Consider the following 110,361-nt stretch of genomic DNA (forward strand, 5'->3'; position numbering starts at 1 on the left):
AGGGAATTCAATGAAGAGATCCGCTGTGGTGGTACAGTAGACACCTACATGTGCTCCTACTCTCTTACCAGCCACTCCCTTGTATTTGGGACAGCTGTTCTGTCCTGAATCAGCTCCTGTCTGTCTCAAGCAGACACACATGCTGTGGTGTGCAGTCCCCTTTTGCACCCAGCTCGTTCATGCCTCAATCCAAAGCCTCTTCCTCTCAGATGATGGGTAGGATGAACCAATCCTGCTACCATATTTCAAAACTCTCCTAAGCTGCCGTGTTAACAAGGCAGGGGGTGCATAATTGTGTTTCCCGATTTGCAGGTCTCAATACATACAACGCTTCCTCGTAGGAAATCAGAGAAGTGATCATTTATGATGGCTATTTTATAAACAGGTAAAACCCCAGAGATCGGAACACTTTCGCAGTGTGAAAATGTCCTTTCTCTTGACATTTAGTTTAATAAGCCACTTGACAAATACATTGACTTGTGTATACTTCATAAAACACAATCCCACACAGAAGTAAAACTTTTTTTTATTAACCCTTTTTCAAAGACGATTTTGAAACGATATTCCCAGGTGAAAAGGGGGGCAAATGCTTCAAAATTATTCTTTACTTCAAAAGAGAACCCCTTTGAGTAATCTAGTTTGATCACTCCTGTGAAAACCAACATTACAATGGACCTGCCTCAACACTCAAACTGGTTTAAAGAAAATCATCTAGAAAATAATTTTACTAACAAAACAAAGAGGGTTAACGTTGCATTGTACAAGCATAAGAAAGCATTTCAGTTCATCATAATCAACAAGAACAGCACAAGTTTTATTACAATTTACAGTGGCAAAGTTTTCCAAAACAGACTGTAGCCCTTGCAAAAAAGACCCTTGAATTACAGCAGGCGTTTTTAACACAATGCAGGACACAGCCCCCTTGAAATGTGTTTGAAGGGTTTTGAAACGAACCTCCAGTTCAGAGTGTAGATATGAGACTTGAAATACTCAACACACAACCAGCCCTACAAGAGCAGTGGTATTTGGTTACTGTGGTTCAACAAACAACAAAAGCAGCGTCCGCAGCGCGAGGTCTCGTCTGCAGAGTGTGTTCCCCCTGCAGAGGTGCTTGTGGAATCGACCCATCCCTGACCGCTCCTGCACCACAATTCAAAAGTATTGACAAAACTGCAAAGCCATCCAGCTGAAAGAATATATCATTGGGAGATTTGTTTAAGTTTAAATATTACTGCTCCCTTGGCTTCTGGATCTGTAGGTAAATCTCTCAAGTACACAGCTTGCTCTGTATTTAAACAGGCACTCGCATGACCAGGTCGATCCAGTACAGGGGAAAAGAAAGTTCAAATTCAGGTACTGATTGATTTATTTATTTTTCCCACAGTGAAGAAAATCCTCCTCTCCACCCATCACCCAGGATTTCAACATCCCCTTTCCCACTCCCCTAACAAAAGCACACCTGCCATTGGTGGGAGGTTCTTCTCAACAGCCAGACAATTGCGTGGAAGATGATCCAAGCGCTTTTTCAATGGCCAGCGAATGATGGGAGCAGGTAACCCCTGCACCTTGGGATTGGGTGAAATGTTTCAACCAGTCACTTTCTTATTGGTTCATAAATATTTCCAAAATTAACATAATGCCCTGTTTTTGTTTTTTTGTTTTGTTTTTAATGTGCAAAATCTTGAACCGCAGCGACACACACGATGAAATAATAAAAGTTCCAGTGCAGTGGCTGCTCAGAGAAAGATAACGCAGGGCGAGTCTAAAACACCAGACTCACGTGGCACAAAATCTTCTTCAGAACAAGACCATCTGCCCCCTGCTTTCAGTGCCCACTCTAACAGCTCGCACTGTGTGTAATGCGAACACGAACTACGAGAGCCTTCCGTCAAGGATGCCACCCTGCAGTGCCAGCAGGCTGGCGGTATAATTAAAAGGCACCTAGAGGCTACAGACAGTTTTTAGTTTTTTTTTTTTTCAAAGTGTAAAATTACGCGTCAAAGGTCAATGTGTTCAGGCTCTTGCTGGCAGTCCTTACAGCCTCTCGGATATCAAGCCATCCAAGCCTCTTCCAGACACAGGCAGCTGTGACCTGAAAACACTTCAGACAGGCACAGCGGATCCTTTAATAAACCGTGCTCACTGGAGCGGCTACACACAGCCTTTGCATGTGCTTCCCTGTCCTATTTCACAGCCCTTAAGTCATTTCAGCAACCCATAAGTGAACCATTAGTAAGGAACGAATTTCAATCTTCACTTCATACCACTAAAAACAGCAGTATAGCTTGCCACCCCCACAGCCAGGGCATCGGCCAGAGGGCTCTGTATAAAAGTGGTACTCTAGGACTGTAATAAAAAACATTAATCAACTCAGTTTGAAAGTGCTTTACTTTCAGAATCAGTACAAAAAAAACCGAAAAAAAAACAGTTTTGTATTCCGACCAACCTAATGGAAAGCGTTTGACACAAGGCACTGTGCCTGCAGGGTTGAGAGGATCAGTGCATGGGCTGGGTTTGCATTGCTAGAGGAGTTTAGACTGCGAGAGGTGTGGTCCTCTCTCCCTAAACCTTCCTCTGAATTATTACTGTAACCTCTCCAAGCAGCGGCTCCAGGCTTTGTTTAAACCACTGTCTGAATATTTAATCTTAATCTGCACTGTAAAAATAACTCGCGCCCTTCCAGAATTTAGTCAGACCGCCTACAGGCAGTCTGTCAAATCGAGATGTTGCATCTTGAGAGCTGATCTGTTTAAAAGTTTATATAATAAACACTAACTTCACTACACACGTAGGTCTTATTAGGTTAACGGCTAAAACAAAAAACACACGGCCCTCTCGGACCCTGGGTCAGTTTGAAGAGCGTTGCACGGGTTTCCCCTTGTGTCTCCAGACACTTTCGAACTTCTACGCCAGATCAAGAGCGGTCTGAGCCAGTCCTGGAGGCTCACAGCTAAATCAACAGATTAAAATAACAAAAGCATTCGTGTGAAGACATTCAAACTGGAAGTGGGTACTCAAGAGGAATCTGGAGGGCACAGGTACTGCTGTCGACGGGAAACGAAACCCAAGATCAGGTACCACCCTTTGAGTTCGATTTTTTAAATGCGATTGCTGACAATCTTTGTGTTTTGTGTGTGTGTGTGTGTTTATAGTGCTGAACAGTTATAAAAAAACAAAAATAAAAAAAAGAACCGTATGAAGACATAAACCACATCCCTGTACTACTTCAAAAAAATATTTCAAACTTTAAAAAAAACTTTCAAAAGCAGGAGTATTTACTTCAGCCCCAGCTCTCATGTGTACAGTCCCTCTGGAGTACAGAATAGGGTAATCTATACTATGTGGGAGTCATTGCAGAGTCCTCACAAGCACAAACTTATGACTTTGAGTGACTCGGAATGCCTTGAACACTGTTGTTAAAAAAAAAAAAAAAAAAAAAAAAAGGGAATCTAGTGAATGTATTCTATAGAACTGAATCCACTCCAGTACTTGCACGGTGAAGGCAGCGGGGGTGGGGGGGTGGTGTCACAGCAATGCCGAGCCCCTGATGATTGCTATCCCAGTCTGGCTTGCTTGTCTGGTCAGTCCACCGTGCAGGCAGGCAGGCCGCTGGGGTCCACAGGAAAGGGAAGGGAAAGTCAGGAGCAGCTGCCACGTGAGGCCCTGCCTCTCCAGCAAACAACAACAGTAAAATCAACAACAAAATCATCAAGGGCAACGTCGGTCTTCTACTTCAAAGTGTTCCGTCCAAACCAGCGAGCAGCCACACTCCCCCCAGGGCTGGGCCAGCGAGGAGGGGGCGAGGCAGGAGGCACCGAGCCCTGGACACAACCAAGAGGAGGAGCTTACAGTTAGTTATTCATGCGTTTAAAGAACAGGATTCTTTTTTTTTTTAAGATACATAGTTTCAGTATAGTTCAGATTATTTTGTAGGTTTATGTATTTTTAAAAATATTCTGGGTGTACAGAACTACACCCCAAAAGATTTGGGGCGGTACATACAATACACCTCTCTGGCGAGACATGAAAGGAAAACACCCATTCAGAGTTAGAAGTGCAATGCTGTTGTGTTGTTTTTCTGTTAACAGCAGCTTTGCGAGCGCGTGCCGCTGTGCAGCCGGTACTCACACGCTCACATCACGGTGCAGGACACCCCCATGCAGCCCTGCTTGCGGTCCTCGCTGCTGTTCAGCTTCTTCATGCGGTACTGCTGGATCTCCCGCACCAGAGTGTAGAATGCGTCCTCCACGCCCTGCACACAACCAAGAGAAGCACAACTGAGTGAACCACCTCCCCCCACTGTATGGCAGCTGTGAAAGCACCACAATCACATTTTACAGAACACTTGTATCAATACAAGAACTACATGTAGAAATAACTTATTAAAACACCCCCAATTACACACACATATATATATATATACACACACACACAAACACATTATAACTTACACACACATATATATATATATATACACACACACACACATATATATATAGTTACAACACCACACACACACACACATACACACACACACACATATATATATATAGTTACACACACACACACACACACACATATATATATATAGTTACACACACACACACACACACACACACACACACACACACACACACACACACACACACACACACACACACACACACACACACACACACACACACATATATATATATATACACACACACACACACACACACACACACACACACACACCCTAATGGGGTAAACAAAAAAGTACACCTTGGAAGTAAGCAAAATGGTAACCCGAGCAAAGGGAAGAAGCAATTATGGTACAGGGGCTGGATCTCAAACAGAGACCCAGCCTTCGAGTGCGAAGCGCGCAGTCAGCAGCCTCGCAGACACACATGGCCAAGGTGCATTTCACTGCCCATCCTTAGGGAAGCAGACACAGCTGGACTGACTGTCTGGAACGACAGGCTCCCTGCTGTTCTCACCTGTCTCGTCTTTGCCGACGTCTCCACGAACTCGATCCCGTAACTCCTGGCGAGTTCCTGAGCCTGCTTTGTGTCCACCGTCCGCGTCGGCAAGTCACACTTATTCCCCACCAGCACCATCGGGACATCGTCTGCGTCCTTCACCCGCTTGATCTGTTCTCTGCAGGAAGGGAGGGGGCAGTCTTAGCATCCCTCACTACACTTCAATCGTCAAAACGTTTACTCCGTCTTTAGCTGCCAAAGACACTCGTCAAGGGCTCTCTGAAGTTGTGTGTATGTGCAGATCAGAGTTAATTTAATATAACTGCTTCCTTGGAAGAGGGGTCCAATGAAGCACCAGAGCACACAGCAGTAAAGGAACTGCAGCTAGAAAACTCTTTCCAGCTGCTGCCCACTCACCTGTACAGGTGGATGTCTGCGAAGGACTTGCTGTTGTTGATGGCAAAGACGCAGAGGAAGCCCTCTCCTGTCCTCATGTACTGGTCCCGCATGGCACTGTACTCCTCCTGTCCAGCTGTGTCCAGGATGTCCAACAAACACGTCTCGCCGTCAATCACCACCTGCTTTCTGTATGAGTCCTGACACACACACACACAGCACAGAGAGAGGGTTACCAGATATTCTTTTAAAAGTGGAGCACAGACAGAAAGATAGTAGAATGGTGTGCCAGGGCTTGACTTGCAGACTGGCACACCCCGCAGCACCTCACAGGCACCTACCTCAATGGTTGGATCATATTCATCTACAAAGTGGTTCTGAATCAGCTGGATTGTCAGGGCGCTTTTACCCACACCACCAGCTCCCACCACCACCAGTTTATACTCTGTCATTTCACACAGAAGAGTCCTACAGAAAAAAACAAACACACACAAATAAGAATCAAACACTGCAGCTAACAGAAGCTCCTATACCTGTATTGTAACCACAAACTCCTGTACGAACAGCGTGCTAACTGAACAAAGACGTGAACCACGCACAGGACGCCACGCGAGTTCACTGCCGCACTGGAACTCTGTCACTGACTGAGGCAATCACCCCAGCCTGATGAAGCCACTGGCATCTACTGTGTGCACCGCAAGGGTGTGGGGGGCCTGCAGCAATCGACCGTTTCATCAGCACATTATTTTTTCACCCTCTTTTCCCGTTTGCTTTTCTTTAGTGCTGTGACCGTCGCCTGAGAAATGAAGACAGGCACTGAAGTAACCAGCTCTTCAGCAGAATTACCTTGGCTTCTGCACAGAGCGCGATTAGTATTGCAGATCTGCAGCGTTTCATATTTATACACAATTAAAAAAGAGAGAAATGAAATGCTCAAGAGGTGGGTGGGGTGGTGGTCCTCCTATTTCTACTTGAATTTATAACGTAATCACGTAGCTAATCAAATAATTCCATCAATCATTTTCACTTCAATTAGCTACCAAGAAACACATGCGGAAATGTTACATTTTAAAACAGGATTCCTGGTACTACTTCAGGTCAAGGAAGCTCTCGTTTCTCTACGTCGATTGGTTATTGACATGACCCAGGAAGTGCAAGCCCATCTAAAAGCAGGGCTTGCAAACAGAGACTTCTTTAAGCTAGTGTAGTGCCAGATCTCGGGATTGCAAATGAAAATACAGGTTTGCTATGAAATGCGTGTCTTTCAAAACTGCACATTTCAGACCTTTACAATCCATTGATGAGAGAAGAAATGACTTTCAGGACTGAAGCACACAAGCAAAAGGATTTCAGTTAACTTGCTTAAAAGACTAAAAAATAAATCTTACAATTAGCAAAACAATCAGTTGAGTGCTTGCATTAAAAGGCAAAGCAATGCAGAGCCGTAAATAACTGCGCAGAATTGAAGCGAGAGAGCAAGCACTTTCTTGCTGCAGTCTGTGTGGAGCACAGCAGAGTCGTGGTTGTAGCTGAAGCCCAGCTCCGTATTATGCTACAGCATTAAAATCTATTTAAGGACAGTCACGCTGTGTGAAACACAGTCTCTTGCAATGAGCCGCAGTGAATGTCAAAGTTCCCCCCGGTTTCAGCAGGGTCAGGGCAGATGAGAGGGGGAAAAGCCGGAGGTGTGAAGCCAAGACTACATGCTTCCCTCTCGCACTGCTAATATCAGATTGCAAACATGAGCAAGTGGAGAGCAGTGCACAGCCAGCCCTGCCGCTGACTCTGCAGTTCTGCCATGGGGAGCACCCTTCTCCACACACACACACACACACACACACAGGCGGGGCTCTGGCACTCTCCATGGGGAGCACACCCCCCTCCACACACACACACACACACACACACAGGTGGGGCTCTGGCACTCTCCATGGGGAGCACACCCCCCTCCACACACACACACACACACACACACACACACACACACACACACACAGGTGGGGCTCTGGCACTCTCCATGGGGAGCACACCCCCCACCCCCACACACACACACACACACACAGGTGGGGCTCTGGCACTCTCCATGGGGAGCACACCCCCCTCCACACACACACACACACACACACACACACACACACACACACCACCCCGAGACCGTCTCCATTGGTACCCCTCCACACCCCCCTCCACACACACACACACACACACAAACACACAGACACACACACAGGCGGGGCTCTGGCACTCTCCATGGGGAGCACACCCCCCTCCACACACACACACACACACACACAGGCAGGGAGGGCTACTATCAAACACAATGAGGTCTGTTCTAATGATCCATGTCTGTAGTTCTTAACCCGGGCTGTAGGAACACAGAAAGCTATTTGTTTTTTTCTCCTCCGTTTGCTTAGCCGGGGGGAAGCTCTTTTTCAATACCGCCATGATTTGGATCAAACAGGGGCATCCATTCTTGGTATAAAACTTAAAATCAGAACACAAACGCTCCCAGAGGGGCAGGCAGCACCTCTTAATTAATGGCGACATTATTATTATTATTATTATTTAGTCATTTAGCATTGATCTTCAGTGCTGACAGTTTGTTTTTATCACCCCACAGTATCTGTGCAGGATGCCCAAGTGAATTTACTTTTAAGACACACTGTACTAAGCTTACATTATCCACTCAGCCAGCATCTATAATTCATGGCATTGCTGTACACAGTTGTGAACATGGTATGGATATCCTTCACATCAGCAGCACGTTGACACAGATACTTATGAAACAGCACACCCGAAACCTGGCCTCCCATTCCTTTCACCTCTGGAGGCCTGGGTTTAAATCTGGCTGCTCAGGTCCCCAGGCAGAGGGCATCAGTCACGCAATTCAGCACAACTGTCAGCCTCTGCTTGCAAGAACCCCAGGACTGAAGGAGTGCAAGTCAGGACTGAGGTTAGAGTCAAGAGGGGAAAACTGCATGGCTACAAACTGCAATCTATATTAAATGTGAACTGCAGACAAAGGATTATAGAAAATTAATGTGTGATTTTCTGGCTGGGCTCAGAGTCACACACAGTGAGTCAGTGGCTGAGCTGGGGCTGAACCTGGAACCTCCTGGTAACAAGCCCCCTTTTCTTTAAACACTCAACCACCAAGCCTGGCTGCACAGCATATCTGTCTGCGCATGCTGCTGCAGCTGCGCAACTTTCCAAACAAGACCATTGCACTGCCTGGGCTGCATGTCAGCATCTATGCATAGCTCATTTGTTTAACACTACCTACAGAACAATAGCACTGAAAGTAATGCAACATCTCATTGACAATGGCAACGTATTGCAGATCCCATCACAAAACAGCAGTCCTTTCACCGTCAGCCAGAGGGTTAGAATGGAGTCAATGAACAGTCCACCTGGTGGGTGGGGGAGGAAAAAAAAGGAAAAAGAAGGGCACCCTCTTTTGGAAGCACACAGGGAGAGAGAGATTACAAAACAAACTGACCAAGCAACTGTAGTTGGAAATGAAACGATGCTTTCAATACTTAACAAAACGTAATCAGAACGAGGCTCGGATGCTATGCCTGGACATTGCAGGGTTTTATATATATATATAGCAGAACGGACTGCATGCACTGAGGCAATCATGAAGAGCAGAGGATCCAGACTCTGCACTGAGGCGATCATGAAGAGGAGAGGATCCAGACTCTGCACTGAGGCGATCATGAAGAGGAGAGGATCCAGACTCTGCACTGAGGCGATCATGAAGAGGAGAGGATCCAGACTCTGCACTGAGGCGATCATGAAGAGGAGAGGATCCAGACTCTGCACTGAGGCGATCATGAAGAGCAGAGGATCCAGACTCTGCACTGAGACGATCATGACGAGCAGAGGATCCAGACTCTGCACTGAGGCGATCATGAAGAGGAGAGGATCCACACTCTGCACTGAGGCGATCATGAAGAGGAGAGGATCCAGACTCTGCTTGTTAAACTCTCAATGCACACTAACAGGGCATTACATTCATGAAGAGGAGAGGATCCAGACTCTGCTTGTTAAACTCTCAATAAACACATTCATGTTGCAATGGTTTTGTTGTAAGGTTTTGACTTCCCACTTCTAATACATTTTCTTCACTTTGAAAAGTTTCCAAAAGTAACTTGAAATGTTACTTGTTTTAACAAGTTGTTGTTTTTTTTCAATATCTTCTTCTGATTGCATGTTGTATGAAACAGTCCTAAAACTGGGGTCAAACTTTAATTGATTAATTAATGAGGTAACGCGACATCACGAACAGAACGATTCCTTATTGCAAACGCGGTCCCAATTACTGGCAGCACAGAATGCCTTCTGATGAACTGCAGGTGACTGCTTAAGATATTAAGATTATTATTAATAGTAGAACATGGAGTATATTAGTTTCACTTTGCCATCAAGCGTTCATTGAAACACTGACTCGGAAAACACAAAGTGACTCAGCCCGGCCACGACCTGAAATATCTGCTCACATGAACAGTGCCGAGCGGTGCATTGGTCTTTGTAGTACTGCAGTTTTACATGAAATGGGTGCTCTTCCTGTATCAGAAAGCACCAGAAATACGCGAATTAAACGCACGGCTACCCATTCGCCTTTTAATAACACCGTGAGCGCCTCGTCCAGATGCTGTCCCGCACAAACCGCTCCTATTAAACAGTGATATTGAACCGAAACACCAGCAGACCGTCCGAGACCCCGAACAGCAGCTAGCCTGGAGACCGGCGGCACGGCGTGTGACGCCTTAGCGCTACATGCATTCAGATTTATTATCTATTTGTTAATTTAACGCCACGGAGCTGAAAGGTTAAGCGGAATAATTGTTAAATGCTGCTCACCTTTTGCAGCGCGTTCTGCAATATCACCTGTTGAAAACCAAAAGAAAAACAGAGAGAGAGAGAGAGAGAGAGAGCTCCTAACTCCGGTTCAACGTTAGATATTCACACCAGTAAACTGACATGTTGTTTTACTGAATTACTGAAAACAAAGAGAGTTTAAATTTTTCTAACGAGTTTCGCTGTAATGAAACTTCCGGTCTCTCCACACCCAGCTCTGGCATCACCACGGAAACGAGGACCCCTCGGCTATAGCTGCCCGCCACTCCCGCCTCTCCGCGGGGGGAGGACGACAAACAAACTAAATCACACAGCGAATATTAAAATGTTATTTTTTTTCTTGGTGGTTATGAAATAGCTATGTCAAAATGCAAGAAGTAATTCTGAATATTGGTCAGGCGTCAATGTCTCTCTTGGTACGGGCGGCTGAACAGGGTGAATTGTGGGACTTGTCGTTTTTTCACACGCGTGTTGTAGTTTTTACAGTCGCTAGTGACGGGGCTGGGGATACCCGTGCATCTCGCTGTCGTGGAGGGTGCCCTGTTGTGCATGGTTTGTTTTTTATGTATATGTGTTTTTAGCAGTTGTTTTTGCGTGCCCCTGTGGGAGGTGATGGCGTGAACGTGTTTCCACGCAGCCCGTGTCTGTTATTCGTGCTGGGTGATAGCGATCTGTTTACACAGCGCTTACTGGACACGCTGAACACGCCGCTGCTCTCTCTGTTAGTGCTACCCCACGCTGGAGAGCCAGAATGACACACAGCACACACGCAGAAAAACAATGTGAAATGAAACTGTCAGCTCAAAGACACATTTTAACCACATGCGCTGAATTTGTTTCTCACCATGAAGAAAGCATGTGAATTGTGTTTATAATGAGGCAAGTTTGTCCCTTAAGTTCTAAGAGGCTTGCCACCAATGCATGCAAATGAACACACAATACTGTAGCCAAGAACAATCGCCAGCAGAGCCCACGCCCCGTGTTCATGCTTCAGAGAAACGACGGGAGACTGTTATCCAGCGTGTTGAAGCGGCGGGCCAATTAACACCCAATTGATTATTCGGAACGCGCTAATTATCGGGACGGCTTGGGTTTTTTTCTCACGGTATCTTTCACGGTGCAAGGTGTCATCAGTTCAATCGCAGACAGTCCTGGGTACTGTATCGCCAGCCCCCCCCCCCTGCGCTTGCGGGGTTTCGCTGCACACTGCGATTGTATTGTAATGTCACAAAGCGGACTGGAGATAAGAAGAGGATGCTGTAAGCGGACTCGTGGAGACACTGTGGGAGGGGACGCAATTAGGGGTAGACACACACACACACCTGCGACCTTCCCTGTGCTGCTGTGTACCCCAGAGGTGCACGCATCGATAAGGTATGACAGTGATTATCAGCATATTCACACGGGAACGCTTGCCTGGGTGCAGTGCGGTCAATTCACTTACAACATAAGAGCATGCTGTTTGAAGCTGTAGGTCAATGCATTTCTACATACAGAACACAGGTGTGTTTTCTAATGAATCTGGTGAAAGTAGGCTACACACACACACACACAACAAGAGGTCGATAATAAAAAGCGCCCGATGCCAGGAAGCGTCCTGGGTCTCTTTTGAAAATGCTGAATTATGTGCATTCTACACGCGCTACTGTAAAAGCAATTGTTTAAGAATTCGATATAACTCAATCTCAGTTTAAACAGAATGTCATGTTTAATTTAATTCAGTTGTTTGAGGGTAGAGTTTTAGACCTTTTTTAAAAAAATCGTTTTACTGTTAAATTCAAATGAAATCACAAACAATTAAAACGCAACTCGAATTTTATTTAATCCTACAATAATTAAACTGAAGGTTATTTGGTATGAATTTAATTGGGAATACTGTATGTTTGTTCACACAGCATCACATTGTGTGGGTGTACAGGTCCGGGGCTGGCGTGGAAACACTCCAGCGTCCTGCTTGTAAAAGCAATGGAAAATCAAACCAGTCCATTCAAGTGCCACCTGATCTACACGCTGTGGGAAGACTGGAGCTGTGACGTCACCCCTCCCCTGATTTCTGTCCCAAACTGGATTGTTTATCTTCGATGGGTGTCTCCCAAATTTCCTGCCGAGCTGATATGGGTTGGGTGAGGGCGCCTACACACACTGCAAGCGTGAAGAGAGCGCAGAGACCGACCAGTCTCTCTGAAGGACCTGTGCGGCACTAATCCCAGAACGGGTCGGGTGTCTTACCCGGTTCGTCTCTGAACACAGAGGAACCTCCTTGGTAAGTCAGTTTTCTACTGGCACACGGTGCGTCGTGGATACTCCACACACGTTTATTAACATGCTTGCAATGCTTCTTTATTCGAATCGGAGGAAAGCGACTAAGAACGGTGCGTAAAAGCTGCGTTATTTGGCACGGCTGAGTTCCGGTTTTATAATTGTATCGTCGATTATTTACTGTATTTAGTTTCTATTATTTGACTTTGCTCTTACTATACTGACTTTATTGTATTTTGTAACTGCTCTTATCTGTAATGTGAGATTTTGTAATGTTTTCTTTTATAACAACTGCAAGTCGCCCTGGCAGCGGGTGTCTGCTAAGATATAGATAATACATAATAAAGGCATGAGCTATTGTGTATCAACCAACATACATCACAGTTGGGAAATGAAAGCGACGCGCTGCTTTTTCATTCTGTAAATATTCTTTTAAACGTCGGCTCCTTTTAAAATCTCGAATTGTTCTTAATTTCTCATGGCACAGTAATGCCTGGTTTCAAATACCCTGGCTATATTATTTTAATTTTTTATTTTTTTGGTAACGTGCTGGAGAAAAGGCTTCTTATCGACTCCCGAAAAAATGTAATGTAGCGAATTCCCCCGGCAGACTCTCTCCTTCGAGAGAAAGGGCAGGAATGTCCTCCGATCCGCGTTGATTACGCACCAGTCCGTTTCCTTGTTTGGGAAAGTAAAAAGCGGTGATTGCAGTAAACACTGATTACTTTAATTTCAAGTCTGTCTCCAGCATTTCCCCTGGAAAACCACTCAGCTATGACCAGCACATGAAATAGATCCGACACAACGGAATATAGATAAAGCGCCCATCAATCAACCGTGCCCTCTTCTCCCTCCCGTTTCTGTTTATATATTTTTTTATTTGTTTACTGTAAGTGTTGTGTGAGAGGCAACAGAGGATTGTAAACCGCTGTGTTTCTTTACCTTCTCCATTGAGATCTTAGACGAGGCTGTTTGGGAGATAAAAATAAAAGTAATTTGGTATTTGGGAATTTGAAAGAGAAACCCCGCCAGTCTGGTTAATCAGAGCTTTGTTGTTGGAATTAAATCGGGGCACAAGCGCCTCATCATCGCTGTGTAATACGCAGTCTGGTCTACCTGCACACACCTGTGGAGATACAGCTCTGAGTTTATATAAACTGTTGCATTTCCTTTTCCCCCGCTAGAGTCTGTACCTTTTATATATATTTTAGCTGATCCTATCAAAAATGTATCGCCAAAAAAGAGGCTATCTTCTCTTGCCTCATTTCAGTGCGATACCATGGCAACCCTGCTAAACAGCCCTCCCCCCTCCTGTCCTAACAATCCAGCTTTTGACCTTTAGCAGATGCGCCAACAGGCAAGTCTAGCCCTGATTCAAGTAAAAACTGCTCGGGTCGCATATACTACGCTATCTGCTGTAGGGGTGTTTACTGCATGGGTCTGGTAAGTAACATTTCTCCTGGTTTGTTTCAGGTTTGATTCTGGTGAATCGAATTCCTGAATAGTCACTGTTGTTCTCCACTGCACTGAGTTGCTCCTCTAAACCTCCTTCATCTCCACGCCATGGAGCGCACAGTCTGGGTGGATGGAGTTCAGAGGGTCATCTGTGGAGTCACTGAGAAAACTACCTGCCAAGAAGTGGTGATAGCGCTGGCACAGGCAATGGGTAAGGAACGCGTACTGTACACAGGGAAACAAGAAGTGGTGATCGATACAGCTTTAAATGAAGCACAGTGCAGAGGAAGTATGCTTTTTGCTGTGAAGCTCTGACGTTGTAAGTGGCATCCTCATTTTGTCCTGTTTGTTGATTCCTCAGGTCGCACGGGCCGCTACACCCTAAAGGAGAAGTTTAAGGAGTTCGAACGCAGCGTGACGCCAGACGAGAAGCTGCTGGAGTCCCTGAATAAATACGGGCAGCAGGCTAGCGAGGTGCAGCTCATCCTGAAACACAATGGCCCTTCCCTCGAGACAAGGCGCTGCGCCCAGATCCGCGGCACTCGCGGAGCGGCCAGGAGTCTGCACCGGCAGAGCCTTCCTGCTCTGGACAAGGTCCGGATGAGCGCAGATCCAAATCTGGAAGAGAAGAAACCCAAGCGCAAATCGCTCACCTTCGCAGAGGAGGCCAGGGAGTGGATCGAGTCCTTCACCAAAACAAGACTGCACCGAGTCAGGGGAAAGGGGAAGGATGCTGGGAGGAGAGACTCCAGCGTAGTCAGCCAGCCCGCAGAGGAATCGGGCGAGATTATCCACCTACAGAACAGCCGAGAGATCTCCAGCAAGGAGGGGAATCTGCCCAGGATCACAGACGACCAGGAGGAGTCAAGTCCTGGGCAGGCAACCAAAGAGGAGCTACACCATCTGATCAGGAGGCAACAGGCCCAACTCGAGACCTTCCAGGCCCGTCTGGATGCCACCGAGGCAGAGATCCGAGTGCTGGAGGAGCAGGAGAGCCTGGCCGAAGAGCAGGAGAGCCTGGCCAAGGAGCTCGCCCGTCTCGGGCAGCTGGTGGAGTCGCGGGTGGCAGACGTGGAAGAGGTGGACTTCTGGGAGAACGAGCTGCGGGCGGAGGAGGTGTACGGGCAGGACTTGCAGGAGCAGTTTCTGGAGATGAAGGAGAAGGTGCAGGAGTGTAAAGAGAAGCTGGAGGAGTACAAGAAGAGGGAGTCGAGGCACAGCTCTCGGGCAGATCAGGCAGGCAGGCTGGCCGAAGAGCTGAGCCAGGGCTGCAAGGAGGGCGGCCGGATGGAAAACTCCCTGGTCCTGACCCAAGAGACTGACCAGGACTTCCAGGTCAGTCGCTCTCTCCGGGCGGCACCCTTCCCAAGGGTATCGTACCGTTTTAGCGACACGAGTGCCAGCCCGGGACCGCTCAGGGAGTGGGTGGCGCGGTGGTCCAAAGAACTGTCGTCTTCCTCTTCTGCAGCCGGCGAGCTCAGCGATTGTGCCGAGGCAGTCCAGCAGACGGACAGCACGGCAGTTTGAGAGCAGTGAATATAAGCCCCGTCCCCTGCACTGACAGACTCTCCCTCATTGTCTTTCCAGAAGAAACAGAACTGGAAGCTTTAACTGGTGAGCTCCCACAAGCTACCCTGCGGCACCTCATCCACGGAATGGGGCACGACCCCCTGCCCCGCTCCCCCAGGACGATCCCACGTGGTATGAAGCCACACCTCTCCCTGTCCAACTCGCCCCGGGAGACCAGAAAGAGATCCATGACAATCACACCAGAGGAATCAGAAGTGCTCTCCGCTCCTCCCCTCCGAACCAGGAAACCCCAGCGTCACAGAACTGCTTCACGGTTACACCAGTACATCACTAGGGTGTACGACTGATGTTAGAACTGTAACTTGTAAATACATTTAAATCCTAAATACATTCTGTCAGTATTTTCCAGTTATTAGAAATACATTGTTATATTTTACTATATGTAAAAGTCATTTATACTGTACATAATAAAATCTAAAACTTGTTAAACAGCTTTAAATAAGATGCATATATATATATATATGCATCTTATCTCCATCTTTTCATTTTTAAAACAGTGTGTGTGTGGGAAGCTAATCTGGTCTCTAGGGTAATTTCATCCTGTCAGCCAGAGACCGTTTCTGGCCATCTAATTCAGTATGGCCTGTGGCAGAATTGAGTTTAATTACAGACAACCCCACTTTAAAAACGAAGCCAGCACTTATTGCATTATCCGAGAGTGGGCGTGTGTTCCTCTGTAGTAATTAAATTTACTCTAAAGTGCAAGACGAGCTAAAATATAGATTTAACAAATAAAATGCCACAGGAGAGGTCAATTCGTTAACTTCTTCCATACAATGAGATGGAGTTCCCTTTGAGCCCTGTTCCAAAGTGAAAGGAGATTAATCATCTTTAATGGAGCTCTTACTTCAGTCTTATTCATAAAATAGATTATTCATCCAAGTTTGAAAAGTCTCCTGATTTACATGTGCATCATTTCAGTGTAAATAAAGCCATACGAATTAGCTCTTGATTGTTAAAGTATGGATTTCTATACCCAAGCTGAAATCTTTCTCAGCTCAGGTACCTGAAGTTACTGTTGCATTTCCATACATATGCACAGAATGGGATTCCACTTTATTCAGAGTCTGCTAACAAGCACAACAACCCTTTGTGCAACAGGCTACATTGAAATGGATAAACAAACACAGTCAAAAGTATAAAGCTGATTTTTGCATTGATATTCCAGCTCGATTTCTGTCCGTTTGCACATTTATGTTGGTTAAGACAACATGCACAAAGTGAGATCTGTTTATTCAGTCCTGAAACTTTATAAAGAGAGACTTAATCCCATATTATAAAAGACAGAAATAAAAACAAAGGCAAGCCGAGGTTTGTTTCAAAATTTTCGTAAAACTTTATTCTATCGGTTTCATTCAAGACCATTAAACAGAAGTACACAGGAGAAAGCTTTTTTCACGTTCCTGCAAGAACCATGTGGTCTCCCGACAACAGATATACTCCACGTGTTAGCGGAGGCACAACACAAACCCTAATATAGCCCCGGAACCACAGGAACAGGAATCCTGATCTGAAATTTTGCGATGCTCTTTTGAACTTTTAGTAAGTTTACTATGATGTCATTTTTCTAGGATAAAGGAAAAAGAAAAGCACACACATTTCATACATGAATATAGCTCATCCCAGACTGCTCTCGTTGCAAATCTGTATTCGTTAGGAAAAGCCATTTAAAAAAAAAAAAAAAAAAATTGGGTTTAGTATTTGGGTGCCGGCTGGAAAAAAAGTACATTTTCTTGTTTTTATTATTATTTAAAGATTAGTTTATTTTTGTACATTTTTTTAATTAGCAGAAATAAGGGCTTACAGAAAAGCAAAGCTATAAAAACCATCACGTTTGTACAAACAAAGTTCAAAAGAAAAACAAGTTATGCAAACGGCACAGGGACACCACGTGGAATTCTGCACAGGAAAGCATTAGCTCATGTTTGTGGGGGGGGGGGAATATAACTGGACTCAGAAACCTGTACCTTTCACAGCAGAAGGTGCCAGTGAATCTTGTAGTAAAGTCCATTATCCCCAAAGTTTCACCTTTAACAGGGCTGAATCTGCGATATCAGGAGCTGGGATTTCAAGACACCATTATATTTTGCCTGGCTCGATCACCAAAGTGTTAAAACCGCTTTTTACTGAAAAGCAGAGGATTGTGTATGGCGAAGTTTTCCCCAGAGAAACAACGTAGCCTCCCAACCCTTTTTTTTTTTTAAAAAAAAAAGCACACCGTTTAAAAAGGTGCAGAATTCCAGATGGTGAAACAAACGCATTGCTTCAAGCTAAACCAAAGAGAAATTGTCTTACAGTAAATGACCACTGATTAGTGTTCCCCTCTCAAAACACAAAACAAAGAAAACAAAAGCCTGTGCAAGACTGCGAAGGTCCCAAGCTGCCCCTGTGCCTTTCTGTTTGGTTTTCAGGAGAGCACAGACAGGTGGATGCTTCCGCACGGTTATGACTGGGTTTGCAGGAGGACAGTGGGGGGGGGGGGGGGGGGGTGCGCTGCTCTACGACTCTCCACTTCCTGAACCGTACTCCACGCGGCGTGTCACATGATTAAAACCTCTCCTCTCTGCGAGGTCAGTCGATGACACCAGCTTGACGGATCTTCCTCTCAACACTGAAGCCCTGCAAGGTTGAAGACAGCATGGATTAGGAGAGACGACACGCCAGGGGCGATTTTAAATGCTCACCCGGGACGCCTGAAACACAAGCAGCTGGATCCTCAGAGCACACTCCACAAGCACTGCCTTAGGGAAGGCAGTCCAAGACTGGTTTCACAGACTGTGGTCTGCACCAGCCATCAAACCCCAAGATATACAGGGACACATTAAAAAGAAAACTTGAGCTTTTAAAAAGACCGTGACTTCCCTCTGACTGCTACTAATGTTGAGTGTACCCCGTAGCTTTGAGGACCAGTGAACCTGGCTAATAGGAGCCATGTACTCGAACAGGTGCAGCTTTGAAGCTTGGCCCGGTACCTTGGAGTTGTCGGGTCCTCTGGGCTGGCGCAGGATGACCAGGCGAGGGGCGCTCGAGTCGTCCAGAGTGATGCTCTTCAATCTGTTCACCAGCCGGTCCGGCCGAGGGGTGGACACAGGCTTCGGACCCTCGCTGCACAGCAGAGAACCAAAAGTCATCATTTACCTTTACTGGATTATTATTAGTCATTTAGCAGACTCTTATCCAAAGAGACTTCGCGACTGGGGGGTGATCTATACATCAACAGCTGCTGCAGCCACTTACAATAGGACCTCAGTTGTATGCCTGACTGTCTTGCATAGTCTTATAACAGGTTCTTAACAGCCAGCAATAACAACAACCCCCCCACCCCTTCCCAATACTACATGACTGAGGCCTCTTGAATAAGCATTAGCCAGCATACCTGACCCGACGCACGTTGCAGGCACTGCACTTCCCGGTCCGCTGGTTCAGAACCACAGAGAACTCCACCTCATCTCCAGCCTGCAGCTCCACCCCGTCCTGAACCTCCTTCACGTGGAAGAACAGCTTCTTCCCATCCCCAACCTCGTAGCTTATAAAACCGAACTGAAGGGCGGGACGCAGCACACAGGGCAGGGGGAGGGGAGGCAAGCAAGCAGAGGACAAAATACAATTAGAAAAAAGGGACCTTAAGACCAGATAGATGCTCAATACAAAACCTTAACAGGTCAGGGAGCTGAGGATAGGCCAGGTCTCTTCAGCTATTTAAAGGGAAGGTGTAGTTTTTAGCTGATCACTCTCTAAACCAAACATCTAGAGCTCACTGTATGCAGACACATGTCACGATTTTGTCTGCTTGGACATTAAAGCAGCTGCAATTCACCCCCTCGTGAATATTGCAAGGGATTAACCTGCACTCAATGTTGCTGTTGGGTTCAAGCCGACCCTACCTGGTCTTTCACACACTCCACTGGGGCTCTGCGCAGAGGGACGATGTTACAGGCCATCTTCTGCCCAGTCTGGCTCACCATACACAGCTGGAACTTCACCGTCTCAGCCTTCTGCAGGCAATCTGCCTTGTGAGCCATCCCGACTATCCCGAAGGAGAAGCTCTGGCCCTTCAGGTCTCCTGCAGACAAAGAGCGCAGGAGGAGTGAGGTGAGCGAAAACCAGCAGACTTGCTCCAGAGCCTTCCCATTAGCAGGCAGGAAGCTAGCGGTGGTATAGCTGGATACGAACGGCGTGCCCGTCCTTTAAAAGGTATTCAATCTCTGTGAATCTCTTGTGCCACGTAACCATACTGCCCAGGTCTTGTAATGCGTGACTGGTTACTTTTAATACAGGTGGAAACAATCATCCATTGCGTCTTTAACTCAGTAAGGATCCAGGTTTAAAATGGGAGAGTTCTGTGTACAGGTTTACAAACAGATCTGAAACACAGCACATGCAAGCCCGCTGTTCTGGAGGCTGGGGCAGTAATGGTGGTAGTAGCAGCGCAGGCTCACCTTCCTCAATGGCCTCGATGACTCCCTGGTATTCAGTCTGGGTGGGGTCCACGCTGCGCAGGGGCCGCACAACCTTCCCCAGGCACACAGTCACGCCGACATCATCGCCAGCTCCGTTCACTGCGGGGGCACAACGCGGAGGAACGCTTTAGACAGCACGCAACTTAAAACCTGGCTGTATTTCAAGGGTTTGGAAATACGACATGGCATAATCAAACCCACCCATACGAGGCAATGCAAAATGAACCAAAATAATTGAAAGTAGTAGATGCCAAGTACATTACAAAGACTTCACATAAAATCCACGATTAAGATTTGAAAAATGAGAACAGGACCCACTGAAAGAGTCTCCTTACCAGCAGCAACCTTGGTGACTTTCTCAGCACTGACTTTGTTCCCCTTGCCCTTGGAGAGGGTGTACTCCACCGAATCCCCCAGCTCCAGATCATCCAAATCCCCACAGAGCTCACTGCAGAGACACACAGCGCAGATCAGCACTCACGCAAAATGAAATCACTCTGTGTGTGTAATTATTATATTATATATATATATATAAATATATAATTATTATATATAGTATTCATCAATATAAGAGGAGTTATAACTGCAGTGTACAACAATTAAGGTGTGTTTTTGATGTATACAAAAAGGGTTAAATTCCAGGACGTTTGACAAACACAGAAGTTCTGAAATGTTTTATTAACCATTTAAGTAAAAGATTAATAAATGTAGCCTTTTGCATCCATGCATGCATGCATACGTGCGTGTGTGTGTTGCAACAGCTGACCTGTAGTGGAAGAAGATCTCCTGGTCGTGATTCGCAGTTTCTATAAAGCCAAAGTTGTCCTTCAGAGTTGCGATGTATCCCAGCAGCCTCTTGGAGTTGACACTGCGGTTCAGGATCTTGATGGACACTGCGCTCTGCTGGCCCGTTCGCTTCACCTCAGAAATTGTGAACTCAACCTGGCCAGCAAGAAAAAAAAAGCAGGAGAGACATTCAGCACCGAGCTCCCTCCAACGTCCTTCTGAACATGGTGTGTGTAGCGGATTAGCGGACCGAGGGAATGGATTCGGCACAGCCCTGGAACGTCCAAAACCTACTGCTGTGACCACAACCTAATAGCTGCCCTTTGCATGTACCCCAAAACCCCCTAGGAGTTACCTGTGCTGCCATAAACTCTGCCAGACCATCTCACTGATCTTGTGTTCAAACTCCAGGCTGCACGGCTCTCCTGAAAGCCATCTCCCTGCGTCTCCCATCCAACACCCGACCGGGAAGACCACTGTGCAACATGAAATTCACAACACGACAGCCAAGTTTCACCGACACTTCTCCTGGCGTGACTCTCGGGTTACTGCACCTGCATGCTGGAAAGCGCGAGGCAGTCCTACGCATTTCCGTGTGTGAATTGTGCAGACGTCTCCTACCTTATCCCCAACTTGTGGATAACCAGACCCCTCCAAGTCCTTGGTGTGGTAGGGAATAGTCAGCTTCATGCCACAGTCTTCATATGCAATAACACCCTCCTCTGCATCCTGCAGTAACACAGGGAGAAGGCACATGTTCTCATGAGCTGCTTCAGGAGGGTAAGGACACACCTCAATGCCACCTACACACGGTTAGAGCTGTGTATACATCATGCACAAGAACCATTCCCAGGGCTGGAATACACATTTTCTTTTAGAAATTGTTTTGGTAGTGGCACCTCTGAAAACGTGTCTATGCCTCAGCCTACTTTGTGATTGAATATAAAATTATTTGGATACAGCAATTTAATAGGAATCCCATTTTTAAAATGGATACCGAAACAGTAGGCAAAACATGCCCTTTGTTGATTCAACCAACATTTAGTGTACACTCAGCAACACCAAAACAGCCGTGCATGCCTGCACTTCCAAAAGCAAGCGTTCGGTTCAAGCCGACTTCAGGACCCCAGCTCTGCCTCCCGATGAGCTTCACAGACAAGTGAAACTCAGGAGTGTCCAACAGTTAATAACCCAGCGATGCCTATTCAGAATTAGTGTGATCAAACGCTAAATACTCGTTTAGGGTTATTGGATATTGTATTTAGGCCACACTGGTGGATGGACTAAGGATTCAAAAGACTACTGTGCCCTAAATGCTAGGCCACCCTCTTCCTACCAGACAGGGACAGTCCATTTGAGGGCATCCAGGACTGCATTATCATTGAGTTAGTGTCAGTGAATCTGTGCAACACACACGTTAGGTCAATATCATTCATGCCACAGAACCACCACCACAGGAACCCACCTTGTCTACTTTACTCTTGGGATTTTGAAATAAAAAAATAAAAAATAAAATGCAAAAGTCACTACATTTCACCGTTGCATTTCTCCAAGTCTTACTCAACGTTAGTGTTTTTGCAGTTTTCCCCATTATGAATCTTTAGGAAGTTAACTCTGACTCGTAACGTAATAGTTCCTGAATACATTTCAATTTTAAAAAGTATGAATGGTTCAGAAAGTTAGGGGAAAAGGACAAGAAACAAAAACAGGAGGGGAGTTGAGCACAGAGACAGACAATAAATACAAAGCCCAGGAGTGAGACTACTGGCACTCCTGAAGCTGTAGCTACACAGTAAACATCGTCCTACCTTATCTTTTTTCTAAATGTAGTGGGTGGGCAACAAACAGGCAGGCAAAGAGTCAAGAGGAGAGGAGAGAGAGAGCAGAGAAGGAAGATTAGGAGTATGACACACACAACATTGTCAATACTTAAACAGCTCAAGACCATCAATAGCAACCCATATTGAGTCACTCAGTCCAGAAGTCCAGGCGCACTGCATGTAGGAAATAATGAAATGTCCAAACCTTCTCTTTGCCCTTGGCAGGGCTGGTGGCTTTAGAGGAGGCCCCAGTGGCTTCCTTCTCCACCACCCCTATGAAGCACTGCTCAGACTGAGTGTGGAAGGACACAGTGCCCTTGGGCAGCTTCTTAATCCTGACCGCGTGGTTCCTCTGAGCCGACAGCATGTCCTGTACAGGGGAGCCGGACCGGGAGGTCAGAACAAACTGCTGCACGGGACATGAACATGCTTTCAGGGTTTGCATCAACAAGACGGGGTGAACTTTGAAGGTTCAAAAAAAGCTGGAGATCAAGGGAGCTGCTGCACTACTCCTGATCTTGACACTTAATAAACGTGGCAAGGTACTGGTCAAGACGACAACTACTACTGCACGATGGAGAGAGTTACATTGATGCAGGCTTTTAATCAATCAGTTAAAAAAAATTATTATATGTTCCTAAAAATGTTTAGCTCTGGCAAATGAACTGACTAAAACCAAAAACTAACTTACATAAATACTCGAGATCAATATTTGCCAACTACTCTTAAAATAGTCACTGGCAGAATCATCTACCAAGCAAACATTACCCAACTCGCGTCATTTTATTACACTTATCTTTTAGACAATTCTAGAGCACAAACTGAACCAAAAAACGCTGGAGTCTACGAAAAACAAAATATCAGTGGATTCTAGAAATCGCACAGACAAGATCTACAGACAGACAGACCATTCCACTCTCTACTCACAAGCACGGGCTACAGAGACAGTGCTGTGCTTGCAGTAGCTTGTGGAATGGTCCGTCTCAGTACGCTACAGAACCAGTTAAAAAGAGTGATTTAAAAAAAAAAAAAAAAAAAAAAACAGTACTTACAGGGACGACTGTGAACTCCACTTCATCCGAGATGTGCAGCTGGCTCTCCTCTAGAATCTCACTGAAATGGAAGAACATTCTGGCATCTCTGTCCACACACTTAATGAACCCAAACCCGTCTCTCATCGCAGCTATCACGCCCTGCAAGGAGGGAGGAAAAAATAAATATATAAAAAAGATCTGCAATTTGAAATCTGCACTGCTTTCCACCACTGGGGAGAAATAATTCAGTACCGAGAAATGCACGCAGTGATGTCCGCCTAGTGCAGTTTAACACTCTTATTGGGATACTGGTCACTCAATCGCTACCTTTATTTATCCAGATGAGTTAAACAGAGAAAAACAGCCTGGCAAGAGGCTCTCACTACCACAGCAAACCAAACAATCATAAAACTCAACAGGCACCGAGCTCCGGCAGCAACGAGGTCGACCTCTACGAGGAAAAGCATCCTCTGTTCATGACAGGTACGAGTCTCCACCCCTGATGCTTTCAAAGTGAAATAGGAAGCCTTGAATTCTAGTGCCGTTTTACGATCATTTAAAACGTACGTCCAGATACAGAAGCGCTCTGCCTCATTTGGACATGGAGAGAGACGGGAGACAGAGAGGAGCCCCAGCCCTGCTCACCATCTCTCTGGTTTCCTTGGTGAACTGGAAAGTGTCCGGCAGGATCTCGATGTTGGTGGCTCTCTCCAGTTTGTCCCTCCGGTCGGTGGAGATGTTGAACTGCACATGGTCTCCCTCCAGCAGGGTCACCTTGGACTTGGTGTCCTTGTCTCCGAAGAACAGCTCCTTTTCAGTGAAGGAGATCCGAGCTCCGATCCGGCCGGGGAGGGGGTCGTTCTGCAGGAGGAGAAGAGGGGGTCAAATCAGAACACCTTCCTTTCTGGGTTTAGTGCAGCTAAAACTACAGCCACAATTCCCTTAGAAACAGCTCCATTTCACAATTGGATCATTCATGAGCAGGCCATGTTGAAAGTGAATTGTGCATGTACTAGAATTAGGACTGCCCTCTACATTAAAACAGGCAATTCACCAAGGAGGCAGTGTACATAAAAAACATTAGTACACTCGTTTAAAAAGGAATGCTTGTACTTCTTGCAAAACACTCCGCGTAACAACTTCACCAGCACAAGCTTCCTTCAGGTCTGAGTTTTGGTGGCACGACTGGAAATAAATCCACTGCAGTTTAATTTGGAAGAAGTGCCATCGCTTAAGCTAGCGTGGGGTGTACTTGGCATTTAAAATTCTCATACTACAACACCAATGGTAGCAAGCCTATAACCTCTCATTTCCAGTTGCCTCATGGTGGCAGGAGAATTACACAGTCAGAGTATTCAATTCAAGTAAGGCACGGATTTGAAATTGTGCTGCATGCCGTTAAACATGTCACCTGGTTTTTGTTGGGGACTTTTGGGATCACTTTGGTGACTGTTCCTTCAAAGTGTTCGATACTGATATCCTCGAAAATAACCGTTCCTTGGGGCAGCAGCCGCACCTCTGTCGCCACTTCTTTGCCCTGGAAACGAAAGCACAACGAGACCAAAGTTACTGATAGAGACAGGTCTCACCACCCTGGACACCCAGAGGACAGCACCCAGCTACGCATGCACATGAGAAACAACATACAAGGCATTTCAGAGCATGTGCTTTGGGCCCTGGCCAGGCCAGGCAGTCAGTCACTCACGTTTCTCTCTTTGATGGTAAACTCCACATCGTCTCCTGCCTGCAAGGTCTCCAGGTCCCCTTTAAACTCGCTGTAGTGAAAGAAGATCTCCTTCACCACATCTGCCCTCTCAATGAACCCAAAGGCTTCCTGACAGGAACAATTCAACAGCAGCAAGTTACAAGCGGTCCAGTAATTTTGATTTTTTTATTTAACATGCAAATCAAGGAAACTACAAAACGATAATCGAAAAAAAAAAAAAAAGTCTACTGGAAGCCAATGTCAGTTTTTCATTAACTACGTGGAAAACTATAAACCGGCAAGTGCAAAGATATTCTTTCCAGGTTAACTGCATGAACTTGAAAAGAATACCTTTGCAGAACTGAACTGCCTTTGTGGGGCAACAGAAGCATAGATGGCAAGGCTAGTGACCAAATGTCAAATTGCATATTAACCCTCACAAAGCAAGATGAAGTGTGAAGCGTCTTGCTAAACTGTTAAAGCTGAAGGAGGAAGCCCGGGCGTGTCTCGGGTTACCTTGGTTGCACAGACGACCCCCTGGCAGCGGACTTGTTTCTTCTTAACGAGCATGATGCTGTGAGCGCTCACTGCGCCGGTGCTGAGGACACATCCAAACAGCTTGGTTTAGTTAATTCGGTTTGTGCCCACCGGGCCAGCACGGGTACAGCTATAGCACTGCTAGTTCCTCAGCATGGTTAAACTCTACTGCAGCCAGCTGACAAGCTGCTGCAGAACCTGTGCAGGAGCTAGCAAGGAAACGACCCCACAGGGCTGTGCTTGCAGGGATCCTCAAAGAAACTTTTCAAAACATGGACCCCCCCCCCCCTCCCCCCAACCCCCCCCCAAAATCTCTTGGTAGGTGATCAGTCAGAAGGCATCATGTTTGGGAAGCCCTGACAAAACTTTCATATATCAATAACAATATGGGGACCAATCATATTACAACAAAGGGGAAAAAAAGGCAGGGGGTCTTTGGTCGCTTCTGCTCGAGTCTTACAGAGTTCACCTGTAAGCAGACAGCAAGACCTGGAAAGGCTCAAGGATACTGTACAATGGGAATCATAATGCCATTTAAAAACAGTAAAGAGAGAGACACACAAGACAAAAACGAGCCAAGCTACTCCTGGCGGTGATGGCCAGCAGAGGGCACCCACTGTTTGTTGGTCTCCATGAAGAAGGTGACCTTGTCCCCGGTCTCCAGAGGCAGGCTTCCCTCCACGTCCTCTGGGGCGTAGGTCAGGTAGAACACTTCCTGTGCACACAGAGAAGAGCGCTGGATTACGGTCTAATGCAGCCTCATTTTGAGAATGCCTTACAGGCCCTTCAGACTGGAGGGGGGGGGGGGGATGATGATACACGTTTTACTGTAGAAGAGGCCCGTCTTACCCGCGCCCTACCCTTATGCCTTTAAAAAGGCAACTATCTTGTTTTAAACCATGACAAATCTTCAATTGTTCCCAGTACTTTGGGGGGGGAAAAAAAAAAAAAAAAAAAAAAAAAAAAAAGGACGGCATGCACAGCTGACTAGACTTGGATCTACTGAAAAGGTTTTTACAGACCCTGGTTATCCAAGCACCTGGGCTGTCTACAGCAGAGTCACCCCCTGCTTGGGAGTGCATGTGGGTCTTGCTTTACTGCAATTTAAAAAAGGGACAGTGCTTGGTTCTCTAACACAACAGCAAGAAGAGCAAAGAAACAGGCAGAGAATGGGTAGTGATGTTGAAATCTTGCACCAAGTTGATCTGTCACAGCAAGATTGGAACAAACATGCAGCTCGATTGTTTTTAAAAGACTCCGCGATTCCAGCTGCGTGAAATTCTACGGGATACAGCTCCTGAGGAGATGTTCACTGACTCACCCCATTGCGTTCGTAACACACACTCCCGGTGGGAGCCTGTCCAGGGGCGGATTTTCCATCCAGGTGGTTTGGAATTGCACAAACAACCTGTTAAATACAAACATCAGTTTATTCACTCAGTTATACGACCAGCTTTACACACACACAGGTATTTATAATGGATTAGCACTTCTGCAACAGTCCTGCCTATATTTTCATGCCTATTTAGTTCACAAAGCAGAACGCTACAAAATTACAAAAACGATTAGTCTCTGGGTGCGTCCTTGGTTCTAACTGACAGAATGCACAAACAGCACGTTCGTTTGCTTGCTGAATCCAGCTTCTATACATCACTTATTTGTAAAACTTAGAAAGCTAACAAGTACAGAATTAGCGTTCATGTGATCTTCCTTCTCTAAAATAGAGTGCAGTTTAAAAAACTTAAGGCTAACTACACCCGTTTAAAAGTGATAATCTATTACATTTAAACGAACACAGAGTCGCTATGTATTTGTAACTTTAAAAAGGTGCAACACGAGTGTGGCTGTAACCGTATTCGTTTACTAACTTCAGAAGCCTGTCTGGAGGGTACCAGGCAAAGATGTGCAAGACACAAAAGTGGTGTATAGGATTCTGTAATTCAAAAAAACTAAAAATCACACATGCTTTCATACTTAAACATAAATCATACATAGCGACTCTTAAATAGCTCCTAAATGTAACCGACATGAATAAAATAGATTACACAGTAAAACCTGCTTACATCCACTCAAATGACCTTTACAAACAGCTGTCAAATCACTATTTTATACCTCTCTGAACACCCAGTTTCCAATAGAAAGGACTCTGGGAGCAGTTAAATGCGCGCGCGCGCACACCCGATTGCATGTAGCCAGTGTAATAAACTCACCCCAGTAGAGTAGTTTTACCACAAGCTTTCCGTTCCTGTACGATCAGGCTGTTTTATTTGATATCTTTGGTATCAGAGGTGGACAGAACAGGTTTCACTGTGTATACAAACTAATTAAATAATAAAAATGAACATTAAATAAATGAACAAAAAAAAAGGATTTCTTAACTGTATCTCTAAAACCATGCAGCACAGTAAGGGGAGTGGTGAGTGAGTTTGTGTCAATCGGCCCCACCTGCCCAGTGATTCTCTCCTCAGGCAGGATCTCTGGTTTAATCTTTACCAGCTTCACCGCGATGGGCTTCCCTGTGCGCCTGTCAGACGACACCTCAAACTCCACATCATCTGGAGGAGAGAACGCTCCGTGATACACACACACACACACACACACAATGCAACCCCACAGCGCCCCCTACACTCGGGGGACTCTGCACTGAACCCCCCAGCATCATGAGCCTCACCCCCCCCACCCCCATCATGATTCAGTCCCAAACCGGATGCTCTACAGGCAAGCTGCACAGACTCAAAACTACCTCATAGTCCTGGGTGTTCAGATTGTCTTTATTCCTCCCACTGCCTACAGCTCCGCTTCTCCAAATAGGAACTTAGTAGCCTGGCAATAGCCCCCCCTACACGTGGGGGGGTGGGGCCTCAAAACTTGCAATGCATACGATATCCCTTTGGGTCTCACTAGGGGGGGGGGGTGGGGGTGGGGGGGGGGTGGGGGTGGTGGGTGGTTTTTGTACAAACAGCATTTACATTGTTCATCTATCCAGATCATGTTCTGGTGAAGGACTGTGCAACTCCTCACATAACAGGGATGGTTTCCCAGACCCTGTAGGCAGCCCATAATGAGAAATTCCTTCCTTCTGCTGCTCTGTATCTGAACACTGGTCCACCCCCACCCCCCAGGTCACACCCACCTCCAACCTTGAGCTCCTGCAGGTTCCCGTTGTACTGGGAGCAGTGGAAGAAGAGGCGTGCCTGCCGCTCGGAGCACTGGATGAACCCGTAGGAGTTGAGCAGCTTCTCCACGACGCCGGTCTCCCGCAGGCCCCCTGCAGTGTCGGTGGCATAGCCCGAGTGCCCGTTGCTGTGCAGCATGTTCGGATCAAAGCTCATCTGGAAGAGTCGTGCGAGGCAGGGACAGGGATGGGGATTAGAGACGGCTTCCTCGTTGAGAATCAAAAGGTTAAGAGCCCTTTCTCTCTCGCTCCGTTCTGACCGAACCATGCCTCAGGCTTGCAAACAGCTACAGCGCGCATGATGAGCCTGGACTACTAGACAATAACATTCCATCGCAGCCAACAGCTAAAGAACAGAGAAGCTTTCTTAGATCCACAGAAATCTGATGGTCTTGTATTTAGCAGGACCACCTGATCACCTCCAATGGCAACAGGTTCAGTTTTGTGCATTTGGCTCGGAATACAAAAAAGATATGGCAATAGCACGTCTTACTAGGAGGAGTAATTGGATTGTCAAAACACTTTTTACAAACAATGCAGATATATATAATCATGTTATGGTCAAATGCACTCAAAGTGATTTAAAAAAAAAAAAAAAAAAAACACACATGCATGACAAATCCTCACTCCAAAACTACCCAGTGTAAGATACACACACACAGCCCTATTCCAGACAGTAAGCTACGGATGGCCCTGCTGGTGTTTCTGGAGGGCGGACCTTAATTCTATTACATCCCAAGCTTGTAGATTAAAATAATGCCCTAGAAACTCCACTGTAGTTAGAGAGCGTTACACTGATTAGGACTGTTCTGAATGTTCCGACGCTGGCTCGTTGCCTTACTTTATGTAAAGTGACTGTGGCCGGGGATCTCTGCATTAGTCACTGGGCACAGAAACACGCCTCCATGCGGTTACATTTCACACGTGCAGCAGAGGGGAGGCCTCCACCACTTACAGATCTCCGATAGAGGAGGGTCCTCTTCAGGGTTTTACGCCCAGCATCAGAGGTGCTGGGGTAGGAGATGGAGGAGGAACGGTGGGAGGGCAGGGCAGCGGGGGGAGGAGGAGGAGGGAGAGAGGGGTCTGGAGGAACGGGGTACAGCTGCTCCATCTCAAACAGCTGGGGGAGCACTGCAGCGCACTGTCAAGGAGGAGGAAGAACCCTGCTTTGAGAACACGGCCAAGCGCACAGAACAGAGGCACACATTTAGGAAACGAGAGTCAGTGGCCTGGGTCTGGGCAGACTGATTCCATCCCCTCACTTTCCACCTCGACACCCTGCTGTGAAGATAGATTCCACTGGAAAAATGACACCAGCCTCTACAGTATCCGTACTGCTGCACACTTTACATTTCAGTGTTCATATGTACATAGACTCGATAAAGAAAATGCACATGACTATCTGCTTAGGCTTGAGACATGCAACGCAGCAGAGATGTCAGTGGATTGTATTGACTGCACTGGACTTCCCAGGTAACAAAAACAAAAAAGCACACAGGCAAGCAAGCATTTAATAATGAAAAAAGTGTCCTCAGCAGAGTAAACACGACACAAGAGACCAATATTAAAAACTAGGGGTATTGATTTTTTTTACAACAGTACTATTTGAATACTAATTGGTTGGCAATGGAGGGTTGTTGGATCAAACTAGAGCCATTTAAAAAGCAGGCAAACACACAAACAGAACAAGGTTTGGACTGGAAAGGTGGGCTGGTCCTTAGGATCACCTGGGAATCACAGTCACTGCAGAAACGCAACTCAACACTGGCACTTCTTCCAAGGGTTAGAATGGAACCAAAAAAATAAAAAAATCATGTTGGAGTCTACTGAGCATAAGCAATGCATTGAGATCTAAACAGGGCACATGACACTGGGGAATGGAGGGTTACATGCAAGGTGTGTATTGCAGGGCACAAGACCAGCCTCCTACCAGCAGATTCAATTAAGAGTTTGTCAGCTCAAGTCTACCTTGGACAATTAACCACTACCGTTCTCTGTTCCAATCCCCTGACAGCAAGACACATCGTTCAGAGGCACTTTCACCTCAACACAGTCCTAGGAAACACATGCATAAAGACAGAGGAGCCGCAAGCCGAGACACTCCGACTCTTACAAGACCTGTTCAGCGCTAGGTCTTTGACACAGTAAACTTTTAAGAACGGGAAACACTTTGCAGCAAGAACCCTAAATCCAAAATACGTTACATGAAGCCCCATCACATTAAACCCGACGCATGTTGAACCTCGTCTGTCAACATGGAAACCTGAAGCCGTTTATTTTGGCGCCCAGACGGGGGCGGGGCGATCGAGCCCTCGTCTCCTGCAGAGAGAGAGAGGCTAATCCCAGAGCCCAGTGGGAGCGATGGAGGGTTAGGCCACACACAGCAATAAGATGAGGATGGGAGGAGGAAGAGGAGGAGGAGGGGTAAATGGAACTTACAGATCGTCCGTACGGCGACAAGCCGAGTCCGACGGGAGAGGTGTTCCCCAGGTCAGTGTTAACGTACACAGCGGGGGGCGAGGCGGGCAAGGTAAACTCAACAAAGCCCTTCCAGGTGCTTGCCATATTCCTAGGAGCTTTGCAATGTACACCGTGTTTAAAACGCTGCATGTGAGGGCAACAAAACAGAAAGCAACAACCATGAATTACACAACGAACACCCACCACGGCAACCTCAAGAGGAGTTCCTCATTAAACTGAACCGCGGGATGCTGGCCGCTTCGAAGCGATAAGCCTGACCAGACACACATCTAAAACAGACTTGACTGCAGACAAAAAACAAATAGTCTACACCGGACTGGCAGGAACACAGGCTTCATCATTTCAACCAAGAAAGTTCACCTGAAGAGTACAGGCACTCTGTCCCCAATGAAACATCCACGTTGAGAGCTGCATGCTCCCGCTTTCTAAAAATCAATTTACTAAACAAAGAGGAATATGACTACTCTGCCTCTCAATTACAGCGTTGACAAAATAAATACATGTGACCCTGTAGGCTAAACAGCTCCACTGCAGGCAAAGCATTTCCAGTGCCAGCCTGCATGTGGTAAGGAATAGAAGACGGGATAGACTCCGTGCCCTGCAGCACCAATACAAAATCAGACAACCCGAATCCTCGCGAAAACTCAACTGGTTGTACTTTAAGACCTGCAGTTTTTATTCCAAGGAAAAAAAATCGTGCATACGGGAATTTTAGAGTTTGATTTGCAGACTGAAGGAACATTACAGTAAAATGCCAGCAAGCTGCTACACAATAGAATCTGCTCAAGTCTTGATTTTTTTTTTTTTTTTTTTTTTTTTTAAACTCTTATTCCCAGGCAGCTAAAACCTTAACCCTCTGCTGTGAAATACAGGATGTGAACTGCCCTGGCATCGCCCATTCACCGACTCAGTAAACATTCTGACAAGCAATTAGATTCAGTGTTACAGTTTGGTTATTGTTTCTATACAGTTGAAGGGGGAATCCAGTTATTTTTTAATTATTGAAAATTATTATTCAGCACTACAGACTGAAGCCATTTCTGTGAATATGAAATAGATACTGCACAGACAACAGTGCATGATTCACTAAACGCTACTGCACCACTGTGCTTTGAGGGGGACACAGGACGGACACATTGAAGAGAGGCTGGGGTGGTGAGTAACGGGGTACAGCTTATTCTCCATGGCCATCCAATCCTTAGTCAGTTTAAAAACAAAGATGCCCACAATTAACAGTGCTTGGGAAGCGTGCCACTGGCTTCTAAACAATCTGACAAACATATTCCACCCCCCCGGAAAAAAACAAAAAAACAAAACCCACACCTGAAATCATTCTTCACTGCGACACTTACCCTGTGTGATGTCTTGTGCGTGCAGGGTTCTGAAGCTGATAGCACTGCTGTAACGAAAACAGAACAGCAAGGGAGGAGAGAGAGAGAGAGAGAGAGACTGGAAGGAGACAAGGAGGGGTCTAGTGTAGCTAGCAAAGGTTCTGATTCTTGCTGCACTGGGCGAGGTGTCACAGCGCAGCGTGGAGAATGAAATAAGGACTAGTAGCAGCGTTGGGAAGTGCTTTTCTTGGTTAGAAGCTGTTGAGTAGGCACAGACTTCTTGTTTCAGATCAAGCGTTGTGTCTTGTTTTTCAGCTCGTCTTCTTGGCTGTCTTGGTTCTTTGGTTGCGTGTTTCTTGTTTTCTTCTTCGAGCGTCGTTGCAACTTGGTTTTTTTTTCTACGTGATCTGAACGTGAAGCAGCAGTTTCAGATGGTACAAATCAGTTTCGTTTCACTTCATACTGAGGAAAGAGGAGGGGAAAACAAAACCTGACGTCACTACTCAATTTTTCACGTTAAACAAATGGCAAGCTTTACATTACATCAATGACTGGGGTATTAAACCAAACATGACCCTCAGCAAGGGCAGAGGAGGGGTACGATACGCCTGCGCAGAACTTCAGATCAAACTCTCGTGCCGTCACACCGACGAGGAGGCACGGGCAGAAACACCGAGCTTCTTAAGACCTCAGGTCACCCTGGCAAAGTAATAAAAGCACATTCAACGCGACCTTGAGAAACCAAAACCTCTCATTAAAATAATAAGCGTGTGCTGTCTAGAGAGTTTAGTTTGTCAGGTTTTGGATCTCAAGCTAGGTGTAACCAAACTGGCTGCAAGGGAAGTGCGTCAGCGGGCAGCCAAGAGCTGCGTGTGGAGAAGAAACCGACAGGGAACTCGCATACTTGCATACTCACGGCAATCACAGAACTGCTAAATTAAACACTGTTCATTGTGCTTCAGCACACAAGACAGAAAGTATAAAGTCTGACTGCTTTTAAAAATATTTAACAATAAATGTTTGTAGTCATGATTAACACAATGATAAAACCTGGCTGTGCTCTCTTTCTTAGTGTGACTCATTTATACTTGCAATGAGCCAATGGTTAAATGTGCTGGTTTTTCCCAGGTTGGTCAAATCTGGAATTTTTTTTTTTTTTTTTTTTGTTAAAAAAGGCACAGAAACAGCCTTTTGATTTGTGCGGCTGGCCGTGGGCAGCCGAAGCCCCTAGCGAGTCCTGCACCATTACAGAAAAGAGTTATAAAAGTGACCAGGAAACACTGAACATGCGAGTGTCCACATGTTCAGTGACGGAACAGACTTTCACTTTCTAGTGCGATCGAGGGTTTCAATATAAACGGTTTCGGGGGAGTCCTGAAGTACCCCTGCTACACCCCCTCCCCCAAACAGGACAAATATGAAGAATCAGCTGCTTCCGTCCCTCTGCCAGTCTCCTGGATTCTTTACTCCCAGCCTCACCCACTATAAATACTGTCTCAACAGCAGCTGCAGTGCCTGGGAATGCCACTGGCACAGGAGCAGCTGCAGGCACTCCCTGCTCTACATCTGGCCAAGGGGCCGCTGCAGCCTTCCTTGTGAGCAGAGCTCAACAGGGTCAGCAAATACAAGAGCACCTGACAGCACTACAACTGCAGGATGAAGGCTATTCACCAAGCTCAATGCTAGTGTAAATGTGTATCAGGTTTGTTTTAAGAGGAAGTGAGAATATACTCGAATCGAAGGTTATTATCTACTCTTAAGGTGGGGGGGGGGGTAGTGTACTTTTGCCCCTCAAAACAAAGAGAGCTGGGGCAATCAATCAGGGAATACAAAAACACGCTACACCACGTTATGCCTAGGACTGTTCCCTGAGCATTTCTATCTGAATTAATGAATCGGGAGCAGCACACTACATACCCAACACCCTCCTCCGAGTTCTCCTGACCTGGCGGTGATGCTCGTTAAACTGATCCCGTGCCCTACCTGCCCCCCTACAGTAATGTAGGGCAGCCTGCGAGAGCAGGAGGGGGTGCTCGGGTTATGGCACACTCCAGGTTTTCTATAGCAAGCGGCAAAGCGCTTATTTACAACAGCAGCTCCTGCTGCACCAGCAGAATGAGGTACACGCACAGGTCTCGAAATAAAAACCACACAACACCCAGACTGCTGGAAAACAGCGAGCAGGAGCTGAAACGAGAACATGCCGTCCTCGTTTCAATCGCAGCCCCCCCTTACCCTCCCCGCATCGGGGTTTGTTTACGTGTTTCGTCATCCTCAGTACTGGCCTATTTATATATTATACACACCAACCCTGCAAACCAGAGGCACGCCTGCGTCAACCGAGCAGTGCTCCGTGGGACTTGTAGTCTTTGGTTGTTTTTTGTTTTTGGAGGGGGGGTTAAGTCTCAGCTTAGCTAAGTAAGCAAATTAAAAAAAAAAAACTGCACCCCCCCCCCCCCCCCTCTTTCTCCCTTGCAACAATAGCGCGTGCTGCGCAGCGACGTGACGCAGCAAATCCACATCCGCGGCTAGAGCCCGCCCTCGCTGTGCCAAGCTATAAGCTCATTGGCTGCTTCGCCGCGCAGCACGACGCCCTGCCGATGCTGGTTGGCCGCTCGACACATCAATAACGGTCCCGTTTAAAGCTTGCTGGAGACGACGCGAATACGCGTCTTTATGCTTTTAAATTCATCTCGGGGATTCGAGTCAGCGAGAGAAACAGCCGCTCGGTGCTTCCAGCAACCGCCCTCCCCATGAAACAGAGCGCTCTCCACAAAGACATCGTGCTACTGAACACAAAGAGCAGGACGCGGGGGGGCACGCCGCTGTAAACACCCCCCCGGCTTTCAAACACTGCGACCGAACAGACGCGTCCAAAACCTCTAACCAGAGCGCAAAACAAAGCGGCGCCGCGACAAGAGAGGAGCCCCGCTTCCAAACCCGTCTCAAAGCCGAGGCTGCTTTTAACAATGCGAGTGCAACTCACCCCAACAGCCCTGAGCACTGTCTCCAGCGCCGCCATAAGCAGCACGGCACCTTACATAGAGAAACCCGCGAACTCTCGCGAGATCAGCCGACCCGGCCCGGCCCCCTGCCCTCGGCCCCGCCCCCCCGGCCCCCGGCCCGGGCCGGGCCCCCTGCCCTCGGGCCCCGCCCCCCCGGCCCCGCCCCCTGCCCCGCCCCTGCGAGCCCCCGCCGCGGATCCCTCTTAAAGGGACAGGGCGCCGCTGCACTGCGCGTTTCTGCACACAGAACCGGGGCAACCACCTTGAAAAAGCCAATAACCAATTCTAACAAAATCTGTTAACCCTTTCTTCTTTTTTTTTTTTTTTTGGGGGTCCCAAATCGATATTACTGTCGTGGAAAGACTCCAAGCCCACGTGCTATAAGCTATAACACTGTGGGTTTCATCACAATTTCACAAGGATTCACCTGACTGTTAAGTCTTCGTATGTGCATCTACTGGAAGTGTCTGTTACAGAGGTTTGGAGATTGATATTTCTATATATATAGATATATATATATATATATATATATATATATATATATATGGATGCATGATCCACTTTCTGAAGACACTTGGTCAGGACATTCCTTTAGCAGATTCTGAGAATTAAAGTAGCTGTCGGGTTGCTCGTGTGTGTGTGTGTGCCTGTCAGTTCATATGCATGCACACAGTGCTGTTGGCAGCCGTGACAGCGGTTCACATGCTGCTAACCCTTACCCCATTCAGCTGCCCTTCACAGGGGGTGTGTCTATTTCCAGCCTGTTCCTTCAATAGGAGTTCTGCTAGTTTTTTTTTTTTTTTTCTGAAAGCACCCGAGCTCTGCTCTGAGGCCCCCTATGAAGACGTCATTGAGGTCCCGGGCTGGCTATTGTCAGCTGTTCGGCTTTTCATGTCCTATCTGCAGAGAGGCTGTGCAGGATTAGTTTACAGTAAACAGCACAGCTCCAGGGCTCTGCTGCTTTAATTACCATGCAGGGAGCCGGCCCCGCTAACACAGCCACTGCCTGTGCGTTAGCGAGGGGCAAGGATTCAGAGGGATGATTAACTGCGCTGGAATACCTTCCACCCAGAACTGCCAGTCAGGGCATTGTTCCTTATTTAAACACTTGGGTCTCATGAAGCAGAGACCTGGCAGAGCTGCAGTCAAACTGCAAAGTAAAGGCAAGGAAGAGACTCCAGTGCATTCATGTGTGTGAGAGACTCCAGTGCATTCATGTAAAGAGTATTTTTAAACTTGGTCTAATTAGTGACTGATCCATACATGCCTGTTACGGTATTTCCTGTTTCCTTTTTCAAATGTATTTTTTCAGGCTGTTGGTATACTTTGCTGTGTGCACTGGGAGGCCAGGTGACACAGTGGGCAGCCTTCGTGCTCTGGAGTCCCGGGTTCAAATCCAGTTCAAGTGAGTATTTGCCCACATCACAAAACAACCTCAATTTTTTTTCCTTCTTATTTGCTTTCAAACAATAAAAACAAATCAGGTGATTAATTCTATGATTTCCTACCATCAAAATATACATGCAAATGATTCAGATCAGTGGTTTTAATTATTTCACAGGCAAAAAGAAAGAAACATTTCAAGCATTTTCACATTTTATTGAGCGTTACAAGAAACCGAAACCTGTGTTCTGACCTGAGACGCTGCTACATTGCATTTACCAGCACCTGTGAAGCACTGAGCCAGCCGGCCGGGCAGTCCTTGCAAAGAGAGAGCCCACACACGCCAAGCTGAGTGAAAGGGAGCATTTCAAACTGGTGCCTAAATCCAGAGTCTTCGAGGGGCTCGCTGTGGTCCTGCTGGAGACCCAACACTGCCTCTTCTCCTGGTGCAGTTCATTCCCACATTTCTGGGTTTATATCACACTTTCAAAACCTGCAGCTTTCTGCATTTAACGAAGAGCAAGGCTTTGCAACACCAACGCAGTCTCGAGCAGAAAACAAGAGGCCTGATCGTAACCCTGAGGAGCCCAGCCTTTCCAGGAAGGGTTATCCTCCAACAGCGATGAAAACGACAAGAACCAGAGCTTGGAATCTCACAAGCATCTTAAGGAAATGCTTTGACAGAGACAGAAAAATCACTTTAAAAAAAAAAAAATAATATGAAAGGAAACCCAAGAACTCTGTCCGTGGTACACGTTTACACTGGTGGCACAGGGTTACACATAGCGGTTTGGTGGTGGTGGACAGACTGGTCCATATTTATAAACTAGGACTAGAAAAGGCCATGCCAGCACGTTTCCCCACCTGCAGTCCTCCTTCCCCCCCCCCCCACCAAAGTCCTTGCGAACCTTAACCTGGTCTGTCAAAACCCCAATGAAGTCGTTTCTCAGGTGAAGAGATTACTGAGCAGGCTGCCGTGTTTACAACAGAGGATGACAAACACACTTCAGCGAGCGGATATTTCCAAGCAGGGACGCATAGCAGTCTGATCAGGTCCAGTTTCACTGCGAGTTTAATAAGACACACCTGAGCTTGTTGCCTGCCCGCTGTGGCTGATCAAGATGATAGCACAACCTGGAATGGGTAAAACCGCTATGCAACAGGAGTCTTACTGCCATCCCTGAACTGCTTTGAAGACTGGACTGGAATGCCCAGTGCCAGCTGTGTGAGCCGGTGCTTTGACAGTCTGGGTGGATTTCTGTACTGCTGTCCCGTGCACACAGAAGACAGACATAAAACATGCTTGCTTTCCCCAGCCAGCTGGTCGAGGGTTTTTTTTTTTTTTTTAAAAGGACCGCAGCAAAGAGTAAAAGCCAACACTGAATGGCAAAAAAAAATAATTTTAAAAAAGGATGAAATGTGGTTATGCATAAAAAAGGTAATGATTTTCCACATCTTGACAACGATTTCGCCTCGTTCATTGTGTCAGAAGGCTCGAGGAGTCTAGCCTTCCTGTCCAGCCCCTTTACTGACAGTCTAACTGCTGCTGCTGCTGGGAGTGTAGAGAGGGGCAGAAGGCTGGCAGTGAGGTGGTTTTGCTCGCAGTGCACCACAGCGCTTTGGCCACAAGGTGGTGCTATTTTGTTGTGTTTTCAGACGGCTCGCTCTTCTGCTGTCGTTGCTGCTTCACAGGCCCTCTGCTGATTGACAGGAGTTCACGCAGACCTTTGTTCTCAAGCTAAACAAAAAATAAACATAAAAACATTTGACGTATGAATTCATTTAGGACGGCTGCTTGAGGTCCAAAACGTGCCAGTTTTTAACTTTAACTAATAAAGAGATTAATTCTGAAATCACCTCGAGTTTTTTGTTCAAGAGAGCGGACATCTGCCAGACCGGTTTCCTGGGTTCAGAACTGCTTTCAGTGAAGCCGTATTTAAAAAGCTCTGGAGCCAGGAAGGTGTCTGATGTTAAATGCATTGTTCCTCACTTAAAGCATCATTAACAACTTCAGTTCAGGAACTGATCAAACTCCTGGGAGCTGATCAAAACACACCATGAATAATGTTCTGCACAGGGCAGTGTGAGTTTGACGGCCAGTGTGTGGTTCGGTTCTGCTCACCTCAAGCTGTGCCAGTCTCTCCTGGACGCTGCAGAAGTGCTGGTCGTCCACATGGACCGCTTTCCTCATCATCTCTCCCATCTCACAGACCCGATCAACCTGGACCTGCACCTCCTGTAACACACACGCACACACTCAGCGAACACTGCCATCAGGAACACAGCACTGAATCAAACACACACACATGCACTCAGCGAACACTGCCGTCAGGAACACAGCACTGAATCAAACACACACACACGCAGCGAACACTGCCGTCAGGAACACAGCACTGAATCAAACACACACACACGCACGCAGCGAACACTGCCGTCAGGAACACAGCACTGAATCAAACACACACACACACACGCAGCGAACACTGCCGTCAGGAACACAGCACTGAATCAAACACACACACACACACGCAGCGAACACTGCCGTCAGGAACACAGCACTGAATCAAACACACACACACGCACGCAGCGAACACTGCCGTCAGGAACACAGCACTGAATCAAACACACACACACACACGCAGCGAACACTGCCGTCAGGAACACAGCCCTGAATCAAACACACACACACGCACGCAGCGAACACTGCCGTCAGGAACACAGCCCTGAACCACACACACAAGCAGCGAACACAGCCCCGAACCACACACACAAGCAGCGAACACAGCCCTGAACCACACACACAAGCAGCGAACACAGCCCTGAACCACACACACAAGCAGCGAACACAGCCCTGAACCACACACACACAGCACTAAATCAAACACTTTGTATAATTGTATAACGGAGGCCTGTACTAAACGGAAATGAGAGCGTGGCCACAGCCCTTCCTAAGCACACAGCAGTTATGTGCGTAAACTTTGATTTAATTCAAGCCAAAGCAGTTGTAGTGGATTTGTTGTACTTGGTTGAGTTTCACTCAGCTGGGTTTAGTTCAGCTGCGTTTCAGAGCGGCTCTACTGGACCTTGGAGTGCTCCTGGTGGAGGCTGAGCACTGGCTTGGTGTCCATCTTTTTCTTGGCCGTCATGAAGAGCAGCATCTGCTTGCGGTACTTCCCCATGATCAGCTCCAGAGCGTACTGGTGCTCCTCCAGGGACAGCCACAGCTCTGTAGGGACACCCAGTTCAGACAGGGAAGGAAGCTGGCAAACCACAACATTTCCATCCACCCAGAGCTTCAAACAGCCAGCCTACTGCAGACAGACCGTTTCGGCTCACACCTTCGTCACGAAAAACGGGACCCGTCTGAAACGTCTGCCTGCTTGAATTCAGTTATACTGTCACATGCATCTCATCGACTCGCATCTGTTTTAACTAGACGTTCAGAAACGGTTATTTTAAACCTTTTTTTTTAGTGCACTGCACAAGAGAAATGTACAGCTCTGGCCAAAAGATTCACCTACAATTTTAGAATTTATATATAATATTATATATATATATATATATATATATATATATAATAAATATAATTACAAAATGATATTGCAAAAGTCTACCAGAAGCAATAAAAGTGTTTCAGTAGTATTCATGTTAGATTTCAAACTTCACATTTCAATTCAAGGCAGTTTTAACAGGGGGATTCTGCTGTGCATGTGTTTGTTTCTCTGGTCTGCAGCCTGCTGGTTCCCCTCTCCCTGCTCCACACTCACCCCTGTTCTCTTGCTGCAGCTCCTTGATCTGGGTGTTTTCCTGCGTCAGCAGAATGTGGGGTTTGTATTTGGACAGGTCCTTCAGTTCTGGGCAATCTTCCTTGTACTGAAACAAAACCAATCCATACTCAAGCGGGCACTGCATAACAATCCTGCTGGACAGGATACTGCTGTTGCCAAACATTTAGCAGTTCGGTCAACGGAGAGATCAAGAGCTTCAACTCCTTGAGACATTCAGCAGTCACACCTGCCTCGTCTGGCACCGTCGTACCCCCTCTCCCTGCCCCCTTCTTCCCCTGGTTGAGCCCCTACCTTGTCTGGCAGGGCCATGCCCACCTCCCTCATGCCCTCCACGCGCTGGTTCAGGGCTCCAGACTGCTCGACCAGAGACTCTGCTGCCACGTCGTGCTCTTTCAGCCTCTCCAGCAGAGTGCGGGCATCTCCCAAGATCTTCTGCATCGTACAGGCCATCCCTGCATGGGGAGGGGAGGCTGTGAGGAGTTTACCATCAACCAGGGCTGTGTCGCCTCACTCAATGAAACTGTGGCAAGGTAGACAGCGCCAGCAAATCTGATGCTTCTGGCAGAGGCACGCATTGCGTGTCTCAATGTCATTTGAATACATTTATTGCAATAATGTACAGTGCAGTTTTTAAAATAAGAACTAGGCTAAGGGTTTGGCATGTTACCTTTAGCCCATATATTACGCAACGGCCCCAGCCTTTTCCGTTCACAATGTTCGAATCAGAAAGCGGAGTCCGCTTTGTTTACACTGCCCTAATTTACACGAACACCGGAGGCAACCTGCAGCAGCAGGCAGTTATAAATGACATCTTCAACTTAGCACCGCGTTAGCAATGCCCATCGCCTCAAAATAAACTTTCAACGGAGCGCAGCAGCTGTGACAGGACCCCCGTACCGCGTACGGAATATATCACGCTATATAACACCTAGACTTTGCATCGGATCCATCCGTCGAGATCACACTTCCTGTTGCTACAAGTGGAAACAAAAAATAGTCAAGTGTTTTTTTGACGTGCATTTCTTTCGCTGGCAATAATGTCCAGTCGCCGCTGTCCGAGCTGCACGACGAAACATCTTAAGGGAATGCCGGTCAGGACGATAACAACAAACACACCCTACCTGCTCTCGGACCCCCTTCAGCGGTGTCTCCGCGTACCTGACCCCGGGGCCCCTGCCTCTCCAGCCCGGCCTGCCCGCCTCTTCACTTCCGCTCCTGGACCGGGCCGCGCCTGCAGGGTCCTAGCGCCTGGCACACATTGAGAGGCATGTCGTGAGGGGCTTTACTGCCTTCATTAACTGCTTCTTGTTTTTTTTTTTTTTTTTTTTTTAACAGTCAGAATACCTGTCAGTTTGAGGAACCTTCAAACACACGTCTCTAGTTCTCCTTGAGGATGCCGGGTGTGTTTTGTATCTCGTTTGGTAACATTAACATTTTCTCCTTTCAAAAACACTTTTTAACTGGTTTAAAATATATTTCTACGTACTCGACCCTGAAAGTAACAATTAACTCTGAGTATTTAGGAAACTAATGTTGATGTTCCTTCATAGCTGTCAAATTTTCATACCTAAGGTGGCCATATGGCTCTGTGTTCAGAGGGACAGTTCAGGCTTGTCAACTCGCAACCGCAATGCATTGTGGTCCGTTTTACCTGTCTCAGGTACCATTCTCTCCTTTAAGAGAGAAGCAGGACTACACTTACCAGAATGCACTGGGGTGTGAGTTGAAAAGCCTGAACTGTCCCAAACTGTCCCGCTGAACACAGAGGCGTATGGTCTCCTTATTCATACTGGTGGCACATCCAAGCTTGTGTGGAATTTGGATTAGTAAATCTACACTTAATGAGTCAGCCCAAGTGTGTGTGTGTGTGTGTGTGTGCGTGTGTGTGCGTGTGTGTGTGTGTGCATATCCTTGACCCCAGAGCATGTGCAGTTCTGTGATCTGTCAGTGCGGCTCTGTTATCTGTTATCCTGTTTGTTCTGGTTCCACGATAAGCACTCGCAGCCAGCCTGCCTGATCCTCTGGGCTCCCTGTGAGGCAGCCGCGTGTTTGCAGAGAAGCGGTGCTGTCTCAAGCTGTCAGGGCTCTGTTAGACAGGCCCGGGGGTGCGCACCCTCTGGTGTGTGTCTGTTCAATGGCTGCCTCTAATCAAGGTGAGAGTGCATCTCTTTGCTGTGTGAGACCCGCTAGTGAAGTGAAGCGTCCTACAAGAGTGGCAGAGAAAACGCACTCTCAACTGGATGCGAGGTAGCCACACTTAGACACGTATCAGGAGTCCAGAAGCTGATATGAATGCCTCTGTTTATGCAGAGCGTGTCGTGGATTGTCATTGACATTCTGAGTGCAGAGATACACTCTCAACGTTGTTATAAGTGGAGCTGCTGCTAATAGGTTCCAAAGCGGATCTGGTTTTTAATTATATATGCCAGCAAACACTTAATCTGAGCAAACGCCTGGGAATACAGCGATTAACAAGACTGGAGGCATTGACGCTTGGTGTGTCAGGTGCAAGCGCGGTTCTAACCCTGAAATGAATTGCCGATCTTGGCTGGGGTTCCACAAGGTTCACCTCTCCCCTACTCTCCAGAGGCTTCCCAGGCTGAGCACACACCTGTTTGTCATATCATAGTCTAATGCAATCCAAAACTCACATAGGAGGCTGGGAGTGCAGGGTAGAATTCTGGGGCAAAATGACGGCAGTTCTAGTGAGTGCGACGGGCATGATAAGATTCCCTGCATTTTGAATTAGGATCACAAACCTAACCAGCCTGGTCAATCTAAAGAGCAGAAGGAGCAATTTAAAAATATTGTGTGACGTTTGTGAAGGGAAAACATGAAAAAGATTGTCGTTTTGACTTTGAGAGAGATCCCAGATTATCACATTACTCTGCAGCCAGCCTAACAGCACAGCAGTTAAAGATGCAGCCCTGCCAAACTGTTGCAATGAGGCTTAATCTTTAGTTCTTTAAGGGCCAGATCGCGAGACTGGTTGCTAGGGTTCAGCGAGGTCCTGGGTAAACAGTCCTCAGAGAGGAGCCAGGCGGGAGGGAGGCCTGTCCTCTTTAATTCAGCTGTGAGATGGATGGGAAGAAATCACTCACAGCAGCCTTAATTGAGTCTGCTAAAGAGCTGAGTAAGGCTTATAAGGAGTGCACCCCCAGAACCGCTCTGAGCCACTCATCAGCGCTTCATACACTTAACAAGACCGGTCTTGCTGCTAGCTGGGCTTTCACGCAAACCAAAGCAATTTTTGGCTGATAAAAACCACTATTATGTTTCCCTTTCCTCATTAAAAAAGGCTGCTACAATGTCCCGGTGGCACCCTTTCATTTGTTCCTGTGTTTGGTTATTTCGTGTTTTTTGTTGGTGGTGTATTTTTTTAAAGACATGAATTCAGAAGACCCTGCCTTGTACACCTCAGCGTGTATTTTGTTAAGCTCATTTCCCATGACTGCAGCATTGTTATCATGCTGTGTGCGATGCAGAGTAACAGGCTGACCTCAGAGAGCACAGGAACACCAAGCATTTCTGAGCGCTGGAACGGCTTCTGCTCCCCACAGTGAGAGCTCTGATCCCCGGGCTGAGAAAGTGCGGAGGCCACCCAGCTTGGAATGAGGCTCCTAGCCCGGGGTCATGCGAAGAGCTGGATTTATGGGACTCGGAGCTGTGAAGGGTGCACTAGAAGAGTTCGGATATTCAAAGTATTGTTTTTTCACGGGGGGTCGGCGCTACTTAATCCACGTCCATTTGTTTTTGGACACAGGAAGTGTCAGCGATACTGACCACCATCAATCAACCACTAGCAGATTATTTAGTATTTATAAACACAGCATAGCGGGAATGTCTTAATGAGGACTATTTCCTGACGCCCCCCCCCCTCCTGAATTGTTGGTGTTTAACTATTTCAGTGCCAGAACTGCTGGCTCACATCCCCAGTGAGGTTTTTTTAACAGCTACAGACACCCTTTCAAACGCCTATAAAAAATATCTACTGTATAATCAAAAGACAAATCAGACAAAAGCTCGTGGGCTTATGTTACCCGCTGTTTCTGTGAAAATGCAGTTTTGTTTCATATATAAGCACATGGCTCCTGGGGAGGGGGGGTGATGTGTTTATAAACCAGCTTGACTGCACTCCAGCATGGTCAGTTGTGACGATCTCATTGATAGAGCACCACATTAAAACCTATTTATAACAGATCACTTTTTATCAATGTAGCGCCCCCTGTTGGTCTCAAACCCCACTTGCCTAGGAAAGCTACTGAGGATGACATGAATGATCTAATACAGGAGCACCAGTACATCATGTGTGAGTGTGTGTTACAGTTATGGATGAAACCTGACAAGAGAAAGGGTTACGGGGGGGGGGGGGGGGGGGGGGGGGGGGGGGGGGGGGGGGGGGGGCTCATTAGCGAGTCAGATAACGGTTAATTGCCACGTCTCCCGGAGTAAACAGAACGGATGAGTGATGAGACACACAGGCGAGGATGGAGTGTGAGAGAGGGAGAAAGGCCAGAGAGAGGGAGAGAGAGGGAGACGGTCCAGCTGGAGACCACACACACACACACACACACACACACACACACACACACACACACACACACACACACACACACACACATGGCTTCCTGGAAATCAAACCCAGGGGGCCCTGCATATACAGGCATATGAAGAAGACATGCTTTTATTGCTGTTGCGATTCCTAGGGGTCTGTGCCCGGCTGCTGGCTTGCTCATGTTCCTGCTCCTCAGCCCGGGTTCCGTATTACCTGCCTGAAATACAGGCTGTAGAATCTGCTTGTGTTTTCACCGGGTTAATGCCTGATGCCGTGGTTAGAAAACCAGTGTGAAACAGCGCAGAAGGCTGATTTGAAAGCAGGCAGCTTCAGAGTATATTTGTTTAGTGTTTACCTTTACCTGTTTAAGATTCTTGCAAAACACTCTTACTGCAATTTCTCAAATGTTTCTTTGAATTGTGCATTGCCCTGCGTTCCAAAGCTGATCGAGTTGCCTACCATGGACACGTGTAAAAGAGACGAGATCAGCCAGTGTCTTTAAATTAGTAAGGGGCTGCTCCATCCCGGGACAGTAAAACAAAAGAAAACTTGACCCAAGGTGACGATTCCTAGAGGGCATAGGCTTCTGTAAAGAGACCGGTCTGGCCAACGTTACACAGATGAAAGAGCCGTCTCACTATCGAAAAACAGACCGGATCTGAATACAAAGTCATTGGAATGACACAAGGGGCAGCAACAACACAAACAGGACAATGGCATTGTCAAGATACTTGCTGAACAGCCACTGTCACCTGATGGTTTTGAAAGATGCATTTTAAAACGTTGCAGAGTTTCCAGGGCTCTGGAAGTGGTGACAGCGGGGCTGCAGCCATGGCCTCCGACTGTGGCCTGGGGATTCTCAAGCAGCGCCTGTGAAAAGCAGCGATACATTAGAGGAGGCTTGTTCTTTTCAGAGAAGCCCAGTGCTTTGATATGGAGCCCAGCCCAGCTCAGAGGGCAGCGACTGCACAAAGCTCCAGTTTCATATCATTCACAGAGCGCTTATATATAAACTAATACAAGTCCTAGTTTGTATTAACAGTTGGTCCATTAGTAAACCCAGTATGCACTTTCCTGTACTATGAAAAGAAACACACACTTTCTATTTTGATGAACTCCATTTCTGGTACGAGTCACCCACACAGAGTGACAGTTTGACACAATTGGCCTTGACAAGTTTAGTTTGTCTCTCCCCGGCTGTCCCGCTCCCTTCTCCCCTTTATTTTCTCTCCCCCCTCCCCTCTGCAGTGTTTGATTTACGCTAGCTGGGGGCGGCCCTGCCCCTGACCTAACAGGGCTGTGTGTGGGAAGTGAGAGAGAGAGAAGGGCTGCAGCGCAGCTCTGTGGTGTGTCTGGAGCTGATCCGTGTTTGCAGAGAGACTCTGTGAGATAAATAGGGGGAGAGGGGCCAGAGCAACACAACAGGGGAGAGGGAGCACCAGACAACACAGCAGCGCACACAGCGAGGACACACAGAGCAAAGAGACACACAGGGAGGAGACACACAGCAAGGAGACACACAGCGAGGAGACACACAGCAAGGAGACACACAGAGACACGAGGAGACACACAGCGAGGAGACACACAGCGAGGAGACACACAGGGAGGAGACACAGAGAGGAGACACAGAGAGGAGACACACAGCGAGGAGACACACAGGAAAGAGACACACAGCGAGGACACGCGGCGAGGAGACACACAGCGAGGACACACAGCCCTGGTAAGGGTCATTGCTTTGTCCAGGGGACCCAGGGAAGAGAGAGAGCTGGGGGGACGCACGCATTCTAACATATTTACAGTAAGTGATATCAATGAATTTATTTGTTGTTAGACGAACACCGGGGGAAGACCCCAGCCCGAGCGAGTTGTCTCAGTTACTGAATAGTGTTGCTAGTTTTGAAGTAGGGGAGAAGTGTTTATTTGTTGTATTTGTGCGAGTTTCTTTCCACGACTGGAACTATGAAATGTTATGAAATATACCATTTGTGATATACGGTTATGGAATGGAATAGACACAAAGTAGGAATAGTTTTAAAAAAGAAAGCTTTGTGATGTAGAGTTGTTCTGTCAGTGTGTCACTCACAGCGTTCCTGATCCAACACAGAACCACTCACAGCTTTCCTGATCCAACACAGAACCACTCACAGCTTTCCTGATCCAACACAGAACCACTCACAGCTTTCCTGATCCAACACAGAACCACTCACAGCTTTCCTGATCCAACACAGAACCACTCACAGCTTTCCTGATCCAACACAGAACCACTCACAGCTTTCCTGATCCAACACAGAACCACTCACAGCTTTCCTGATCCAACACAGAACCACTCACAGCTTTCCTGATCCAGCACAGAACCACTCACAGCGTTCCTGATCCAGCACAGAACCACTCACAGCTTTCCTGATCCAACACAGAACCACTCACAGCTTTCCTGATCCAACACAGAACCAGCTTTCCTGATCACAGAACCACTCACAGCTTTCCTGATCCAGCACACAGAACCACTCACAGCGTTCCTGATCCAGCACAGAACCACTCACAGAGTTCCTGATCCAGCACAGAACCACTCACAGCAGTTCCTGATCCAACACAGAACCACTCACAGCGTTCCTGATCCAGCACAGAACCACTCACAGCTTTCCTGATCACAGAACCACTCACAGCTTTCCTGATCCAACACAGAACCACTCACAGCGTTCCTGATCCAACACAGAACCACTCACAGCTTTCCTGATCCAACACAGAACCACTCACAGCTTTCCTGATCCAACACAGAACCACTCACAGCTTTCCTGATCCAGCACAGAACCACTCACAGCTTTCCTGATCCAACACAGAACCACTCACAGCTTTCCTGATCCAGCACAGAACCACTCACAGCTTTCCTGATCCAACACAGAACCACTCACAGCTTTCCTGATCCAGCACAGAACCACTCACAGCTTTCCTGATCCAACACAGAACCACTCACAGCTTTCCTGATCCAGCACAGAACCACTCACAGCTTTCCTGATCCAACACAGAACCACTCACAGCTTTCCTGATCCAACACAGAACCACTCACAGCTTTCCTGATCCAACACAGAACCACTCACAGCTTTCCTGATCCAGCACAGAACCACTCACAGCTTCCCTGATCCAACACCGAACTACTCACAGCTTTCCTGATCCAACACAGAACCAGTTATCGTTTAGAAGTAACTTCTATCCACAGTTAGCAGGCATGCATTTGCTATATAATCATTGGAGCTGTTGCTGATTTAGTTACCAGTGTTTGCTGAAAAAGATATCTGCAAATATGATCCAAATATGGGGCTATAATATTCTGCTATTATTGATTAAGCTTTCAGGTGGGATAAGTGAAGGCATGGAGAATTTGATTTCAATAGGAATCCAATAGGCTCAGCAGCTGAATTATTCACCCGGCATACAGAAGCTTGGTCAGATGGCACAGGGCACACTTAGGGTATTGTTTTTAAGTGAGGTCTTCTGTGATTCTCTTTCAGCAGTTTCAGTTGTGGGCATGCTTTATTTAAAGGGCCAGTGTTCCTATGTGTATTATTAGTTAATATATCGTACCTGTTGTTGTCACTGCAGTAATGTTTACACAATGAGTCAGGGTGGATTGCATGGTCTGTTCATCTACATTGACTAAGAAAATGAACAGTATTTCTTAATGGCTTAGTAAGCTGTGCTGTGCTGTGCTGTGCTGTGCTGTGCTGTGCTGTGCTGTGCTGTGTGTAGGGGTCACTGAATAGAAGATGTACTAAGCCCAGACAATTTTTCTACTTTGCCCTGCATGATCTCAAAGCCTAACGCAGCCTTGCTGGTCCCCCAGCCAAGACCGGCAAAACTCTACAAACAAGGTCCGACCCACGCTGGCATTGCTCCCCCCGCAGGACATTAGTTGAACTCTCTGAGCACCCATGCAGAACACAGCAAGAGAGATTTCCATTACTATCTACAGAGGAAATAGGAATTTGTGAGCCAGTCTGAGAACAGTAGTTGTGTTCTGCCTGGGCTTGAAATCAGTGCCTTGATCTTGTTAAACTTTAACCTGGGTGCAAATATTGCCTCCACAAACATGACAGGAGGACAAACATCTCAGACAAGAGTGCTTCAAACCCCCCGGGGAGGGGGGGTCTGTGTAATTGGGGGGACGGACGGTCTGTGTGATGTGTCCTGGCCTTTTCGAAATCTGAAAGTCTGACTGTGACAGCAGATGATAAATATGCAGCTGGCTCTATTCTTTGAATTAATACCTCATGCAGTTGAAAGTGTTTGTTTGCTGCCTCCTTTACCTCTGTTTTTATCATGGTTGTATTTATTGGGAGCGAGTCTCATTGCAATAGCTGAGATGTCAGGAGGTCACGTGTTTCTTTGATAAACAGCGAGGGTTATGAGGTTGGGAGGGACTGAGTGTACAGGATTGCTGTTTGCCTTTCAAGCTGCCCTCAACAACAATCTCACAGCAAAACATTCAACCAGGCTGAGTTATTAAACCCAAAACACAAGGAATAACATCAAAGTGATTCTTATCAAAGTAAAGCTGCTGTGCTCAGTAACGTGGAGAATATAATATTAATAATGCAGGTTACAATGAAGAATGCCATTTTAAATATATTATTTACACAATTCCCATTGACTGGTGGATTGCACAGTATTGAAACAAATGCAGATTCTAGTCTGTGCAGCAAGGGCAGAAGAGGGCTGCACTGGAACGTGGAAAAGGCTGCTTTTAATTTCAATTCCCCAGTCCAGATCTGCACTGCATATTATAATCAAATAAGAAGCCAGGAAGACTCAGAAAGACTAATCGGATTGAGACGCATGTGCACATATTTTGTAAATGGTTTGTAAAACTGACCTAATAACCACAATGAAAACTGGGGTTTATTTATTTAACCCGGGGTGGTCTTGTGTAATTCAACGCTCTTGTGTTATTTGTGTAATTCAACGCTCTTGTGCTATTTGTGTAATTCAACGCTCTTGTGTTATTTGTGTAATACGACGCTCTTGTGTTTTTTGTGTCCAACGCTCTTGTGTTATTTGTGTAATACAACGCTCTTGTGCTTTTTGTCACCCAGGCTTGTTGGCTCGTGTGTGTCCTGCTTCTACTGGGTAACACTTTACATTGAGCGTCTCTCATTACTGTGTATTTGCATAGTAGTTCCTGAGTTAATACATGTGCTCTTACACAGAATTACAATCGCACAGTTACAATGTACTGTAAGACTTTGTTGCACAATCTGAACCGAACCCTTTTCTGATACAGTTGTGTACTTACATACATGTGCAAACACACTGACACAGCAAGTCCAGTAAATACACCATTCATGCAATCACGTGTCAGTGCAAATGCATTTACTAAGTGACTGCTATTGAAATACACAGCAATGTCATGTTAGCTCCTTCGGGTCTAAGAGGACACCAGCTGACTAATACCTCAAGTGTGCTGGAAGTATATATATATATATATATATATATATATATATATATATATATATATATATACACACACACACACACACACACACACACACACACACACATATATATATATATATATATATATATATATATATATATATATATATATATATATATATATATATATATATATATATATATATATATATACATACACACACACACACACACACACACATATAAATGCTCGGATTGTGTTCACTGCTGAACTCCACTCTAACAGCAGTTCAGTTGCTGTGACAGGCTGGGACTTTGCCCTGCCGGGATGGGGTCATGATGAGAACAGTGTGCTCTCCTCAGTCCTGGCCATTGCACACAAACTGTGTGAAGACAGCCTGCCTCCCACCCCGCTCCGCTCCACACTCCTGCTTGGTACAGTGAAAGGACCGGAAAGGTAGAACAGATTGATGTGCAGCAACTCAAATCACTTTACCAACTAGCATGTTCACCAGATATTTGAGGTGATGGCCCGGGACACTCAGAGTCAGCGGAGTCACTCGAAACAGTCGCTCCCCAGCGCTCTGTTTACAATCTGAAGAACTAACGATGCTCGCGTCTCTAGGCTGTATTAAAACTCCTTTATTTATGTTTTCCCACGTTATCCTTCAACAGGCAGCCAGTTCTTTCGCATGAGCAAAACACACTGACCAGATCCCCCACAGTCACTCTGCCTCCTGCAGCCGCACCTGGGACTGGCTTCCGAGCGCGGGACTGGCTGCACAGCAATGCCAGTCATCAAGGGAAGCAGCTGGTTGGTTAATGACAGGGAAGAAGGTGTGACTGCGGAAGTGCACGAAAGCAAGGCTCTTAAACAGAGATTCCTTTAACCTACTTCAGTACAATGTATGTTCATGATGTGTGTTCAGGGGCTAGGAAGGGGAAAAAAAAGTTACCTTTGTTTCATTGCGGTGGAAGACCATGAGATCATCATTCTAAGAGGTACCGCCCCCCCACCTCCTAATCCCACTGTTTTCCAATTGGCTCTTCCAGATTCTGAAACGGAACGCTGCGCGAATGAGAGAGTGGGAGGAGTCAGAACTCAGCATGGCTGCCAACAGCTACATTGCAGTGCCTGAGGGGTACTGTGCGTCGGAGCCATTGCAGTATTATGGTGAGCAATAAGGGGTGTGGCACTTCCTAAAAGAGTGCCATGCTGGTAAGCCATCGTCTTCCGTACAGTGTTGTGGGGGGAGCAGATTAATAGTTACACTCTGGTTTACCAGTTACACTTTGTAAGGGCTTGGCAGCTCAGTGGAGAGGCAAGGGCTAGACCTGAACCAGTAACCACAAAGATGAATGTCTTTCCATTGAGCTACAGCTTGAGGTGTTCCGCTGCTAGGAGGAGATCCAGCACAGCGTTCGGGTTAGAGGTCATAATGAGAGCTCCATTGAGACCACAGGGATGCCTAAAATGTTTCACACCAACACCAGGTTTAACACAAATGCATCCTTTTGAAAAAGTATAAAGTAAAATCACTGGTCAGCGCTGTATTCTACACAGTGAGTCAAGCACAAGCGAAACCAGTCCTTATGAAGGTGGGTCCTGCCTGGCACTGTCTAGGACCCCTGTTTTATCGTTTGCCACTTGCGTTTCGCAGCTTCCTCTGCCTCTCTCTTTAGCTAGTCAGTAGCATTCCTGGCAGCTCCACTCTGCGCTGTGAGGCGCACATCTCTGCCTGTGTGTCGTGTTTACACAGCGCTGACTCTGTTTACAAACACTGATACTGGAAAGAGCTCGTGGAGGAAGTCTGGGACACTGATGGGAAACAGCCTGCTCTAAAACACAGACTCTACCATCCACCTCCCTCACACCCACACACCCACAAGAGTGCCAGCACAGACTCTAACATCCACCTCCCTCACACCCACACACCCACAAGAGTGCCAGCACAAACTCTACCATCCACCTCCCTCACACCCACACACCCACAAGAGTGCCAGCACAGACTCTACCATCCACCTCCCTCACACCCACACACCCACAAGAGTGCCAGCACAGACTCTACCATCCACCTCCCTCACACTGACACACCCACAAGAGTGCCAGCACAGACTCTACCATCCACCTCCCTCACACTGACACACCCACAAGAGTGCCAGCACAGACTCTACCATCCACCTCCCTCACACCCACACACCCACAAGAGTGCCAGCACAGACTCTACCATCCACCTCCCTCACACCCACACACCCACAAGAGTGCCAGCACAGACTCTACCATCCACCTCCCTCACACCCACACACCCACAAGAGTGCCAGCACAGACTCTACCATCCACCTCCCTCACACCCACACACCCACAAGAGTGCCAGCACAGACTCTACCATCCACCTCCCTCACACCCACACACCCACAAGAGTGCCAGCACAGACTCTACCATCCACCTCCCTCACACCCACACACCCACAAGAGTGCCAGCACAGACTCTACCATCCACCTCCCTCACACTGACACACCCACAAGAGTGCCAGCACAGACTCTACCATCCACCTCCCTCACACTGACACACCCACAAGAGTGCCAGCACAGACTCTACCATCCACCTCCCTCACACCCACACACCCACAAGAGTGCCAGCACAGACTCTACCATCCACCTCCCTCACACCCACACACCCACAAGAGTGCCAGCACAGACTCTACCATCCACCTCCCTCACACCCACACACCCACAAGAGTGCCAGCACAGACTCTACCATCCACCTCCCTCACACCCACACACCCACAAGAGTGCCAGCACAGACTCTACCATCCACCTCCCTCACACCCACACACCCACAAGAGTGCCAGCACAGACTCTACCATCCACCTCCCTCACACCCACACACCCACAAGAGTGCCAGCACAGACTCTACCATCCACCTCCCTCACACCCACACACCCACAAGAGTGCCAGCACAGACTCTACCATCCACCTCCCTCACACCCACACACCCACAAGAGTGCCAGCACAGACTCTACCATCCACCTCCCTCACACCCACACACCCACAAGAGTGCCAGCACAGACTCTACCATCCACCTCCCTCACACCCACACACCCACAAGAGTGCCAGCACAGACTCTACCATCCACCTCCCTCACACCCACACACCCACAAGAGTGCCAGCACAGACTCTACCATCCACCTCCCTCACACTGACACACCAACAAGAGTGCCAGCACAGACTCTACCATCCACCTCCCTCACACCCACACACCCACAAGAGTGCCAGCACAGACTCTACCATCCACCTCCCTCACACTGACACACCCACAAGAGTGCCAGCACAGACTCTACCATCCACCTCCCTCACACCCACACACCCACAAGAGTGCCAGCACAGACTCTACCATCCACCTCCCTCACACCCACACACCCACAAGAGTGCCAGCACAGACTCTACCATCCACCTCCCTCACACTGACACACCCACAAGAGTGCCAGCACAGACTCTACCATCCACCTCCCTCACACCCACACACCCACAAGAGTGCCAGCACAGACTCTACCATCCACCTCCCTCACACCCACACACCCACAAGAGTGCCAGCACAGACTCTACCATCCACCTCCCTCACACCCACACACCCACAAGAGTGCCAGCACAGACTCTACCATCCACCTCCCTCACACCCACACACCCACAAGAGTGCCAGCACAGACTCTACCATCCACCTCCCTCACACTGACACACCCACAAGAGTGCCAGCACAGACTCTACCATCCACCTCCCTCACACCCACACACCCACAAGAGTGCCAGCACAGACTCTACCATCCACCTCCCTCACACCCACACACCCACAAGAGTGCCAGCACAGACTCTACCATCCACCTCCCTCACACCCACACACCCACAAGAGTGCCAGCACAGACTCTACCATCCACCTCCCTCACACCCACACACCCACAAGAGTGCCAGCACAGACTCTACCATCCACCTCCCTCACACCCACACACCCACAAGAGTGCCAGCACAGACTCTACCATCCACCTCCCTCACACCCACACACCCACAAGAGTGCCAGCACAGACTCTACCATCCACCTCCCTCACACCCACACACCCACAAGAGTGCCAGCACAGACTCTACCATCCACCTCCCTCACACCCACACACCACAAGAGTGCCAGCACAGACTCTACCATCCACCTCCCTCACACTGACACACCCACAAGAGTGCCAGCACAGACTCTACCATCCACCTCCCTCACACCCACACACCCACAAGAGTGCCAGCACAGACTCTACCATCCACCTCCCTCACACCCACACACCCACAAGAGTGCCAGCACAGACTCTACCATCCACCTCCCTCACACCCACACACCCACAAGAGTGCCAGCACAGACTCTACCATCCACCTCCCTCACACCCACACACCCACAAGAGTGCCAGCACAGACTCTACCATCCACCTCCCTCACACCCACACACCCACAAGAGTGCCAGCACAGACTCTACCATCCACCTCCCTCACACCCACACACCCACAAGAGTGCCAGCACAGACTCTACCATCCACCTCCCTCACACCCACACACCCACAAGAGTGCCAGCACAGACTCTACCATCCACCTCCCTCACACCCACACACCCACAAGAGTGCCAGCACAGACTCTACCATCCACCTCCCTCACACCCACACACCCACAAGAGTGCCAGCACAGACTCTACCATCCACCTCCCTCACACCCACACACCCACAAGAGTGCCAGCACAGACTCTACCATCCACCTCCCTCACACCCACACACCCACAAGAGTGCCAGCACAGACTCTACCATCCACCTCCCTCACACCCACACACCCACAAGAGTGCCAGCACAGACTCTACCATCCACCTCCCTCACACCCACACACCCACAAGAGTGCCAGCACAGACTCTACCATCCACCTCCCTCACACCCACACACCCACAAGAGTGCCAGCACAGACTCTACCATCCACCTCCCTCACACCCACACACCCACAAGAGTGCCAGCACAGACTCCAACATCCACCTCCCTCACACTGACACACCCACAGGAGTGCCAGCACAAACTCCACCATCCACCTCCCTCACACCCACACACCCACAAGAGTGCCAGCACAGACTCTACCATCCACCTCCCTCACACCCACACACCCACAAGAGTGCCAGCACAGACTCTACCATCCACCTCCCTCACACCCACACACCCACAAGAGTGCCAGCACAGACTCTACCATCCACCTCCCTCACACCCACACACCCACAAGAGTGCCAGCACAGACTCTACCATCCACCTCCCTCACACCCACACACCCACAAGAGTGCCAGCACAGACTCTACCATCCACCTCCCTCACACCCACACACCCACAAGAGTGCCAGCACAGACTCTACCATCCACCTCCCTCACACCCACACACCCACAAGAGTGCCAGCACAGACTCTACCATCCACCTCCCTCACACCCACACACCCACAAGAGTGCCAGCACAGACTCTACCATCCACCTCCCTCACACCCACACACCCACAAGAGTGCCAGCACAGACTCTACCATCCACCTCCCTCACACCCACACACCCACAAGAGTGCCAGCACAGACTCTACCATCCACCTCTCTCACACCCACACACCCACAAGAGTGCCAGCACAGACTCTACCATCCACCTCCCTCACACCCACACACCCACAAGAGTGCCAGCACAGACTCTACCATCCACCTCCCTCACACCCACACACCCACAAGAGTGCCAGCACAGACTCTACCATCCACCTCCCTCACACCCACACACCCACAAGAGTGCCAGCACAGACTCTACCATCCACCTCCCTCACACCCACACACCCACAAGAGTGCCAGCACAAACTCCACCATCCACCTCCCTCACTCCCATTGGTAGATGCATTCACTGAGCTATCATGAAGTTGCAGTAGAAATCACAATTCATTATTATCTTATTACTCAATCCTGCAGGGGTCCTGCTCTCGGGTCCTGGATTCCCCCCCCAGAGGGGTGTCCAAGCTGAATGCCGGAAACACGTGCAGGCGATTTGTGCGTCTCTGGGTTCATCTCCAGGATCAATGACGTCACCGCACCCAGTCCCCTGACAAAGTGACTAAAACCATTGCTGCTAATCCAATTAGCTTGACTGCTGTCCAAAAAGCCCAGAAGGGATTCCTGCTTTCTGGTCAGTGAACGTGTAGTCTGGATAAGTCAGCTGCATCCTGTTTTTTGATCTGATGTTATTTTCACATCTCTACCAGTTCAAAGTTTTTTTTTAGTTTTTTTTTTTTGATTTTTCTATTGCGTCTCTGTGGGCTCGTGTATCATTTTTTAAAAAGTACAATCAATTCCGAATTCTACTACGTGCGCCCGTCTCGTCCACTCCAGCTGACCCCAGCTGCATCCACAGGAAATAAGAAACCCATTGAGCAACTCTCAATCACATACAACACGCACTGGTGAACTGCACACGTTACTTAAAGGCACAGTAAGCAATTAGTAAAGGATCATTGCAGAGTTATGGATGTGTTTTATGTCTTTGCAGACGTCCTATCAGACCAGCTGAGCTACCCTCTACAGGAGGCAGATCACCAGCTCTCCCAATTCAGCCAGTATACCGGGATGCAGTTCTCGCCCATGCTGCAGGGGGCGCCCTCTTCTCCGTCCTGCTACGCCCCCTACCCATACTGCTTGCAGTACCCCGAGGGGCAGTACCAGTTGGGGGGGTGTGAGCTGGGCAAACCCTCCTACACGCTGCCCCCTGAGCTGGACCCCAGCGGGGTGCCCGTCCTCCCTGGCATGGCTGGCATCCCCACTCTGAAGCGTCCTCGCCTGGGACTCCGAGGGCAGGAGGAGCTGTGTGTGGTGTGCGGGGACAAGGCCTCGGGGTACCACTACAACGCACTCACCTGCGAGGGCTGTAAAGGTACGGAGAGGCAGGAGGGCACTGAGTCTGGCTTGTTATTGGTAAGCCAGCGTGAGAGGCGCGATCTGTAAATTTAATTCATTATTAGCTTAGGAGAAAATACTGTTGTGCTGACGTACTGTACTGACGAAATGATGGCATGCCACTGAGGTGACGGCATGTTCATTCACTTTGCACGCTCCACTGGATCTTGCATTGCGCTCGCTGGACTCAGCCGCGCTGAGAGGCAGGCTCTGGGTGTTAAACTGACTCTGTCCATGTCTGCAGGGTTCTTCCGACGGAGCATCACGAAGAAGGCGGTGTACCAGTGCAAGAGCGGCGGGCACTGCGAGATGGACATGTACATGCGCCGGAAGTGCCAGGAGTGCCGTCTGAACAAGTGCAGAGCAGTGGGCATGCTGGCAGAGTGTGAGTGCAGAGTAACCTTCAGGGCTCTGAAACACATCGAGAAGCTGCCCACAGTCACAACACTTCTGAACAAGTGCAGAGCAGTGGGCATGCTGGCAGAGTGTGAGTGCAGAGTAACCTTCAGGGCTCTGAAACACATCGAGAAGCTGCCCACAGTCACAACACTTCTGAACAAGTGCAGAGCAGTGGGCATGCTGGCAGTGTGAGTGCAGAGTAACCTTCAGGGCTCTGAAACACATCGAGAAGCTGCCCACAGTCACAACACTTCTGAACAAGTGCAGAGCAGTGGGCATGCTGGCAGAGTGTGAGTGCAGAGTAACCTTCAGGGCTCTGAAACACATCGAGAAGCTTCCCACTGTCACAACACTTCTGAACAAGTGCAGAGCAGTGGGCATGCTGGCAGAGTGTGAGTGCAGAGTAACCTTCAGGGCTCTGAAACACATCGAGAAGCTGCCCACAGTCACAACACTTCTGAACAAGTGCAGAGCAGTGGGCATGCTGGCAGAGTGTGAGTGCAGAGTAACCTTCAGGGCTCTGAAACACATCGGGAAGCTGCCCACAGTCACAACACTTCTGAACAAGTGCAGAGCGGGGGGCATGCTGGCAGTGGAAGTGGGATTCTTCAATGATGCAGTTCCGGGGAAAATTAGTTATTAGGAACCGAATGGGCATTGATGCGGAGAGTGGCCTGGCCTTGTTCGTTACTTTGTAAAAACATGGCAAAGTGAAGTACAACACAGGAAATGCATTCTAAAACACATGCATTGTTATTGTGCAGTGACTATGATAAAGCATCTAAATTAATCAGTCAGCCAGGATACAGCATAAGAATTGCACATGGTTAAACATGAATGGTGGGTATCAGGTCTCATGAAACACATGCTCCATGGATTTTCTGGGGTGCGTGTGCTCATGGTTGTCAGATACAGCCCAGTGTCACTCTTCTCAGCTCTGCTCCTAGCACCGGCCTCACTGCCTCACCCTGCTCCCTGCCTCTCCCTGCCTCTCCCAGGTCTACTGACGGAGGTCCAGTGCAAATCCAAACGGCTCCGCAAGAACGCCAAGCAGGGCCTGGACTTCCTGTGCAGCATCAAGCTGGAGGAAGAGTGGCCAGAGAGCAAGCAGGTCTCCTCCACAACCCGACAGCCTGCCCAGGTAGTCCTCTCACAGGTCCTCTTCTTAATGTCTCACGAGCGGCTGTCACACACCAAAGTGCCCGCTTTTACATGGAGATGCAGCTGACGGTGGTTTTTTTTTTTTTCAGCTTCAGAAAACATTGATGATGGTAAGGACAGAACTTGCAAATGCATTTAAAAACAAACCCACCTTTTCAGAGCTCGTGCGTACCATTGCATTTGCAAGGCGCTCATGTGTAAGCGGTCAGGATTTGAGGTGCTTTGGGTTTGAAAATGGAGGGTGCATGGCTGCCGCTGACCGATTGTTTTTGCTGTCGGTGTTTTTAGGAGCGTGTGGAGCTGACCTCTCAGGAGCAGCAGCTGTTGGATTATATTGTGGAGGCTCATCGCAGGTACCGAGCGCCACAGGAGGCCCCCCGAAAAAGTGTAGGGCACCCCTTCCTCTGCTTCCACTGCTAGCTCCCATCCCCTCTCCTTCTCACTCCCTTAACTGATTCAAATTCCTTTTCCCATCGAGCAATTTCTTGGGGTCCAAGGCGGCTGTGTCATGTTATAGATTGCGTGTTATACTCTGCTCCGAACAAACTGCAGCAGCCATATCCACTCATTCAGGGACTGAGGTTTCAATACATTGAATCCCAGTACAGGGACCTGACCCTGACGCATTTCTGTTTCCTCTTGTCTTGCGTTCTCTTCTCACGGACACAGCTGCACAGACACTCCAACTTGGCAAGTGACTCACTGAACGAGTTTCAGGCAGAACTGGGAAGCTTTTTCATGAGAAATCCCAGCCAGATTAACAGTGATGTAGTTTCCCAGAATGCCGTCTCTGAATAGGTCTGGTGGTAAACAGCAGGGAGTGCAGCCACACAGCTGGAGGTCATGGGGACATTATGAAACTCTTCAGGTCCACTGACTCACACCTCAATGCATTCAGCTGCCCTGCCTCTTCTATGCTATGCTGGTGACCGTGTCTCTCCCTGTCTCTGCAGCAGCGAGGCGAGGCGGCTGACCCTGGTCTGGGAGCCCTGAGGCTGTCCGGCGCAGCAGCACTGCATGCGCAAGAACTGCTGGAGTTCACTAAGAGCCTGCCTGGTAAGCCGGTCACCTTTCCCCTTGGAATGGACTCTTCCCTGGACCGGACTGCATTCAAGCAGCTAACACAATCCTACAGATCTCAGCTGATGTAGAGCTCTGCAGGTCTCACATGTCACATTTACGGCTGTTTCGTTTGCTGTTTATTTTGAAGCAGGTTTAATACATTGCTGTGCGCTAGACTGACTTAAATATAGACTGGCCGCTGTTCTGTGCTTGCAGAATGCACAGTGGAATCGGATTCAAGCTGTCTCTTTTAGAGATCCCAAACCTCAATATATGCCAGTAAACCAGCATGGAACTGGAATCAGGTATGCTGTTTTAATGGCACACAGGCTCAGTACTGATTCCTTCGAACCCCACTGAGTTCAACATGTAAACTCTCATTCGACAGGATCAGTTGCATGAGGACCAGTGCTCCCTTGTGCATGTAAATGTATCTCTCTCTCTCTCTCTCTCTCTCTCTCTCTCTCTCTCTCTCTCAGGGTTCCAGCAGCTACACCACGATGATCAGTCTGCTCTGCTCAGAGGCTCTGTTGTGGAAGCCATGTTCCTGCACTCGGCCCAGCTCCACAACGAGAGCGCTGGAGAGGGGGCGGGTGCAGGTAGGATTCAATTAACATCTGTGCTATTAGGGATCCCGTCCGATTCCCAGTGTCCTGCACTGAGGTGCCAGATCCGCGCACCCCCAGATCCTGCCTTCAGCAGTGCCACTTAAAGGGTCAGCTACGTGAGGACAGCTGGACGCCTCTGTCTCTGTCTCAGGGCTCCCCAGCGGGGTGCATACAGATTAGCTCAAACGGGCTGTTGTGTTGTTTTTGCAAGAAGAGCAAACAGTTTGTCCGCCTCGACCTGGTCAAACAATCGCTGCCGTGAGGATTGACACCGAGCAGCTTCTTCAACAAACAATGGCCATCTTTGTGATCTGTGTTTCAGGTGCTGTCGGGCTGCCCTGGTTTGTTGGATATGGGACGAGTCTTGATGGGAAGCCAGTATACTCACCAAACCCTGAGCAAGACACCTCAACACATCTTCCCAGTACGTCATGGGCTATGTATAGATAGACGGGCTTCAACAGTTCATAAAGATAAATCATTATTTAAAAAAGATATGAATAAGCAGCTTTAACTGGGTTCAGCTCTGTTTTGAAGGAGTGCTAGTTTGTTCTGGTCTCACCCTGGCACATTGGGAGTGGGATAGCTAACCCTGGCTGTGCTTCCCTCCTGCAGCTGCTACTGGAGACGATGCGCTCCGGCCAGTGTATCACTTCTACAGGAGCCTGAGGGACCTGAACCTGACGGAGCAGGAGTACGCGCTCCTTGCTGCCATGGTGCTGCTCTCCTCTGGTGAGTCAGATCCATGTGCGCCTCTGAACCACTGGGGATCCGACTGCAACCTGAAAACCCGCAGTCATCGTACAACCCGCGGAATGAAACTGATGCGTAAGATCACAGCGTGGCCGATGCCAAACACAGGGGTCTGTCATTATCAGCATGTGATTGCATGAGCCCTCCCTTCAATGACGGCTTCTTAGTTGCAAATGATATCGTTTTAAACGAAGCAATGTTCTTTTATTACGATTGGAAATGTCTTTTTCAGATGAATCGTTGTCCAAAATGTTCTCGAGGAAGGGAGGTAAGCTAAACATCTTCTGTTCTCTGTTAATACCCTTGCACCTTCTCTAACCCTCTCAGACCGCCCGTTCCTGAAGAGCCGGGAGCAGGTGGAGAGACTGCAGGAGCCGCTGCTGGAGCTCCTGTACAAGTTCTCCAAGCTCCGGCACCCCGGGGATCCCCAGCACTTCGCTCGTCTGCTGGGCCGGCTGACGGAGCTCCGCACGCTTGGCCACCACCACAGCGGCGTGCTGAGCGCACTGCGCGGGAGAGACCAGGCACTGCCACCACCACTCTGCGAGACCTGGGAGCGGCAGTGACGGGGGCAGGACCCCCCCGCCCGCAGCCTGCCCCCCCTCACCCTCACACTGTTTCAAATGGACCCAGAGCAGCTGGTTGGAAACGGGTCTCTCCACTTCGGTTTGACGGAGGAAGAAGCGCCGACGTGAAAATGGCCACGTCTGCCGATTGTTTCATTTTCGAACAGTCTGAATATGCCTGGATAAGAGTTAGTCTGGCGCTAGGCGACAGCAGACCCAAACCTCCGGTGAACAGAAATGCCATGTCTTTACAAGACAGTGAAAGTCTGTAACTAGGAGAAGTGCCGGCCGCACTGGTGATGTGAAGACATCAGTACTGTCTAGAGGAAATGGACTTGTCCAAATGGGTCTCATGAAATGTGTGCGGGGAACCTTACCAGCATCACTACAACTCAGATCTGCTTAATAATAATAATAATAATAATAATAATATAATAATAATAATACCAAAGCAAGCAGAAATAGGAATACATTAAACCTTCTGAATTTGCATCATATTTATTTTTGTAAATTTACATATCCCAATTGATGTGTTCAGGGATTGAAATAAGACTCCTGTTGCACAGCAGTTTCCCCAATGCCAGGTTTCACAAAGAGCTTGATTAGCCACAGTGTGTAGCTAACGAGCTCAGGTGCGTCTTATTAAACTCACAGTGAAACCAGGAATGGATCACGCTGCTATGCAATGGGAGTCTAATACAGTCCATCCCTGGTGATGTCATTGATCCCCAGTGTCTTTCACGCAGTCTGCCTACCGCTGAAGCACAAGCCTGCGAGCACACCTTTGCAGCAAAGCGCATCGCCCGTCAGCTTATTATATTACAAGACGTGGCATTTTAAACGGGCTCACAGCTCATCGCTGCGGGTCTGCTGTTCCAGTATCGAGCTAGCCCCCCTCCAAAGCTGTCTTTGCCCGTAGCTGGGACCACAAGCCTTACCCATTCCATGCCAATCATGTGATCATGTGCCCTTTAACTCTGCCAGCCCCAGAAACGAGCCGATTCTGTTTGAGCAAGTACAGGAATGGTCTTTTATAGAGTGTTTCCTTTTGTATAAATGAGAGCATCGTGCCTCTAGTCTGTGTGTATGAATGCTATTGTGCGTATTATTATTATATAATAACATCCTGTAAACGCTTCAGATGTACTGTATGTTGTTATTGTTCCAGTGCTCAATAAACATGTTCGCTAAGTTTTTTTTTTTTTTCTTCGTCTCTTATTTTTTTTACACGGAATAAACATGGATGGATTTCTGAAATACGCCTCTTTTGAAGTATCTGGTTGTCCAACAGTGCTATCTCTTACAAAAACGAATTTACCATAGCAGAATCACACAAAGTGTAACAAAGCACAGACAAAGCATGCTACAGCCTAGGTAAGCAATGTAAAGCACACAGAGGTACGGTAAATATGTAAACACGACACACCTACGGTTTAAAGAAAAAAAAAAAAAAGCATTGAAGAAAACGCCATCATTTTGCCAAATATTATTCCCCTAGGTTGTAATTTTTGTGGTAAAATAACATTTCTGTAACAGTGTCGGTTTTGGCCACCGGGGGCGCTGTGAAATAAAGCGCGTCTCCGCGCTGAGGTCCCCGCAGTCTGGCCTTGGTTCCCTCAGTGGGTGTTGTCTCGCAGGATTGTGGGATCAAGGCGGAGTCGTGTGGAAGTGCGTGGGCTTGGCTGTTTCGTATCCGTGCTTGTGAACCCGAACCGAGCCTGGATCTGGATCTGTGTCTGCGATGGGTTTCTCATCAGCGGTATGTGAGCCTCACTGCGGTGCCGGGGGGGCAGCGTTACAGGGGCCAGTCCGCTGCACATTCTTATCACGCAGCATGCAGTGTTAAATGTGTGTGTGTTTCTGAGTAATGTTTTTTTATTAAGGTGAAAGTCAGGATTAGGTGCGACTGTAATGTATATTAAAGACAGTGAAAGTGTCGATGCTTGATTGTTTTCCCTCTAGCCGAGGCATCCTGTGAGCAGCAGAGTTTAGCAGGGGTGGGTCGACTGGCGTGAATCCATTCCTGTTCTGCACTGCAATGTTTTACTGAAAACCCATTCAACAAATTCTCCATCTCACGCCCTCTGTTGTTTTCTCGTGTGAGAGTTTAACGAGGGAGCCGTGTCGTTTCGTGCAGGTCCATGTAAGGCTAGTCTAGGGTCTGGAGAGCTGTGTATTGAAACTACTGTGACTAAAAACACAGGGAATATACTTCATCAAACCAGCTGTACCAATGAACACAAGGCTACATCTATTATTATTATTATTATTATTATTATTATTATTATTATTATTATTATTATTATTATTATTATTATTGTGCATTATTTTTGTTCTCTGCACATATAATCTGATGAGAGAACACAGGGCCCCTGAACATCCTTAGAAACACAAATGGGAGTTTCACGTCAAGATTAAGACAGATAACGCTGGTTAGACTGTCTGCTAATTATAATAATGAGAGAGTCGGAGCCACAGCCCGAGTGATGCCATGAACTGGCTGTGTGCTTTTGAATTGTGAAGCGCTGTAGAAACCTGAGAGGGAGCTCGGGAGAAGTGAGTCACTTGTTTAAATTTACACAGGAACTGTGGCGTGACCAGCCTTTCCTTGCCGAGTACTAAACCTGGTTATTTCATAACTGAAAAACATGTCTGGCCATTTCCACATATTATTGATTGGTTCCTTCAGCTGGCACTATTCACGTTAGTTGATAGCAGTTGAAGACGTCTCCCCAGAGTCTGTAGGGTGCCGGTTCCCAGAGGCTCATGCAGCTATAAGGGAAGGAACGGTGTGATTAACAAGCTAATTAGTAGGATTCACTGATGGGGGTTTGAAACCCGGGACTGGGTGCTGCAGGGCTAGTGTGAGTTTCTGTGCATGCAGCTGAAAGCAACAGCATTTACATTCCTTAGTGCAGGGGAATGGAAACCAACCGGAAGAGCGACAAGGTGGTCGTTTCAGAGGAAGCAGAAGAATAAACTGTGGAAAAATAAACATTCACCGAAGAATCTGTTTCCAAGTGCCTGGGCAGCGGCGCCCCCTTCTCTAAACTCGAAGCAGTTTCTCATTCTTCAGGCAGATTGTGTGAACGTGTTAACCAGGGCTGAGTGGAATGCAGAGTCCCAGTGCAGCACGGAGGAATGAGTCCCTGTCGTTCTTGCAGAGCTGCTGCTTGTGCTGTCAGGACTGTACGCACTGCTGCTCCTCGCTCAGCTGTGTTCTTGATTCAGTGTTTGCAGAAGCTTGCAGAATATCTCCGTTAGCTGACAGGGCTGCTCCCTGCACCGCACAGCAGAATCTAACAGCAAGGCTGGCCGCGCTACCCTTCTAGCGGCTTCAGTAACAAAAGCAGTGATATTTGTGTGTGTTCATTAATGCTGAAAGTGCATGCACTTCAGTTATCTGTATCTCTGGTTTTTGTTTAGTTTTTTGATACTTTTTTTAAACTCTTTTAAGACTGCCGGTGGCGCTGAACTTGTATCTCGGAGCTGATTTTTCTTTTTCCCTGTGTTGTAAATGTCCTCTTATTTAAATATCCCATGGAAATGCAATGTGGGCACTCAAGAGGAAAAGGAAACAAATGAAATTATGGTGCATAATGTTGCATCGTTCATTACTGAATGAATGTCTTGTGTTTACAGCACAGTGGATAATTGGACCCTCTTCCCCTGTAACAATACCCCCTCTCTCTCTCTCTCTCTCTCTCTGCTGCACAGACGACAGGAGTGCTGGTGGTCGCTGGGGTCCTGGTTCTCTCCACTTTGGGCTACTTTGTGGGGACCCTGATCCTGGGCAAGAAGAAGAAGAGCCCGCTGACCCTGGCCGACCCGACCGTGAAATACCAGCTGCGGCTCATCGACAAGGAGGTACAGCTCGGAGCCAGCGCCCTGAACACTGTGACAGGGACCTTCACCCTCACTGCACCCAGAACCAGTGCCCTGAACACTGTGACAAGAACCTTCACTCTCACTGCACCCAGAACCAGCGCCCTGAACACTGTGACAGGGACCTTCACCCTCACTGCACCCAGAGCCAGCGCCCTGAACACTGTGACAGGGACCTTCACCCTCACTGCACCCAGAGCCAGCGCCCTGAACACTGTGACAGGGACCTTCACCCTCACTGCACCCAGAACCAGCGCCCTGAACACTGTGACAGGGACCTTCACCCTCACTGCACCCAGAACCAGCGCCCTGAACACTGTGACAGGGACCTTCACCCTCACTGCACCCAGAGCCAGCGCCCTGAACACTGTGACAGGGACCTTCACCTCAGAGCCAGCGCCCTGAACACTGTGACAGGGACCTTCACCCTCACTGCACCCAGAGCCAGCGCCCTGAACGCTGTGACAGGGACCTTCACCCTCACTGCACCCAGAGCCAGCGCCCTGAACACTGTGACAGGGACCTTCACCCTCACTGCACCCAGAGCCAGCGCCCTGAACACTGTGACAGGGACCTTCACCCTCACTGCACCCAGAGCCAGCGCCCTGAACACTGTGACAGGGACCTTCACCCTCACTGCACCCAGAGCCAGCGCCCTGAACACTGTGACAGGGACCTTCACCCTCACTGCACCCAGAGCCAGCGCCCTGAACACTGTGACAGGGACCTTCACCCTCACTGCACCCAGAGCCAGCGCCCTGAACACTGTGACAGGGACCTTCACACTCACTGCACCCAGAGCCAGCGCCCTGAACGCTGTGACAGGGACCTTCACTCTCACTGCACCCAGAGCCAGCGCCCTGAACGCTGTGACAGGGACCTTCACCCTCACTGCACCCAGAGCCAGCGCCCTGAACACTGTGACAGGGACCTTCACCTCACTGCACCCAGAGCCAGCGCCCTGAACACTGTGACAGGGACCTTCACCCTCACTGCACCCAGAGCCAGCGCCCTGAACGCTGTGACAGGGACCTTCACCCTCACTGCACCCAGAGCCAGCGCCCTGAACGCTGTGACAGGGACCTTCACCCTCACTGCACCCAGAGCCAGCGCCCTGAACGCTGTGACAGGGACCTTCACTCTCACTGCACCCAGAGCCAGCGCCCTGAACGCTGTGACAGGGACCTTCACCCTCACTGCACCCAGAGCCAGCGCCCTGAACGCTGTGACAGGGACCTTCACCCTCACTGCACCCAGAGCCAGCGCCCTGAACACTGTGTGACAGGGAACCTGTGACACCTTCACCCTCACTGCACCCAGAGCCAGCGCCCTGAACACTGTGACAGGGACCTTCACCCTCACTGCACCCAGAGCCAGCGCCCTGAACACTGTGACAGGGACCTTCACCTCACTGCACCCAGAGCCAGCGCCCTGAACACTGTGACAGGGACCTTCACCTCACTGCACCCAGAGCCAGCGCCCTGAACACTGTGACAGGGACCTTCACACTCACTGCACCCAGAGCCAGCGCCCTGAACACTGTGACAGGGACCTTCACACTCACTGCACCCAGAACCAGCGCCCTGAACACTGTGACAGGGACCTTCACCCTCACTGCACCCAGAGCCAGCGCCCTGAACACTGTGACAGGGACCTTCACACTCACTGCACCCAGAGCCAGCGCCCTGAACACTGTGACAGGGACCTTCACACTCACCGTGGAGGTACTGTAGCATCACAGAACCGCCACTGAAGCTGTGTTTCCATTACAGGTGATCAGCCACGACACCCGGAGGTTTCGCTTCGCCTTGCCCACTCCGAAACACATCCTGGGGTTGCCTGTTGGTAGGCTGTTTGTTTTGTGATGTCAGAGATTGCTCAAACACTGTGGTCTTCCTCTGCCTTGTTCGTTCCTCCTGGGCTCGGTTGCACCAGCTATCAATAAGCTGAGACTTTGCTTTGTTATTACTAGCTTTCTTTTACACATTGCCTCCCTTATTAAAGTTCACCACGCCTGCCGTTGGACTATTCTTTCCCTTTAATGCACAGGCCCCTTGTGTGCGCGCCTTTGCATTGTGAACTCGGTTTGTCTCTGTCTTGCCCAGGAAAGCATGTGTATCTCTCTGCGCGGATTGATGGGAACCTCGTTGTCCGGCCGTACACCCCTGTGTCCAGTGACGATGACAAGGGCTTTGTGGACCTCGTGGTGAAGGTAAGCTGTAATCCTTTATCTGTCTGAGCCACCTGTACTGTTCCGCTTTGAAGAATCCTTTTGGTTTTGACAGACACAGTTAAAGGGGGAAGCGGCTTGCGACTCACCATGTGAACGCTGCTGTAAAAATGGGACTCGTTTCTGTTGCAAAGAACATTTAAAAAATAGGTTTGGTGCAACCCAGCGTCACCCCTCATTTGAACCCTTGTTTTATAGAATCGCAGAAAGCATGGCTCCACAGTCTTCATCAATGCACAGACTTGCAGTAGAGAACAGAGCTAGCGGAAAACATTTGATCAATGTTCAATCTATACTAACTCCGCTGAGCACAGCAGAACGCTCTGCTAGCATAGGAAAGAAAACGGCGCTCCGAACACATTGGGGTCACCATGTGCTTGACAGGTCTACTTCAAGAACGTGCACCCCAAGTTCCCTGAGGGAGGCAAGATGTCGCAGTACCTGGAGAGTCTGCAGGTCGGAGACGTGGTGGATTTCAGAGGGCCTGGGGGACTGCTGGAGTACATGGGGAAGGGTAAGAGAAAAGAGCCGCTCCTCTCTCAAATACACAATGAGAACGCCAGCAGCGTTCTGCCCTTCTCTCTTAATGATGCCGTAGCAAGCCTGCGCATGTAAACTAAACCCACACAGCGTTCCAAAACAACACCTTCGTTAGACCACCTGCTGTAATTGTGATGAGACCCCTGCTTATTTAAACAAGACGACAGCATAGCACCAATACACCGGCCTGGAGTGGGGCAGGAATCGAGCGGGGAGGGTAGGGTGTGGTAGAAACAGCAGCACCCTTCACGCCAGTAACTCGTCAACACAAGAGCATGCGCCCTTCTTCACCGGCACGCTGAAGCCCCCCCACGGGCTGGATCGCTTGTCTGCTTGACTGAGCGTCTTTTAGATTTTTTTTTTTTTTTTCAAACCCGGATCTAAAGCATTGCCTTCCTCTGCTGCTGTTTCAGGGAACTTTGCTATCCAGCCCGACAAGAAGACTCCAGCCGAGATTAAGACAGCCAGATCTGTGGGGCTGATCGCTGGAGGGACAGGTAGGTGTATTTCCTAAAGCTCTTGACAAGCGAGTATAATGCTTATGAGAGACGCACACACTTGTGCCACAATTGCATGATGTTGTTGTGTGTTTTGGGCAATTCCACAGTAACTGGATTTACAATTGTAATTGTGCAGCTAATCCACAAGGTAATTGTAACTAGTTGAGCTTAGACACACCCGTGTAGTTGTATTTATGCAGGTGTTGACAGGGTTGTTGTTGTGGCTCCCCCTTCAGGAATCACCCCGATGTTGCAGCTGGTCCGTGCTATCATGAAGGACCCCAGTGATCAGACCACATGCTACTTGCTGTTTGCCAACCAGGTCAGTAAATCCCCGAAGCAACCACAAGGGGGCGTGATTAGAATGGGGTGCACCCTGCCTCGTATTGGCTCCAGCTACATGACCTCTCTCTGTTCTTGATGAGAAGATATATCTTGGTTCTTTTTTGCTAATGAAAGGTGCTGTAGTTGAAACTTTGCCATGTTAACTGTGTAGCTGTAACGATAGCTGTTGTCATGTCAGCCTGCATTTCAACAGCACGTGTAATATTGTGTTGCACTACACGCTGCATTTTACGCTGGTATTTATTTGTGATTTTGTAACAGACTGAAAAGGACATTCTGCTTCGTGACGAGCTGGAAGAGTTACAAGCCAGGCACCCCGACCGTTTCAAACTGTGGCTCACTGTGGACCGGGCCCCTGAAGGTACTGCAGCTCGCCTCCAGGGGGCTCTTCTGACTCGGTGTGGAAAGGATAGCCCCGCAGAGAGGCGGTTTGATTGACTGTGGATATTGCTGTGTGGATGGTTGTGTGCGTTCCCCACTCTGCGTGTCCAGTGTGCTTCAGAATGTGTACACCTCCCTGCGTGTGTACAGCGTGCAAGTCTTTGATTGGTTTAACTGAGAGCTCTGTGATAGGCTGGCTTCCGGTCAGGTAGGTCTTGATTGGCTGGATGCAGTGTTCTGCGGGGAGTTTGCAGCTCTGCCTCTGGTTATCCTGGGCAGCAGTTAATGCAATCCAGGGGGATTCGTTGCTGTTCTAAAAATACCTTTTGAAAGTCCAGCGGTTGCAGCAGATTAAAGGCTAAAGTCTCTTAATCCTTGTGTTTTGTTGACCATGCCAATGACTGCTTTCCTGTCTCTCTGCTGTCTTGCAGGCTGGGAGTACAGTCAGGGCTTTGTGAGCGCCGACATGATCCAGGAGCACCTGCCCCCTCCAGCCAGCGACACCCTGGTCCTGATGTGCGGCCCCCCTCCCATGATCCAGTTCGCATGCACCCCCAACCTGGACAAGCTGGGGTACCGCCAGGGGCATCGCTTTGCCTACTAGAGGGACACGCGGCCCCCAGAGCTTCCTCTCTAGCGAGGCTCGGCACCCAGGCTTTCTGAAAGGAATAGACAACGACTCCACAAAATACAAGGGGGGGGGGGGGGGGGGGGGTTACGCTACAGTTATAAAAGACGACCCTGAGAGAACTAACTAAATAATTAACAGTGCACTGAAAAGCAAGTGAAATTGGGCCCATGTGCATTTAATGGTAGGTTTGGATTCGTTGAGCGCACTGCAGATTTAAGAGGAGTTTTCCCGCCACAATTCCAAGATAAAACCAGTGGAAAGTAAGCAGGCAAGGCTGCAGCGCTGGTATTGTAGGCTTGCGTCTCTTGGTTTTACCGCAGGGCTCTTGCAGTTTAACTGGGTTCTGGAGTGGGGTTTCTCTTCCTTTTAGAAAGTGTTGTTTGCACTAGAGAGGAAGCCTGGTAATCTGACAGGGCTGCTTTTGTCATAATGCACTTCAAAACATTTAATCTGCCGAAATTATCCACACGTGGCTTTTCTGGGTGTGTGCGGACAGACACCCGCTGTAGCTGTAATGCAAGTCGTGCCTTTTGATGTGTCATAGTTAACATCCAAAGTGTGTGTGTTTCTACTATATGCAGAGGGACGCTGGTGTGTGTGTGTGTGTGTGTGTGTGTACTATATCCAGAGGGACGCTGGTGTGTGTGTACTATATCCAGAGGGACGCTGGTGTGTGTGTTTCTACTATATGCAGAGGGACGCTGGTGTGTGTGTGTGTGTGTTTCTACTATATGCAGAGGGGTGCTGCTGGGTATGGTTGGGTTTGAAATACTGTACAACTATGATATGAGAGGAGTTTGATTAAGTTCAATCTATTTTTTCCTAGAGAATCTTCCTCAATTTGCAGATCTCATTTCAAATTCAATGCATTTACTTTGCAATAATAATAATAATAATAATAATAATAATAATAATAATGATAATAATAATAACAAGCCTTGTTATTGAACCATCAATAAGGAAGTACTTGGGTGTAAGTGGGATGATTTCATAGTTTGCTTTGTGTCTTTCATTAAAACGCTTTGAGAATCAGCAGCGACGCTGCACGAAAGGTGTTCGTTTCTCGTCATTGTTTGTGTCGAGGCTGCAGGGCAACAGCTGGAAACACTGTTGCATCCGTTTCGTTACGATCTGATCTCGTCAACATGATCTGCAATGATTGCACTGCTGGGGTCCGCTGCAGCCAGGGAATGCGTGTCATTCGCAGAATGCACTAATAAATTACTCTGCGTGCACAACTGAGCTGAGGGTGTGTTCGTTTTTATTTGACTCCTTTTCATAAGCAATCTGTGTTACTGCTGATTTAAAAACATGATACAAAGTATAGCCCCCCCGCCCCGCCCCGCCATACAAGGCACCCCAAGAAGCATTGACCACTGGAACTAATCTTAATGGGATGTCATTTCTGTCTGACACCGGTTAGGAGTCATGTGATGCCGCCAATAGAAACACATTTTCACATGGCTGTATCGCACCAATATATAGCACTGCTGTATTATCTAATGATTCAAAAGCATTCAAAAGTATACAGCTGCACTGTGGTTCAAACAGCATGAGTGAGTTATTCCCTTCCATTAGAAAGCGCGAATGAAAAGCGCAGCTTCTCACAGGAAGTTCAAGTACACGTGTTCGCTATCACTGGTGCCTCTCTGCTTCCAGAGGTGGTTCTGGATCATCTCCGTGGTCCTGATGAAAGTGCACTCTGGAGGTAACAAAGCTTTAAAGCTGTAGGAGAAAGTTGCTCTAAAAGGCTACACGAAAGACGCCCTGCTGAAAAATGTACAATCTGAACAGAATTTCCCCGGCGGCTCTTCCAGGTGGCGGCATCCAAGCGAGACACGACTAGGAGGAACACCTGTCCGTTTCCACGGGGGTTACTGCTGTCAGTTCCAGCTGCAGTGGCTTCAGATGCATTGCCTTATGCTTCATTACACGTGTGCGACTGTACTGTAGGAAGGGTTAGGGGGGGCTGTCTCTCATAAGGCGAGTAAGAATATAACAGTGTTTGCTATTGGGCAGTGTTTTGTTCATTACAAAATGATTCGGGGAAAATAAGAGAGGAATTGCTTTAATTTGCACATCAGCGGTGTAAATACTGTAGCCTTTCCTGCTTATAAAATATGGGCTTTAACTAATGCGGAAACCTATTATTATTATTAGTAGTAGTATAATGTTGTAGTTCCCCATGCTATCGAAGTGTGTTAATTGTGTTTACTGTAATTATACCCTTATAACTGGGAAGTATTATTATTATTATTGAAATACTGCCCCCCCCCCCCCCGAAAAATTATACTCTGTCAACTGCCTAGATGCGGGAAAACCCCTTACAAATAGTCTACTCGAAAGCTGAGGTGTCCTGTTCTCCCTTCTGCTAACTATGGTATATTATTATTAGATTAAATAATTGACACCTGCACTTATACCCTTATGCTGGGATTTGTATTTATTATTATTGATGAAATACTATACCCCCCCCCCCCCCCCCCCCGGCCCCCCCCGGCCCCCCCCCCCCCCGGCCGCTGCCTGTGCGGTGACGCGCTGAGCCCAGCAGGGGGCGCTGCGGCCGCGCCAGGGGTTTAGTAGCTGCGCACGGTCGCTTCCTCTTCTGCGCGGAGGCGCTTCTGATTATTTTCTGATCAGAGCCGGAAGAACAAGTGACCCGCACAGTTGCGATCTTTGAGAGGAAAAGCCAGCTAGATTTGTTTGTGTGGACAGCCTGACCAGGTAAGGCTTTGAATTGAGTGAAAGACAAAAACGAGCAAACAAACAAACAAACACTGGTTTGCCAGTTCAGGACACCCGCTGCCCTGGTAAGCGAGGCCGTGCTCTCGGAGTGTAGTCGTGCAAATAGCAATGCTGGTGCTGCTGGTGCTGTTTGCCCGGCTGTTTAAAGGTGTTTGATATTATAGGGGTGCATTGCGTGCGCTGTGTGTCGTTGTTTAAAGCTGTCTGATATTTTAGGGGTGCGCTGTGTGTCGTTGTTTAAAGCTGTCTGATATTATAGACGTGTACTGCGTGCGCTGTGTGTCGTTGTTTAAAGGGAGCTGTGCTCTGTGTTGTTAGCACTGAGGTGTGTGCTGTTTAACACATCAGTATACTCTTATTTTATTACACTAACCTTCACTGGGCTCTAGGTTGGGTTAGTGAAGCTAAGGTAGAGCTTGCCCTTCAAATTCTCATAATTCAGATGCTAAACAGCTGCACCATCAGTACCTCTGAAACCCTCAATCGAGCTGAGTCTGGGACTAGGAGAGTGAGCTGGATGGGTTTGGTGTGAGATGCTGGTGTTTCTTGTAGTGTTCCTGCACTGCTGTGCTCTGTTGAAGTGACACAGTGAATGTGTTTGTCAATCCCTGTCCTCTGTCCTGGTCAGTGTGTTTCAGCGCTCGGTGTAACTCCAGTGTTGTGCCTCGGGTTCTTGTCCCTCCCTGTAGAGGGCTGTGAACGCTGATCCGCTGCCAGGCCTCCAGATGAGTTCTCGGAAGGATCCGGTGCAGGAGGAGGAGTGCAGGATATCCAATGTGTGCCGGAAGCAGGATGTGGAGCTGACAGAGCTGGGGCCGCTGCTGGATGAGAAGGAAGATGCTCAGGCCAGTGCAGTCTCCGCTGATGTGAGTGGCTCAGGCCTTGTATCAAGAGCGCTGTCTTTCACTGTCACGCCCTTTTCAAAGTGTTAGGGTCCCTCTCCGGACCTCGGCAATCACAAAGCACTAAGCAGTTGTGTAGTTCAGCTTGGGGATTGTGATTGGGGTGTGGGGGTGATCGTCGGATCGCCCTAGAGCTGCATAGTGATGTGGGTTCTTGTTCCTGGCAGGGGGGAGAGGGGCCATCGGGGGCCACAGCCTGCCCCGAGGAGGAGGATGATGAAGACGAGGAAGGAGTGGGCATCCTCACCCTTCCTCTGCAAGCTCACCATGCCATGGAAAAAATGGAAGAGTTTGTATACAAGGTAGGCAGAGCCCAGCGCACCTGTAGACGCTACACCCTGCACCCTGCACGCTGCACCTGACTTATTGGACAGGGTTTCACTCACAATGGTTACAAATGAAAAAACACAGTTGTTTCAAAATAGTGTTCTATTTATTTCAGAACCTCCCCAACCCTCAGAAAAAAAGCTATATTTCCTTTTTTAGACAAAAACCTTCAAACTCCACAGTCACTGCTGGCTCGTTGCTTCTTGGCACATTTACACAGATCTCTCTCACTCTGATTACCGCTTCTAATCTGAACAGCCTTCATACCAATCTGTCTTTATTTAATTAGGAAGATAATTACTCTGATCCCAATGCCCTGTCAGCTGCTTAACAGCATTCCCACCCGAATTCCCCAGACGCACCGCAGGAGCATTTAAAAAAGACAGCGTTGTTTAGATCACAGAACTCCAGTTCACGGTATCAGCGATTACAGTGCACGCAAATAACCCGTACTGCTGCGGTGCGCCCGCTCCAACCCAGGGGTGTCGGGGAGACCGCTGGCGTGACTATGCCTCTAATCGCTGCCATTGTTTGCTGCAGGTTTGGGAAGGGCGCTGGAGGGTGATCCCCTTCCACGTGCTGCCTGACTGGCTGAAGGACAACGACTATCTCCTGCACGGGCACCGTCCCCCCATGCCGTCTTTCAGGGCTTGCTTCCGGAGCACCTTCAGGCTCCACACGGAGACCGTCAACATCTGGACTCACCTAGTGGGTAAGGGCAGCTGGCAGCGGGCTGCGCTGAGTGCAGGCTCTGCTGGCCAGTGTTAACCGCACGACTCTGTGTTGCAGGGCTCATTCTCTTCCTGGCTCTGGGCATTCTCACCATGTTCCGGCCCAACATGTACTTCATGGCCCCCCTGCAGGAGAAGGTGGTGTTCGGGATGTTCTTCCTGGGGGCTGTGCTCTGCCTCAGCTTCTCCTGGCTCTTCCACACCGTCTACTGCCACTCGGAGAAGGTCTCCCGCACCTTCTCCAAGTAAGACCCCCGAATACACCGGAGCTGCAAGGGAGGGGGTCTCTCTCTCTCGGATTCAGATCAGAGGCACTCGCTGCTTGACGTTTTGCACGCCGGGTTATTTTGAAAGAAATTGGTTAAAGAATGGAGGGCTCTTTTGAAAGACGGTCCCACATCTCGTAGCTCTTTTGGCGGAAAGCCAGTTTCAGGGGTAAAGCGCGATTGTGCGTTGGTAGCGAATACATTGCAGAAATCCTGTTCTTTTATAGTAACTGGTGCGTACTTGAAGATGGGCTGACTTCTCTATTCAGGGAAGGTACTTAGTAAGCCTGGAGTAAAACAAATGACCACGCAGGGGTGGGTGAACATGTTTCCATAGAAACCTCAGCAGTCACAGTTTCCAGGTTTATTGGAATGCATTCCAGAAGGGGAAACACTGCAGCTGATTCTCAGGCCCCTGAAGCCCTTTTAGTCCTGTGCACATCAGAGAACAAACCAGGCACTGTAGCTGAAAGCGTCTCAGTATGTGACCTGGAACACAGCCACCGCATAGCTTAGGAACTTGCATTTCAAAACAGCCCCGTAACCCCTCTGCCAGATTAGCTGGGAATGTTTAAGTAGGTCTGAGCTTTTGTGGTTTATCCAGATTTTCAACCCTGCTGTCTCCTGCACCCAGTCCTGGGTTTGTGATCTCCCTGAATGAAGTATCTGCTGTTCTCCCCCCTCTACAGGCTGGATTACTCGGGCATCGCTCTGCTGATCATGGGCAGCTTCGTCCCCTGGCTGTATTACTCCTTCTACTGCTCGCCCCAGCCTCGCCTCATCTACCTGTCGGTCGTGTGTGTGCTGGGCATCGCTGCCATCATCGTGTCCCAGTGGGACCGCTTCTCCATCCCCAAGCACAGGCCCACACGAGCAGGTAAACAGCCTCAACGCAGGGGCTGCCGAGCCTCTCCCCTGAAAGGGCTTTTCTTTACCCTTTTGCCTACCTGTCTAAACTGCCTGTGTTGTGTGCCCGTTCCCGCAGGTGTGTTCGTGGGCCTGGGGCTGAGCGGCATCGTACCCACAATGCACTTCACCATCGCCGAGGGCTTTGTCAAGGCCGCCACAGTGGGGCAGATGGGCTGGTTCTTCCTCATGGCTGCCATGTACATCACGGGCGCCGGGTTGTACGCTGCCCGCATCCCGGAGCGCTTCTTCCCTGGCAAATGCGACATCTGGGTGAGCCTCCTTTAACACTGCCGTTTACTTCAGACACCAGCAAAGGCTCCGAAACCTGTTAGAAGCTCCCATTGGAACCTACTGGCAGCATTCGAAATGTTTAAGCCGTCACTAGAGCCGTTTTGATCATTCGGATGGAGCTCTCCTCAGGTGAGGGGTCGTCGGTATTGATTGAGCTAATGCACCAGTCCAAGAGAAGCTGCTTGGGTTTGTGTGGGTGGCTGTTCGCTTAAAGACAAGGGGGCTGTAATCTATATAAAAAGCAAGCAAGCAAGCAAGCTGCTTTGAAGTGTGAGTGAGTGTTTGTGAGAGTCTGCGTTGCGCGCAGGGTAGTGTGATTCAAGCGGCCGGCTCCAGAGTGACTCTGCCTGCATGTTTCCAGCTCTTCCCGGCTCTGTGTCTGATTCCTGCCCTGCTTGCTGTCTCTCTTCCTCAGTTTCAGTCTCATCAGATCTTCCACGTGCTGGTGGTGGCTGCAGCCTTCATCCACTTCTACGGAGTGTCGAACCTGCAGGAGTTCCGCTATGGCCTGGAGGGGGGGTGCACTGACGACTCGCTGCTTTGAGGAACACGCCCCCGGGGCCAGAGCCCACCATGCCCCAAGTGCTTCTGTAACTTAATGAATTCAAGATATATAAATATACACAGTGTCACCAAGCATGAGAGTCACTTTCCCTGCGTTTCAATACCCAGAGTTCTGTATGCTGTATTAAACTGTAACAATTCCCAGTAGAGCGAAGACTTCAATGAAGATTTAATAATGATATTTAATTTGCACATAATTTAACTTCAAAGCACCTGATCAGAGTCCGAAAGCAATCTCGGGAGACAGCAGCTGACAAGCATTGTGGCTTTTTGAGTTGCTTCCAAGTTCTGCCTAGAATTCTGACCCGAGCACTTTTGGAAGCTGTGGATGAAAATGAGTCCAATGCAGCGTCTGTTTCATCCAAATTTCTTTTTAAGTTCCCCTCTGGTTAGTGACAGAGCATTGTGTTTGACAGCGTGCACAAGCACTTACTGGGCTGTGGGTGTTGCATCTAAGGGGAAGTGCTGGGGTTGCCACTGTGTGTATATATATGTATATATATATATATATATATATATATATATATATATATATATATCATTTGGGGACTTTGTATTCTTACTGCTTTGAAAGGACAATCCCAGAATGGGTTTGTTTCTGAATTAGTATTCTCTTCTAGCTTGGTAGAGGTTGGGATGCCCTATACGGGGTTATGTGACTCTTCCCACAGAATCGTAGTGTTTCTGGGAACAGTTTGTAGCGTTAGACATGGAGGGAGGAGGCCCGTATTCTCCATGTTACTCGGCGAGCCAGTCCACGTCAGACACATGATCCTGGGCTTCAATTCCAACCTTTTTTTGATTGTTTTTTTGCCAGTTGTAAAATCCTGCCCGCTGAGCTCTCGGAACGAGAGAAACCCTTCAAGCGTGTTTTCAGACTCCTGGGAAGCAGGAAAGGGCTGCAGAAATTGCATTGTGCAGCTTTTCCACTTCGGACACGTTTTTAAGTTCAGAAAATGTTTTGCAGATATGTCGACTAAATGTAGTGAATATGCAGATTTCGTGGCATGTGTGTTTAGCAGATTTTTAACAAACGTGAAATTAGGGCCTGCAAACATTCCCTGGTTTTCTGACAGTGGTAGTGATATTTTTAAGCCTGAATGCACGCATGCCAACTTTACTAAAAGATAATGCTGTCTATTATTATTATTATTATATTATTATTAATATTATTATTATTATTATTAGTATTATTATTTCATTCTTGATCTCATTTTGTTGTTATCAGTGATGCCTGTGTTTCTACCCCGTGTGAAATGCCCAATGTCAAATCCCACCTCATGACCTTAACCCATACCTGTAAAACACTGGATGACAGGATGGAGGCTGGGCAGGAACCAGCGACAACCGTGCTCCACAAGCGGGCTCCTTAACCACAATGACAATCGACTCGTCTTTCAGGGGAACAGCATTCTTTTACTGGTGAGCTCTCTGGGTGCTGGATATCTGATCTCTCTGCCCGCTGTAGAGTCTCTAGATAATCTGGTGACCAGATCACCAACAAATGATACTGGAAGCCTAGATCTTCAGCGGCAGAGTCTCTTGTTTTTAAAGATCTGCATTCGAGGCCGTTACCCCTTCGCTTTCCACAAGAGTCACGCCCAGCCCTGCAACTTTCTTAAAGCTGCAGTCTGGGTTCTGTCACGTCCGTTAGCATCCCCAGCTCGGGCCTTTTCACTGCCCGGTTTGTTTACGTTCCCCAAAAGTAGTTTCAGCTGCAGAGACACAAACTTCTCGGCGCAGCTCTGCCTGCAGCGGCAGGAGGTTATGCAGTGGAGTCTGACTTCCACAGTTTCCAGCATTGGCCAGAGCACGTGAAAGCTTTGGAATCTTTTTTTAATTGATCCCCACAAAAAAAAAAAAACAAAGTGGTCGAACTGTCAAATCTGTGGAAGCAAGCTCTTCTGCTAATTGAAATCATGAGGCAAAGACTCACTTTTTAATTCGAGGTAGGAATCTGATAATATATTGAGATTCTGTAAGATTTTTACTTGCGTCTTGAGAACTTCTTATCTGATAAAACCAAGCAGCAGCATTCTTTATTAGAAGCGGTGACATGTGGAGGCACTTGGGAGATCCGGGGGAATGCCTTCTCTCATTGGCGGAGCTCGGAACACTTTCCATACTGGGAGTAGGGGTGGTGCCCCCAGTTTGGTGCTAACACTGTGCCTGTGGTTTAAAGTTGTGCTGACCAGGGTTAGCTGTTAACACAAGCATCATCACTGGAACCCTTTTTTCATATCCTGCTCACTCCAGTGATCTAGCAGCAGACCTTGAATATTTTGTTAAGTTTTGTAGATGGGGGTTTACCGGTTTTACAAATACTACAGATCAAAAAATAAACATCCTGCTGCTTTTTGTGGCACACTTCCTGTGCTGCAGGTAACGAGGTCTGATTGCAGCAATATCATTGGAGTGAAGTTGACCTACGGCACAGGACATGAGGTACCGGCAGCTTTCCTTTATGCAGTCACTAGCCCAGTTAAAGCAGAACTGTAATTGGGCTAGTGATTATGTTCCTGATGCCCTGGTGAGTACTCCTTTAACAAGATTGTAACTGAACACTGTAAATGAATACAGTACACCTGGCCTCATTAACACTGTTTTTATCCAAGTTGAATCAATAGGGAATTGTTTTTTTAATGGCACAAACATTTCCTCATTGTAGTATATGTTTTTGTGCCATCAATGGACTGTTGACTGCTGTGTATAGAAAGATAAGCCTTGTAAAGGTTCAGACTAACACAAGCGTGTAACATTCTCCTCCGTGTGCGTTAAATATGTCATTTCATTTTGTCCTTTTGTATGTAGTTCTGTGGTCAGATGTATTTAAGTTTCTCACACAGGTCACTTTTAGATGTTGAAATGTTATATTATTAAATCTTGAATACTCTGCTTACGAGGTGAATTGTGTTGTGTGGATTTTGTTATGATGGGATGGGACGGGGTGCGGGGTGTCAAAGTTCAATTTGACGCTCTAATCCCAGGCATCGTGGGTGTGAGGCAATGAAAACGTCCCGTTGTGTTGGGGCCACTCTCCCGTCCTCATTGTCGCTGCAGTTGAATCCTGGTTCCAGGAGACCTAGTTTGAGGTTTGCTGTATCAAACCCCCAAGTCTCCCTGCCTCGTGTGCCGCGCAGAGTCCTGAAACCTACAGTCTCCTGAAACCACATAGCAAGCCAGCCAGCGGCTCCAGAACACAACCCTCACACTGCCATTGTGTGTTTGCCATTGAATTATTTATACGTCTTCAGATCGTGTTACAGACACTGAGACTGAGGCAACAAGCGCAAACCTGGCTGACTGAAATTAAACCCCACGGGGGAGGAAGAGGAGAGGGGGGGGGGGTTGTGCTCCCACAGTAGAAAAACAGGTCGTATCTCGAGAGGTGTTCTAGGAAAAAGGGGGGCGGTGGGGAGGACGTCGGGGGAGCCTGTCAGCGGTCATGTGACGACGTTGTTTATCTATCGGTGTCTTATGAGAAGAAAACGTTAAAAATGCGCTTTAACAAAGCAATAGCAACAATACCAATAAAGTGTGTTTATATACATTTCGCCTTTCGGGGTGCATTAGAGCTCTGTGTAATTAGAGCATGCAGCATTTCAGTAGATCTGCTGAGACTGGGTGCATTAGGGCTCTGTGTAATTAAAGCACGCAGCATTTCAGTAGATCTGCTGAGACGGGGTGCATTAGGGCTCTGTGTAATTAAAGCACGCAGCATTTCAGTAGATCTGCTGAGACGGGGTGCATTAGGGCTCTGTGTAATTAAAGCACGCAGCATTTCAGTAGATCTGCTGAGACGCGCTGCATTAGGGCTCTGTGTAATTAAAGCACGCAGCATTTCAGTAGATCTGCTGAGACGGGGTGCATTAGGGCTCTGTGTAATTAAAGCATGCAGCATTTCAGTAGATCTGCTGAGACGGGGTGCATTAGGGCTCTGTGTAATTAAAGCACGCAGCATTTCAGTAGATCTGCTGAGACGGGGTGCATTAGGGCTCTGTGTAATTAAAGCACGCAGCATTTCAGTAGATCTGCTGAGACGGGGTGCATTAGGGCTCTGTGTAATTAAAGCACGCAGCATTTCAGTAGATCTGCTGAGACACGCTGCATTAGGGCTCTGTGTAATTAAAGCACACAGCATTTCAGTAGATCTGCTGAGACGGGCTGCATTAGGGCTCTGTGTAATTAAAGCACGCAGCATTTCAGTAGATCTGCTGAGACGGGGTGCATTAGGGCTCTGTGTAATTATTTCAGTAGCTGCTGAGACGGGGTGCATTAGGGCTCAGCATTTCAGTAGATCTGCTGAGACACGCTGCATTAGGGCTCTGTGTAATTAAAGCACACAGCATTTCAGTAGATCTGCTGAGACACGCTGATCTGCTGAGACACGCTGCTAGGGCTCTGTGTAATTAAAGCACGCAGCATTTCAGTAGATCTGCTGAGACGGGGTGCATTAGGGCTCTGTGTAATTAAAGCACGCAGCATTTCAGTAGATCTGCTGAGACGGGGTGCATTAGGGCTCTGTGTAATTAAAGCACGCAGCATTTCAGTAGATCTGCTGAGACGGGGTGCATTAGGGCTCTGTGTAATTAAAGCACGCAGCATTTCAGTAGATCTGCTGAGACTGAGACGGGGTGCATTAGGGCTCTGTGTAATTAAAGCACGCAGCATTTCAGTAGATCTGCTGAGACAGTAGATCTGCTGAGACTGGGTGCATTAGGGCTCTGTGTAATTAAAGCACGCAGCATTTCAGTAGATCTGCTGAGACGGGGTGCATTAGGGCTCTGTGTAATTAAAGCACGCAGCATTTCAGTAGATCTGCTGAGACGGGGTGCATTAGGGCTCTGTGTAATTAAAGCACGCAGCATTTCAGTAGATCTGCTGAGACGCTGCATTAGGGCTCTGTGTAATTAAAGCACGCAGCATTTCAGTAGATCTGCTACGCTGCATTAGGGCTCTGTGTAATTAAAGCACGCAGCATTTCAGTAGATCTGCTGAGACACGCTGCATTAGGGCTCTGTGTAATTAAAGCACACAGCATTTCAGTAGATCTGCTGAGATTAAAGCACGCAGCATTTCAGTAGATCTGCTGAGACGGGCTGCATTAGGGCTCTGTGTAATTAAAGCACACAGCATTTCAGTAGATCTGCTGAGACGGGGTGCATTAGGGCTCTGTGTAATTAAAGCACGCAGCATTTCAGTAGATCTGCTGAGACGGGGTGCATTAGGGCTCTGTGTAATTAAAGCACGCAGCATTTCAGTAGATCTGCTGAGACGGGGTGCATTAGGGCTCTGTGTAATTAAAGCACACAGCATTTCAGTAGATCTGCTGAGACGGGGTGCATTAGGGCTCTGTGTAATTAAAGCACGCAGCATTTCATCTGCATTCATCCCTGTGCAAAACAGCCCGGCAGCACGCCCCCTAGCGGCCAGCCCTCGGATAGACGCGCGGGCGTCACGGCGCTGCGTGCGCGTCACGCCGGCACGGCTCTGTGTTTTTTGGGCTCGCCTGCAGTGAGAGGGTTATTACCCCCGATCGAGGGGAGCCGATACCCCGGCTAGGGTATTACTGTTATAAAAGTGATTAATCCCCTCGGTCACTTCACATTACCGGGGTCCCGGGTTGCGCAGGGCCGCGGGGGAGAGCCTGGGACTGGCAGCCCTCGACTCGCCGGGCTTTGAAGCGCTTCAGCCGGCTGGTGTCCCAATCCGCCGGAGCCTTTCGTTTGCAGCAGCAGCAGGAGCCCGCTGGTAAATGCACCGCTTTTAAATGTAAAGCACTGTGTTTGTGATATTGAGTTCGCCTGACCAATTACATATCTAAATAAATACAAGTTATTATGAACACAGCGTCTGGAACGAGGTGGCTCTGACTCTGAGCGCCGGGTATGGTCGCGCAGATTAATAAAGGGTTAAAAAGTAAAAGTTTTTATTTTATTTAAAACAGTTACTGCATTGCCCGGCAGAGATTGCGGACATTTGAATTTCTGGAGAGTTGTAGAACTTCCTGTCACCTAGTTTCAAGAAATATGACAGTAATTTAAAAAGAAAACAAAAGCACGCCGTGTCAGAAGCGCATTGTGCACCTGTTTAAACGGACTCCTGCCAGCCTGAGCAATCCCTTTCATTAGGAAAACATCGGGGTTTGTCAGGTGTGGTTACCCTGGCTACAGCCTGTTTATATTAGACTACCAGTCACCCCAGGCAACGAGTGGCAACACTACTGGACACTTGCATGCCACATTGTAGAGATCGCATAGATCTGTACGGGTCTAATTTAGGATGGCGATATATGTGTGTGTGGTTTATATGGACAGTTAGATGTGACTGGAAGCATACAGGGTGCTGTTGGTAATGTTCAAGTCACTTCTGTTATTTGCTCATTTTCAGCATGTTCTCTCTGCAGCCCTTCCTCTTTGCTGTTTCGGAGGGGCGTGGGGGGGAGGGGGTCACTGTGCCCTCTGTCCCCGTTCCTCGCAATGGCCCCTAAAGACATCATGACCAACTCGCACGCCAAGACCATCCTGAACGCCATGAACTCCTTGAGGAAGAGCAACACGCTGTGCGACATCACTCTGAAAGTGGAGAGCCTGGACTTCCCGGCTCACCGCATCGTCCTGGCCGCTTGCAGTGACTATTTCTGTGCCATGTTCACCAGTGAGGTAGCCCGCCAGCTGGGTCTTGCATGTCGAGTAAAGCCTGTCTCAGGAGCTGGGGTCTGCACAATGTGATGACTGGTGTCTCATCAGACTTGATGTGAAAAGTGGAGCAGTGCTTACTTATATAAATCCAGAGGCCATCCTCAAATTAGAATGAAATATAAGTCTCCTGTCTCTTCCCAATTTGTCGCCCTATTTCACGATTCTCTGTTCCATTTAAACTGAACGGCATAATAGCCTTTATAGTGTAGAGCAGTAAATCATATCACAGTGTAAAGAAGCATGGGAAAGAATAGGGAGGCATGTTGAAGTAATGCTTCAGCTGTGGTAAATGTGTAACCACCAGGAAAACACTGTGCAGATAATACAGGGCTAACATTTTTATAAGGGAAACCGAGCCTTAAAAACTCTCTGCATGCATTTCCCAACCTTGTCATTGGTTTGAAAATGATTCCGTGTTGCCTTTTCACAGAAGAGTACTGACTGTTCTCATGTTCAGCTTTCAGAAAAGGGGAAACCTTTCGTTGATATCCAAGGCCTTACTGCTGCCACAATGGAAATCCTGCTGGATTTCGTATATACAGAGACTGTGCACGTCACTGTGGAGAATGTGCAAGAGCTGCTGCCTGCAGCGTGTTTGTTACAGCTGAAAGGTAACCCTCAACGTGTGGGTGTGTTTCTCTTGAATGATCAGGAATCTGAGGAGAGAGAAGTAATTACAAGCAATACAAAATTGTTCACTTTTTGACTCCTTGTGCCTTTCAGAGTTCATTTCAGAGTGTCCCATCCTAATATTAGCACCCTCATGCTGGGCGCAGGCGCCTCCCACTAGTTTTCAGTGCTAATAAGGTGTATTCTTTTGGTTTGTCTTTCGAACAATGCTGAAAATAAAGTGACGATCTAATCACTAACCTGCATGCAATGTTGATTGGCTGTTGTAGGTGTGAAGCAGGCGTGCTGTGAATTCTTAGAGAGCCAGCTAGACCCCTCGAACTGCCTTGGGATCCGCGACTTCGCGGAAACGCACAACTGCGTGGATCTCATGCAGGCTGCCGAGGTGTTCAGCCAGAAGAACTTCCCGGATGTGGTGCAGCACGAGGAATTCATGCTGCTGAGCCAGGAAGAAGTGGAAAAACTCCTCAAGTGTGATGAGATTCAGGTACAGAGCACCCCACGGGCTCCTCTGTGTTTCAGACAGCGTGTGCATTGAGCTCCTCTGTGTTTCAGCGTGTGCATTGAGCTCCTCGTGTTTCAGACATTGAGCTCCTCGGTGTTTCAGACAGCGTGTGCATTGAGCTCCTCGGTGTTTCAGACAGCGTGTGCATTGAGCTCCTCGGTGTTTCAGACAGCGTGTGCATTGAGCTCCTCGGTGTTTCAGACAGCGTGTGCATTGAGCTCCTCGGTGTTTCAGACAGCGTGTGCATTGAGCTCCTCTGTGTTTCAGACAGCGTGTGCATTGAGCTCCTCGGTGTTTCAGACAGCGTGTGCATTGAGCTCCTCGGTGTTTCAGACAGCGTGTGCATTGAGCTCCTCGGTGTTTCAGACAGCGTGTGCATTGAGCTCCTCGGTGTTTCAGACAGCGTGTGCATTGAGCTCCTCGGTGTTTCAGACAGCGTGTGCATTGAGCTCCTCGGTGTTTCAGACAGCGTGTGCATTGAGCTCCTCGGTGTTTCAGACAGCGTGTGCATTGAGCTCCTCGGTGTTTCAGACAGCGTGTGCATTGAGCTCCTCGGTGTTTCAGAGCTCCTCGTGTCAGACAGCGTGTGCATTGAGCTCCTCGGTGTTTCAGACAGCGTGTGCATTGAGCTCCTCGGTGTTTCAGACAGCGTGTGCATTGAGCTCCTCGGTGTTTCAGACAGCGTGTGCATTGAGCTCCTCGGTGTTTCAGACAGCGTGTGCATTGAGCTCCTCGGTGTTTCAGACAGCGTGTGCATTGAGCTCCTCGGTGTTTCAGACAGCGTGTGCATTGAGCTCCTCGGTGTTTCAGACAGCGTGTGCATTGAGCTCCTCGGTGTTTCAGACAGCGTGTGCATTGAGCTCCTCGGTGTTTCAGACAGCGTGTGCATTGAGCTCCTCGGTGTTTCAGACAGCGTGTGCATTGAGCTCCTCGGTGTTTCAGACAGCGTGTGCATTGAGCTCCTCGGTGTTTCAGACAGCGTGTGCATTGAGCTCCTCGGTGTTTCAGACAGCGTGTGCATTGAGCTCCTCGGTGTTTCAGACAGCGTGTGCATTGAGCTCCTCGGTGTTTCAGACAGCGTGTGCATTGAGCTCCTCGGTGTTTCAGACAGCGTGTGCATTGAGCTCCTCGGTGTTTCAGACAGCGTGTGCATTGAGCTCCTCGGTGTTTCAGACAGCGTGTGCATTGAGCTCCTCGGTGTTTCAGACAGCGTGTGCATTGAGCTCCTCGGTGTTTCAGACAGAGTGTGCATTGAGCTCCTCCACGCACGGGCCTCTTCTGTACAGGAACAAGAAGGTGGTCATGAAATAGGTGGGAACCCTTCTGCTAGTTCAGCTGTAGGATCTCCTTGAATGTGCTTTACTGAAACACGTCTTTGTCTTTGTAAATATTAATTTGAGCGTAAAACATTCATGTCAGCGAGTTAGTCTTTTACAATTCCTTATTGTCAGAGCCCCCCAGCTCTGTGTGAAGGACAGATTAACAGCACTGCTGTCTGATCAGAGCCCCCCAGCTCTGTGTGAAGCACAGATTAACAGCACTGCTGTCTGATCAGAGCCCCCCAGCTCTGTGTGAAGCACAGATTAACAGCACTGCTGTCTGATCAGAGCCCCCCAGCTCTGTGTGAAGCACAGATTAACAGCACTGCTGTCTGATCAGAGCCCCCCAGCTCTGTGTGAAGCACAGATTAACAGCACTGCTGTCTGATCAGAGCCCCCCAGCTCTGTATAAAGCCTGTCTCCTTGTGCTTGTGCAGGTGGACTCTGAAGAGCCTGTGTTTGAAGCGGTGGTGAACTGGGTGAAGCACTGTGAGAAGGAGAGGGAGCCGTTCCTCTCGGACATGCTGCAGTACGTCCGCATGCCGCTCCTCACCCCGAGATACATCACTGACGTCATCGACTCCGAGGTATGCAGGCTGACCCTCGCGCCCCAGGCAGCTCTCTTCATTTTCATTCAGATTGTGCTTTAACTGCCCGTCGTGTATCTACCCGTTAAAGGGGCCTCAGCATGCTCCCAATCTGCTGTTTCAGCCATTGATTCGATGCAGCCTGCAGTGCAGAGACCTCGTGGACGAAGCCAAGAAGTTCCACCTGAGGCCTGAGCTGAGGAGCCAGATGCAGGGGCCGAGGACCAGAGCTCGTCTGGGTGAGTGGGGCTTCATCCAGAGACCGTGTCCACAGGGCTTTCTTCAGCTTGATAGGCAAGGGGGATGGAAAGGAGACTCCCGTTGCATAGCAGGCTGATACTATTAAAAAATACACACCTGTGGCTCAGTTAGCTGCTAGTAAAACCTGGAGCGGGTGAAACTGCTATGCGGTAAGAGTCTTATTCCCATCCCTGGGTTAATGTGTGTTACGACTGGCCCAAAACTAAACTGTTTTTTCTGTTGTTAAACTGTTTTTTTAACCCTGCCCCTCCCAGGAGCTAATGAAGTCCTGCTGGTGATCGGAGGCTTCGGCAGTCAGCAGTCCCCTATTGACATTGTAGAAAAATACGACCCCAAAACGCAGGCGTGGAGTTTTCTGCCTGTGAGTACGATTCTGTTTCACGCCTTGGCTTTCTGAGAGGCTCTGGTGCTGTTCCTGTCCTGGTCAGTGTAGGGATTGTAATATAAATAATAAGAAGTCAAGGTTTCAGTCCCTGTAAACCAGGGCAAGGGGTTCTGTGTTCCGTCAGTATCTCCTTATAATAGAACAACAAAGGATTTTTAATAGGATCAGGTGAATGTGCAAATACACTCGCTACTGTGGAGAGAAGTGCAAACTGGAGGTAACAAGTGTTCCAGCATCGTCACACACAGCATGCTCTGTCTCGCGTCGCAGTGTTGCGTGTCGTTTGTTTTTAATCAGAGCATCACACGCAAGAGGAGGTACGTCGCCACCGTGTCCCTGAACGACCGCGTGTACGTTATCGGGGGGTATGACGGGCGCTCTCGTCTCAGCTCGGTGGAGTGCCTCGATTACACCGCGGACGAGGACGGCGTGTGGTATTCCGTGGCTCCCATGAACGTGCGGAGAGGCCTGGCTGGAGCCACCACGCTCGGAGGTACTGAACCAGCAATACCCACAGGGTGCTGATGCAAGTGGAAGGGCGTTGGTGCTGTTACAGTCTGTACCCAGTGTTGTGACATCAGGATCTTTCTTCCTCTGTCCACAGATATGATCTATGTGGCAGGGGGGTTTGATGGAAGCCGGCGGCACACCAGTATGGAGAGATATGACCCCAATATAGACCAGTGGAGCATGCTAGGGGATATGCAGACTGCCAGAGAAGGAGCCGGCCTTGTTGTAGCCAATGGACTTATCTACTGTCTTGGTCAGTCACCGGCAGGGTTTCGATTCTTTTCAATTTCCAATTCCTTCTGAAAGTCAGTGCTCAATTCCAGTTCCTTTTGAAGGATGTTTTTGTTGACTTCTTCACTGCTGTGATTGTTCAATTTCATTTTCATTTGAAGCCAGTTTACTTGACTAACAAGCAGTGACTTCAATTTTGAGTAATTTTGTTGCCACAACGAGAAGCTCATTTCAACAGAATACTGCCGGCTTTGCAATTTGATTAAAAGGGAATTGGAATTTGGAATTGAAGAACAGGGCTGGACCCCTGACTCGGGTCGCCAACAACAGAAGAAAGTGAACACGCCCTGTTTGTAATGGGTTTGGGTCGATCCCGAATTCTCTAGTGTCTCTTTCTGATGCCAGGGTGGGATACCTGCACCCTAAAGAGACTGGTCCCTCTTGTCTTCACGTTTCAAACACCATTACATGCAGTGCCACGTGTGTCACTGTGATGATCGAAATGCACGTCGAGTTCGTTCACTCTATCTGTGTGTCCAGCTCTGTTTTATTTAGTACAAATAGAGCTTCCTCACAGCTGGATAAAGACATGCCAAAGTCAATCAGCCTGGCGCACGTTTGATCTAAAGGAATGTAGATGGATTGCGAATTCTTAATGAACTGTCTCTCTCTTCTAGGTGGGTATGATGGGCTGAATATTTTAAGCTCAGTAGAGAGGTACGACCCCCACACAGGACACTGGACAAGCGTCACACCGATGGCTACCAAGCGGTCAGGTCAGTGTGCTTCAGAGAGATGTGTGTTGGAGCAATATGTGCTAATGAGGACAGTGGGTGTGACTCCTCTCGGGCTACATGAATATGATGCAGTCATGCAGCATTAAGATACATCTTTACATGAAAAGTAATGCTGTTGATTCTGACAAACTGGAATTGGATTTAAACCAGGGCTGTGGAATTGAGTAATAACTGAAGATGAAAATTAATTCTTATATCCAGGGGTCAGATCAGTGTAATGTTTGCGGGGGCTGGTCGGAGTGGCATTGCTGAATCAGTGTAATGCTTGCGGGGGCCGGTCGGAGTGGCATTGCTGAATCAGTGTAATGTTTGCGGGGGCTGGTCGGAGTGGCATTGCTGAATCAGTGTAATGTTTGCGGGGGCTGGTCGGAGTGGCATTGCTGAATCAGTGTAATGTTTGCGGGGGCTGGTCGGAGTGGCATTGCTGAATCAGTGTAATGTTTGCGGGGGCTGGTCGGAGTGGCATTGCTGAATCAGTGTAATGTTTGCGGGGGCTGGTCGGAGTGGCATTGCTGAATCAGTGTAATGTTTGCGGGGGCTGGTCGGAGTGGCATTGCTGAATCAGTGTAATGTTTGCGGGGGCTGGTCGGAGTGGCATTGCTGAATCAGTGTAATGTTTGCGGGGGCTGGTCGGAGTGGCATTGCTGAATCAGTGTAATGTTTGCGGGGGCTGGTCGGAGTGGCATTGCTGAATCAGTGTAAGTGTTTGCGGGGGCTGGTCGGAGTGGCATTGCTGAATCAGTGTAATGTTTGCGGGGGCTGGTCGGAGTGGCATTGCTGAATCAGTGTAATGTTTGCGGGGGCTGGTCGGAGTGGCATTGCTGAATCAGTGTAATCAGTGGCATTGCTGAATCAGTGTAATGTTTGCGGGGGCTGGTCGGAGTGGCATTGCTGAATCAGTGTAATGTTTGCAGGGGGCGGAGTGGCATTGCTGAATCAGTGTAATGTTTGCGGGGGCTGGTCGGAGTGGCATTGCTGAATCAGTGTAATGTTTGCGGGGGCTGGTCGGAGTGGCATTGCTGAATCAGTGTAATGCTTGCGGGGGCTGGTCGGAGTGGCATTGCTGAATCAGTGTAATGTTTGCGGGGGCTGGTCGGAGTGGCATTGCTGAATCAGTGTAATGTTTGCGGGGGCTGGTCGGAGTGGCATTGCTGAATCAGTGTAATGTTTGCGGGGGCTGGTCGGAGTGGCATTGCTGAATCAGTGTAATGTTTGCGGGGGCTGGTCGGAGTGGCATTGCTGAATCAGTGTAATGCTTGCGGGGGCTGGTCGGAGTGGCATTGCTGAATCAGTGTAATGTTTGCGGGGGCTGGTCGGAGTGGCATTGCTGAATCAGTGTAATGTTTGCGGGGGCTGGTCGGAGTGGCATTGCTGAATCAGTGTAATGTTTGCGGGGGCTGGTCGGAGTGGCATTGCTGAATCAGTGTAATGTTTGCGGGGGCTGGTCGGAGTGGCATTGCTGAATCAGTGTAATGTTTGCGGGGGCTGGTCGGAGTGGCATTGCTGAATCAGTGTAATGCTTGCGGGGGCTGGTCGGAGTGGCATTGCTGAATCAGTGTAATGTTTGCGGGGGCTGGTCGGAGTGGCATTGCTGAATCAGTGTAATGCTTGCGGGGGCTGGTCGGAGTGGCATTGCTGAATCAGTGTAATGCTTGCGGGGGCTGGTCGGAGTGGCATTGCTGAATCAGTGTAATGCTTGCGGGGGCTGGTCGGAGTGGCATTGCTGAATCAGTGTAATGCTTGCGGGGGCTGGTCGGAGTGGCATTGCTGAATCAGTGTAATGTTTGCGGGGGCTGGTCGGAGTGGCATTGCTGAATCAGTGTAATGGCCGGAGTGGCATTGCTGAATCAGTGTAATGTTTGCTGGTCGGAGTGGCATTGCTGAATCAGTGTAATGTTTGCGGGGGCTGGTCGGAGTGGCATTGCTGAATCAGTGTAATGTTTGCGGGGGCTGGTCGGAGTGGCATTGCTGAATCAGTGTAATGTTTGCGGGGGCTGGTCATTGCTGAATCAGTGTAATGCTTGCGGGGGCTGGTCGGAGTGGCATTGCTGAATCAGTGTAATGCTTGCGGGGGCTGGTCGGAGTGGCATTGCTGAATCAGTGTAATGTTTGCGGGGGCTGGTCGGAGTGGCATTGCTGAATCAGTGTAATGTTTGCGGGGGCTGGTCGGAGTGGCATTGCTGAATCAGTGTAATGCTTGCGGGGGCTGGTCGGAGTGGCATTGCTGAATCAGTGTAAGTGGCATTGCTGAATCAGTGTAATGTTTGCGGGGGGGTCGGAGTGGCATTGCTGAATCAGTGTAATGTTTGCTGGTCGGAGTGGCATTGCTGAATCAGTGTAATGTTTGCGGGGGCTGGTCGGAGTGGCATTGCTGAATCAGTGTAATGTTTTGCGGGGGAATCAGTGGTGCAGGGGGAGTGGCATTGCTGAATCAGTGTAATGTTTGCGGGGGCCGGAGTGGCATTGCTGAATCAGTGTAATGCTTGCGGGGGCTGGTCGGAGTGGCATTGCTGAATCAGTGTAATGTTTGCGGGGGCCGGAGTGGCATTGCTGAATCAGTGTAATGTTTGCGGGGGCTGGTCGGAGTGGCATTGCTGAATCAGTGTAATGCTTGCGGGGGCTGGTCGGAGTGGCATTGCTGAATCAGTGTAAGTGGCATTGCTGAATCAGTGTAATGTTTTGCGGAGTGGCATTGCTGAATCAGTGTAATGTTTGCGGGGGCTGGTCGGAGTGGCATTGCTGAATCAGTGTAATGTTTGCGGGGGCCGGAGTGGCATTGCTGAATCAGTGTAATGTTTGCAGGGGCCGGAGTGGCATTGCTGAACGACCACGTCTACGTTGTCGGTGGGTTTGATGGAACAGCTCACCTGGCCTCGGTAGAATCCTATAACATCCGCGCTGACATGTGGACGACAGTCACCAGCATGACCACGCCACGGTGCTACGTGGGTGCGACTGTGCTGCGAGGGAGGCTCTATGCAATCGCAGGGTAAAGAGACGCAATCTTCTACATGTTTTCAGATTGAATACATCTCCATTGACTTTCCCTGGCTGCTTCTGTAACCGGCTACCCACAGCAGGTGCTGTGTGCACCAGCACCGAAATAAAAGCATTGCCAGACAAAGCCTGGTGTTAAGAATACATTCTTCCCTGCTGATGTGAAAGGGATTTGCATGCTGCTGTCTGCTCTGAACCCACAGCCTCTACGTCCTCCTGCGTTTTTTGCCGTGTCTTTCTTTTTTAATACAGAATTGTGATTTGCTTTGATGTTTAACCTTCCCTTTCCCTGGATCATTCCTAAGCTGTGGAGGGGGGTGAAAGGGATAATGCATTGCTTTGTCTGACTCGAGTTGGGATAATTTCTTTGCTCAGAGCATTAGCAGAAACATGTGTCCATTCAGGGTTGATTTGATCTGTAGACGCAGCTATAGATGTTTGATGCAGACTGGGGTGGTTCTCCAGTGCTGTACAATGGTTTAGATTCATTAAACTGACCGGCTTGGTTTCTTTCAGTTCCACCTCTACATTGAAAGCCTGGCTGTTTTTTTTGCTAATTGTATATTAACTTCCAACATTTTATTTTTTGTATGTATATTTACAGATATGATGGGAACTCCCTCCTCAACAGCATCGAATGCTACGATCCTGTTATCGACAGCTGGGAAGTGGTGACGTCAATGGGAACCCAGCGCTGTGACGCTGGAGTCTGTGTGCTTCGGGAGAAGTGAGCTCCAGTCAGCACCAGACAGAGAAGGGCTGATGCATGGGGCAGAGCTGTACTCGGGGCGGGGGTGCCTGATAGAACCTTAGTTTGCTTCTTTAGTGCAGTGTCATCCAGTAACACAGTCCTAACTGGCACGCTGAGGGAGATGAACCCTCTAATGAAAAGAGAGAGACTGATCTGTTTTATTTTAGGGGGGTAGGATGGCATCCAGAGGTAGGGTTTGTATTTTCTTTTAATATTAAATGATTCTGTGACTCGTTCTGTGATCATGCATGCATGTTCTTCTGTGTGTGAACCACGCGGTGCTGCTCACAGAGATGGAGGTGGGTTATGTGCAATATTTTATTGGTGAAGCAGCATCTGTACATCCCTGACCTGGACTCTCACAAAGCCTTGACATTGTCAGCTACTTAGAATCGGTTGTGAGAAACGTGCGTTGCATTGTCACAAACAGCTGTCCAACAGCAGTGTCCTTCATTTCAATGAAGATTCAGTAGATTCAATGAGTTCTTCACTGAAGGGGAATTCAGTGTCAGCGTTATATTGTTGTGTTTTTTTTTATATCGTGGTTTATGTCTGTAAATCCAGATTTTGATTTGTCTGTGTATGCTAGTGATGTTTTTACATGCCAGTTCTAAGGTGATCCTAATGTGAAATTATTCAAACAATAAAGACATGAAACCCCAGTAAAAGGTGAATGTGAGTTTCACACGGTTTGGGGAGTGGGTTCTGGTTTGTTTTTGTATCGAGTGTGATTGCAGCACCTTGCATTGTGGAGACACTCGCACTGATGGAATGTGTTAAAGGGGTGAGCCATTTCTTCCATTATCACTGGCCCCTTTATCAGTGTGCTCAAGAGGTTTGTGTTCTTTGCTTGATTTGTATGTATTGTTAATGTAGTTTAAGCTGCAGGGAAACAAGCTTAATCTACAAGCTGCCTGCTGCCACTTGCAGCAGAAGGAGGTTATAAATGTTATCCGCAAGCTATAATGTTGATGATGATGATATTATTATTATTGATAATATAATTTCTGTCCCGAGGGGGCGCCGCTGCGGTTGCTGCTGTGTATTTCCACACTGCAGGACTGTGAGTGTACATGGTTGTGTCGCTCGCAGTATGAAGCTCACAGCTGTGCAGAGAGGTGAACTGCTCAAGTTTTTTTACAGCACAGGAAGCAATGCCGAGGCAGCTCTCCGGGAATACCGGCGAGTGCACAGCATCCGCAGCGGGCCGTGTTCAAGAGTTGCTGTTCACAAGCTCGTCAAAAAAATTTGAGGAAACGGGTTGCACTTGTGATAAGCCTCGTAGCGGCAGACCACCGACCCCAGCCGAAGCTGCCTCCGACATCAGCCGTGCCGTAGCAGAGCCGCCCAGCACAAGCGCAGGTGCTGTCGCCCGCCTGCTGGATTCGCCCAATTCAACTGTTCGTGAAGGTCTTCGTTCAAGTCTGTTAAAGCAACGTAAGGTCGTAAGAGATAAAGAGATTTTCAGAAAGTGAAGCTTTTTTTTTTTCTTGGTTTGTAGATTTTCTTGATGCTAACCGGAACTGTTGATGCGAGCCTGCATTGTTTCTGGTCGGAGCGCACAGTGGCTGGGCGGTGCACCTCGCTTTGGTGACGCGGAACAGCGCCGCTGCTAGTCTCCTGTACCGCGGGGGATCCCGGGGCTAATTGAGGGGTCTTTTGTTTAAACTAAATATTATTTACAGGTAGCAGATACGTTCACAGACGGGCGAGAGATTAGAGTGTGCGATAGACACGTCAGGGGAGCGCAGCAGGGTGACTCCAAGCCTCGCAGGAAGGTAGAAACACAGCATTCAAAACGCAGCGCATGAACGCGGGGTGTAATCATACTGCAAATGAAAGACGCTCATGCTGTTGTAATCATACTGCAAATGAAAGACGCTCATGCTGTTGTAATCATACTGCAAATGAAAGACGCTCATGCTGTTGTAATCATACTGCAAATGAAAGACGCTCGTGCTGTTGTAATCATACTGCAAATGAAAGACGCTCGTGCTGTTGTAATCATACTGCAAATGAAAGACGCTCGTGCTGTTGTAATCATACTGCAAATGAAAGACGCTCGTGCTGTTGTAATCATACTGCAAATGAAAGACGCTCGTGCTGTTGTAATCATACTGCAAATGAAAGACGCTCGTGCTGTTGTAATCATACTGCAAATGAAAGACGCTCGTGCTGTTGTAATCATACTGCAAATGAAAGACGCTCGTGCTGTTGTAATCATACTGCAAATGAAAGACGCTCGTGCTGTTGTAATCATACTGCAAATGAAAGACGCTCGTGCTGTTGTAATCATACTGCAAATGAAAGACGCTCGTGCTGTTGTAATCATACTGCAAATGAAAGACGCTCGTGCTGTTGTAATCATACTGCAAATGAAAGACGCTCGTGCTGTTGTAATCATACTGCAAATGAAAGACGCTCGTGCTGTTGTAATCATACTGCAAATGAAAGACGCTCGTGCTGTTGTAATCATACTGCAAATGAAAGACGCTCGTGCTGTTGTAATCATACTGCAAATGAAAGACGCTCGTGCTGTTGTAATCATACTGCAAATGAAAGACGCTCGTGCTGTTGTAATCATACTGCAAATGAAAGACGCTCGTGCTGTTGTAATCATACTGCAAATGAAAGACGCTCGTGCTGTTGTAATCATACTGCAAATGAAAGACGCTCATGCTGTTGTAATCATACTGCAAATGAAAGACGCTCGTGCTGTTGTAATCATACTGCAAATGAAAGACGCTCGTGCTGTTGTAATCATACTGCAAATGAAAGACGCTCGTGCTGTTGTAATCATACTGCAAATGAAAGACGCTCGTGCTGTTGTAATCATACTGCAAATGAAAGACGCTCGTGCTGTTGTAATCATACTGCAAATGAAAGACGCTCATGCTGTTCTCTTTTTCTCTCAGAGTGATCTATCTGGAAAAGCAAGGCGGGGCAGCTTGCACTATCTCGCTGCTCAAGGGAGAGTCATGGAAGGCGCGGCACTAATCGAAGTGGACCGGTCCGGGCTGGTATCCGAGGACGGGAAGAATACGAAAACGGTGCTGTGCCAAAGATGTGGGTCCAAGGTGCTATGCCCGGGCATGGCTTTGTTTGCGGAGAAAGAGGTACACCGACTACCTCCGTTCGGCTGGGTGGAGTTGTAATGGACGTGTGTGTGTTTCCATTAATACTGGTGCGAACTTCAAAACGCCTATTGCATTGCAGATTCACTCAATGTGATTGAGTCATTGTCGAGATTATTTAAAACGAGAACCTAATTTGATCCATTTATTTAGAAAAAAACATGGAATGGCTCACACTGCTATACGGTCGGCTACAGCCAGGGAAACCAGCGGTTTATTTTTAAACGTGTGTAAAATGCATTCGCAGATACAGTGACTAATACGAAAAAAACAGCCCTTCTCTCCAAACCATGTGATGCTTTTAAATTTACGTTTTCATGAAATAAAATTTCGGCTCCGATATTTAAAAGTGGGTTTGTTTTAATTGATTGAAATTCTGCATTAGTATTTAGCTGGGGCTGGGGCAACACCCTAGATGTATTTCTAATCCTGTGTTTAATGTGCTAGCAGTCTGCACTGTGCAGTAACCATTGAAGAATGAACTAATGTTCTGCTGCTTTCCCCGGTGCTCGCAGAGTGCTTGCTAATGAAAGGGTTCAAACATCCTGTATATCCAATGCCTGTCTCTTGCTATCGTTGTAATATCAGTTTTAGTGGCGAGTTGAGCCATCTGTTCTCAGTTCAGAGACACCAAGGTGATGAGTTAGCCAGGGCTCTGTGTGGAGTAACAGAGCGTACTGATAGCGTGTCTCTCTCTGTCGGAGAGCGTGTTACCGGAGGCAGGTGTAGAAGTACTTCTGACAGTGTGATTTCTGCCAGAGCGCCTGCTTTAAGAAAGTGAGTTTTGTTCTTTGCCGTTCCTCTCCAAGCTGTTCCTCCCCGCGATGAAGAAGAAGACCACACCGGGCAGCTGTGGCGAGGGCTCTGTGTCTGGAGAGCAGCTGAAGGATCACTGGCTGGTGGACGACATGTACACCTTCGAGAACGTGGGCTTCACCAAGGACGTGGGCAACATCAAATACCTGATCTGTGCGGACTGCGAGGTGGGGCCCATCGGCTGGCACTGCCTGGACGACAAGAAGAGCTTCTACGTGGCTCTGGATCGAGTGAAGCACGAGTGACGGGGAGCGCAGCCCTGCAGAGATCACACACGGTGCATCCACCAGCCTTTCAGCGCTGCACATGGACTGTGTGACGCTCAAACCCGTCATCCCGCTGCCACAGTGTGCGAGTGTAACGTGTGCCGGGAGACTTGCTCATTGCTCCCCTGTCAGTTCTGGGACTTGATCTGTTGTTGTGTTCGTCTGTGTTTGTCTTTGTTGTGTGGAGGTTACACGGAGCAGCGAGGTGGTTCACGTGGGGGAGGTTGGAATTTCCTGTAACTCATTTGAAACTGTAGTCGGCTTCACAAGCTAATGTTGTAGCAGTACTAAAATAAACTTTAACAAACGCCTGTAAAGAATTTGATAAGTTACATTTTAGAGTAACTGAATGCACTTCCAGCGGGTGTGTGTACAACCCTAGCTGAACTACCTACAACATCCATTCAGTGCGAGGGGCAGCAGCACTGTCATGCACTGCCGTGCCTTGTGCCAACGGGTCTGTGAAACCGGCCGTGAGAGGAATATTAACAGGGATCAGGCTGAAGAATGGCACTGATATCAGGCTGGCTTACACAGAGCAAGATTAGCATTAATCTCAGGCTTGACAGCCTTGCATTGCCCCGGTTTAGCTCAGAGTCTTTCAATCTCGGACTCCCTGACCCGAGGTAACACGAGGAGGTCCAGGATTAGTGCTCCTCTGTGAAAGCAGCCGTTAGCGTTTGGACAAAGATTTGAAATCCTCTTTAGAAATGAATAGCCTGTTTACAACAGCTGACCACCAGGTGGTGCTGCACCATAAATAAAAAGGCAAACACCGCCACCTTAAAAGGGAGTATGCTTTCTCCAAAAACAAATTTCAGCTTCTTGCGTACCTCAAGTTGGAAGCAAGCTGTGTTGTGTATCCATGTGCCACGGGTGATAGAAACAAACTACCTGGTTATTTGAAAGAAAGCCCGGGTTATTTACCTCTGTTTCACTGCTGTGTTATTTCGTGTCTTTTATCAAGGCGCTGTTGATTTATTTTCTGTTGTACACTGTTGTATCCTCGCTGCTGCTTCGCTGGAAACGGGGTATTTATACAACGGGGCTCCGCGGCGTTTTAATGTTCTGTTAGTTTTGTTTGGAAGAGAGAGCCAGCGGGCAGTAAATTTGAACTGGGAACGCGTTGCGATCAGGCTGGACCGGGTCACCGTTCATGGTAAGTGAAAGCGAGAATGGGTTTGCACTGGGAGGAATGTGGAGCAGAGCAGACTGATACAGAACAGAATCGGGAAAAACAACAGCGGCGGTTTTGAGAGAACAGCGTTTTAAAGATTACAGTAACCAGAGCAGTCCCGAGATTGCTTTACAAGCCTGCCTGTCATTGGAGCTGGAGGCTCATCGCCACTTCATTTTGATATATAATTATAATAAATTTAGGGACTACAAAAAAACTATTTCTTCCACCAGTGTAACTGTTCAAATATGCCTCGTGTTTATACCACCTGCAGCGTGTTTAGATGTTATTTTTCAGAGGTGTGTTCGCAGGCCAAGTCATTTTAAATTACAAAAAGCAAGGAGTGGCAAAAAATGTTTCATTTTAAACTGGCATTTCAATCCAATAGCCCGCTCCTCTTTTACCTTGAATGCAGTGAAAATGAGTTCGCAGGGCTGAAGTTATCCCCCAGCGTCACCCAGAATCAAGCCGTATTGATCGCAGTCGCCAGAGTGTGCAGCGAGAGCCCCGGGGCGGAGCAGCAGGCGCGGCGCACAGGACGCGAGAACCAGGCAGCGCTTACATCTAGCCGCCTCTTACAAACTTTGCTGGCAGAGTATTTTTTTTTCAAAGGGGCTTTGTTTAGTTTTTTATCTGTTTCATACTCGATTGGACGTGATTAAACTCATTGTGACTCGCTCAGGATGCTTTCAGAAGCCGCTCTGCGAGTCTGGAGCGCACAGTGACGCGCCGCGCCTTGGCTCCGGTGCGCGATTCCTGTACTGCGAGGAAGCCGATCCGCAGATGATCTTGCGTGTGGTTTAGACTGGGGTCCCTGGTGAGGCGCACACACACACACACACAGTGCGGGCTTGATGCACAGACATGCCAGCCTGTTTAAATTAGTCGGCACGCCTGGATAAGTAAAGGCTTGATTGAGTAGCACCGACAGCACCAGCGCTGGGTTTGAGAAGCCCCGGGTCTCTTTGTTCCAACGCGTTTATTGCGCAACAGGTTTGTATGAAATCTAAAAAAACAAAAAATAATAAAATACTGTCATGTGATTGGCTACTTTGTTTTCCCCCCAACGTATCGCTGCATTTAAAGTTTTGAATGACTTTTTTGAACCTCCCTTCGCTCTTTGTGGGTGTGAATTCCACAGCACCCCCCCTCACCCAGCCACTGCAGACAGGTCTGTTAAAACCAAATACACCGCTAACGCGTTTACAAGAAAAAGATTAGGGTATGATTGTAAATGCCATTACACGAGAGTGTGTTTAAAAAAAACAAAACAACAACTTTTCCAAAGTCATTCCAGCTCTCAAACCGGCCCCACACCGACTGCGACACGGGGGACTGCAAAACAGCAGCCAGCCAATAGCGGCTTCGGCTGGCTTCTCTTTGTCTGTTTGACCAATAGCAGCGGCAGGGCGGGCAGTCACATTCGCTCTCCACCAATCACAGTAGGCGGGCTCCCTTGTCAAATGGGAAGACTTCAGACGCAGTTTTTCCTCCCGATATAAAGGCAAGTTTTGAAAGTTTTGAAGTATTGCTGTGTTGGCGGAGATCCGTTACGCGTCTAAAGTCAACGTAGCTGAGAAAAGAAAGAAAGAAAAGAACAAAAAGCTTTAGCTTAGAAAACTCTCTCTCTAATCAGCTAGTTGTTACTCTGTCTGACTTGATTCGTGGCTGTGCAGTGAACCTCATACAGCATGGTGAGTGTTTTGCAGTTTTTATTGTGAGATTCATGCATGTCCGATACTTTACAAAACGCGCCTTTTGTGTGGTACAGTGTCCTGCCTTGCCTGGGGGAAATACCTTCACCATTCATCACACTGTTACATTCTGCACTACAACGACATGCGGGCGTTTTACCGTTAACTTTCCAGTAAGAAATGCTATTCACACCCTTCTTTATTTAAAGACGCGTCTTCCGCGGTCAGTGCAGTTGGAGCGGGGCTGGTCCGGGGTTTGAGTTGCGCATTCCTGGTGTGCGCAGAGGAGTGTGGCGCTCATTTTGTTTCTGTCACTACGCACTTTCATTTCGCTTCCCCTCCGTGTATTTGTGCATGCAGCCCCCTCGTGTTTGGCGATCTCTTTCCATTGAGAAGGTGTTTGCTAAGCTTGCGAGCCCTCTTTGGGAATGTGAGGAGTCTATCCGGGAGACTGAGCCCTTGCACGCAGAGAGTTTCCACGCGTGGCGTGGCCTGCCTGTGGGTGAACACTGCCAATCAGTCAGCAGTCGCACTAAATATTTATTTATTTATTTATTCGCTAGCCACAGCTTGCGTTTGTGGTGTCGATTTTAAGTCCTGCAGCGTGTTTTTCTTTCTGTCTGCGTTAGCAGTTGGCTAGGGAGCGCCCGGGTATTGCCTCACCCCCTCTCTCCGGATGCCCGGACCCCCCCACCTCGGACGGGTCGCGGTACAGCGCTTGCATCGACACGCACATCTGCGGGCGGGGGCGCGGATAAGACACACCGATTTATTTAAACCGAAACGTTTATTGTTAAAATAAACAAACGCATAGTAAGTAAATAAGAGGGTGTCGCATTGGGACGCACAGTTTCATCCAGCCCTTCTCGGGTTACGTCACGTTTTAGCGCACGGATGACTGACACTTGCCGCTCACAATGACGTGTGCGCACTTTGTACGTGAACAGCGGCGCGCACGCAGGACGGAATTGTTCTGGAAGAACGCGTCATGCGGTTTTGCAGATCAAGGCGTGCTTGACTTCGATCTTTGAAGCGACCTTGCCTGCTGTTTTATATAGGGTATTATAATAAAGGCTTGATCTAAATGATAACCGCCCAGTCTCTGTATCTATTTAAAGGGGCAGCAGCATGGTTTTGTACCCCCCCCCCCCTGTTTAGGACAGTGAGCCAGTCCTCATGTGAACGGTCCCTGCCGAGCCAGGCTCCAGCGGGTCACGAATTGTTTCAGTGTGTGGCAGTGTCTTTGAACTTCTTTGTAGTAAAATGAAGCCAGTGCAATATTTCACAGCACCGCGTGTGTCCCGGGCACTAAACCAACGCCCTTGTGCTAGCAGTGAGAGCTCCTGTCTCTTCCGCATTAGTGTGCTCTGCTAAGCCCTTTCCGGTGTTGTCTAATGCCCCCCCCAGTGCAGTTGGCAGTGTGCCTGGCAGCCCGTACCCAGAGACTGCAGCTCCACATCTCTTATGAAAGCAGCAGTTTGAACCGGCAGAAAGACGCCCCTCTCTTTGAGCCCCGCACCAGTTTCTCCAGAAGCTCCTCTTTGAAAGCGGCTGTCTATCTGCCTGTCTCTCACCCAGGCGACCTTGACCAAAGCACTAAAGGGAAGCGTCCTGGTTTTAAACAGCTTGCTTTTATAGCTTCTCCTTTTTTCACTTCAGTTTGCAGTCGAGAGCCTTTCAGTGAGAGGCAGTAAAACCAGCCGCTAGGAAGCCGTGTGAGCGAGGTCAACAGCTGCCTCTCAAGCTTCACAAGCCATTGCAGCCAATAGATGAAGCAGTGTCTCTCTGTCTCTGTGTGTGTCTCTCTCTTGTCTGTCTGTGTCTGTATCCCTCTCTGTCTGTCTGTCTCTCTCTTTTTACATACATGTAAATACATGTTTTGCATGTTGACTCTTTCAAACCTCACAGCAAGTCTGAGCAGCCCTGCCCAGAGAAACTGGAGTGGAGCAGCCCAGCCAAGCTTCAGTTCAGAGGCATGTTTTAGCTTGCGTGAATCCACGCTACAGAGACTATTAGTAAAGCTATCACTAAACAAATCCAGTAGTACAGTAACAATTAGCACACGGGTAAGAGGGCCACCGAAAGTGTAGATATTCAGAGCTACTTTCACATGAGGCTGCCCTCATTGGCGCTTCTCTGAGGCTGTGTGCTACAGTACCACGTGGCTCTGTTGTAACCAATGACTAACCCTTCTTCCCCAGGAAGCCTCCTCTCCTGTGCCCCTGGCTGTCACGGCAATGTGTTTTATATCCACCTGTAGCGCGAGTGCATCTCCATCCACGTGGGCCAGGCAGGAGTCCAGATGGGCAATGCCTGCTGGGAGCTCTTTTGCATGGAGCATGGGGTGCAGCCAGACGGGGTGATTCCGTCGGATAACGAGAAAGCCGGCTTCCCTGGAGACTCCCTGCATACCTTTTTCAGCGCGGGCAGTTCGGGCCGGCATGTCCCAAGAGCTATATTCGTGGACCTAGAGCCCACCGTGGTCGGTAAGGACATGAGCTAATTGTTTTCTCTCTTTCTGCACATGTGCAGCGCGAGTGCATCTCAATCCACGTCGGTCAAGCGGGTGTACAGATTGGCAATGCATGCTGGGAACTGTATTGCCTGGAGCATGGCATTCAACCAGATGGCAATATGCCGGGGGACCAGACCGCGGGCGGCAGCGACGACTCGTTTAGCACTTTCTTCTGTGACACGGGCTCAGGGAGGCACGTGCCTCGCGCCGTGTTTGTCGACCTGGAGCCCCCCGTCATTGGTAAGTTGACGTTCTGGAGTTTGCAGGGAGAGACGTCATGCAACGTGAAGCGTAGGTTTCCTCTCGCTTGTCCAGAGCCGGGGAATTCAAGACAAGCCTCTTGGTCTGCTGTAGCAAAAAAGAAGCCTATTGTGTGTGTTCTCAATGACCAGGACCATTATTTCCATGCTTAACTGTCCTGGCAAAAAATGGATCTTGAAGAGGTGGGGAAGCATATCGGTGTTGCACAGGTATCTGGGGGGCTTCAGTGCACAGCGCCACGATAATATGCCTCCCCACAATTCAAAAGCTGGAAGAGTAAGAAACGGAGAACCTTCAACGTGCGCACAGCATGGGGTATTAAACCAGGAAGACCTTGAACATCTGGAAACGGAGGAAATCGCAGGCAGGGTGCACCTGCAGACACCTCTCCAGAGGAGGTGCTCTTAGCTGGAATGCCCCGCTTGATTTGCTCTGTAGTTCGGTGCTGTGGGACACTTCTTGTTTTGCTAATGCTTGTTTTTGTTTTTAAAGATGAGATCAGGACGGGACCCTACAGGCAGCTTTTCCACCCGGAACAGCTGATCACCGGCAAAGAGGATGCTGCTAACAACTATGCCAGGGGCCATTACACTGTGGGAAAAGAGATTATAGATCTGGTGTTGGAGCGAGTCAGGAAACTGGTGAGCAACATGACTGCAAGGGTGCGACTGTTCTGCGTGTTCATATTCCAGATCAGGATTGTTTTAAGCCTGGCTCTGTTTTTACTAGTTTTTTTTATATACAGTATTATAAAATGCCGGTTTTATTAATGTTAACTGACACTCCTGTTCAAGTATGCGTGAGGCTTTGGAATCCACACTTGCAAGCAGAGATGAAAGCAATGGTGATGTCAATAAAGTGGGATTGCATACCTGCTATGATATGAGAGGTTTGATCGAGTTTATCTGAGTGCAGAATTAATTGATTGAATCATGTTTTTGTAGATCGCATGCAATCCCAACCAGCTGACACCGCGTGTTCACTTTCAGTGTAGGCGTGTTCCTGTGCAGCATGCGTGTTGCAGAGGGAATAGAAGGGGTTACAGGTCCCGCCCCTTCTTGACTTGTTTCCCATCTCCTGTATTTCAGTCTGACCAGTGCACTGGGCTGCAGGGCTTCCTGATCTTCCACAGCTTCGGAGGTGGAACCGGTTCTGGTTTCACCTCCCTGCTGATGGAACGCCTGTCTGTGGACTACGGCAAGAAGTCCAAGCTGGAGTTCGCCATCTACCCGGCCCCCCAGATCTCCACGGCTGTGGTGGAGCCCTACAACTCCATCCTGACCACCCACACCACCCTGGAGCACTCGGACTGCGCCTTCATGGTGGACAACGAGGCCATCTACGACATCTGCAGACGCAACCTGGACATCGAGCGGCCGTCCTATAACAACCTCAACCGGCTGATCGGGCAGATCGTCTCGTCCATCACCGCCTCCCTGCGCTTCGACGGGGCCCTCAACGTGGATCTCACAGAGTTCCAGACCAACCTGGTGCCGTACCCCCGCATCCACTTCCCCCTGGTCACCTACGCCCCCATCATCTCGGCCGAGAAGGCGTACCACGAGCAGCTGTCCGTGTCCGAGATCACCAACGCCTGCTTCGAGCCCGCCAACCAGATGGTGAAGTGTGACCCGCGCCATGGCAAGTACATGGCCTGCTGCATGCTGTACCGCGGCGACGTGGTGCCCAAAGACGTCAACGTGGCCATCGCAGCCATCAAGACCAGGAGAAGCATCCAGTTTGTGGACTGGTGCCCCACTGGATTCAAGGTGGGCTTTCAAAGATCATGCTGCGCCAGCGCTGTACTCCCTTCAGTCCTACCCAGGTTCAGCCCAGGGGTGGAAGAGGGAATCATTTGGCATGTATTGAGGTTTTTAATGAGATGTGGAGATTTTAGGGTTAGGGTTCAGACTACTTGCATTTAGAGCCTCTTATCTGAACTGTTCCAGGGACACGGGTAACTACTCTAATAAAACAGCTTGAAGACACTTGTTAGAAGTGCTAAGGTGTCCTCGTTGTTAACATTTACATCGTTTCAATTTCAGATTAATTTATCAATTGAAAGACATTAGATGACATTCAGCACTAACAGCATGAGAGATTTCTGTGTAGTCATTGCGATCCTTTTAATAATGCAAGAATCCCAGATTCAGAGTGTCCCGTACATGTAGCCTGCTGTTTTCATTCATGGGGTGCTGTCTCTCCTGCCAGGTCGGAATCAACTACCAGCCCCCCACCGTGGTCCCAGGGGCAGACCTGGCCAAGGTGCAGAGGGCTGTGTGCATGCTGAGCAACACCACGGCCATCGCCGAGGCCTGGGCCCGGCTGAACCACAAGTTCGACCTGATGTACGCCAAGCGGGCCTTCGTGCACTGGTACGTGGGGGAGGGCATGGAGGAGGGGGAGTTCTCCGAGGCCCGGGAGGACCTGGCAGCGCTGGAGAAGGACTACGAGGAGGTGGGAGCAGACTCCACCGAGGGAGATGAAGACGGAGACGAGTACTGAGCGAGAGAGAGAGAGAGAGAGAGAGAGAGGGGCGCGCTGTCCTGCAGCGAGTCCCGTCAGGGCTTCTGCAGCGATGTTTCTTTCCAATGTACTGTCGACTGTGAACCTGTTTTCCTGCCATTTTTTTCCAAGCTGCTTAATTAATTAAAAAAAACATTGTTGTGTGTGCTCGTGCTGCATTTGTTTTTCTTGCCTGTATTCTCCCAACGCTCCCCCGATACAATCCTTAAACAATACCCCCCTCCCCTCCTATCTTCAACATAGTAGCAACCTCTGTGATTGGCGATGGCTTGACAGCAAGAAAGAGTCTGGTGTCACTTTGCTGCTCCTGTCCTGTTGTGCAGTGAGAGGAACACTGCTCTGAAGCTGCAGTGACTGCAGCCTGTCACCTGCTTCCTTGTCCTGCACACACACACTAAACTAAACTACTGCCCCCTGCACGTCACTTTTATACATGGCAGGTGGGTGATGTAGTTAATCCCTCGGCATGGTGACAAGTCGTTCGTTTAATGGCAAAGTTAAAAAGGTAAACATCTCCAGGAATGCATTTGAAACGGCTGCTTGCTGAGCCTTTAAAATCAATGTTCTTACTCACAACTAGCTTAATTAACATTAGTACTGGTCCTGCGAACTGCTGACAATATTGCAGTTCCTCGTATTTTTTGGCTGTGGGAGGTTAATTCAATATTGAATTCTAATTCCACGTACAAACTGCTGCCTTTGCTGTAGGGCACTTATCCTTGTTGCAGATCGAGTTGTACTTCAATCATTAGCGATGGGCACACATCTAAATATCGATGAACTGCACCCCGGCCCAGGCGAAGTGCAGCTGTGCCACGTCGACTCTGAGAACGTCCCTCAGCCACGCCCCTTACTGCCTTTTAAAAAGGGATCAGCCCCGCCCCGCCATGCATTATCAAGGGCGCAGTTTGCCCGGCTGTACGAAAGGGTGATTTTTGAAAAGCAGACCTCTCTGCTGTTAACCTCTCCGTTAATTTTTAACGCATTTCGTGGCGGTAGACATCTGCCAGTGCGGAAAAGAGAAAACCCCTTAACAAATACTTAAGCAGTAAACAAAAGCAAAGTGAGTGGGATGTTTGCCAGTATAATCGTTAGCCGGTCGGACGAGGCGGCGAGGCGACCCCTTTGTCCTGGTCGTGCATGCTTCGTGCGCAGTGCTGGGTTACTGGCGCAGGCAATGGGGATGCAGCGCTTCTTGCTGGTTCTGTAGGTTTGCGCTGTGCGCGGTGCATTGCAAGGCATTATTAAACAAGACGGCTCATTAAATGAACAGCATTGTCAGAGCACTGACTAACGTGAAGGAGGACACGTCGCAATGACCCGGAGCACTAACGCCAGCTCTGTTCCAAAGACAGAGGCTGCCCAGGAGCTGGCTAACCAGAGATCGCTGGCGTCATTAAAACTACATGTGTTTATTTTAACTCGGTGACTCGTGGTTATGTAAAGATTAATTTGACGTTTTTACAGAAACAAAAAATGTCACATGTAATGTCTGTGGATGGTTTTTAACATTTCAAGGCTAAAACCGGATCATTACAACTTTTCACCCTTATAAAAATATACCGTAATGCACAAAGATGGGCAGGATTTAAAACACTGTTTAATGGAGCACATAGTATTGAAGAGTCTGCATGCAGTATTTTCTCGTGTAAGATTTAAAATCAGCTTCACACAGAGTCTGCTGGCGATCTCAGAGGGAAAGTAGCTGCGTCTCTTGTGTCTGTCTCGGCTGAATTGGGAACTTGTACTCTGCGATGCTAGCTAGCTGGTGTGCACACGTGTGCTACGTGCAGAGGCAGAGACTGACGATGGTTTAATGCAGAGGTCTGCAAGCAACACCACCCTGCACCCCCTCTCGACCAAAATCTAAATCCGAGTGAGTCTCTTTTCACAAGATAGAACCATTTCTGATAAGAACTAATCGATCAACAGAAAAAAAAACTATTTGAAATCTACACCGTTTCGGCTTCCGTCATGGTCAGACATATATGGAAATCACTATATCAAATTAAAAAAACAACATCCACAGTATATTCTATCTATCTCTACACACACACATCACACACACACACACACACACACACACACACACGTTTTGCAGATCATTTCGTAGATATCTAGGGCTAATTATTGGTGCTTCCTTCAGTTACACAATACAGCTGCTATGTATAGGTGCCGCCGCAAGAGGCAGTATACTAATCGACAGTCCTCACCTGTCACGATTATGATCCTGAAATTGTGAAATGCATAATACAGAAAGACACAGAAATTATTATTATTATTATTATTATTATTATTATTATTATTATTATTATAGCTATCCACTTGGGGTCTTTGGATACAGAAGCACCTACCAACCGAACACCATAGGGAGATGCATCTGTAATATATTTATTTATTTCATTTATATAGCACCTTACGTCATAAACCTCAAGGTGCTTTACAGAAAACATAATACACACAGCATAATAAAATATGAAAACACATTAAAAAGATAATAAAGAAACTATTTAAAATAAAAGTAAATACATTTCCAATCATATTAATAAACAGTAACAGTTAATACTATAATAAAAAGGCCTGTGTATAGAAATACATCTTCAATCCTGACTTAAACACAACAAGACTCCTCCCAGCTTCTCTGACTAAAAACAAAGGCAAGATATCCGCCAGAATGCAGCCGGGATGGCATTTCCGAAATTCACGATTCACGTGAGGGCCATGAAGTTGAGCCGTGGGTGCAGCAGGAGCTTCTATTTTTCTGTCCAGCCCCTGTAATTGGGTGTTGAATATTCATCACCGGTTCTCAAATTCTGAATATATTCTTTACTTTATAATATTTACACTGACTAAACAAACCTGAGAACTAATTGCTTTCAATATAACACCATGCGAAATAATTTACGTATAAATCATCCTCATCCAGCAAATTATATTTTAAAAAGACACAAGCTTTTTAAAATACGTTACTCTGACTAAGCAGAACAATTAGGAACTTCAGTTTTTGTAAAATAAATAAATAAGGCTTTGAAAATATGAACTTTAGTGTCGTATTCATAAAACATGCATCCTTAAATGCATAAAAACCTGTGCATAACACACTTCAGAATAGTTGTATTGAACACCCATGGCAAAACAAAATGTATCCATATAAAACACACACACACACGCACACTTTGCATATGTAATGTATTAAGATTAGACCAGACGCCAATATTTAAACCCATGCAAGCCAGGGGGAGAGTCGCGGCCGCTGTAAAAGTCCCTGCGTTTGCATTCTCAATGGTGGCTGCTTGAGAGAAAGTAAATAATGCATCTGCTCAAAGTGAAATGGATAACATGGCGGGAGCTCCTAATTTGGTAATATGCATCACCACCGCTGCACCCGCTGGCCGGAGGCTTGACCTCGTTTCACAATTCACTGGACTTGCACGGAGACGCGCTCCCGTTTCATCATGCGAACAGGAGTCCGCTCCAGACTCTCCTTGTTATCAGGAGCAACTCGACCCAAACCCCGCCCGCTTCCCCCAGCCCAGGGGATCAGCACCCAATCAGCACCGCCAGAGAGGCTATTTAAACAACAAGTCCCGGTCTCCGTGTGGCAGCCAGCTGAACAGTATCCCTCCGCCCATGTCAACATTCACAGCCCTTGAGCAGAAGAGCCATCATCATCACCATCATAACAATAACAAGAATATATAATAATAATAATAATAATAATGTAACGAGTAGTATAGCAGTTCGACATCATTCATCATTATCTGATGTAATTAACACAAGCTCATTTATCACATTGGTCCCGCAATGGCCACTGTGTGATTGACACGCACTCTGCCCAGCACTGTGTTTCTTTACACTCTGGAAGAATTGTGTTGTGTCTGTTCATTACTATTTATTTTTACAATAGTGAATTACCGCAAACATTTTTCTTTTAAAGGTAAAACACACAAAGGTATTTTGATTTGCATATTGGAAATGAATGTCAAATTTCCTTCTTAGGTAATTATTAGATTATTAGATTATTATTAAATTAAAAAAAAAAAAAAACAAACAAATAGATGACGTCAGCTATGCCGCGCCCTCACATTATTACATTATGATAATGCACATTTATATCTCTAATAAGGTACGGGAAAATATATCATAAAACTCCAAAATTATATTTCACACACTACAATGCAATTACTTACTTGTACCCCGATCTTATATAAAGTCAAACGTTGCAGGCGACAAATATTGAGATTTATATCCTATTAAAATTAAAAATCAAAGTATTATTATTATTATTATTATTATTATTATTATTATTATAGTAACGATATTATCAGCAAGGACACACTAAACAATGGATATTATTTTGACAGGTCTTAATGACAAAATATTATGCTGTAGCAAAACAAAATAATTAGAAGACTGTAAAATTACAAATATGAGTAAGCGGAAATTTCCAGAATATTGGCGAGTAACTGAATGATTTTGCCACAGTGTGTTGTTCAAGTTACAATTTTTCTTGAGAAAGAAGAGACT

At 48.2% G+C, this 110,361-nt stretch overlaps 10 protein-coding genes across 32 annotated transcripts; 7 read left to right on the top strand and 3 right to left on the bottom strand.

Moving 5' to 3' along the window:
* Positions 1–510: 510 nt before the first annotated feature.
* Positions 511–10,436, bottom strand: LOC121300074 (GTPase NRas). The gene is made up of 6 exons (XM_041228456.1): positions 10,224–10,436; positions 5,699–5,825; positions 5,379–5,557; positions 4,980–5,139; positions 4,129–4,252; positions 511–3,821 (listed from the first exon to the last, which is right to left on the bottom strand). Exons 2-5 carry the CDS (start codon positions 5,807–5,809, stop codon positions 4,133–4,135), a joined length of 570 nt encoding a protein of 189 aa, XP_041084390.1. The 5' UTR covers positions 5,810–5,825; positions 10,224–10,436; the 3' UTR covers positions 511–3,821; positions 4,129–4,132.
* A 1,919-nt stretch (positions 10,437–12,355) lies between these two features.
* Positions 12,356–15,866, top strand: LOC121300153 (ras association domain-containing protein 8-like). The gene is made up of 3 exons (XM_041228599.1): positions 12,356–12,483; positions 13,953–14,145; positions 14,296–15,866. Exons 2-3 carry the CDS (start codon positions 14,043–14,045, stop codon positions 15,459–15,461), a joined length of 1,269 nt encoding a protein of 422 aa, XP_041084533.1. The 5' UTR covers positions 12,356–12,483; positions 13,953–14,042; the 3' UTR covers positions 15,462–15,866.
* A 970-nt stretch (positions 15,867–16,836) lies between these two features.
* On the bottom strand, positions 16,837–35,947 carry LOC121300340 (cold shock domain-containing protein E1-like). Of its 16 annotated transcripts, none has more exons than XM_041228894.1 (24): positions 35,840–35,947; positions 32,875–33,315; positions 31,481–31,645; positions 29,997–30,182; positions 29,000–29,198; positions 28,312–28,421; positions 27,188–27,274; positions 26,484–26,602; positions 25,846–25,927; positions 25,330–25,458; positions 25,036–25,161; positions 24,270–24,485; positions 23,643–23,783; positions 22,796–22,999; positions 22,579–22,590; positions 22,236–22,250; positions 21,392–21,499; positions 20,751–20,926; positions 20,320–20,432; positions 19,964–20,083; positions 19,409–19,587; positions 18,901–19,064; positions 18,497–18,629; positions 16,837–18,143 (listed from the first exon to the last, which is right to left on the bottom strand). In XM_041228894.1, exons 3-24 carry the CDS (start codon positions 31,604–31,606, stop codon positions 18,096–18,098), a joined length of 2,793 nt encoding a protein of 930 aa, XP_041084828.1. In that variant the 5' UTR covers positions 31,607–31,645; positions 32,875–33,315; positions 35,840–35,947; the 3' UTR covers positions 16,837–18,095. The 16 variants fall into 16 exon arrangements, with proteins under 16 accessions (XP_041084828.1, XP_041084826.1, XP_041084823.1 ...); XM_041228892.1 differs by having other exon boundaries at positions 22,796–22,960; positions 26,484–26,581; positions 28,246–28,421; XM_041228889.1 differs by having other exon boundaries at positions 26,484–26,581; positions 28,246–28,421.
* Positions 35,948–38,124: 2,177 nt separating this feature from the next.
* On the bottom strand, positions 38,125–42,287 carry LOC121300158 (suppressor of IKBKE 1-like). The gene is made up of 6 exons (XM_041228607.1): positions 42,151–42,287; positions 41,321–41,481; positions 41,009–41,114; positions 40,325–40,467; positions 39,364–39,477; positions 38,125–38,979 (listed from the first exon to the last, which is right to left on the bottom strand). Exons 2-6 carry the CDS (start codon positions 41,477–41,479, stop codon positions 38,878–38,880), a joined length of 624 nt encoding a protein of 207 aa, XP_041084541.1. The 5' UTR covers positions 41,480–41,481; positions 42,151–42,287; the 3' UTR covers positions 38,125–38,877.
* A 4,936-nt stretch (positions 42,288–47,223) lies between these two features.
* On the top strand, positions 47,224–63,718 carry LOC121300177 (bile acid receptor-like). 5 transcript variants are annotated; one of them, XM_041228664.1, is made up of 12 exons: positions 47,224–47,382; positions 52,065–52,185; positions 57,572–57,952; positions 58,220–58,360; positions 59,373–59,515; positions 59,625–59,645; positions 59,824–59,922; positions 60,489–60,591; positions 61,077–61,196; positions 61,528–61,629; positions 61,821–61,937; positions 62,286–63,718. In XM_041228664.1, the coding sequence occupies exons 2-12, from the start codon at positions 52,089–52,091 to the stop codon at positions 62,522–62,524; spliced, it is 1,563 nt and encodes a 520-aa protein (XP_041084598.1). In that variant the 5' UTR covers positions 47,224–47,382; positions 52,065–52,088; the 3' UTR covers positions 62,525–63,718. The 5 variants fall into 5 exon arrangements, with proteins under 5 accessions (XP_041084598.1, XP_041084602.1, XP_041084600.1 ...); XM_041228665.1 differs by having other exon boundaries at positions 47,252–47,304; XM_041228668.1 differs by lacking the exon at positions 61,528–61,629.
* A 428-nt stretch (positions 63,719–64,146) lies between these two features.
* LOC121299997 (NADH-cytochrome b5 reductase 3) lies at positions 64,147–72,278 on the top strand. Its single transcript, XM_041228313.1, has 9 exons — positions 64,147–64,283; positions 66,242–66,391; positions 68,182–68,254; positions 68,515–68,621; positions 69,024–69,153; positions 69,593–69,676; positions 69,916–70,001; positions 70,286–70,385; positions 70,837–72,278. Exons 1-9 carry the CDS (start codon positions 64,266–64,268, stop codon positions 71,007–71,009), a joined length of 921 nt encoding a protein of 306 aa, XP_041084247.1. The 5' UTR covers positions 64,147–64,265; the 3' UTR covers positions 71,010–72,278.
* Positions 72,279–73,629: 1,351 nt separating this feature from the next.
* adipor1a (adiponectin receptor 1a) lies at positions 73,630–80,675 on the top strand. 2 transcript variants are annotated; one of them, XM_041227974.1, is made up of 8 exons: positions 73,630–73,760; positions 74,410–74,647; positions 74,851–74,985; positions 75,551–75,722; positions 75,800–75,986; positions 76,697–76,884; positions 76,993–77,186; positions 77,623–80,675. In XM_041227974.1, exons 2-8 carry the CDS (start codon positions 74,507–74,509, stop codon positions 77,749–77,751), a joined length of 1,146 nt encoding a protein of 381 aa, XP_041083908.1. In that variant the 5' UTR covers positions 73,630–73,760; positions 74,410–74,506; the 3' UTR covers positions 77,752–80,675. The 2 variants fall into 2 exon arrangements, with proteins under 2 accessions (XP_041083908.1, XP_041083907.1); XM_041227973.1 differs by having other exon boundaries at positions 74,471–74,647.
* A 2,576-nt stretch (positions 80,676–83,251) lies between these two features.
* On the top strand, positions 83,252–94,107 carry LOC121300347 (kelch-like protein 12). The gene is made up of 12 exons (XM_041228908.1): positions 83,252–83,522; positions 84,178–84,433; positions 84,930–85,083; positions 85,372–85,589; positions 87,364–87,513; positions 87,638–87,752; positions 88,029–88,135; positions 88,457–88,652; positions 88,764–88,922; positions 89,578–89,676; positions 92,500–92,686; positions 93,299–94,107. The coding sequence occupies exons 2-12, from the start codon at positions 84,251–84,253 to the stop codon at positions 93,423–93,425; spliced, it is 1,695 nt and encodes a 564-aa protein (XP_041084842.1). The 5' UTR covers positions 83,252–83,522; positions 84,178–84,250; the 3' UTR covers positions 93,426–94,107.
* A 400-nt stretch (positions 94,108–94,507) lies between these two features.
* rabif (RAB interacting factor) lies at positions 94,508–100,290 on the top strand. Of its 2 annotated transcripts, none has more exons than XM_041227516.1 (3): positions 94,508–94,882; positions 96,361–96,561; positions 97,389–100,290. In XM_041227516.1, the coding sequence occupies exons 2-3, from the start codon at positions 96,424–96,426 to the stop codon at positions 97,638–97,640; spliced, it is 390 nt and encodes a 129-aa protein (XP_041083450.1). In that variant the 5' UTR covers positions 94,508–94,882; positions 96,361–96,423; the 3' UTR covers positions 97,641–100,290. The 2 variants fall into 2 exon arrangements, with proteins under 2 accessions (XP_041083450.1, XP_041083449.1); XM_041227515.1 differs by lacking the exon at positions 94,508–94,882 and adding an exon at positions 94,949–95,223.
* Positions 100,291–100,442: 152 nt separating this feature from the next.
* Positions 100,443–105,977, top strand: LOC121299642 (tubulin alpha-1C chain-like). 2 transcript variants are annotated; one of them, XM_041227513.1, is made up of 5 exons: positions 100,443–100,532; positions 102,793–103,018; positions 103,801–103,949; positions 104,397–105,077; positions 105,520–105,977. In XM_041227513.1, exons 1-5 carry the CDS (start codon positions 100,530–100,532, stop codon positions 105,811–105,813), a joined length of 1,353 nt encoding a protein of 450 aa, XP_041083447.1. In that variant the 5' UTR covers positions 100,443–100,529; the 3' UTR covers positions 105,814–105,977. The 2 variants fall into 2 exon arrangements, with proteins under 2 accessions (XP_041083447.1, XP_041083448.1); XM_041227514.1 differs by lacking the exon at positions 102,793–103,018 and adding an exon at positions 103,065–103,287 and having other exon boundaries at positions 100,450–100,532.
* The last annotated feature ends 4,384 nt before the right edge of the window (positions 105,978–110,361 follow it).

Source organism: Polyodon spathula, chromosome 25, assembly GCF_017654505.1.
Source record: "Polyodon spathula isolate WHYD16114869_AA chromosome 25, ASM1765450v1, whole genome shotgun sequence".
Taxonomy (NCBI): Eukaryota; Metazoa; Chordata; class Actinopteri; order Acipenseriformes; family Polyodontidae; genus Polyodon; species Polyodon spathula.

What these genes read in the sequence shown, in the direction of transcription:
- LOC121300177 (XM_041228664.1), top strand. Translation starts at nt 52,089, where the DNA reads ATGAGAGAGTGGGAGGAGTCAGAACTCAGCATGGCTGCCAACAGCTAC. An exon ending in CAACCCGACAGCCTGCCCAG is followed by an intron (nt 59,516 to 59,624) that starts GTAGTCCTCTCA and finishes TTTTTTTTTCAG; the next exon opens with CTTCAGAAAACATTGATGAT. An exon ending in TTCAGAAAACATTGATGATG is followed by an intron (nt 59,646 to 59,823) that starts GTAAGGACAGAA and finishes CGGTGTTTTTAG; the next exon opens with GAGCGTGTGGAGCTGACCTC.
- LOC121300074 (XM_041228456.1), bottom strand. Translation starts at nt 5,809, where the DNA reads ATGACAGAGTATAAACTGGTGGTGGTGGGAGCTGGTGGTGTGGGTAAA. An exon ending in AATATGATCCAACCATTGAG is followed by an intron (nt 5,558 to 5,698) that starts GTAGGTGCCTGT and finishes TGTGTGTGTCAG; the next exon opens with GACTCATACAGAAAGCAGGT. An exon ending in GCAGACATCCACCTGTACAG is followed by an intron (nt 5,140 to 5,378) that starts GTGAGTGGGCAG and finishes CCCTTCCTGCAG; the next exon opens with AGAACAGATCAAGCGGGTGA.
- adipor1a (XM_041227974.1), top strand. Translation starts at nt 74,507, where the DNA reads ATGAGTTCTCGGAAGGATCCGGTGCAGGAGGAGGAGTGCAGGATATCC. An exon ending in GTCTCCCGCACCTTCTCCAA is followed by an intron (nt 75,987 to 76,696) that starts GTAAGACCCCCG and finishes CCCCCTCTACAG; the next exon opens with GCTGGATTACTCGGGCATCG. An exon ending in CTGGCAAATGCGACATCTGG is followed by an intron (nt 77,187 to 77,622) that starts GTGAGCCTCCTT and finishes TCTCTTCCTCAG; the next exon opens with TTTCAGTCTCATCAGATCTT.
- LOC121300153 (XM_041228599.1), top strand. Translation starts at nt 14,043, where the DNA reads ATGGAGCGCACAGTCTGGGTGGATGGAGTTCAGAGGGTCATCTGTGGA. An exon ending in AGCGCTGGCACAGGCAATGG is followed by an intron (nt 14,146 to 14,295) that starts GTAAGGAACGCG and finishes TTGATTCCTCAG; the next exon opens with GTCGCACGGGCCGCTACACC.
- LOC121299997 (XM_041228313.1), top strand. An exon ending in TGCGGCTCATCGACAAGGAG is followed by an intron (nt 66,392 to 68,181) that starts GTACAGCTCGGA and finishes TTTCCATTACAG; the next exon opens with GTGATCAGCCACGACACCCG. An exon ending in ACTTGCTGTTTGCCAACCAG is followed by an intron (nt 70,002 to 70,285) that starts GTCAGTAAATCC and finishes ATTTTGTAACAG; the next exon opens with ACTGAAAAGGACATTCTGCT.
- LOC121300158 (XM_041228607.1), bottom strand. Translation starts at nt 41,479, where the DNA reads ATGGCCTGTACGATGCAGAAGATCTTGGGAGATGCCCGCACTCTGCTG. An exon ending in TCCACCAGGAGCACTCCAAG is followed by an intron (nt 39,478 to 40,324) that starts GTCCAGTAGAGC and finishes TGTGTGTTACAG; the next exon opens with GAGGTGCAGGTCCAGGTTGA. An exon ending in AGAGACTGGCACAGCTTGAG is followed by an intron (nt 38,980 to 39,363) that starts GTGAGCAGAACC and finishes TTTTTTGTTTAG; the next exon opens with CTTGAGAACAAAGGTCTGCG.
- LOC121299642 (XM_041227513.1), top strand. An exon ending in TGGAGCGAGTCAGGAAACTG is followed by an intron (nt 103,950 to 104,396) that starts GTGAGCAACATG and finishes CCTGTATTTCAG; the next exon opens with TCTGACCAGTGCACTGGGCT. An exon ending in GGTGCCCCACTGGATTCAAG is followed by an intron (nt 105,078 to 105,519) that starts GTGGGCTTTCAA and finishes CTCTCCTGCCAG; the next exon opens with GTCGGAATCAACTACCAGCC.
- LOC121300340 (XM_041228885.1), bottom strand. Translation starts at nt 31,606, where the DNA reads ATGGCAAGCACCTGGAAGGGCTTTGTTGAGTTTACCTTGCCCGCCTCG. An exon ending in TGCATGGTTTTAGAGATACA is followed by an intron (nt 27,275 to 28,245) that starts GTTAAGAAATCC and finishes TGTATTTAACAG; the next exon opens with GTTGTTTGTGCAATTCCAAA. An exon ending in GAGATCTTCTTCCACTACAG is followed by an intron (nt 20,433 to 20,750) that starts GTCAGCTGTTGC and finishes GTGTCTCTGCAG; the next exon opens with TGAGCTCTGTGGGGATTTGG.
- rabif (XM_041227516.1), top strand. Translation starts at nt 96,424, where the DNA reads ATGGAAGGCGCGGCACTAATCGAAGTGGACCGGTCCGGGCTGGTATCC. An exon ending in CTTTGTTTGCGGAGAAAGAG is followed by an intron (nt 96,562 to 97,388) that starts GTACACCGACTA and finishes TTCCTCTCCAAG; the next exon opens with CTGTTCCTCCCCGCGATGAA.
- LOC121300347 (XM_041228908.1), top strand. Translation starts at nt 84,251, where the DNA reads ATGGCCCCTAAAGACATCATGACCAACTCGCACGCCAAGACCATCCTG. An exon ending in GTGCCATGTTCACCAGTGAG is followed by an intron (nt 84,434 to 84,929) that starts GTAGCCCGCCAG and finishes TCTCATGTTCAG; the next exon opens with CTTTCAGAAAAGGGGAAACC. An exon ending in TGGACTTATCTACTGTCTTG is followed by an intron (nt 88,923 to 89,577) that starts GTCAGTCACCGG and finishes TCTCTCTTCTAG; the next exon opens with GTGGGTATGATGGGCTGAAT.